Here is a 121,896-nt window from a genome sequence, read left to right as displayed (position 1 = left end):
GATTTCTTCATGTTGTTTTAATATTGTCTTTTTTGAACTGTTCTACGTTTTTTTGTGGGTTGATAGTGTGACATTTTATCAGATTTTGCTTTTGCCTTGGACATTTTTGTAGAACTGGATGTCAATGTGTGCGCTGGGAGCCGCAAGGTTGGCGGTTTGAATCCCGGCTGCCCCATGTGCCATGTCGAAGTGTCCCTTAGCAAGACACCCATCCCCTAACTGCTCCCTAGGCAACAATGTAACGCATGGGTTATAATGCAATGTAAGTCGCTTTGGATAGCGTCAGCTAAAGGACATGTAATGTAACAACATTGAACATCTTCACGGTTAAAAATAAAAAGTAAAATAGTAGCTTTCACAGAATGTGTGTCCAATGAGCAAGAGAAGCTGATGTGTTATAGCCAACAGTGTAGGATGTCCACATGGGAATGAGGGGGTGTGAGGGGAAGCAGAAGGATCACAGTGCTGTAACTGTATGTGTGTTTGGATTCTCACAAACACCCCGGTGGAACGCAGTCTGCATGCAGAAGTCAGCCTGTCTGTTTGCGTGTTTGTGTTGTGTTGGCAAAGTTCATCTATTGATTGGTTTAATAATGCAGAGGGAGCAGAACAAGGACTGCTGAGTCAGACGAAAGACATGTACCCACAGTCTTCAGTAGACCAATGATTGACCGTTGATTTTATTTGTTTCTCTAGTTTTCATCATAAGATTGTAGAATCACTGTCCTGTGCAATCACGTTTTTAGTTTTGGGAACCTAACCAAAACCAAATCATCTTTGAAGTGAGCCCACGTGAGCCCAACCAAAAAGATCATGACGTCCATTCATTCAAATCCCTCTTGAAACTGTACATTCAAATATTCTGTTTCCCCGGGAGCCCTCAAACTACAGCGGAGCATGATCTTACTTCTGTTTCACTGGGACCTAAAGATAACTGGAAGTGTCTCACTGAACCATTACCATCTGACACGCTCCACAGGTGAGCTCATCACCTGTTGCAGAAATAAGTGGATAACAGTTCATAAATGTTTAGGGCCTCTGTACTCTGTTATTTCTGTTGTAAGTCAACTAATTTGTTCACACCTTGTAAATTCCTTCAATACTCTCTCCGCCTCTGTGTGTATCCTGAATGGCTGCATTTCTCACTCCAGCAGATGTTTCCTATTGCACAGTGTGGGAGAAATATGTGTTTTTCTTGGAATATGAGCAACAGATGGAGAGAGCAGAGAAGGCAAAAGGAAAGGTGTGTTGAGAGATAACACAATGAATTATGCCGCCATGTAGCGAGAAGGAGGCATTTTCTAGCTGCCTGTCTGATCCCATGTCCTTATTACTGAAGATATAAAAAAATCCAATAGTCTCATAGGAGACTTCACAAAGCGGACACTTTGAGTGTAAATGGGGGTTTTGGGGAGGTTATTTTGGGATTTGGGATAAGAACTACCGTAATATTAGTTCTTTTGATTTTATTAGAATTTAATATCTTGCATAAAGATGAACATACAATAAGAGTAATTTATTATATCATTCAAGTCTTTATGAATTTCCAGATTTACTTTTTTCAGTGGGCTACGGACTTTGATGTGGTTAGCTGTTTGTTGAAAGAACAAAAAATGTCTGTCACGGCGAGAACGTCCGAATGGAAACTGTGTTTTTGTGTTTTGAGATGAACAGTTAGTGAGAGCAGGTTCTGGCCTTAAGCTGCAAGTGAACCATACAGCCAGTCGTTCACAAAAAAAGATCACATAAGGTCACAGTCAGTGTTATTCTCCCCCTCTAATCATCTTCTTTATCCCTTTGATCTTTTCCTTTGCTTCTCTGATGAGCTTTTACATGTCTACTTTACTTCTTTTTCATCTTGACCAAACAGTACCATTAATGCCGGCTCCACAGCAGAGTAAAGATTGGATCATTAAAAAAGTGAAAATCACCAGCACAACAATAAACTCAATCTCTTTAAAACAACGGAAAATGTGTTTTCGCTCTTCTCCCGACTGAGTGTGATTGACAGATGGTTCATCCATTCACCTGCCATGTATTTTACTTTGAATGGATTAGCCTCTCAAATGGTTCTTTGGTAACCGGTAACAAAACAGTCGGCATGGCAGGTTAGTACAGTGGTGCTTTGGGCAAATATGTTCATGTTGGTATGCTAACATGCTGATGTCTGGAGGATGTGATCTTTGCGGTGTTCAGCAGCCCAATTATGTTCATCAAAAAGAAAATTCAGAAGATCTTTCAAATCATTTGAAATGATCCTCCGGGGAACACGACTGTGTACAAAATTGAAAAACAACCCATTTGATTATAATTCAATTGACAAAATGATGTCAGTCTGTTCCAAATTGATGGCTCTTAGCGGCATGGTTAGATAACATCCCTCTCTTCATTTTGCTCAATGACCCTGGTGCATTCAGACTCAACCCACCTGTTGTTAATTCTTAACCCAGCGTGGATAATATTGACCTCACTTTACCACAGGCCCTGGTATTATTGAGGAATTATCAGGTTTGTGCGAACAAATCCTTTCCCTCCCCATATTTTCAGCCTAACGAAGTGCTTTGAGTAAGTCTAGTCTTTACCTTGCTGTCCCTCGTCTCGATGAGTTCGCTGCGCTGCCAGTTTCCTCTTTTCTAATCACATTGTTTTGTGTAGGTTTGCTTGTACTAAAACTGTGGCTGACCAGCATATTGTACACTATCACCGTGAAGAAGTGCCAACTCGATTTCATTATCAAATGTTTTCCTTCGCTGAAGGTTCTTTCTGTTTGGTCTTTAGACTTTGTTTGCATCAACTACAATCTAAGTGTTGGGATTTTCTCTACCAGAAAGATTTGGCTGAAACTGTTCATGTAAGTAAGATTAGGAGTGGACCGCATTGCATTCCTAAATGTTGACATTGCTTACTTGGAAAACTAACAGATAGGAGAGGCTTGTTATGCTCAAAGTAGGAGATAAGATATTTGATAAGTAGCACATTCAGGCAGGCGAGGCCTTCAAACTAGCGTGGGATTCTTCTCTCCCAGGGTGAGAAATTCAAAGAAACCAAATGATGATAACTGTGGCTGCGTGTCAGAACCTCAACTCATCCATTCATCAAGGATGACCAGGACATGAAATTGTCTAAATCTAAAAAAAATATATTTTCTCTGAAATCTGTGACTGGGTTTGTAAGCGGAACTTTCAGAGTGTGTGTGTGTGTGTGTGTGTGTGTCTGTGTGTGGTGAAGCAGTGACAACATCACAGATACAGGAAGTGGCAGGGCAATCTGGTGATGTTGGTTTCCTGTTGAGGTTTCGCACTTCAACTTTCACATCTTCTCTCCCCTGGTAGAGAAAGATATTTCACGAGTAAAATAAAAAAATACACAAGGTAAAAATACTCCTGCATTCAGAATTGTACTTATGTTTGAGTTCAGAAGTGTCAGCCACTATATTATTTCCAGGGATTTAAAATGTAGTATAACAACAAATTTCCAATTTGCATGAAACCTGTGTAAGATATGTGGTGAATTTTGTGGTGATTTAAAAAGTGTTATTTTGTAATCCCATTGGTTTTGCAAAAAAAAACTTTATCAGCTGTTTTTTCATTACTCACACAAGACTACAATTCCAGTCTCGGTGACTAATGTGTTTATTAGAAGCTACTGTTCTTCACCCTGTCTGCCTACATGACTAACCAAACCACAGCTATTTCTGTAGATGCCATCACCACAGTATTCCTGACATTTCACATATAGCTGCCTGATATTTTGTGACCTTTCAGTGTAACTGACAGTTGTGTGTTAATAAAGAGTTAGTGTTTACGTAGATGGAGCCCTCTGTCGCTCATTTACACACAAGTACACACACACACACACACACAAACACACCATTAACCCTCAACAACCCACACAGGAAACCAGCATTAACTGGTCATGTTATGTCGTGTCCACAGGAAGGAAGGAACCCTGTAGTGACCCATGTTATCAGTTGGGTAGGACCGCAGACAATGGCTCTAACATCCCACACATATATATAGGATGCGTGTGTCTTAGGTTAGTGCCTTAAAAGGGCATTACTGTATTTTAGTATATTGTCTTATTTTCCTTGGAAAAAGGAAAAAAGAATCTGTCACTGAGGTGAGAAACTTCCTGTTGCTGTTGGCAGAGCTTCCTGTGTTTTAAAAGGCAGACTGCTGCATTTGTATCTTGATGACTGATACATTACATGAAGATTCTTTTAAAGCTCTTCGTCAAAGTTGATTTGGGTTGGTAAAAAAGTGTAATCTAATCCCGATGGCTCGTTTATGGATCACTGGTACATTTCTCATCATACTGCCATATTATAAACAAACTAGCCCCTTATCTATGTTCTCCGCCGACTTCTAAAACTAATTTGTGTATGGATGAGTGTGTTTGCTTCATTACCTACCAGGATACAGTGCAGGTGTGTGTGTGTGTGTGTGGGGGGGGGGGGGGGGGGGTTGTTGGATAGAGGGACTTGGCAATAACGTGTAGCATTCAGCACTTTCGGGCCAGGACTGAATATGGAGACAACACAGAGAATCCTCTTCTCCCACTGTTTGAGAGAGAGACACATTTGTGAAAAATGGATAACTGAAAGAAGCTGTATTACCTTGGAGTGTTTTATATAAAATAAGATGTTTCATGTAAAACGTTTTTTAGTTTAATATTAATTGTACCACTATTTATACGCTGGCTAGAGAGGAAGGTTCCCCCTGACCATATATCAGGACTAACTAATTAAAAAACAGGTACATATTGCTAAGTTATTTCTAATCATTATTATTTTATATACAAATACGTTTATGTAATCATAGAAACAAATTATAAAATAGAATCATTGGTTTGTTGAGTAAAAAGAAAAAGTCAGACAGTAGCTTGAATGAAAGATGATGCCCCTATAATTAATTGACGCATATTGACGTAATCCTGCTTACCATACCAAGTACTTTTCATTAACCCGATATCCCAGAGCTCATTTAGTACAGCAGCGTCATGAATCACATTCACTGGGCCTCAAACAGTTAAGCGTTTGCGCGTGCCCGGCCACGCATCCAGAGTGTATCGGGAGCGCGCAGAGGCGCCCAGGGAACGCTGAGAATCAGATCAGCCGGTCGGTCGGTGAGCAGTGACACAGGCCGCCGAGAGCACCGGCGTTGAACCGCACAACCGAGCCTTTTGCTTTCAGCGACGGTTGCTTCTCCCGTGGACTAACGCTACTGGAAGTTGTATGCAACAGTTCAGACGGACGGAGAGAGGGTCAGACCAGCCGTCCACCATGTCGGGGAGCAGGGAGGAGGAGAGGAGGAAACTGGCCGACATCATCAACCACTGGAACGCCAACCGGCTCGACCTGTTCGAGATCAGCCGGCCCACAGAGGTAGGAGACCACCCCGAAGTAGCAAGAGAGACCGCGGACCAACGGGCCCTCTCGGGAGGGATTTGGGAGACCGTAGAGCTACCACTGGACAAGACTTGGCTCCAGCACGTTGAAAGCCAAGCTGTTGTGGGCAGCGTGGTTTACTTGGTTTACTCGGTGGCGAGTACCCGTACGTGTATGGAGAGAATGAACGCCTAACTCCATTGAAAAAAAATCTGGTGATTTACTAAATCGACATATGTACAGCATTTGGCCTTTGATATTAAATATATATTTGAGCGTCCGTGACGATTAGACGTACACATTACATATGTGTCTATAGAGCAGCGCCATGTTAAGGTAAATTCAATACAAAAAAATCAATTAACACTATCGTTAGCGTTCGGTAATTAGCTCCTAACATTAGCTTCCGCCCACAATTGTGTCTTAGCTTGAAACTTAGCCACAGCAGGCTAACGTTTAGAGTAGGAATAACTCAAAGTTGACAGTTCACACAACCAGTTGGGGCTTTGTGCACACTATATTTACCCAACGTGAGGGGTATTCCTACGATTATTAGAGAATCTCCCAGTATATTTTGTGATATGTGCAAGTGTGCCATAAGACAGCCAGGTTTTGAATGGAGTTCGGTGTGTTGTTATCTCCAGCGTAAGAGGGAACGGCACGTACGGGGCTAGCTAGCACGTTAGCAAGCACGTTACCTGTAGAGCAAACATTAACCCCGCCACAGTGTGTCGAATAGAAGCAACAAATCGGCGGTGTTGTGTCCTAAGCGTGTAATTGCAATTTGACTAAATGACAAAACGAACGTGCGATAAATGCGTGTGTAACGTGACGTTGAGCTATGCCGGTGTTTGCTGCGCGTTCGGCTCGCGTGTCGCGGGCTCGCAGCAGTGCCCGCAATGGCTGACAAAAAACCTCTCACCAACACGGCGAGGTTTGGGTTTGATACGGAGGGCGAAACGATACACGCTTGACGTCTTGGCCACACGCCGGACGCCAACGCATGTAGCAGGTCGAGCGCTCAAAGCGCGGGTGCTACCAGCCTACACGCCACAACACAACCTTCGTGAGCGTGTGACGTTGCCCTGCATTGTCCTGACACCAGCTAGCACGCTGCGAGCTGCTCGGGCTGTCCGGCAATATATTTTTTTACCCTGCAACACAGTGAGGAGCAGTGCTTAAACGGAAAGGCCGGTCTCGACTAGGTCGGAGTTGTTTACTAATAACGTGACAGGAAACTCCTCCCTGCAGGAATCAAGTAGCGAACTGGTGGGGCATGGTGATTTCCGCGGTCTTTAAGGGGTTTAGTCAATAACGATCCTTGCTCATCAACGTGTGCATCTCACGCCTAAGTAGTTTTGATGTATAGCTGTGAGTCTGATTGCGTCAGCTGCTGCTATTTTTTTTTTTAGGTGGACAGTCGACCCCCACCCCACACACACACACACACACACACACACAGACCATCCTTTCCTTGAATAAGGGTGCAGTGGGGGTTGGGGGGCACAGGGTCCCCTTTTCGCCTTGAGCCGATTACTTTTATCAGGATTGAAGCTGGCCAGCCGTTGGCCAGGGTTGTCCACCGCGCGCGCACACACACACACACACACACACAGACACAGCGTCTCTATTCTGTGAGGAATGATTAACAACACGGTCCAGAAGTTCCCCGGGCTGTAAATCTCTCACTGCACAAGGAGCGTTGCTGCTCTAGAGCCGAGTCCAGCGGAACATGATTAAATGTAAGCAGATGCACGGCCTTCTCTGCCTCTTGCCCCTCTTGCCACACCCCACCCCTTATGTCAGCTGCGGGAGCCCCCGGGCTGTCCTTCACCTTGCCTCGATTCCTCTGAAGAGTAGCTGGGCACCGGCCACAAAGCATTTGTAAAGCATTAATAGAGTGATTTTTGATCTACCTCACACAATTAGCATTAGCTGATAATTTTTTTCACTTCTCTTGTTCAGGCAAAACTGTCTTGCAGAATGGTGAGATCATTCGTGTGATTAGATTAGCCATGGATGGGTGATTAGTCTCAAGCAAAGGTTCTCTAACTTTTTAATCTTGCTGCCCAAACTTAAGGAGTCCTGCTGTGGGATTTGTAGTGGGACGGTGGGGCTCGTTACAACGTAACAGGTACTTTGGTCATGTGGGGGACTAACTACAAGCAGACACATGGGACCTATTGTTGGTGAATTAAATAAACACAAGGCTTGAAAAATGCAGTACAATACATGTACTGGAATTCAGATGCAATCACACCAACCGTTTGTTTGGTTTGGATAAAAAGATTGTCGGAATGTTTATTGCATTTTTGTGTTTTCATTTGTTTAATCACTAATGCAGCATGTGGTTTAATGCCATTAACCAGTTCACCTTTTCACAATATGGTGGCTTTGAATAGGAGCTGCTCCATGTCTCCTAAAGATGATGCCGTCAGTGTTTGAAAACATTTAAACATTTTTTTTATACAGTTATCAGCATCTGACCTCTCCAAAAATCCAAGGTTCCATGAGTTTGAATGCTGTCAGCTCAAATATCCAGTATTTCCATGTGCGTGAAAAACTGTTTATAAGGCTTGATGTGAACATTTAGTCTGTGATATAGTGCTTTATTAAAAAGCTTCTGACGTGTTTATTTAATTTGAAACAACTACTCTATTTCCAAACCCCACGTCTGTGCGCCTGTTCATTCCAACATTCACACTGCCGCTGAAAACTTGTGTGTTGGAGTCCACAATAAATCAAATTGTACAGGACAAGCAGACCTTGTATACATGTTCAGAGTAGATCATTCATGCCACCTTACAAAAGTACTTCCTGCATTGACTCACCCTACACTCAGACAGCATGTAATCAGTAACAGCATATTATGAAGTGTCTGGGACAGTGCTGTAATAAGCAGGGCCCATATTACATGTAACATTCTAGTTATCACACACGTATAACATATATATATATATATATATATATATATATATATAAGTTGATATTGTAAGAAAAGCTCCTGGACTTGTCCGTAGTGCTGACCTAAGGAATTCCAACACCCTCTCCCTGCGTTTTTTTGAGCAACTCAAGAGAGGCTTATGGTTTAAAACGAGAACAGCAGCTTTTTTCCCCATCCAGTGCCTGGAAAATAAAGCCTTCGTCACCATTAAATCAACTGCGCTGAACACTGAGCCCCCAAAATCTCTCCAGGCTGCCAAATATTATATATTATATTCTTTTAGTTACTAACTTTGGGTCTTAGAAGTATTGGTTCAAAATGTAAGACTTCTAAGCAAGTAAAAGCCTGAAATAGGTATTATATAACCTTTAAGTTGCTGCAAACCTGGATTTTTTTTTTAATTAGGTCTGCTCAGCTGCACAAATCCAAACATTTAAACATATTTAAGGCAATAGTTACCACACACAAATGAATGAAAGCAATTATTTGTTGTCATACATCCTATATGTCACACTATTAGTCCCTTGTGTACCTAATTTGTCATGAAATTCTGACCAACAAACCAAAGACACAGCTAATACGTTTGAAACAAAATGAAAATGTGGGTAATTACACTTCCTGGCAGCTACCTGCGTAGCTTGTCTGCACGTTTTTTCCTTTGTTGCGTGAATGCGACATGCAAGCAGACTCGCCGTGACATCAGTGGCCACTCCCTCCTTTCCCTTGTTGCACAGGAAGCAGGAAGCCGACAGGAAGTGTGTGCTGCTTGGAGATTGTGGTTTTCCTGTGGTCGGGTTAGAATGACTGGGTTATTTTCAAAGGGATGTGTGATTGCATTTTATTTGAACAGCTATTTCCAGATTTCAGTGCTCCAGAATACCTCTCCAGCGTGCTTTGGTGCAGTAACCCATGTCATGTTTATTGACATTGTTGGTCTATATTTAGTTTAATATTAAGCTTTATTGACCTTGTCCGGGGACTGTACTACTTCAGCTTAGGTTATTTCATCAAAGTAATGTATAATGAAACAGGTTTATAGAGCCAACACGGTGCATTGATTTGCAACATTGCCCAGGGATAGACACTTCAATATACTGTAAACACTGTGGCAAAATACACTGGACTATCATTAGGAATGTGAATCATTACTGGCCTCACCATTCGACTAGGGTCCCCTTGACTAAGATTGAAACGCACAGCATCTCAATGCATCCTCACTGTTGTCATGGCTTTTGTCTCGTCATATATTAAGTGTGCAGAGTCCTAACTCAACTCAAAAAGCAGACTACAGTATATATTTTAAAAGGCTGCATTTCCTTTCAATACCAGTATCTGTGTGACCCAACAAGTCCTTTCGCCAGTTTCCTGTAGTCTACAAAAGGGTTATAATAAGGTTTTCACTCTGCAGCTCTAGACCGGGCACCTATCTCATTTCACGCTGCATGAATTAGTCTAGCGGCTAGTGGAATTTCCTACCTACTCTTGGTTTATATTAATGCATCTCCGGATAGCTACAACAACTTCACAACAGGTGTTTGACTTTGACTAAAAGGTCAGTGTCGGCCCCGGCCTGTACCTGTTTGTAGAAGCAGCTGCTGGTGATAGTAGCTGCTTGTTTGGCAGTAGCACAGTGGAGGCCTGGCCAGATTTGCTGGCCTCAGCCACAACTACAATAGCATGAGGGGACACACACACACACCCACACACACACACACAAAAGCTGGCCGCTCTGTGCATTTATCTCTGTTTGCATTGTCCCTCTGTGTTCATCAGCAATGCCCTCCCACCTTTCCTTCTTTCCCTCCCTCCTCCCTCTCTCATCATGTTATGTGGCAGTTAGCTGACTGGGTCGCTATGGCAACGCACTGGCTGTGATGAGCTCACCAAAAGATGCCTTTCTCTCTCCCTTCAACAGATATTCTGTAGTTGACGGGGTTCCAAAAGAAGGCTGTGTGTGTATTTGATTTTTAGGTATTCTTGATACAGGTCAAAGAGGCTCTCATCAGTTAGTGGCCTGGTTGGATGTACCAGGCCTGAGGTGAACGCGCAGTAATCTGCTCAGTTTGCTGCTGTTTGAGTTGCAGGTGGGTGTAGAATGTGAGTTTCAGTGCTATCTGCACCATCTACTTTGCACCGTCGCTGCATCCCGTGGTCAGCGCTTGGACCTTTTTTTGCGCTGACACAGCTTTATGGAGATGTGTCTGGCTATCTAAGAAAATCTATAAACAAACACATGGACGACTAACATGTTTGCACTATGAGCGAGGTAATCGTTTTTCACAGGCTCTTGTTCCTGCCACTCCCTTGCCTATACAGATGACTTGAACTGAGCAGGGATCAGATAAATGCTGCAACAGCACTGTGCAAGAAAGATGGCTAATTTCCGTGAGTGGTTATTAACACAGGGCGCCTACTGATTAAGTTCCTTTTGGGAGTAGGAAAAGATTATTTCGCTTCTTGGGGACATTTTGCCAGAATACTTTGTGTCTGAATGAAGCACAAATATGGATGATCCTCCTAAAAATGGTCTTTTATGGAGACTACAAACATCTTGATGAATCTGCTTGTGCTGCCTTGTTTTTTTCTCTTCTGTGTTTCTTGGTTTGCTGGTAGTTTGTTCACAGGTTGGATGACTGGGAACAGAATCTCTGGACCAACAAATGTAGTGGGCAAAGGTGACTGAATGGCAAACTTGCTGTGTTAAGTGAAAGTGGGTCGAGGCTTAGTGGGATGTTAATGTTAAGGAGCATCGGCCCTTATCAGCTCTAAATAAAAGTAAACGCACACAGTGGAAGGTGGGAAAGCTAACTATTTCCCCTTCAATGAACCTTTCCCTCTTTATTTGTATTAATCTTGACTTGTTTGGACAGACCTTCACTGTTGTATTGGGGCGCTTTGATTTTCTAATCAGGAATCCGTTCAGTGCTCTTGAGAAGATGGGACCGGCGTGTATTTGTTTGATTTTTAGTTAAGTTTATCAGGCGTTTAATGGGTTATTCCACACTGATTGTTCAAGACCTCTCTTTTTTTTTGGGGATTCACATTACAACCTCTAAATTCATAGGACCACTGTTAGGAGTGTAAGAAGCGATCTTTTGATATAAAATGATAACATCTTAATTTCCACTGTGTGTTGCACTTACTTCTGTTAGAATGTTGCCTTTCTTTACATACAAGTTCCCTTTTTTTAAAGATGGAAATCCCTGCCAATTCTCCGGCTATGCATCGTTGTCCAGGCACATCGCTCACAGGCTATCGGCTGCTGCCTGTTAAAAAGAAGGATGGGAGTCACGCCGGACAGAACGGATATTTATCACTGCTCCTTATTTTCAGCCAGTTAGACAGTCCACCTCATCCTCTGGGTTGGTGATTTAGCCTATGTGAGAGTTACGGGCCATATCAAGACTTGTTTATAAGTTTAATGTAATCAAAATGATTAGAGGGTAAGAAACATTTCTGTCTGTGCTTCCAAGTTTAAAGTGTACAGGCTCATTTTAGCAGCTCTAGCAGGCAAATATGGAACTTATTACTGCTATTCTCCATTTTTCAGCGTGTATCATCAAGCTCAACTGTTGCTTAGTTGCATTCAGACTTCGAGATTTTGAAAGTCAACTGAACAATATCAAACAAATGTATTCACTTCTGCAAACCCTTCAAAACTATCTTCCAAAAGAGGAATCACAGTGAAATGTTCAAAGAGATAGAACAATCTTATTGTCTTGCATAAGTTTCCAATAAGAAGTTGTTTCGTTTACTGCTTACTACTTAAATTTCCTGGTTCTTTAAGCCTTAATTTACACCCAGTCAGTCATGCAGGGACCCGTCTCTGCTTTGGAGGCAGTTAATTTTCCCAGATGGGCCTCCAAACTGATCAATAAAAGAGAAGCGCTCCTTGAAGAGGCCTCCCTAAGCTGCCCGCAATAACTCCTCGGCCTGGCCTCTGCATGTTTAAGGACTTCTGTGGGGATCCAAGCGGGTAATATGTCATAGTTTTCAGGGGTCCTGCTGCTGCTGGAATTCCTGGAATGCAAATAGTGTTTTTTTTTTTTTTTGAGTGTTGAATTCCAGAAGAGGAAGATCGGGTAAGATCAACTCTCTGTAAAAGTCCCCTCAGATTCTCAAATTTCCACAAAGTGAAATAATTTCTCAGCTAGCTTCAAACATTCACAGCTTCCGGCGAAACTTAGGTCCAGTCCAGGCATTTCCCTCCTTATCAAACCAAAGAGGAAGGATCACTGGCAAAGTCATGGAAGAGTCAGGGAATTTACACGAGGACCCCAGAGGGAGAACTCTGAGGAATTACCTGTGGTTCAGATGCTCATTCTGGCTTTGCCCTCGCTCCCTCTGTCAAACACACATTCCTTCTCTCTGATTTGGCCTCTCTCTTATCTGTCTTTTTTCCTCTTGTTCTAAAACAACCAGTGTATTGTGTGTGCTCAGCAGAGCAGCCCGCCCTAAAAGCTGCATGTGTGTGTGTGTGTGTGTGTCTGTGTTTGACCCAGCCAGCCTGTCAGACCGTTTTAATCCTCTCCGAGGCCTGGCTCACCTCCTCCCGCCCTGCCCCCACCCCTTCCCCCCCCCCCCCCCCCCTTCTCCTCTCCCCCGGCTCTCCGTTTGGTCCGAGTTGCCCTCTCTGCCAGCTGATTGGCCCACTTACTGATTGGCCACTCAGATTCTGCTCATCTTCCCGTGGGCCAATCACATGGGCTGTAACCCCCCACCCCCGATGACCTCACAGGATCAGACAGCAATCAGGGACCAACGGCTGTGAGTGTTTTTTCCGCATCGCTCGCTAACGACTCCCATGGTGCTTTGCTGCAGATCAATGTTTAAAGTTGTGATCCAAAAGGAGGGTAAACGAGGAGGAGCGCCCCGTGTCACGACTGGGTGTATAACCCATTGTCCGCCACATGTGGTCAGAGAAAAGGGGGGCTGGTGGCCTACAGCCAAAATATTGCATCTGCTTGGTATGCCTAACTCAAAGCAGAATAAATAACTTTAACTTTGCATTTTTGGGTTGATTTGAATATTTTGGATAGTAGGTTTTTCTTGATACCTTAAAAATAAGTGACCAGTGATCCTAGATGTCAGCAATTTATCTTGTTTCAATGGGTTGTATGGTCCAATGAGTATTTGCCTTGGTGTGGGAACTTAAACCAGCACATCAATCCACATGCACACAAAGCAATGACACACCCCACACCTTTTAAGAAGGTGACCACAACATTTTTGGTGCTGTGTGTGTGTGCTTCAGTATCACCACAACAAACTTAGACGGTAGATGATGAACCTGGACTCAACTGCATTTATTCTTGATTTTGTAGGAGAAAAGTGACTACATTGAGCAGAACTGTGTTCACAACAGCATTCTGTTTTTCTTTGGTTTAATGACCTGGGACTTTACGGTTTCTGGTGCGGTTTGACTGCAGGCATCCGCAGCTCCCTGTGGAGTCAACCAGATAACATTTGTGACATGTTGAAGCATTTTGTAGCACAAGAAGCAGAAAATTGAGCAGTGTCAGTTGTTTGCTAGCACGTCCTCCCAACTTGTATATACAGCGGAAACGGCACCTGTGAAATCAATTTTTTAAGCTAGATCTCCTTGTCTCACAGATATCCATCTAATTATCAGAAAACGGTGTGTACTTTTTAACTTTTGGGCATGCATGCCATCCATAATCTACCCATTCAAGAATCCCTCTGGTAGGTGAAAGCACAGCTCATATCAGGCTTGCAGGTCAGCACTAATGCTCAGTGGCCGTGCCACACAATGTCAAACTCCCTACCCAGCAGACGTATATAATCAATTTAAATTTCATAGGCCACGAGGGCAGCGAGATGTGAGCGGCCAGCTCTAACTCCACACTTCATCTGCTGCTTGTTAGAAGCCCCCCCCCCCCCCCCCTCACACTCCCACAGTGGTGCTGGGTCCCGTCCTCTTCACGTCTCCGTACAGTCCCACCTGGCTGGTGGAATTTGAACCGTAAAACACAATAATACTGTGTGGGTGGCCTCGGTGTGCTGGGGACTCCCTCCATGGTGCCCGCTCTTACCTGTTAACTGTCCTCCCAGACTTGTCAGACAGTAGAGGGGGTGGTGTTTGTGTGTGGTCATGAGGCGGTATGTAGCCGTGAGTTAAGAGTTTGGTAGTAAATCTCTCAGGAAAGACAAAAGGAACAAAATGATTTCTCTCTGACTTGATTCCTAATATCCCTGTCTGGATGTTTTATGTGGCCCGAGTGTGTCACTTTGTATGTCTGCGAGTGTGTGTTTGTGTGCAAGGGGAGACGCTGCAGTCCACGCTACTGTTCCTGGTCAGTTGTTTGTCTTAGGAGGCAGAGACCTTTGCAAATGCACTACATCACCCATCAGCGCAGTGAGTGGCACAGTTCCCCACACAACCCTCTCAAAGCGAGGTCATTTCTTTACCCGGCCAGTGGAAAATGTGAGAAATTTAGACTTTAGTGGGGCGGTCTGCTAGAATGTCCTGGTGCACTAAGCCCTGTGAGGAATGTGATCTCAGACCAGGGCTTCTCCTGCTTCGCACTGGGTCTCTGGTGAAGGCCAGATGACGTCATGCACCAATTTGAATATCTGCAACTGAATATCTGCAACTGCAAGACATTTCTGATGCTAGTTAGAAACATGCCGCGGGCCTTATGATAACATGGACTGGATAAGTTTCAAACCCTGCCAACAAGTTTTGTACAAATATAGATATTTGGTTAAAACCATTTCTTGCTTCAAAGGTGTATAGTTCTGGTGACATTTAGGAATACAGTCATCATTACAGGACTACCCACACAAATGATCAGGCTGGTTCTTCTGTTTGATATCTTTCTGTTTGAGCCTTTTAGTATCAGTTATTGGCAATTCGTTTTTGAAGTAGTTATTCTCGCTTAACAAATTAAAGTACAGAACGTAAACAGAAGTTCAGTTTTGCTGCGCAGCATATTTTGCTCCCTCCCTCCTTTGGTTTTTCTTGTCCACATGACACCTGAGAACTGTGCACAACCCGCCTACCACCGCCATGGCAACGACACCCAGCTGCACAGTTGTTATCATAGCGGTGCTCAGTGGCTTCTCAGTGTTGTTTCCATTGGTGGCCACAAGAGTGTCAGCTGTGTGTGGACAAACACCCATAGACGTAATAGGACTACCCTAGAATATATGGATTTGAAGAATGTCGTGTGTGTGTGTATGTGTATATATATATATATATATATATATATATATATTAGATAAAGATATCTATCGTCTTGAAACAATGCAGCATTCACTAATATTTGTTTAAAAAGGGCATTATTTGGCACGTGAGAATGAGTTCTCAATGTTTTAAGTAAATAGGTTTGTGGCTAACCCCGAAGCTTCCACCTTTTACTGTAATCATCAGCTGGTCTGCAAGACAAAAGAAAAGAGAATGAGCTCCTCACCGGTCTCACAGAATTTTATTTATTTATTTCAGCAAAAAATAATTGCACACGCTGCGCTGCGTCATCTGCAGCTATAACGCTACAGATGACTACACCGGCGGACACGGAAGACAACTTTGAAGCCAAACTAATTAATGGTGGCGGAAACCTACTGGGAATGTGGCCAATGCACCATCACCGTGGCGCCTAAACATCGCCGGGCGGCTGAACCTGGGACGGCCCGCTGAGCGCTTAAATCCAGCTGGCATCAGATAAGGGGTTTAACCCGCTGGCCTGCAGTGCCATTATGGTGTCGGCTAAGGTAAAAATAAAACATTGTTTAACATAAAAAAGGACCCACTTTTCACGGGACTAATGTTATCAGATGACTCCCGGATTTAAGCTCATTTGCGGTGGAATTTTTCTTTGCAGATTACTGACATGGCAGATTCTCCCAGGATTAAGCACGCAAATGACTTCTGTGCTTATTAAGAATCTTAAGAGGACCCCAGATAATACTGCTGCTGTGTGACTAAAGGCACACACTGCAGTTTAATTACACTCTGGGTCCTTGATACACTGAAGGTTAAAGAGACTGGACCAGACATCGGGTTTACTCTACGACTGTTTTGATCTTATGGTCGCTCTCATATTCTGCCACTTGTGAGCGCGATGTGCACCAAGCTGCATTATTCAACGCCTCACCCCGAGAATGTGCGTGTGTCTGTTCGTGCGTGTGTGCGCTTGCCACCTTGAAAGAGCGCTTCTCTAGTCTTTGCATGTTAGCTGGGACCTTGAATAAAAGTGCGTGTGTGTGTGTGTGTGTGAGAATCTCTGAAGGCCATTATTGATCTTTCTTGTACATACATGTATACGAATACACACAAACACGCTGATGGTCTATGTTCTGTCTCCTTACACAGTTACCAAGCATCAGAGCCAATATATCATATCAGTAAATGAATGCTTCCTCTCATTATCCAGTTAGTCTCCAATTCAGGCTTTGAATTCTTCAACCAGACTTTGTCACGGCTGGTACAAATAGTAATGTGTGTTTTTTTTAAAATACAGGGCACTATCCTATTTTTAAAATGTGATGGTTTTTTCTGTTATTGCTCCTTGTCATGAAATCGGGATACTTCCACTTGACCAATTTATTTTCTTCAGTAATATACTTGCAGCTGTTCTTTTTTAATTTTTTTTTATAAATGTTAATTAGCTGTTATTGAAGGTAAATACTCCTTGTACAGATGTCTGAGATGATAAACTAATTCTACTTCCAAACAAGCAAACTCCATTTGTTGCATATGCAGTTTGATATACGGCCAATATCAGACTCTTCTTTCGGTCAGCTATTATTTGCAATCAAGCGGTGACCATTTAAGTTTTAGCTTGTATTCTGTCTAAACACAACTCTAACAAGTTAGAAAATATGTTGCGCAAATTAGTCCAGATCATCTCTTTCTCTGCTGTGAGGCCTGCACAAAAGCCTCTCCCAGTAGTTTTAGTCTATCAAAGTAAAACTTGCCTTGTCCACTCTGTGCTATCACGTAGATGTGTTTTTTGTTTAGTTTTATAGTGCTTGATTACCTGTTAGTGTTTTTTGTTTGTTTGTTTTTTCAGGCGATTCTCAAAATTCAAAAGGTGTTTTTATTGATTTATTTCTTCACTAGTAACATACATTTTTTTACCCATCAAACCACTCTGCGTTCCCCTTCATCCCGACAGGAAAAAAAATGTCCAGATAACCGTGCCTGGTAGTCATGAAAGTAGTTAGTCATTACATTCTTTGTCATGGGTATGCCATTTTCGGAGGTCAAAAAAACAGGCTCAAACCAAGATTCTTAGTTGTACAAACAATTTAAAATCAACTGTGTTCCTCCATAAAGACGGTACCCATTTCATTATTATTTTTACTAGACACGGTCATTACTTTCTTGGAAATGAGTCAAAAGACAGAAGGTAGACCGGTTTGTCTTTATAGTAAAATGGATGATAAAATGGTGTGATTTGGGAAATGGCTACTTTATCCATTCCCTGCTCAATCCTATAACTTAGACTTTTTATAAATTTGTTGAAGTTGCCTTCATAAACTGCTGGGCAATGTCACTAACTTTTTAGATTCTTCTAACTGCTCTTAAAAGCTACTCACATTTGTGGAAACCTTTTTTGAAGGCACCAGCACAATCCAACCCGTAGTAGCAGAATCACACCTTTCGAGCCGAACCAGTGATGTTCATTCGGAGAACAATGGCCGCTCTGTGAGGGTCAGCAGCCTGGGCCTCTACTTAACGGGTGGTTTGTGTGCCGTGTCAACGTGGTGGATGGGAATCAGCTTCAGTGGATCCCTTGAAACCAGACGACGGCCCCACACACAAGTTAAGATGCTCTAGAGAGAGCGTCCATTACATGCCCCTTTTTATGTAGCTTGCCCCCCCCCCCCCCCCCCCTTGTTCAATAGTAGAAGAAACACTGATGAAGTTGAACACAGCGCATACTTTGAATAATCTTGAGATTCTACAACTTGGAATGGTCGTGTTTGCAGAAGAGGAGGTCTGTGTGGATCTTCGTCTTAAACATCACTGCCGCTGAGGTCGGCCATACATCATGCCTTGTGTAAGCTGTGGGGTTGACTCTGTGTCTGTGTACATACACTCGGCCCTTTGCTACCTGTGATTTCCTTCCATGCACTTAGCCGCCAGCCTTGATCCCTGTGGGTTGCTCATGGAGGCGTTGAGGCGGCAAGCAGGTCTGATTTGTGGCCAGTCGTCACCACCGCGTCCACGCGATTTATACCATATCTTCCTACAATGCCTCGCTGTGTCAGGGGGACGGGGTGAGCTGGAGGGGGAGGGAGGGAGGGAGGGAGGGAGGGAGGGTGGCTGGACGGCTCGATACCGAAGCAGAAAGTCACCTGAAACAAAGCGGCTGTTCTTTGCTGCCACAGAGGAGAAATGTGTGCATCTGGTCATTTCGTTGAGACGAGACTGCAGGCCTCCACTGCCTCCCTTTGTTCGTCCTGGTGACCTCAGGTGGTTTTTGTTCTGCGGGATATTCAGTGAGACATGGTTCATTTGAGATGTATTCCTCCAGGCACATTTTATTCCCATTCGGTGGGCTTCGATGAGATTAATAGAGCAGTTCCTCATTCATATTTGAAACACAGACTTCCTCATGTTCTCAGTTATTTGTAGTAACAAGTTGCTTAACAAATAAATGATAGATGCTTCTCTTCAAACAAATCCCATCATTATGGGCAACAGGCTTTCAGCTTGCACCAATAATAGCACCTTGAGGAACCCACAGTGTCTCCTGTTACAACCACACAGGTTTCTACCTTCCTACTCGCTTCCCCAGGGACTGAATTACATTTCCACACTGTTCTATAGCTTTTGTTTCAGGCCTTTTCTAATATCTGAATCACGATCTGGGCCTAAGAAGGGAATTGGACTTGAGTTTCCGATGATCCATCTGCAACTGGCTATTTAAAGCAACAGGTAAAGCTATTCTCCCGCTTCACCTGACGGGATTCTTTGTCTCGGCCGTTCTCCGCCTCTTTTCATCCCCTCCATCTGTTAGTGTGTCCCATGTCTGTGAAAAGACGTCGCTGGGATCTGACTTTGGATAAGTTCTCCGCCCCCCCTCTTCCCCCCCCCCCCCTCCTCCCCCGCCAACATCTGAGGTAAAAACCTTGCTCCAGCTGACCTTGGACACAGGCTTAGGGAGGAATCCCCCCATGTTACTATAGGCGGGGCCGCAACAATATTGACTCAGGAACTCTGTTCATTTTATTAGGCTCATTTTCCTGTGTGTGTGTGTTTGTGTGAGAGAGACGAAGATGACGCACAACAGCTGGAATCTATTCTCATTTTCAAACAACCATCATCCAGAAAGCTTCTCTCTTCCCTTCTTGTTTAAACTCATCTTTTTTAAAGCAAAAAAACACTGGCTGTGTTTGCCTATAATGCAACACAGGGCTTTGGTATAATATGACTAATATTCTTGCCCACTTGTTTACAACTTATCCTAATTACTGAAAGCTATCGTTGTGTGTGCCAGAAAGCACTCAGACATGCAGCGATGCACAGAAGTGTCATAGACAACGGCAGCAGTGGTTTACGTGCTTGGAAATGGAGCTCTGGTTAGTTTCCTGAACACCTGATAACCCCACTTTGAACACTCCTTGATTCACTGGGACACACACACACACAGATATTCCCAAGTTGTGTGTGTGTGTGTGAGAGAGAGAGCAGAGTGAAAAAGGAGAGGTGAGAAATGGTGGCGGATAACTCTGAAGTGATAATCGTTTCTGACGACGTCCTCTGGATTGTCGAGTTCTAAAAGGAGCCAACGCGCTTGGTCTCTTTTGCGTGGAAGGTTTTCAGTCGCCAACCACCAGATTGTTTAACGGTCATAAATACCCAACTGGGGCCAACGACAAAAATAGGAAAACCTTTTGCGACGCCATTGTTGAGGATTCATCGACCAAATAGAAGAGAAATGAGAGAGCGTCGTACACATGCGGCTGATGGGCCGACCGTGTGTTTGGAACTCGGTGCGCCTCAGGTTTCTTTTTCCCGTGTGCACAAGGTCCCAAAGCTTCAATACATATTTTCCCTTTTCTTTCCCAATGTTGTTTCTCTTTCTGGCCCTTTTTCTCGCTGTATTTGAGAATAGAGAATAAATGGTTGCTAATGTTTCTAAGTGACATAAAACCGTTCGGCTCTGGGTTGGTGTCATATGTTGACATACGCGGTATGTTGTCCTATGCCTTTGCATTGGGTGTGAAATATTCATTTTTATACAACCGCCTTCAATTATGGCAATGTTAAAGTTATAGCTATACTAGTTTAACTAATAAATTGTCAATACAGGAGTCAGCAGTCCCTCAATAAGATCAAGGAACGCTTTAATAATATATTTTTCATCCAATGTGACATTAATTGGCTGCACTTCTTACACCTCCATGCCCACACACACACACACACAAACTTCAGCCAAGGAGTGAACTTACTCACTTTCTTATGCGATCACAGACATGACCTTTGACCTGTCCCTTGGGAGACCTTTGACTCTGAGGTGTTAGTCAGAGAGCACGCTGGCTTCAGTCAGCGTTATCTCTCAACCAGTGTGCTTTCTTCAGGCCCACATTCAGATGCACTTTCTATGCATGAGCAGTTTGTGTGTGTGATAGAAAATGGCATGTGCGAGATCAAAGGGTTTGCTTTTTTGAGACCATAAAAGGGAACTTAGGTGTCTGCTGAGGATGAGCCACTACGGGATTTACAATACCAGTCACTAAGCATTCAAATTCACACGTACTCCAGTAACATCTTTTTAGCAAAGAGTTTTTAAAATTTAGTTTAGTGAATGAGTTTTCTCTAGAGCTGCAACTAACGATTATTTTAATAATCGATTCATCTGTCGATTATTTGTTCGATTAATCGATGAATCGGATAAAAAAATAAAAAATGTAAAAACATTAATTTCCAACCCTTTATTGAAAAATAGAACTGACTGTGCACTTTCTAAATATGTTTTGCACTAACAGATTGCTCCTTGAACATCCCTAAGTAAGCAAATAAAATGGACTAACACAAAAAACATACACACATCGCATGATGTATACTTTACAGCCGCCAAATTAAATATATTAGGCACAAAATCATGAATCATTGCCGTGGTGCTCCCGTGCCAGGCCATGTCGCTTTTGCATATATTACAATCAGACATGTCAACCCTCCCGAATTTCAAAGCCCCTCCCGAAAATATCCCGGACCGACCTTTCTCCTGATTTCCACCCGGACATCAATATTGCTGCACCATCCGTCACTGGGCGCGCTGTTTCAGACCGAACAATAATAAAGGTTACACCTTGAAGTCGAGCGCGGCGATTAGAACGTAAAACTACTGGCGCTGCAAAGAAAACCGCAGCACCCCCCCCCCCCCCCCCCCCCGTTGGCCGCTAGGACCCGCACCCCCCATTTCAGTGTGAAATATTTAGATCGCATTGGCTTCTCTTCCTCCGCATGTTTCAGAACAGTAGTACGGGTCTCTCCGATGTTCTTCTGCGCGAGCGCTCAACTTTTTTTTTCTCAGCTCTGCGCGGCGCGCGCAACTTTCTTTTAATACTCAAAGATAATAGTCGCGCGACACAACGAATCGATAATGAAATTCGTTGCCAACGCTTTTAATAATCGATTTTAATCGATTTCATCGATTCGTTGTTGCAGCCCTAGTTTTCTCCAATGAGTTCTACAAACGGACAACACAAAAACATAACTGAGTACTGCAATGCAGCTTTAATTAAACACACAAATGCTTTGTTTCTATGTTATTTAAAGAAAAAAAAGCTTTCGTCTGTCATTAAAACTGTCCTTCTTGAAGTACTAGAATAGGGTGCTGTACCAGGGGTTACATAACAGAAGGTGCCACAGCTGTTTCCAAATTCATTATTTAGCACTTGTATCTGCTTACATCCATGTTGCAATGTGTTACAAAGACCTAATACATGGTTGTATTGTGCTTTTAAAATGAGGAAAAAGCAGGGTTTTTTTGTTTTCGTCGTCATTATATTGGCGCCCCACCCTGAAACATTTTAATAAAATGTTTTGTTGTCAATGTTCAGTTTAAAACATACACAAAACGTAAATTTTATCCTTGTTTTTATTTCAATTTGAACTTTAAAAAGTTTTAACTGAGGACTAAATGAAGTTCCCTGTGGTCCCTGATAGAATTCGGTGTGTCATACATTGTTCTGTGTAATGCGCTTAGACACCGGTATCGCTCACCTGCGTCTGCGAGAATGCACTGATGCCTGGCAAAGTGACATGGAGGATTAGGGCAGACACAATACGATGCCGTATAGGTATGATAAACACAGTAAATACACAAGTTAATTAGCATTGGTACTCGAGGTGTGTGTGCGTGCCGCACGTTAACCCACAACAAAAACACACAGAGTGACACAAGTAGTTCAACATCAAATGCTTCCCTAAACCCTGAGTTTGTGTTTGTGTGTGCGTGCGCGTGACACACAGCGCGCTGCCTTATCCGGGCTGCTGTTATGTTGGGTGACATACTGCTGCATTAGCATTTCCTCTCAGCCTGTGTGCTGTTTGCGAAATAATAAAAGCTGTTTGGGATTATTGGAATGAAAGCTGCAGAAAGGAACGACTGAACAGTTTGTTCTTGTTTGTGCCACATGACATGTCCAACATTTAGCTGAGACACTCAAAGCTTTTAGATGAAAAAACACTGGGTCCAAGGTTTGTGACCTTAAAAATGTTTTGTGATACTGTCTATTTGTGAAATTATGTCCGTGTTCAGTGAATTATTGTCCTCTTTTATAGCTTCACCGCCCTCACAATCAAATTTGATATTAAGTTTTGCGCATGTGACATTCATATCTTGTGTATTAGCTCACTGCACACTACCATTATGTCAACACTACACCTCCCATGATTCACCCTGGCAGCCTTCTCAGAGGACATTATAATGGTGGCATAGACGGAGAGGTTTGACCTGTTTAGTGTAGTCACTATGCAGCTGAATGATTTCTTAAGTAGTGGTGTATTTTTATTTGGCGCTTAGGAAGGCCACTGCAGTTCGACAACAGAACGTGGCTGCTGTTCTGGACTTGAGCTGCATTCGTGCCAGTTTTCTTTTTTTTAATTTCTTCAACCCGACAATTACATTTATATCTAAAAGTTGGATTGGACCGTGGCCTTGACTCGGATATGCGGGTGTCTGATTGTACCACGGCGTTGAGTTGTGTGATTTGAAGACTGTGCCTAAAGTGGTCTGTAATTATATGTGCATGCAAGACCAGACCGTGAACATTGGGCTGTTGGTACAGGCGATAACCTGGAGACACGTGTCCGTCAGACTGTAGTACCTTGAGCAGCGGGGGGGGACCGCTCCGGTGAACTTGAACTACATGTGGGGGCACTGGTCCATTCCTAAAAGGCTGTACTGGTTGTACTGGACATTGTGTTAAATTTACGCTGCTCGCTCTTAGCTGGGCTTTGTTTGAACCCAAGTGGACCGGTGTCGCCACAGTAACAGTAACCAACGGTTACGCAAGCTCCACAACAGCAAACCGTCAATGACCCACATTCCAGCAGTAAATCACAACACACACACACGCATTCCCAGCTCCACCCTTTTCTATCGAAACTACGCTCTGTTTCCCCTCTGCCGACTGTCTGTATAAAAAGGGAACGTGTGAGCGAACAGAGGGAGGTAACGGGTGACAAAGAGAGGCGTAGAGAAAAAGAGGGAAACTTTATCTTTTGTTGAATGAAAATAGAAAAGGGAACGGTTTCGTCAGCAATGTTTTCTTTGTGTCTGGTCACATCTAAGAGCCCCTCGGTCCTCACGTCGAGTGTTAATATGCACCAGGAGGAGGCCACAAACACACTTTAGAGTTCATCTAGTTATTGTGTAGCTGGCTGCCTCAAATCACCCTACCCAAGAAAACTTAATGTGCATTGTTTTGTTTAGAAAAACACACTCGTTTAAAGTCATAATTTAGCTTCGAAAAGACCATCTACATGATCCAATGGGTTTGTATTTGTATTTTGTTAAGTTTTTTCTCCTCATATATTATTGTTTACTTTTTGCCACATAATACATAATATATAGTGGAACTTTAGCATCCAGTTGGACTTCTGTCCTTGTTCAGTTTTTTTTATCGCTGAGAGAAAGATAACATCACCCATTAGTTTTCGCTTTGTAATTTTCACAAGCTCCCTCTGAGGTGTAAGGCTTCTAATGGCTATTACCGTGAAACATGAGGCCAGTTTTATGGCTAAACCTTAACAAATGCACACACACATGCTGTGTCAGCACCGTGTTACATATTATTATATATTAGGTGTGTGTGTGTGCGCGCGTGTGTCTAGCATTCTTGTTTCGTAGTAGTCTGCAAATGGAAATGTCAACACGTAGGCAATAAATTCTCACCTATTTCAGCGCCCTGCTATCCCATCCAGCACTGGCTCTGCTCCACCCCGTGTGTGTTTGTGTAAGACAGAGTGGTGAGAGAAGTCTGTAACACAATAAATGGTAGCGCTTTTATTTCGGAGCCAGGAAGTGCGACGTTTCCTGGAAATAACTTCTACATGTTTGGTAAATATTACAAGGAAAAGGAGACTTTTCTCGAAAATTTGCCAAATTTTCACCCAAGCAAACAAATGGCTTTCAATGGAACTTTTTAGGAAACTGTAAGTCAATGGCAGTGCGCAAAAGGAAGTCATTGAGGTTTCAATGTCAGGGCGGCAAATTACGTTTAAGAAACCTTTTCTCTGGCCGTCACACAAACCTGCTGACACACTTTGCTTCCTGGCTCTGAGCCACTGTGGCTTCTCTTCTCCCGTGACACTCAAGGCTGCCGAACAGTCACCTGACTGCAACACACACATATGATGACTGCTTTCAGTTTCTTTTTACGGTGTATGAATACTCATCAAGGAGCATTTGAATCTGTTTCCTTGAACAGAATGGTCTTTTGTCAACTGGTGTCGTATGCATGTAAACATGATCCCACTGACTGTAAAATGGCATTTCTGCTCTCCAGTGAACTCTGTTAAAAAATCTCTTGCACAGGACTTGGAGTTCCACGGGGTGATGCGGTTCTACTTCCAGGACCGCGTCGCCGGTAACTTTGCCACCAAGTGCATCCGAGTGTCCAGCACAGCGACAACGCAGGACGTCATCGAGACGCTGGCGGAGAAGTTCCGACCCGACATGAGGATGCTGTCCTCGCCAAAGTACTCGCTCTATGAGGTCCACGTCAGCGGCGGTGAGTCCCACAATCCGGGGGAGGAGACAGGGCCATCTTAACGGTTCCGTGTTTCAATGTGGGTAATAATACCATGACATGGTGGACTCTGGGATGAACCCGGTGTGTCTTCGTTTTTAGAAGAGCGTCAGCTGGACCTGGACGAGAAGCCGCTGGTTGTGCAGCTGAACTGGAACAAAGACGACAGAGAGGGACGCTTCGTCCTGAAGAATGAGAACGACATCCTCCCTAAGGTCAGCCGCTTCCATCCATTCATTCATCCGTCAGAAAGGAATTCTCCTTAAGCACCTCGCGCTACTGGCAACAAACCACATCTAGAATATCTGGATACGTGTCGGATTCCGGACTTCTGTAGCACAATTGGACCGACATGTTTGGACGTGACATGATTATAGGAGATATAAAAACGATATATATATATTATATATATCTGTGTGTTTAATTCTATTGCACAAATTCACCGTTTTGTTCATACTTTGTCTATTTGGATCTGTAGTCTTTACACTAACTCTATTTTAACAAGGTTTTAAAACTAAATCAAAACGCCTCATTACACCTGACTTAATCTGATATTATTTGGTAAAGATAAGTGAGGAAAATCGCCTTCAGTCTGTTCACTCCTCCCTGCATTTGTAAATGAGTACATAATTGGAAGCCTCATCCTGGCGTACTGTCTTGAAGCACCTTAATCACTCTTCATTCCCCTTTCTACCAGAAGAGCCAGAGTAATGGTCCGGAGAAGGAGAAGGACGGCGTGATCCAGAACTTCAAGAGGACTTTATCCAAGAAGGAGAAGAAGAAGGAGAAGAAGAGGGAGAAGGAGTTCGCCCGGATCCCCGATGGAGACGAGCATACGCTCACCCGGGAGGACGGGTAAGACACCAGGGCTCATCAATCTTTTTTAATGCAGAGGAAAAACACAGAATCTCCCGGAGAAGAAACTCTCGTTGACCTCTCTGTTCCTCCATCCATCTTATCCCCCTCACTCATTTTGACTTCTCCCCATTCGTCATTCGTCTCCCTCGTTCCTGGGTTTAGGGAAAACAGTCGTCTGGCGGCAGAGGTTTACAAGGACATGCCGGAGACCAGCTTCACCAGGACAATCTCCAACCCGGAGGTGGTGATGAAGAGGAGACGCCAGCAGAAACTGGAGAAACGCATGCAGGAGTTTATGAGCGGCGATGGGAGGCCCGACTCAGGTACTACCTTTTGTAGAGCTTCTAATGACTTCTTTTACAAAAACATACAGCAACACACAAACACATGGTACCCCCTACATACTGTCCTCAACCTCTCACCACAAACCTGGACCTCCAGCCGTGTCAGTGTGTGCATTACAACAAAAACAACCTCCCCCCCCCCAAAAAAAAAATCTTCAATCTTTAGGAACCGAGGTGCAGCCAGATTGGCACCTGAAGTGAAAAACAAGGGAGGAGGGGCAAAACATACAGCAGGGTTAAAAGGGCATCAGTTATTGAAAAGTAGCAACAGAAATATGCAGATTGATGCATGCGTACAAGCAGTTTTAATAAGGCTTTATCTAACATTGAATGAGTCTCCAGGCAGAACGTGGAAAAAAACAGGTAGCACCCAGCTAATAACACCCCTACTACAGAGCACAGCATCGGTGGAAAATACAGTGAGGCCTCACAGCAGTGATCTAGACTGATCCAGAATTAAGTAACAATGAGTGAAGCCAAATCTAAAACACTTCCCCCAAAGCGAATATGACATCATGTGAAGATTCAGAGCGTTTCAGTTTTGGAAAAAGTCCCAATGTCCTCATGTGAATGTCCTGACGCGTCCCCCAGGCGAAGTCACCGGAGTAAATCGGAACACTACAGTTCAAGGCCCCTCTTCGTCCAGCGTGACGGAAGCAACTGGTGCAGGTGTTCTGCAGCTGTAATCCCCACCAGCAGTGCTCCTAGTGAATGGGAGATTCTGTTGCCGTAGATCACCTTCCAGTCAGCTTACATCAGCTGCTCCACTGCGGACCATGTGTCTGTGAGGGACGTCTCCAGCCAACATGTCCCCCCCCCCAAAAAAAGATATGCACACATTGCCTGAATGAAACAAACACGCTGGCTGCTTTGGTGACTCAAACATTATTGAATCATTCTGCCAGACTGACAGATGGACCAGTGAACCCGACTGTAGAAACTCCTTTAACTACGGTCCACACACACACACACACACACACGCACACACACACACACACACACACACACACACACACACACACACACACACACACACACACACACACACACACACACACACACACACATGGGAGAGGATGGCTTATGGTCAGACAGTGACGTTGTCCCAGCAGTAACTGCTATTTTAAACAAGCTTGTTTTTATATAATGCTTCTGAAAACCCTGTTTGCTTAGCTGAAGACTCCCTTGTGGCTTCTTACCAAGGTGATCATTTCCCGTTGACACATCACGGTCGCAAAGCCACGCGGGTTTCGCTGGATGGAAGTGTGCTACATTAAATATGTGTTTTCTTCTTCCTCCATCGCAGGAGGGACTTTGCGGATATACGCCGACAGCCTGAAACCCAACATCCCATACAAGACCATCCTGCTCTCCACAAGAGACACGGCAGACTTTGCTGTGGGGGAGGCGCTGGAGAAGTACGGTCTGGAGAAGGAGAACCCCAGAGAGTACTGCATCGCCCGGGTAACTACGCTAATCTCACTGCAAAAGGCCTCCTCCACCACTGTACAAGTCAATACCATTACATTTGTTCTGTTCCCCTACAAGTGTAGCTACTTCGGGCCAGAAAACCTGGCTTCAGGAATATGTTTTTGATGACTTACAAGCCCTCACAGCTGCAATCAATACCGTTCAACAGAGGTCGATTCACGTTGAGTCTACATATTTGATGGCAGCACCTAATTTTTCATGATTTTACAACGAATTCAAAAGGGAGTTAAAACCCTCTTAGTTCTCCCTATCTTATCCATGAACACATCTTCATCATCCTGCTCCCTTCTTTGCAGAGGACAGCCAAGGTCATTCACACACCCCCACAAGCACACAGGCATAAATCCCTGTATAATGCTCATACTCTTCACCCGTATGGCAGATTGAAACAGAATGCTTCTTGGTACTAAAACCTTTGGGAGGAATGCAGTTGCTTTCAGACTGAATGCTATAGCAGCAGCAGATGCTTATGTCTGCGTTTATATATGTAACCGTCTTTTAGTGTGCACATACATGCTTGCGTGGCCTTGACAGTGAACTTGGCTGCCCTCTGCACAGCCTCCTCCATATCTATCCTCTCACATGGACTGTGACTATGGCCAATCATATGAATTAACTGCTGCTCCCCCAACCAATACACTGGAAGACCCTCCCTCAAGTACACACACACACACACACACTGCTGATAGTCAGTAGCAATTTGCTGAGGATAAAGCACAGGGAAACTCTATTATGATAGTGAATGGTTCTTTTTGGAGGGGAGGGCGATGTTAACTGAGATGGGGTTGAGCTGGATGAAGGAGGGCTGTAGACTAGTCAGCGCTGTAAAGAAAGATAAAGCGTGAGGACGGCGTCCTTTCATTAGGGAGGGGAAACATACATCCCTGGGCTTTGTTCTCTAAACCAGTTTACACTGTTTGTAATGACTCAGCACGACAACTTTACAGTTTGCGTTTGGCCGCATGAGTCGTCTCCATTTGAATTCAGTTAACATTGTATATTTACGACTCAAATGTGTTGACTTGAGTTTCGTCATCTTATTTTTTCTCATCAAGTCTTCCGATTGTCTTTATAATATCTTTCCACATTGTTGAACTTGAAGATATGTTTATCCAATCATAGTTGCCACTTGTACGTTTAGCTATTCCGTTAAATAAATACATACACCCTAAATGATCCTGGTGATTTTGATAGAAGCTCACATTTACATTGCTGGTAGAATTGTCTGTATTTGTGTGCTCAAATGTCTGATTTGTCTTCTGTGCTGTTTTCTTTGCAGCAAGAGGATAAGTCAAGCAAAGAAGTGATTCTGGACGATGCTGAGTGTCCACTGCAGATCTTCAGAGACTGGCCTGCTGACAGAGGTCACACACACACACACACACACACACACACACACACACACACGCGCTTTGAAACTTCAAATTCTTTTTAGTGTGCCTTTCCCAGACTCAGTTGTTCTCCTCCCACCCGCTATTGCCCCCTTGTGCTGCCTTACAGCCATTACACCTGTTAGTGGTTCCTGACCTCATGCTGACATGCTGAAGCTTTTATTATGTGCTTTATCAGGAGCGCTGGTGTTCCAGCTGAAGAAGAGGCCTCCAGACTACCAGGGGAGGAAGGGAAGGAAAGTGGACGACAAGGGCCTGCGAGGCAGCAGCAGCACCAGCTCACTGCCTCCAGAGAAACTGCCTTACTTGGTGGAGCTGAGCCCAGGTAGAAGCGCAACACACAGTCCGTGGCATCTTAGGTCTAGTATCCACCAGTCGCTACTCGCATGAGCACTGCAGTAGACAACACTCAGGGTTCGCTCAAAGGTTAAATCGCATGTGTGCTGTGGTTTCTGCTCCTGCCACCACAGGATTTCCTCACTGTATAAAAGCCACAGCAGGGGGCTGAGACTTGCTGCAGTATATATTGGAAGCAGCTCTTAGAATTGGGTCAAATTACATTCAGATGATGGTGAATGCTGCCGCTGATTCACTACCATTAACACCTCACCTTCAGCTGAATTCTTAGAGTTGTGGAAACAACACAATCACGGCCAGAAGTGGGTAGGACCAAAAAATGTTTTGTACAGTCCAACCCACAAATCCTACAAATACAATAAAAAAGCTCAAATTTATTTGAATTGCTAAATTATTTTAGATAAACGTACTCTGTACTTTCTTGTCCTTTCCTTTCTGATTTATTGATCACATGACAGTTTCTTCTCAGCAGAGTCCTCCGTGACTTCTTATGTTATAAGTCAAGCTCAGATATTCCAGTGATATTAACACAGACATCAGGTTATGTCCTAATTATACTTCCACGCATCCTTTAAGAAATGGAGGTAAATCTATGTTTGGATTAGAGGTAGACTGGGTAGGTTAAGAGGCTCGGAGTACAACGAAAGGTGAGTTGCTACAATAAAACTGCTGGAATGCAGTGAGGAAATGACTGTGGTGCATACAAAAACACCCACGCCTACCCCTTGACCTTGCTAAGTGTGACCAGCCCTAACGGCTTGTTTCTTGCTACTGATCCCTCTCTATTGAGCTTCCTCCTTGTGTGTCTTATGCGTTATGTCATTAACTTATCTGGGGCTGCTTCTCAGAAGTGAACTGTAGTGCTGAGACAGTGTAGTCTACTCCCCGATATACCAACACATCTACTTCCTTCCCTGTGATAGGGGTCCCAGTCTGTGGAAAAGATGGGAAATTGCTTTGTTGGTTCTCGTGTGTGCGTGTGTGCGTGTGTGTGTGTGTGTGTGTGTGTGTGTGAGAGATGATTGCAGTTGAATTAAGGTTTCATGTCTGTGTGAATGCCGCCATCTAATTAATGGGTTAACAAGGTATTGCTGCATTTTTCCTCCTTGCTGCATTTTCACCTTCTGCTATGTGTCTGTTTTCTTCCCCACCTTTTTATGGCATGGTTTGTGTGTGTGTGTGTGTGTGTGTGTGGGGTCTTGTGCATGTGTCCTTCTGCGTCCAAATCTGCGTTTGCCTAGGCCGAGGGAATCACTATGCCTACTACGCCTATCGGCACCACGAAGGTAACATATTTCCACCACACCTCCTCTGTGTCTGTTGCAATGGTTGATGGGATTGTTAGGATTGGGTGCAATAATCCCTGCTTCCCATTTAGGCAACCTCCTGGTTTCCCGGACAAAATGCCAATGGAATTTTTGGGCGGATTTGGGATTATTTTGAAATGAGCTCTGTCGCAAAGCAGAAGACTCTTCTCTAATCTACTTTAATGATTCTTTTTTAAGTGTGAAGACAAATGCCAGTTGGCAACTGCCAAGTTAACATTAAGCTATATGTGAGCTACGCCAATTCACAGGACTTGATGTCACCACCACTAAGATGAGGGCAGTCTCATTTGGCTGCTCGGCAGCCACCTTATTTTATACACCTATAAGATGACATGATGTCTCTTTGTTATAGAACAAAAAGAATATGCCATAATATTGTTTTAACTGCAGAGTGTCTTTCAAACCAAAATAACACTCAAGATAACCCTTGACCTTAAGACGAAACCATATTGACTTATTGGGTTCTGGAAGCAGCACTTGTTGTTAAAGTTAGCTATTTAGATTCAAGACTTCATTTCCTTTAGTGTCAGTTTAAACAATCCTCTTTATATAGATTAGGTACGATAGATATGAAGCTACAGCCCAACGTTGCTTGGTTCAGCAAAACGACTGTAAATGGAGAAATGAAAAAATCCACTTTTTGTGCAGTTAAAAAAGCCAACGAATTACGTTTACCGTACACGTGTGGCACCAATGTGAGCTCCCACATTTACAAACTATCCTTTCAAATGAAATACATTTTCATTATCAAAATACTTTTACATTTGGGAGTAATTATTGGACACCTTATATGAATGTTATTTTTAAATTTTACTGAGACATATAACATAGCCTTTTCTCCGTAACATCAAATGCTTTTAAGACAAGCACTTTTGGAGTAGTAAACTAGAGCTTGGAGCCCATTGTTATTGAACCTGATGCTGTGGCGGTCTGACGTAGATGCACTATAACCATGATCTAATATGGGATGTGACGATGTAGCCAGGCTATCCTTGTAGCGTTTTCATGACCCTTCTTCAGAGCAGCCAATCTTTCCCCTCTTTCTTTGGTGAACTAATATGCCGCATTGCTTTTTAACTAAACTCTTGTTTACTAATAATCAATAACCCAACCTGCCACACACCATTTTATTTCTGCCACGTTGGCAGCGCTTAACCCACTGTACTCCGTAATGACTCCCCTGATGAGCGTGTGAGGTTAATTGCCTGCGCTACGTTTTTTTTTTGTAAGCAGATGCCCGGTGCTAAAGATGAGTGTTTGGATGTGTTTGTGTGCGCGTCTAGACGGGTCCGACTCCCGCGACAAACCAAAGCTCTACCGGCTTCAGCACAGCATCACCGAGGTGGGCTCGGACTGCACGGAGGACGGAGCCATCCAGGTAACTACGTCACAAAAAACGCTGTTGAGTTAATGTCAGTCAACGTATGTGTTCAAATTTACATTATTTAATGGAGTGAGTGGAACGGCAAATCATCGACATTTGCAGACTCCTGGAGTTCTACTAGACATGAATTATACGAGCTTAGCTGACTTTATTATTATTATGACTTTCATCTGCTTGACAAAAGGGCTCTTATTTGCCCCCCCAGTCTTTGTAAAATCCCCTCCTCCTTTCCCCCACCCCCAGCACATGGGTAAGACAACCAAACAACAAACGCCCCACTTTTGACCCATAAAAGAAAATGTTCGATCCCTGTGCAACGCTCACGTGGCTCCGACATCATAACATGGAGTGATGTGTAGATTAACATAAACAGTTGCTACACTAATCAAATTACAATACTAATAAAAGTCATGCAGTTTCAGGAGAAAACGAACTACCTGAATCTTTTTGGGAAGCCCAGAACTACATGTCATCAGATTAAAACATTTAGAATCTTAACTTCTCAAAGCTCCCCGCGGACCTGTTGTAATGCGTGAGCTTCTTTGTGGTGACCCGCCTGCCGTTGTTTGCCTCCAGCTGCTCGGCCCGGGGATCCTGCCCCACCACTGCGACCTCATGCACAGCGAAGGCATGGTGACCGTGACGCCCAGCGGCCCAGACGCCGACACCTTCGTGGACGGGCAGCGACTCAACGAGACCGCGGTGCTTCGTTCGGGCTCCACCCTCCAGTTTGGCTCGGTGCACGTCTTTAAGTTCGTGGACCCGATGTTCGACCAGGGCGGGAAGAGAGAGCCGGCCGCCATGATGAGGAGCCGACACAAGTCCGGGTGAGGAGTGCTTCTCTTTACCCAGTCATTCCCCCTCTATTCCAGAGGAGAGGGTGTTGTTGTAGATGCGGTTTTGGGAGTTGGCGGGCGGAGGGAGGTAGATGAAGGGGAAGGAAAAAGGGGGAGGAGGGAAGCCTCTGGGTTGTACCGGCGGGGATAATGAGGAAATGAGAGGAGAGGAAGAGCGGAGGTCTAGGGTTATGGCAGGCGGCCTGCCATCTAATCCGATCAGCATGGCGCAGGGCGTGGCCTCCCGCTCGCTGTCGTTACACACACTTTACAGGAGAAAGGAAGAGGGAACACACCCGATAAGAGGAGAAGGGAGTATGTGAGCGGGATGAGGATGAGGCAGAGACCAGAATAAAAGGTTTTCATCTGGAATTGAATGGCTTCTAATGACTCAATGGATGACTGAGAGCAGCAGAAAGAGAGGTGTGTGCGCGCTGTAAGTAACTGACGCCTTAACTCACCGCTCTGAGCGTGAATGGCTTCTTTCAAAGGTTCCAGGAGCAGAAGTTTTCTGGTTTCTCTTGTGTAGCGTGTGTCCTGGCTTCTGTTAAGGATTCTTAGATCGACGATGGAACTTTTCTGAAGTGTTTTGTTTGTTTTTTAGATATTCAAATGTGTTTAAATTCAATGGCAGATTGTAGAGAGGCTTTTCTGTACAGGGAAGCAATACCCATTTTAAACTTAAGTCTTAACTAAAGTCAAATAGGTACAAACCTGTAAAATGATAGTGTTATTGTGTTGAATTTTATCCTGTAACCCCCCCTTAAGTTTGGTGGTTTGTATGTAGTCTTGAGATCAAGAGAGCATTTGGCTTATTTGAACAGCACGGATTGAAGACAGGAGGTTAATTATAGTTTCAGCCGTGCGGTCGGTAACAGGCGTCTCCCTCGGTGCTCCTCAGAAGGTTTGCATTCCACCCAGAGACCCCATCAGAGTACTTTGATTAGCACCTTCAACCAGGAAGATATAGCCAGCAGTTTTGTTACCTTTTTACTAGTAACTTTTTAGTCCACCAAGCTTTTGCACAAGGTGCTCATTCGCAAATGAGGCAGTTTAAGGTTAGTGGTACTTGGAATGAGTTTAAAGGGGATACTACTCTAAATTGACTGTTTATTCTGTGTTCATTTAATCTTAGTATCTTATAGAGAGCTACACTCCAAGGGCAACACTACCCTGTAGCCTTTCACAACAGACAGAGAGGGGTAAAAGACGATCGGTCGTGTGACCACAACACTCGGCTATAAAGTTAAGAGCTAGCTATTCGATGAACCCACAGATAACAATCACTCTCTGTACGCTCCCTCTGGTCAGAGTAGCATCGTCTCTTGGGTCTTTCCATCTTGGCTGGTGGCCCACATCTTTTCTGCTTGCGGTCTTTCAGCTGCATCAGGCAGCTCTTTCCATTCCCACCGCTTTAAAGCCAGCATGAGACCATGTTGGTGACTCGTTGCTAAGGTCTGGCTGTCAAAGAGCAACCTATTGCCCCCGGGAGTAAATCATTAACCGCAGCAATGTGTGAACACATTGATGACACAGTGACAGCCGCATCTTGATAAATTGGTGATATGTCCGTCCTGGTCTACGTTAATAACTGCTGCTTTACAAAAAACAAAGTGAATCTGATTCTTCAAAAACGGCCAATTGTACATTAATTTCGACCAGCTAACCTTCCTTCCCAGGGTCAAATGGCGTACTCGGCGACTGTGTAGCTTTTCTTACACTCATAGACATCTGTAGATGGGCTAGCTTTATGATTTTGTTTTTTTAAGTTGGAGGAATTTTAGTGTCTATAATGTAACGCTGTCTGTTGCTTTGAGCAGTGTCACCTCAGTCTGGAATAAAAGCCTGATGTGGTGCAAGTGGATCCTTGTGGTTGTCTGGGCTGCTTTCCAATGTTCTGCTGTACAAACTTACAAGGGTACCTCGTTCATTTGAGCCGGAGACACATCACAATGTTTGGAACGTTTAGAGCCACAGAGCCGCCGTCTGAAACGGCCCAATTCTTTTTAACACAGCGATTTGGCAACAGAAGTCTGCCAAGAAACATAATCTGCCAACACCGCCTTATCTCAGAGTTGTTTTGAACTAAATATTTTCCAAACACTTTAGAGTAAACATGTAGAGTTAAAACAAAATGTATTCATTCTGCATATTTGGTATAATATAGAGAGTCTATTTTTGCTGTTAGTGGTTTAACGTGCTGTGTCTGCATGTGGTCATTGTGCACGGGGTAAAGGCACAGCACAAAAACACCTTGTGTGTTTGTGCACGTGTTTGTATCGCACTGTTTATTTGACATTGATGCCCTCCTGACATGTGGGCCGTTAAAAACCCAAGCCTGTCTTTAGAACCCGCCTGCTGTCAAACTAAATTACTGTCACTTAAACGCACACACATACACACTCATTGTACTGGCTAGCATTGCTGACGAGGCCTCTCTATATCAAATTGGACTCTTATGTAAGTATTTGAAAAGCAAATGTATCCATCTGTATGTATCAGTGACGTATTTTCTGCATCTCTGGTCCAGCTCTCTCCTCCCAGACGAAGAGTTGAGTCAGTGTGTGTGTGTGTGTGTGTGTGTGTGTGTCTGTCTGGGTTAAGTGTGATCTTTTGTCGTCATTGCTAATGAAAAGGCTTATGCGGAGAGCGTCGCTCCGCCTCTAAACTGCTGCATGTCTGTCTTTGCTGCAGCAGTGTACCCGAAACAACCTTCGACCTTCAGGGAGACCTCCACAGTGGAGCTCCGCTGCCCACCAGCAAGGTAACACACACACACACACACACAAGCATACATACTGTATGTCATACAAAAAATAGTAATACACATAAATGAATGACAAATCTGGAAATAACAATTATTTACTATTTTGGCTAATGTGCTGATTACTACCTTGATTAATTACAAAGAGAACTATATAACCATATCTTTACATTTCTGATACAATGTTTTGACAGATTTGATTTTCAAAAATGCTGAACTGAAATGCTGATTTATTGACTTATCGTAGCTTTTCTAATACAAAATCATTGAAGTATTCAATACCTGTCAATTGCTTCTCGTTACACAAGTTTTTTACAATTGTACATTGAAAATTGTGTGTAGAGCTCAGGGGAGATGGAGCGCGGCATGGTCAAACCCATGATGAGAGGAGAGCAGCAGGACAACAGGTAAGACCCTCTTCTTCATCCTCTCTCCAGTCCTTTTCTCCTCAATGCTGATGAATCTCTTTCTCATGGCGGTGTTTTGTCTCATCAGGTCTCAGGACACTTCAGTAGACCGAACTGAGCTTATTCTGCCAGCCGGCATCGAGTTCAGAGACAACTGTAAGTATTAGTGTGCCCTTTTCTGCTCTGAAAAAGTCAATAGCTGGAAACTATTGAACCCTCATTACAATGCGCCGGGCTTGTCTCATACAAGTGTCTTTATATGGTGAATTTAAGAATGTATTTTTATATATACATATATATATTAGTTGATTACCCCTGGCCTAAAGACTTTGTTTCCTGTAATTACACCTAAAAAAACAAATCAGAGGTGATAAATTGAGAACAAATAAACCCAAAGCTTAGTTTGACAGTTGTTTGGGGTTAAATGCTCACGCTGGAGTCAATGTTTCTTGTGTTTTGGGCTGCAGTCCCACAGAACCTGTGAAAGTGTCCCTTAAATAACTCCCCCCTGGTTGCACACCGCTTGCTGTGAGTGATGGAATGTTTGCTGTGTCCGATTAAAACACATTTACTTTAATTAACTAAACAGGATGCGAGGCCTATCAAAACGATGCAGATTGAGGGACAAAGAGTAGGACCAATTATAGAGCGCTGGGAAAACAATGTACATGCAAGTGGTCTCACAGCCTGGTGCTCTGTGTCCATCCAGCTGAAGACACCTTCCTGTCAGCCATCATCAACTACACCAACAGCTCCACGGTCCACTTCAAGCTCTCCCCCACCTACGTCCTGTACATGGCCTGTCGCTACATCCTGTCGCCTTCTTACCGGCCCGACATTTCGCCGTCCGAGAGGACGCATAAAGTCATAGCCATCGTAAACAAGATGGTGAGCATGATGGAGGGAGTCATTCAGGTCAGTACCACTTCTTTTAACATTCTTTTTTTTGTGTACATGTGTTTGTGTGTGCTGTGATATTTGGAGATTGTCGTGTGTTGTTCATTTTGCGTTCACTCAGTGTTCTGCTACTTAATAACGCTACATGTATTTCATGCTGTCTTGTTGGCATTTAGGGGGTTTTATTCCCGCAATTCACTGTTACTACTACAGCTGCTTAAGTACTTGTTTTTTTGGCAGCACATGCTTTTACCTTTTTAGAAGAAAATAAAACGTCACAAGCACATTAACACCAACTACTGTAAAGAGAATAAATCTAAATGCATGTAAAGTAACAGTACAATATTGGCTTCAGAAATGTAGGGGAGCCAAAGTATTACTATCATTAAATGGAGAAGTGGGAATTCCCAAACACTCCTTAAGTCCGAGTATCAGTAAATGCCAATCCTTCTTGGATCAGTGCCATAAGCTTTGATTTTTGTAGCTGCGGCCAGTTACTCCTTAGCACTGGTATGCTGTGAAGTCATGAAAGTAGATGAATCTATTTCTGTCTGTATGTAGCCGGATTTAAGCTTGGGGAAATATTATTAGCGTGTGAGGAATACGGGAATGTTAAACCTTCCTGCCAGGAAGGTTTAACATTTTGAAACTGGGGTGATTTTGGAGCTTCACTGGGATGTAGAGCACTAATCTTTAATATTTAAATGATTGTGACCAGCTTGAGTGTGTCTGATGTGCTGGGGACTCATGATCGTCCAGTTCTTTGCATCCTTATATGTCTTAACTAAATTACCTTGTTAATGTCCCCCTTAAAGGTTTGAACACTGTGTTTTGCAGTCTTTAATGGAGTCCACAGTTTGAATTCATTTGTTTTATTGGTCACACTTTCTTGTAATTATACAGCTGTCTAAAAATGGGTTCTGTTGAAATGTTAATGACTTTATAAGGATTTATTTTTCTTTTTAGCCTGCACATTTATACACCTTCACACTCGCCGAGTTCCTGTTTACATGTGGCTTGTTTATGTTCTTTTACTTGCATCTGTAAATCTAAAGTGCTCCAGTTCTTAAAAGCAGTTATAATTCAGTTTCAGAATAATTCATGATATGAGTTGAGCAATCTCCCGCCTGTAACTATTTATAAAAGAATGTCAGAGTTGTTGTTTCTGGCCCCTTTTTAATGATTACTTTCACTCTAGGAAAGGGATAGTATGATTGTATGAATATCAATAGTCTGTGTGCTCACTACAATTTATTGAAAAATTCCATTCCAAATTTCACTACTTATCCTTAATGTAGAACAGCCCGTTCCGACAGACTACTGTTACCATCTCTATGCACTCTTCATAGGACTACATTGACAAACTTTTTAACACAAAATATACTGCATTGTTCGGTTAGTTGGTTAATGTTGCTGGGATTTTTTTGCCTTTTTCAAGGATTAGTTTAGATTAACGAAAAGGAGTCCAATGACTGCCTGAGAGCAAGGTTAAAGCGTTGAAAATATTGTAAGCTGAACTAATATGACGTACCTCTTACAACCCCACCTCAAAAAGATCTATACTATCTCTTTAAACGGACATCAAAGATCTTTTAAAAGCTTTAAGCAAAAATTGATCGCTTTAACTAATGCCTTGTGTGATGTTTACTTGACCAGATGTGGTTTTCATCTGACCTCCCCCAGTCATTTTCTATAACTGATTCCAGATGTCTTCACATTGTAAAACATGAGCATGTCATAGAGTGTGTGTTTGTGTGTGTGTATATACACTCACCGGCCACTTTATTAGGTACCCCATGCTAGTAACGGGTTGGACCCCCTTTTGCCTTCAGAACTGCCTCAAGTCTACTGCCTTTAGTCTGTGGCGTTGCAACGATGCTCAATTGGTACCAAGGGGCCCAAAGAGTGCCAAGAAAATATTCCCCACACCATGACACCACCACCACCAGCCTGAACCGTTGATACAAGGCAGGATGGATCCATGCTTTCATGTTGTAGACGCCAAATTCTGACCCTACCATCCGAATGTCGCAGCAGAAATCGAGACTCATCAGACCAGGCAACGTTTTTCCAATCTTTTATTGTCCAATTTCGATGAGCTTGTGCAAATTGTAGCCTCAGTTTCCTGTTCTTAGCTGAAAGGAGTGGCACCCGGTGTGGTCTTCTGCTGCTGTAGCCCATCTGCCTCAAAGTTGGACGTACTGTGCGTTCAGAGATGCTCTTATGCCCACCTTGGTTGTAACGGGTAGTTATTTGAGTCACTGTTGCCCTTCTATCAGCTCGAACCAGTCTGGCCATTCTCCTCTGACCTCTGGCATCAACAAGGCATTTCCGCCCACAGAACTGCCGCTCACTGGATGTTTTTTCTTTTTCGGACCATTCTCTGTAAACCCTAGAGATGGTTGTGCGTGAAAATCCCAGTAGATTAGCAGTTTCTGAAATACTCAGACCAGCCCTTCTGGCACCAACAATCATGCCACGTTCAAAGTCACTCAAATCACCTTTCTTCCCCATACTGATGCTCGGTTTGAACTGCAGGAGATTGTCTTGACAATGTCTACATGCCTAAATGCACTGAGTTGCCGCCATGTGATTGGCTGCTTAGAAATTAAGTGTTAACGAGCAGTTGGACAGGTGTACCTAATAAAGTGGCCGGTGAGTGTATATATATATATATATATATGTGTGTGTGTTACATGGCTGTGTCCATACTGTAGCTGTTGACGTGTTTTCTCTTTGTCTTGTGAACGTGTCCTCCTCCTCTTCCTCCTCTTCCTTCCATCCAGGGGATTCCTGAAGGGGATCAGGTAGGACAGCACACCATGATACGGCTGCTACAGGCTTGTCTACCTCCCTCTTTCTCTCGGTGTGGGCGACATGGATAAAACATCTCAAGCTTAATGTGTCTCAATGTCTTTCATGTAGCTTCCAATCTGAAACCCAGCTGGTAAATGTTGGAACTCAATTCTTGGCCTTAAAAGAAACTCTAAACAATTCCTGTTTAACAAAGCAGTTTACAAAGACAATTGCATAGTGAGACATAACCTTCTGAGGACAGTTATGGAAAAGTAACTTGAGCTTTTCCTCTCTTCTAGGCCAGTGCAAGGGCCAAAGATCAGCCACCATAATCAAAAATGAATGACGTTTGGCTTAGAAAAAGGACTATTGTAGACAGCTAGTGCTGAAACAATCACTTGACTAAATCACTAAAGGAGGCTGAGCAAAATGTAATTTTGTTCTTTCTTCAATTGTGATTTATTTCATTTGGACTGTTCATTGATACATCCCAAATAATATTAGTAACTTTCGTTTATAGTAAGAAACGTAATAAATTGCCACTTTAGTGTAATCCAAAGCAATACATCTTTAAAGCAGACATTCATGGGATAGTGAGATTTCTATTTTTTTATGTATATATCCTTGAACATTAAATGCTGTACGATTACCATTTTGACCAATTGAATCATTTGTTGCATTGTCCTTATGTGCCTTTTTATTTTAGAAATGTACAGCAAAAGTAAATTCTCCTCACACTTTGAATCCAATGAAGATTGCTGGTTACAAGGGAAGAGTTTCATCAGCCTAAAATACTGACGTTTCTTTGAAGGCAAACCAGATACCATGTTGAGGATTTCAAATGTCAAATCATGTCGCCCAACTACATCTTGGCTCTTTGACTCTCTGCCTCCCTACTCAATTTAAACTTTTTTACCCTTTGCTGCTTTCTTGGCCAGCCCTTCATTGTTGCTGCTGCTTCTTTTTCTCCATTTAACAGAAATGTAAAATAAAGCCATAATAATGCGTCCTCCCACAGCTGGAAAACTAAGCAACAACAGCAACATCCACCCAACTAATTCCATTCAGCTTCCTGGACCTGCCTGGTACTAAAAACAAAAAAAACAAACCAAAAAACAACAAAAACAAAGCAACCGCCCCTTTCCACTGTTGGTCCACCTTTAATTCTGGCATCCATCTTGTGTGACATCAAGTCTTGCTTCTACTACTCCGCAGTGTGGATGAGAGACGAGTCGTGTCCCGCTGACCTCCTACACCCCTCTGCTTCATTTGTTTAACATATATTCAACCACCTGTCCATGTTTGAAGATGTTTTTCTTGTCACTTGTTTTTGATGCATTTCGCTCCATCTCTCATTCTTTGGCTGTTTTGAATGAAGGGTTTCAATTTCAATTTCTTTTTTTAAAATCTGTTTTGTTTGAGCTTCCCACAATCCTCCCTCTCTGAGTGGAGGGGGTATTAACATCAACCAATCGGCTCCTCTCACACGGCGCTCTGTTCTCCCCACCAGAAAACATACTCTTGTAGTCTCTCTAGTTATTTACAAATCCACAAAACCAAAGTCTGACTAGATTTTTTTTTATTTAATTAACAAGTTGCTTCTGCCGGCTATGTAATAGTTAATAGAGATATAATGTGTTAATTGGACAGCTTTAAATCCAAAAATATTAATATCAATTGCAACAAGAAAGATGTTGTAAATGTAACAGTCATTGTCTGTCAATCTGATCTGCTGGCAATTTATGCACTTCCAAACATTTTTGATTCTGTTGCTCACATTTTTTCCTTTGTGTAAGTCTACGGTGCAAACACGCAGTCTTATCAAAAAGAAACAACCGGTCAGTTTGAAGAGGCTTGTGTCTGGTGACTTGCTAAACGGAGTGTGTGTCTCCGAGGGAAAAAAAACGAGTGGTCATTGTTGTCTGTTGAAGTCCTAAAGAAAAAATATCTTTATTGCTCAACATTGTAATCAGACCATTTAATTGAGCACCGTCTTTTGAGTGACAGTGATGACCACTCTTCCTCTCAGCACCTGGTTGGCTTATAGGGAGGGGTGGGCGTGGCATGAGTCTATCTGTGGGGTAAGGACTGCTCCTTCTGGCTGCCACTCAAACAGAATCCTGTCCACTACCTTCTGTTCTAACTCTTAAACTCTCTCTTTAATCCCGCTGCTCTAACAACTTCTTCCTTATGTTTTCTTGTGCGTGTGTGTGTGTGTGTGTGGTTGGTACGTTATAGAAGCAGAAGAACATTGCCGGAGCGCTGGCTTTCTGGATGGCCAACGCTTCAGAGCTGCTCAACTTCGTCAAGCAGGACAGAGACCTGAGTCGCGTCACGCTGGACGCCCAGGACGTCCTTGCTCATCTGGTCCAGATGGCATTCAAGTCAGTGTGTGTGTGTGTGTGGGGGGGGGGGGGTGGTGTGGGTGGTGTGTGTGTGAATCTTGAATGTCATGGAATGTGTCCGATATGTATTCTAGACAGAGACAGGCAGGGGATGTGGTCAGTTCTCTGTTGAGTTCAAGAATGAGGAGTTTGTCAAGAGTACTAATAAAAGGAATATGTGTGCGCATCTTGTTCATAGTGTTTTATTTATTCTAAAAGTTATGTATTAAACAATTTCAAAGGTTGTGTTTAAGTGCCTTTGAAGATATACAACTGAGGAACAACTCTATTGTTTGTTGGTGGGGTCTCTAACACGCTGCATTGTGTGCATGCAGATACCTGGTCCATTGTCTCCAGGCTGATCTGAACAACTACATGCCGGCCTTCCTAGACGACCCCGAGGAACATAACCCACAGAGACCCAAGATCGGTAAGACACAACTACACGCAGTGGTTCCCATCCATTGTGATCCTTGACCCTGTTTATTGAAGCAGTTGTTGTTTATGTCTGAGCTCCGAGCACAATCAAGTATTTCACAACAAAAAAAAGATTTGAGAAAAGTCTGATGAAGAACTCCAGAACTTTACCTCCATTTGTAAGATCCCTCCAGGGCCTTCTTCCTGTAAACTTAACATTTTTCTAATTTGTAGTCTGACCAGCAGTCTGTGAGCATTGCTCAGGATGTCAGCGACTTTTAGACTACAGAGACCGCCGATTTAATAGTTTAAAAGTTTCCCTTTATTTTACATGTTACAAGTGGTTGTTGAACTTTTTAGTGTTTTACTTCTGTGAGATGACAAGTATTCTTCACATCATCTGCTTGAGTGATTGGTCTCTGTTGCAACAGTGCGAGCGCATGTTTGTGTGTAGTGCACATCTGCGCTCATCCGTGAAGGCGGTACCGCTTCCCACACAGATATAATCAGCCCTTTTCTCACATTACAAAAATACGCCGACTTACTTTCAGGTGACGAGACAATGATTTATTTTTTGCCATTTAATCCTCAGTGTTCCACACTATTCCCTCTAATTCTCTTAATCAGTTTATCACTGCTATCTGTAACCATTACAATGTGAATGAAATGGTTGTCAGTCACTGAGCCCGTATCTGACCTCTTTCTAGAGGACGTCCTGCACACCCTGACAGGGGCGATGTCGCTGCTGCGGCGCTGTCGGGTCAACGCCGCGCTGACCATCCAGCTCTTCTCGCAGCTCTTCCACTTCATCAACATGTGGCTCTTCAACAAGCTGGTGACGGACACCGACTCGGGTCTGTGCTGTCACTACTGGGGGGCCATCCTCCGGCAGCAGCTCAGCCACATCGAGGCCTGGGCAGAGAAACAGGGCCTGGAGCTTGCCGCCGACTGCCACCTCAGTCGAATTGTTCAGGTATTTGGGACGTGGAGGCGCAAGCAGACGGGTCGGACTGCGTGGACTTTGTTTTATTCACAAGTTTCTACATCTGTTTTATGTTTTTTATTGAATCACTTCCTCAACCGCCAGTTGCTTATTTGCTCTCCAAGACACTAGATCCTTAGTTCTTAAGTGTTTTTTTCATTGAGAGTGGTTAAGCTCATGCTCGGCGGGTCACTTCAAAAGCTAAAAAAGAAGGACATAAGAAGTTAATCTACTTTTAAGGAGTAAAAATCGACTGAAGGGAATTATGTCAAAGATGGTAGTAGAGATAGTAAACTGTAGTAATACATCACAGCTTGACATATACTGACAACATTAATATACCATAGAAGGAATGTGGCCCGTTGACATTGTTTCTTCTGTGTGTCCTCCAGGCCACCACCCTGCTGACCATGGACAAATACTCCATGCAGGATGTGCAGAACATCCACAACACCTGCTTTAAGCTCAACTCCCTGCAGCTCCACGCTCTCATGACCAACTACCACTGTGCTCCGGACGAGCCTTACATCCCGCCTGTAAGCAAAAAAAAGCACAAAAGCACAGTACAAAGCATTTATGATTCATGATTAGGTCTATGTAGGTCAAGTCGGCTGTTCCGAATGTCCCAGCTGTCAAAAATAGCCCTTCCACTAAATGACATTTTCCGGAGCTTCCAGATGTGACTATGTTGACCTGGCTTTGTGTGTTTGTGTTCAGGAGCTGATAGACCATGTGGTGGCGGTGGCAGAGAACACTGCAGATGAGCTGGCGAGGAGTGACGGGAGAGAGGTTCAGCTGGAGGAGGATCCGGACCTCCAGCTGCCCTTCCTCCTTCCGGAGGACGGCTACTCCTGCGATGTGGTGCGCAGCCTCCCCAATGGCCTGCAGGACTTCCTGGAGCCGCTGCTGCAGAGAGGTAACTCATCATAAAAAGACTTAAGTTATCAAAGAGTTGATTGAAGCCTAGGTTTTATGAAAGAATGTGCAGTATCTTATGTACTTCAATGTGATGTTTGAAGTCCTCTTCTACTCAAAAATATGATTTTACTAATGTTAACGTGACGTGGATGTTTGACCTACTTTTAATACTGGACCCTAGTTTCACATGTTTTTCTGTCTAATTGGGAAACCTGATTACATAGGGTTTAGTAGCTGCCGCCTATACTCCCTTAATATTGGATAAATATGCACATATACATGTTTTAAAACTCTCTAGGGGATCTTGCGTAAATCTTGTTTTAATATACAACAATTTCTTTCAGATTTGTTACTTTAAATCGCAAAAACGATTTTGATAAACATATTTTTGTTTTTCTCCCACAATTATTTATGTTCTGTAGCTATTTTATTACACATCCTTTAGATGTGTGATTCAGTGAAAATGTACTGTTAAATATGTGTGTGTTCTTCAAACAGGTTTCTGTAGGTTAGTGCCCCACCCCCGTTCGCCTGGCACTTGGACCGTCCACTTTGAAGGAGCTAACTGCGATAGCCACTTCTCTGCTGCCGACAGTTCTGAGATGGTAGGACATGAGCACACACACACACACACACACACACACACACACACACACACACACACACACACACACACACACACACACACACACACACACACACACACCTTCTGATCCACTTTGTGCGTGTGTGTGTGTGTGTGTGTGTGTGTGTCAAAGCATTGGGGTAAAGTGGGGCCACTGAGGACTTTGAGCTCGAGGGGTAATGCTGACTCATAGAAGCTGTGGAGAAGTGTGCCGTTCGTTTGACAGCTAAGACGGAGACGTAATGTGTCCACACACGAACCAGAGGACGGACAACTTGAGGCAGCTTTTCTGTCGACGAAGTCATCCCCCATGCATAGTTTATTGATTTTCATAAATAGATAATGATAAAAGAAACATAACAGAGAAATAACATCACAGTGTAGGAAGAGGCAGATGACTCACTGGGATTATTTGAAGCCTCCACCTAAATGATAATTAAATTCTACAATTACAAAGATAACATAAAATGAATATGCAAGATATGCTTACATTAAATATTTGTGACAATATATTAGATATTACAATATAAATACATTACAGAAAAGAGAGAAAATGTGTTGGAGTTTAATCTAATGTGCTTCTGAAGTTTAGTTATACATCGTAATGGCATTAAGAAGGTGACAGTGTTGTATCCAAATCAGAATCTGTTGGTATGCATCGACATTATATAAACTGGGTTTAACTCATATTTCCACAGTACTGGATAATTCAGGTAGATTAAATTGGATTTACTGGGTTCAAGGAAGATTGAACAGGCAAGATGTAACTAACCTCAATTTAAGACTAAAAAAGGTAAAACCGTCAAAGAAAGTGAGCTGCAGACAATATCGCATAGTTTGACTATTTTTAGAAAACTCGGAAATTACTCTGATTCGAGTCCAGAGGGTGTCTTTGTTCGTGTCTGAGTGTGTGTTCGTTGGTACGTGTGTGGTCTCCTACTTGGAAGACATTGATTAGAGTCACATTAGAAGGGGCAATTAACTTTTCATAACAGTCTTCACAGACACACAACAAACACACACACTTTAATCATCACAAATCACACTGCCGCAGTCAGTTAGTAAATGACAGACCACACACACACACACACACACACACACACACACACACACACACACGGCCACTTCCTCTGCAGTTGGTCTGTTTATCCCTGCTCTACTATACGTAATGCAGACGTCTTTTTACAAACACACACAGTCGCTTTGATTAATGGGTTGTGTTCACGCTAACTGGAGGGGGCGGGGCTTAGTAATGTGGTGTTATGATTCAGCAATTAACATTGTCAGTCATTTTGGCTGTAACATCTCTTTGGTGAACCACCATTTGAGTCCTGGGCGCGAGCCTTGGTATATCGTTAGTATTTCCATTGGGAAAAGACATGTTGGAGGTTTGAACGCTTCCATCTGACCAGCTCTCGCCAGCTGCATGATGTGGATCTGACATGCTGAGGGAAATGTCCACAACTTGTAAACAACCTACTTTTACGCCACAGAGGGTCACTGACATGCCTGCAGGCATAGATCTGGAGCTGCTTCACAATAAAAGCCTCACATAGGACGGCCTGTAGGAAGCTAAAAGAAGTGTCCACAGTGTCTAACCAGCAGCACAATGATTCAGTCTAAATAACACATTTGGTACTCCGAGTTTCATCCTTCAGCCAGGGTGCTTTGATTAGTCTGTTCTATCTAAGTGTAGACTTAATGTTGTTTTAGCAGAAGTTGTTTAATAATACACTCACATTCTTTGCGTTTATGCCAGAGTCCTGGCCCCACACACACACACACACACACAAAGAAACCACCATACTTTTATAGTCTGCTGATGTTATTTATTTTGGAGTATTGATTGTCTGAATATTTTTCTCCATAATGTGGTCCCTTTGTTTCTGTCTGTCTCCCCACCCAGTCACCCAGCGCTGCTTCTCCAATGAGCCCTGCTGTGTGTCTGTGTGTTGGTAGTCATGATGTGGTTTTTCATTCTTGACTTAAATCCAGCGACCACAGGTTCCCATGTGATCTTTCCCTCTCCCCCCTTGTATCCTTCTCACTCCTTCCCTTCCCTTTCTCATCCCTCCCTCTTCTCACTCTGCAGTCGGGCTTCAGTGGCACACGCAGGGACACTAGAGGACATTCGCTGACATTTGCCCTTCGAGGCTTTTACAGACAACACTTAAGCGGTTTCACCCTCACTCAACCTTTTTCCTTCCTGTCAATCTCCTTTCAGCCAATGAGGAAAGACCCGGAGGTTGTCACGGTAACCCTGAAGAAGCACAACGGCATGGGCCTCAGCATCGTTGCTGCCAAGGTAGGGAGTACCACCTGGAAGCATGTGTTGTCTGTGTGTGCTGAGCGGAAGCTCCAGCTGATCTGAGGAGCCTCTGAGCTTTTCCAGAAACGTTTTTTTTTTAGTTGTAGAAACTTCTCTTTTGATGAAGTCGGATATTTGAAAAAAAAATATACGACTTATCTACACAAGCAAGGAAGTGTGAAGGATTTGCACAAATTTGACAAGAAACCCCGAAATAGCTGTCTTTATCTTGGCTGTGGAGACGGAATGCATTGGACGTGTGTGAGGCTTAGCGACACAGAGCTGGCAGCGAAGGCTGCAGTTTTAAATAGACTGCTTTCATTGTTGAGTCTGACAGCAGCACAGAGACTAAACAGTGTCATTGCAAAGAAAGTTCTGGATGTATCCCAGACCCTTTAGTCGTCTGTTATAAGGGAGTGAGCGGGGGGGGAGGGGAGGGACGGGGAGCGATGCACCACTGTCGGTCCTTTTTTTTTTTTCTTGATGGAAAAGAAAGTGCAACTATGGTGTGAGGAGAGATGAAATTTCGATTGACTCGGCCCACTTCGGGGTCATTTTAATTCCTGCAACTCAAGAGGTTTTTGGAGTTGCAACACGTTGATGGAAATCATCCCAAAATCAAAACAAAACAAGGAAAATTAGCTTTTGAAAATCGAGCAGATGTGCACAGTTGCGGCCTCTGCTGGATGAAATCCAGCATCGCTGGAGCAAAGAAGTAAACTGCACTGCTGAAAAAAAAAAAACACATCAGATGTGAACATGAAAAAATGTCTTAATCTTGATCTGTTGAACTGATATGGACAGGTGAATGTCTTGGGAACGAAAAGATCCTTCTTGTATAGTGTTCATATGATGACTGCCCTCGCCACCCGCTATGTCAGTCCCGTTTGACTTTGCAAATGAAGGTGCATGGAAATAGCACAGAAACATGCGGCCCAGTTGGATTTCCATTTTGACTTTGATTTCCTCTGGGTGGGGGGGGCTCAGTCACGCACAGTTAACCTTTTGTATTATTCTCACTTCATGGGTTCAATGTGGTTAGTTATCAGCTTGTGTGTGTTAGTCATTGAATAGTTTGGATTTGCATCATATTTTTTTAAGAATCTGATTTACAGTCTACTCGAAGATTTAGGATTCTAATTTGTAGGGATACATCAATACTCATTTGGACATTGGGCCAATACTGATTTAAAAAAGACTACATTGGGTATTCTTCACAATGGGCGGATTTATTCAATTAAACTTTTTTCCCCACTGCAGAATTCTTTAATAAAAAACATAATTTTGGTCGTGGTGAAGATGTAAAATAATGTATGTACTATAATTAGCATGCAAATTGGCATACAGTGCTTGAAAATACACATGGTTAGTTCTTCAAAATAGTCAAATATAAGCTAAAGAATATATATTCTTGAATATTAATCTTGGGGGAAAAAAGGGTGTTGGAATCCTGATTTCATGATGTAGATATCCGCGATGTAGAATGTGTCTAAGCCACGGACAATTGTTAAAGAAATGTAATTCCAGACTTGCTTGGGGTAGGGGCAGGGCGTCCTCCTTGTTCAATCGTAGGGAAAACAATGGTAACGCTGATGTGGAAAAAGTGTGTGAGGTGGACAGATGGTAATCATGCAAAACATAAGGTTTCTGTCTGAGTGACATTTGTGCTCAAGGCAGGAGTTTTCCTGTGTGTGTGGAAAGGAAGGATACACTGAGGAAACCTCCTTGCTCTGTTTATTGTCAAAGCAGAGAGGTGTGTGTGTGTGTTGGGAAAGTCAGGTAGAGAGGACTTTGTCAAACAGTTCCCTGAATTCTCAGTAAACTGGGCTGAGCTCTGTCTTGTTATATAACTGTGGGGGTGTGTGTGTGTGTTCCTGTGAACGGGTGGAGCTGCAGCACTGCTCCACCTCACTCTGACCAGCCGCTGTCCCAGCTGACACTTCACCTCCGGATTTACACCTGATCGCTTCACAAATTGTTTTGCTTCTTTTTTTAATCACATAAACGGGAATTGATAGCGCTTCTCACAACTTTTTTTTAAAAACGTTTTTTGTTTTTCCTACTGAATTTAAAAAAAATGACCTTCACTACGTTTCTACGGCTACTTTATTGCCACACACGTAGGAGTTCACTTCACTCTCGTTATCTCGCGCTCCCAGCCGCCAGTAGTCATTTTACGCGTAGACCTTCAGCTGAATGGATTACTCCCAGCCGGTGTAATTGAGAGTTTGTGGACCTGTCGGTGCACGACAGCAGGTTGAGGTGCTTGCTGGTGATAGAAGTTGGTTTATGTGCGAAGTGGTCTGGACGAGGCCCGACGAGCAGCTGCAAACATGTGGTTTTCCGTGGTGGGCAAGAGAGACCAGGTAACGGCTCTTTCATGATTGTGTGTGCGTAAAGGACGGGACGTTTTTTTTGGAGAACTGTGGCTGTATAGTTGTACGCCTGCAATTGTGTTCACTGGCCCCTGGGAGGGCGGGATCCCTCTGTATCTCGCTCGTACTGTGATGTTGTGATGGTCCTTCTCTTTGATGATGTGGCTCCTCCATGCAGTGACTTGGTAGCAGACCGCTGTGGGTTTCTCGTGTGCCTGGCAGCGTCGTGGCCTCCCGCTTCCTCACTAGTCAGTGTTTGCTTTCAGGGCCGTTCTGATAATGGTTAAACTAAGGTGCACACAGGAGACACAGGTGGTAAAAACTCACACACGTTGTTATTAATATCTTTTTAAAAAAGACACTGAAGTCATTGTTTTTAACTTGCATCTTTGGATTTTTTTTAAATGTGTAATTTCCTCTAGTCGGATTCTGCAGAAATATGCACAACATAGTATATTTTATAGTTATTGTGGGCTTAGAGAGTGATTTGTAAGAGGCCTTTAGCCAGAGGACTCCCCTCCTCCTGTGTGGTGTGTTTACTCATCTATCGATATCTACCCTAGAAAAGAACACAACATTCTCTGTGTACAGAGTTAAAACCCAACTGGCATATTAATGTTTTCAGAAAGCTCTTGATTGAGTGAAATAGTTAAGGAATTGAAGATTTATATATTAACATTGAAGTTACATATTTTTACAAGAAACTTTTCTTCTTCGCATAACTTGTTAGATTAGTGCAAAATGGGACTAAAGCACCTAGACATGAAGGACTTTGGAAGGTGGGTCCGTTTATTTCCACTGTGTGTTTGAAGTATTGTCTGTTTCTTAGCGTGTATACTGTATGTGTGTGTTTGTTTGTTAGCTAAATGAATTGTACTTGAAGTGGAACAACAGTATGCGAGGGTTACCCCCTGTGCAGGCTGACACAATGGGAGGATACACCGCACACACATGCACGCTTTCCTGTAAAGCTGCAGGCAGGAGATGTTTAAGGTGTGTGGAAGGGAACATTTGTACATCTTGGCGCTTGTTACAAAAGCCCTCTTTTGTCTTGTTGTCGAATCCCAATTTGGCAGGATTGTACGGAAAACCAGTGGGGAAACGGTAGCGCACGTTGACTTAACACGGCAACTTTGAGCTTGTCTCTGGTTGTTACCCCTGCAGGCTGAACGGCTTGTATTGGTAATAAACTTAGTAGGAATCCTTTATTCCCTCTTTTGTGACCAAAATAAATATTTTAGTCATCTGTGGTTTTCCATTCCCTATGTAAAAGACACCTGTATCTTTATCTTGGTTGTGTTTAGTGTGGTGCTGCCACAATAAAGAGATGCATCAACGCCTCCGCCCACCCACACATGTTGTCAGTTAGTAGTATTTTAGCTGAACAGACATCTTCTCGGTTCAAAGCGGCAAATCGCTGAAGTCGTCACATTGCATTTACTAATAATAAAGGTTTTGAAAGCGCTTCTGTTCTAAAAGGTGCAACACAGATAAAAATTGGTAAATTAAGGAGACGTTGATGGGATGTTTTGAATCCCCCCCCCTCCCCACCTGGCCTTTAAGCTGCCTCTTCATGGCTTGTAACCACAGAGCGCAGGTTGACGTGGAAGAAGTTTGTAGTCTGTGTGTCGCCAGCTTGCATTAGTGGTGGTTTGTTGGTGTGCTTCAGAGGTGAGTTGTCTCCGCAGCAGAAAGGGATCACAGGAAAAGTGTCACATCACTCTGACTCTGCTGTCCAGACAGGAACTCTCCTGGTGTATAATTCATATTTTGCGGTTGATTTACTCCTGCTTTGTGTGGCATGCGGCTGCCTCTCGGGGACTGCAGTGTTGCCTCAGCTGTTCAGATATAGATTGTTATAAATATTCTGTTAAAGAAAAATATTATCATTTTGCAACACAATATTACTGGCTTTTGGTTATTTGTTCATTGACCAGATGGAAAAATGTTAAATGACTGATGAGAATTGGATTCATTTTCTGACCTGAGTAATCAAGGAATAATTGTTATACTAACATCAATGTGAAGGATTAATTGCAGCCCCGCACTTCAAGGAATGTCAGATATGTGAAGGTGGTTCCAGGAATACATTTACTTCTCCTCAATTGAACTCCTCATATCTATAAATCACATGTACTTCATTGTTTTTATCTCATCCATTGTAGCCCCTTTTCATATTTAAACTGGCATAAAAGTCTGTAGTTTGTCCTGTTAAAACTATATAGAGTTTCTGAGCAGAAAACATGAATATAGGAGGAATACAATCATTCAAAGCCATTCTCCTACTTTTTCTTTTTGTAGAACCTTCTCTAGTCGGACGGGAGAGCTTTTTGGGGGGATATTTAGCTTTTATCTTCCTCCTGCAGAGTTGGACGGTGAACGTTGTTGAGGAACAGAGACGCTGTACTCTCTGTGCTCAGAGATGTGAGAGTGCAGCCAGCAAGTATTACCTCAGGAAATTGGTAGGATTTTATCCGCACCAAAGTTCTATCCAAATATAATTTGTGCGCAACCACTTCAGGATGTTTGCAAGATTTGATTTGAGAGCACCGAGTCTGACAGAACGCGTCTCCTGACACGAGAGGACATGGGTTGAATTTGTTAATAAAAGTCAGGGAGCAAGACTTCAGTGTAGAGCTCACTTAAAGCAGCCAGCTCCTTCAGGCCATCCTTCCTCCTGACACAGACCTGGCAGCTTTAAGGCGCACTTGATTTGTTGTGTCAGGGCACTTTTTAAAGAACCACAGTCCATTAAAGCGCCATGAATCAGCGAGCAAAGCGCTCTCTTGGGTATTGGGCTATTCTTATGGACTTAACGTATTTCTTGAAACCCTCTTGTTTGACTGCACTTATTGTAAGTCACTTTAGATAAAATCGTCAGCCAAATGAAATGTAATCATTTTCTATAATGGGAAGCATTTTGTAAAATTAAAGAAGGTTTTTTATGTTGGCTCAGTTGATGTTCTCAACACATCACGTCTTACTCTGAGTGACGCTTCAACAACAGCAACTAGGTTATAAAAGCTTTATTATTAGTCTCAACACATGCACAGCTCCATACACCCTCAAGGTTGGCCTATAGTGTCTAGATCTGTTTGTGTGTAGGACCTCGGGATATCTCGGTACAGCACGGCGCCTCAGTAGTACCTGGAGGAAATTGCTTGAAGATGAACTGGACTTGAAGATGAACTGATTAAGAATTTGGTGGTCAAAGGTCACGGTGACCTAACAAAACAAATCTTGGGCCATAGCTCGGGAATTTAAGTTGTGTGTGACAATCTCACACACAAGTCTGATTCGACTTGATAGGCATAGGACCTATATTAATTATTTGTATTCACTTTTCTTTTCTTTAAAACATATATTTCTGTCTCGTGCAGGCATTCTTTTTCAAGGCAGGAAACCGCTTTGAATCGGTCTTTCTTTATATATATACATACCTACATGAATGTTAGCCTTGTGAACGTTCAAGCTATTGCACATTAGTGCCTTCCTCTGTCGATATAACGTATATAACATGAACATGTCCACGGAGTGTTACATGAGTCTTCAGCTGGAGTCTTTATGAGTGCTGCAGACTGAACCTCCTCTGGGAGCCATTAAAATCACTAAAAGCCCCTCTGAACAGCCTCGGGGTGTTCAACAAATTTCCCCAAGTGTCTGTGGGGCCTGATTTGACACCCCAGTCCACCCCATTCTGGATAAGGGCAGGAAGCTGTGGCTCCATCTGAAACAAGGGTCTCTTTTAATGTCTTCTGTAATGTACAACAGACGTTAAACAATGATTCACAGTCCTTCTCTCGTCTCAATGTCACTTGCAGGGAATTCTCCAGCCTCGTTATTGCATGCACACGCAGAGCTGAAACACTGCGGGTCAAATAGTTGGAAGGCCAGCTGTCTTTTTGTACTGCTGAAAGAGGGACACAGTTATGTGGATGTTAAAGGAAAGAGACACATGCGGAATGTCTCACTTCACTCAATCCACATAGTTACAATATGGATGAGTGAGGAGAAGAAGCAGAACGTTAGCCTGACTTGTAAAAATCGGCTTTTATTGTATGTGCCCAAAATGAATAATTCTTTCACCCACTCTCAAATTAACATTCGGCAGAAGTATATCCTGCAATGCAAAAGCTCCAGAATGCATTTGTCTCATTTAGATAGAACACAAAGCTCATTGTTATTTCTTAACAAACTGATCGGTTTGAACCTTTTTGAACCCAAGTTTGTATTTCCCACATATTCAGCAGTTGTTTCCTGCTGCAGGAAAGCAAACACACAAACTTCTCAAACAATATAGTTAATTATGAAAATATTTAGGAAACTTGAGTCATGTTGGAGACCAATTGAAATAATTTTCAACAAGAAAGATTAAACTCTCTAAAGTTTGAGCGAGAAGGGGTATTTTTTATTGCACGATTGTTCATCTTATAACATAGGCGCCATGTAATTCAATTAATAGTTACTTGATCAACCTCCTGCTCTGATTGTTTTTCAGCTAATGTTTCCAATTACAAGATCACTTTTATTTATCACATTTGGGATCAGAAGTTTCACACATCCAAAATGAAACTAGGGCTATTTTGCTATAATGTGGCTTAGCTATTTACAGATCTTAGTCTTAAAACTCTTACTGCTAGCCTCAGTAGCTCATCAGGAATGAGCAGACATTACCAAAATATGTCCGACATAGAAGGAATTTGACTTGGCGGTTGGGGCATAACAGCAGACAGTTAAACAATGAACAACAAGACCGATAAGACAACATAGTGCAAGAGGAATAAAATATAATGCTATGGGTTAATATATGAGGCTATGGGTTATTTTAAAAATAAAGAATGAAGGTTTTTTTAAAAAAAGTGACGTGCACCAGTGAATAGAAAGTGACAAGTGTTTGTCCATGTGGAGTGGGAAAGGAGTGACAGGTGGGATGTCAGTCATTCCGAAATAACTCATCTTTATCTTCTGCACCACAGCTGATAAAACAGTTAGTACATGTCACCTTCACAAATTAAAAGCTATTAACCTGAGTCTAACCTCCGCTTTTACTTGACAAGGTGTCACACACACACACAATTGCTGATGAATATCAGCAATTAGAAGTGTTTTATTCGAGTCCTCCGTTTATAAGCGAGTTCATAGACCTGCTGTAGCTGTTAATGTCTCACATGTTTTGGCGCCGGAACCTCGTGTTGTGGTGTTTTCCACTGCTTCAAAAGTAGAAGCAAGTCTCACAGTCGTCAAGAGGGGTCACTCTTCGGTTCGGTTCGTTCTTTATACAAACCAACTAATTGATTCTAAGTCATGGATGTGTTGAAGTGAAAAGGTAGTTTCACATTTAGAGCAGCTGTTTCTTGGTGAAGAAAATGTTTCTGGGGTGTCTGGCTCTGCTGTTGCACCAACACAATGAGTATAAACAAGATGGCAGAAAGCGTGTGATTTGTCAGATAACATGCCTGCACTTTCCCGCCACTGTAAACCACCTCCCTGCTTCACAAGAATACCACGCACACACTCACTCCCCTTCTGCATCTCTTTTCTCGGCTGCTTGGGTGCTTCTTGGTATGGAAAGAATTTGGTTTACAGAAATTAAACAGATTCTTGTAGATTGGATTGTTTGAGTTCAGCAGCAAACCCCAGAATAAAACGAGAGGGGGGATGAGAACACTGGTGACTGTTCTATAAATGTCTCAATGTTTCAGTTTGACAAGTTTGTGAACTTTTGGATTGAAGCGTCTCTGTGTTCAGAACACAATAGTTTTCTAATCCGTCTCTTCTCTGTTCAGTGTCTGCAATCTAGAATTACTAGGTACTAAAATATGTTTTTAAATTCCTTGTGGTGCTGGACTTCCTTCAAGCCCATGTGTTGTTAAAGTGAGCCTCCAATGTTCTATTAGAGGCGCTTATGGGAAGTTTAAGTTTCATCTCCTGTTGTAGAATTACCAGAATCCTGCTCCAGAAATTCTCCCTTTCCCCTTCTTTATTGTTTTAAGATACTGGCTTGTGTTTTCTTATACATGTTTGAGACATGTTGTTGCCTCGTCAATTAATCTCATCTCTCTCTCTCTCTCTCTCTCTCTCTCTCAGGGTGCTGGTCAGGAGAAGCTGGGCATCTACGTCAAGTCAGTTGTCAAAGGAGGAGCAGCTGATGTGGTTGGTGTACACACACACAGACTTAACAGAAACGTTTGAGTGAAAACACACCCATGGACACATGCTGTGATGTGTGTGCTATTACAGGACGGCCGTTTGGCTGCAGGTGACCAGCTGCTGAGCGTGGATGGGCGCAGCCTGGTTGGTCTGTCACAAGAGAGGTAAAAACAGTGTCTAATCAGTACTGATATTCCTGACATGCTTGATTTCTAATCAAACTTTCTTAATGTCCTATACAAAATAGCACATTGTATTTTCCTTTTATTTTTTTTAATCCTCAGCCACTTACCACACTGACGCATTCTTGGTCATGCCCATAACACTCTAATTGGATTCTATATAGAAAACATTTAAACGCGTAAAATATACTTGACGTCAGATGATAACCACATTGTGGGGGGAACTTTTTTGAGGTTCTTGCCCTACTTATTTTTCCTTGTAAAAATAACATTTTTTGCAGAGGAGGGTGTGTATTTTTTGCAAACAGCTGTGAAGTGCTTGGTGGCTACCACCCCGCCCAGAGGGAAAGTTATTCCTCTCTCGCTCAGCATGTGCAGGTCTGGTGTTCTGTGTGGTCTCTTACCGTTAGACCTCCCACGTATGCTAATGCATACATGAGATTAGACGCAAGAACACAGTCAAACGCATGTGATGTGTGATCTGCTGAATGAATTAATGCAATGTTCTGATCACATTACTAGACCAATAAATGGAATATTATCAATATTGATATATTGATTCTGTATTGTATAAATGGTATGCCTACACCAACACAGAAACAGGCTATCAGCTCTGTTGACATTGTGTTCCATATTCATGCTATTGCTTTCTCCCTCCCTCAACCCCCCCCCCCTCCCCTCCCCCTTAGGGCAGCGGAGTTGATGACGAGGACGGGCTCAGTTGTGACTCTGGAGGTCGCCAAGCAGGGAGCCATTTACCACGGACTGGCCACTCTCCTTAACCAGCCCAGCCCCCTGATGCAAAGAGGTGAGCACACACACTCACTCAGATGTACACGTGCAAAAATGTTTACAAAGGCCTCTAAACTAGTTTAGTTTCTTTTGATTTTACAGAGTTACATGATCATTTATATTTTAAGGGTTCCATTGAGTCTAAAGAAACATAAAATTGCCTCAATTGAGGAAACAACTAAATGAAGGCACTGAATTTGTTTTTATAATTTTCATGTCTTTTTTTATACTGCAATTTTGAGGAAATGTCTTTTGATTTCATTATGAATAGAATGTTTTTGATTAGTCAAACAAAACTGTAATAAACTATGTCAACTTATTTTCTTCATAACTATGATGCATGTCCATTTTATTCCGTTTGGGATGTTTATTAGCCTAAACCATTAAACAAATAAAATAAATAACACATATGACTTCCAATTTAAATATATAAAACCGTGAAAGTACAATATGTATCTCAGTGGGATTTTTTTTTCCTTGAACAATCAAGAACATTACAAAAGTCCTAAACTTAAACTTGAGATATTTCAGAAGTATGACTTTCTAAAACTGTCCCATAGATGCTGTTTAACTTGGACTTAGTTGTCATGAATGGACTACTGTCTGCACACCCTCAGTTAACGGCAGTGATGTGAATGAAAGGGTAGAAGCCGTCTTGACCAGACAGTGTGTCCTTGTTGTCTTCTCTGCAGCGCTGTAAAAACAGCTTTCCGACTGAAGGATATAATGAGTGTTTGTGGCCAGAGCCAATTATGTGTGAGCGTCTGAGACGAGCTGCATATGTGTCCACACACAGACACACACACACACACACACACCCAGGCACATGGCAGAGAGTTTACTGGCTTCTCTGGCTGTGTGCTGGTCTTTGTCTGATGGAATGTGACCTAAAAGTAATTAAGGAAGTTCTCTGGCCGACCCGGCCAGTAGTCCACGATTACGCTAAATGCGTGGTTCTCCTCCCAAATTCCCTCCACCGCGGTGTGTTTTCCTGAGCAGTGAAATTGAACCACACGGCACTGAAGGAGGCTGATCATTCTTCAGTAACTTAATGAGAAGAAACTTGACAAGGAGAATTGTAGATTCTCACTGACTCTGGGGAAACAAAACTAGCTACACAGAAGGGAAAGGAGTTTTGAAATGGGGTTGTACGAGATACATCTGCATAGTCGATGTATTACTGACAGAACCATCATACCAGCATGGGGTCACGGCAATGTACTGCTGTGAAAGAGCGGAGCAGAGAAATGGATAGAAACCAAAAGAAATCCTTTTTCAGAACATTTTAAAAATGTACACAATAAGTACCTTTGCATTAGTATGTGTTAAAAAAGCTTGAGAAGGTGTCCAGCATCCATTCTCTCTCCTTTTGTCACTCCAGCAGCAGACCGAGGCCGTGACAAAAACGGGAAACTGCGACCAAAGAGTGAAGGCTTTGAGCTGTACAACAACTCGGTGCAGAACGGCTCACCCGAGAGTCCGCAGGGCGGCTGGGACTCTTACCCCGAACCAAAGAAGATGAGCGGGGACGATCGACTCTTCAAGAACCGGGCCGACCACCGCTCTAGCCCCAACGTAGCCAGTAAGCTCCGCTACCTACCACAGCTTTATTCTGGTTTGAATCAGAATGTTGAATGGTTTTTAAATATCTATAATTCAAATGTATTTATTAGCACGTTTACTACACCGGTGTGATTCCAAGGACTTAATCAAAAGGGTGTAGTTCTGACATGAGTATTAATATAATGCACGGGTGATGAAACTGTCACCCGCGCATTATATTAATACTCAATTTGGCAGTGAGTCTAGCCAGACATCTTAATGATAAGGATTCTAGTACATTTTAATTGGAATGTTTTCATGTCTAATGTTTTTTTTGTTCAGAAATAGCAACATGTTGACATGCTGCGGGATTAGACTCGCTGTGCAGAATAAACACACAGATAGCACAGAGGATCTGATTAGCTCTTTGTCAGTAGTTTTTTATTTATATTTCTTTAAAACGAAAGTAACAGTTGATGAAGGTTGACAAAGGTTAACGTTCCTATTTCTGGCTGTACTAACACTTCTGTACTGCTCCACCATCAGATCAGGGCCAGAGCCCTGCAGGAAAAGCGGTATACCCCGGAGGACCCGGCACCAAGATCACCTCAGTCTCTACCGGGAACCTGTGTGCAGACGTAAGTTACTGCAGGAAGGAAGGCCATGGCATCTTTAGGTCGAATGTGATAAGATGCCTGTTTGCTGTTGGAAAGGTTTCCCATATACTTCCACACACTAATCTCTCTCTTCTTGTTTTGTTAATTGCTTGACCAGGATGAGCCTTCCCCACCCCGTCCTGAGGCCTACCCCATCCCCACCCAGACCTACCCCAGGGAGTACTTTACCATCCCGGCCTCCAAGAGCCAGGATCGTGTTGTTGTCGTTCCGGGGCAGGGGCCCTCACAGCACTGGCAGGGCGTGGAGGACAGAGAACATCTTCCCGTGGTCGACAACCTTCACAACAACAACAACAGCAGCATGCAGGTGGAGCCGCATCGGACAACCTTTGCCACAATAGCCATAATCCCCCTAAAATCGTATCACGAATATTAAAATAAATCAGTAACTTCTCTGAGTTGGGGATGTTTGAACCTTTCAGATACCCAACTTTCCACCCAATTTTCTCTTTTGTTTAAACTCGCCGTCTGCCCCTTTTTTCTCTTACTCAATATCTTCATCTTTTCCCAGCGTATAAACCACTCCCAGGAGGAGTTGTACCCTCCACCAGTAGGTCTGAGGCCAGACGAGCGCATGCAGCCACACTACCAGCAGGACTACCAGCCCCGGGACCTGGACTACCAGCACAGAGATCTTGACTATCCGAGAGGTCCAGCAGGAGGTGAGAGAACAGCCTCAACTTTAATATTCCATATCTTTAAACCACAGAAAAAGACTGGGCCTTTAGGAGTCTCTAGTCCAGTGGTTCTTTTCCACTTTTATTTCAATAATATTTATTTCAGCTGACTACTCCATGAGAAAAAAATAACCATAACCAAAAATAACAAGGATTTTTGAATGGATGCTCATTTTAAATGAATTTTTAAAAACTCACGTACCCCCTGCAGTGCCCCCATTTGAGAACCACTCTAGTCTCCTATCTGCAGACGACCACTGACTGCTTGTGTGTCCCCAGGTGTCGGAGGTCCTGACCACTGGGCCCCTCAGCCGCAGGTGTCTTCCTCGGTGGAGTCATCCACGTCCAGCCAGGAGCACCTGAACTTTTCGGCCTCCTCGTCTTCCTCCAACAAGACCACGAACCAGAAGACGGGCCCGGGCCGATGGAAAACGCCCAACGCCCCTCACGCCGCGCCGCAGCATGCGGCCCAGACGCCGTCTCGGTCGGACCTGCCCCCTCCTCCACCCCCGCCGCCGGCCGCTTACCCAGACGCCTACGACGCTTACGAGCCTCAACCGGAGTTACCGCTCCCGCCGCCTCCCGCTGCCCTTAATGCCGTAGCGGCCCAGCAAGCTGCGGACCGCAAGAAACGCGAGGAGCAACAACGCTGGTATGAGAAGGAGAAAGCGCGGCTAGAAGAAGAGAGGTGGGGGTTCGTCATTTTTTTAAATACTTTATTAGATTTGGCAATTAATAACACACTCATGAACATTTTACTCAACTGTAGGCTGTTTTAGAAAAATACAAAGTCAATGACGCTTATACGGGTAAAACAAAAATATGAATTCAGAACCAGAACCCAGCCAGGCCCAATAGACAGTATGTAACATACAAAGGAGAAAAGGTCGATCAAATTCATGACTTTCACACTTAAGAATGATGATGATTTCCCAGGGAGAGGAAGAGGAGAGAGCAAGAGAGGAAGTTGGGTCAGATCCGGGCCAACCCAGTCATGCCTGTCCAACCTCACAACAACGGCGGGTCCATGCCTCCTCCTCACCACCAGCCCCCTCTGCCTTCCGTGGCCCCGCCCCAGCCCTACCTCCCCCCACAGCCTCAGCCCCAGCCTCCCCCATCCAGACCGGAGAAGCTGTCCAGCCTGCCTCGGTCAGCTGTTCCTCCTCCAGCCAGTGCCTCCAACCCGGGTAACCCTTTCAAGTCCAAAAGTCTCCCGATAAGGACCTCAAGAATGTGTTTATGTGCGAACAAAGATCCTGTTTAAAGGATGAAACTAATTGTAATTTACCATTAGGCATGGACACGGTGATCAGGGACCTGTTGCCGCAGCAGCAGCCACGGACCATCGAGAGGCGAGACCTGCAGTACATCACCATCAGTAAGGATGACCCGACGTCCAGCGACAGTCTGTCTCCAGACCCCTGGAAACGAGACGCCCGCGAGAAGGCCGAGAAGCAGCAGCAGCTTCACATCGTCGACCTGCTGGACAAAGAGATCCAGGAGCTGCAGGTACACTCAATTTAAGCATCCATCCATAGGATCGGAGGACTTATCCGAGACACACACATAAACACACACACTTAACTCTTGATTGCGTTTTCAATTAACAGTTGTAAACGCGTTGTTTTCCAGTCAAAGCCGGAGCGAACGGCGGAGGAAAGCGACCGTTTGAGGAAGCTGATGCTGGAGTGGCAGTTCCAGAAACGACTGCAGGAGTCCAAGCATAGCGACGACGACGAGGAGGAGGATGACGACGAGGACGTGGACACAATGATGATCATGCAGAGGCTGGAGGCCGAGAAGAGAGCCAGGGTGAGATGGGGTTGGTGGTCAGTGGATGGTGGTGATGGCGAGTCAGTGCTGAGGGTGGAGGAAATTAGCTGAATTCAGATTAAGTTAAACAATCCGTCTTTCAATAAAATTTAGCTCACAGTTTAGAGAAAAATCTGTAGTTCATCACTCAAGAGGGGCGAGACACAGGAAGTCAGGCTGATGTGGGAAGAAGGAAATGGATTCCTCTGTGGCTCCACTATGAAGGTTCTGCAGTGTGCATCTGCAACATGCTTCTCATCGCTTTGCCATGCTAAGCTGCTTCAATCTGATTTGCTGGAGGGGTGGACGGGGGCTTCGGGGCGGGCTGGTGCGGGGGGTGTTAATGCGGCACTCCCTTCATGGATAGAACTGTGACTGTTTCGCTGTTTCACTGTGATTCACACCTGTATTTTCTGGTTTCCACATTCAGCACTAAGCGAGCAAAGCAGTTCATGATTTATAGCAAACCGTTATGTTGTGAAAACAACTTGGGAAATTAGTTTAATGAGGTTATTACTTTAATCACTTGTACCCAGCATCCCTTGCGTATTATGCAAATAAACCTCTGGTCTTATTTCAACGAAGTTCTCGGAGAGGTTTTGGATTACTTGATTATTGAATTAGATCATTCTGAAGCTACTGTGGAACGAGCTGAGGTCGTGTAGCTGTCAAAATTCCATAAATGTTTCAGGAAATTCCTGTTGCTTCCAAAGGTTGTTCTGGCGCAGCATTATCTCCTTAATGTGTGTGTGTGTGTGTGTGTGTGGCTGTGATGGATGCGGGAGGGTGTTGATTCTGTAAGGGGTGGTGCTGGATGTGTGATTGTAGGTCGGTTTCACTGGTCAGTTTCTTTCTTTCTCTAATAACGTACTTTTAAACTGATCTTGTGGATTCCATTGGATGCCATTACAAAAAGCTGTTTCTATGGCTGTAGCTGTGCATTTACACGGAAGCCTTTAGTCGCAAATGACAAACAGTTGGAAGAAAACCCGAAGATGATTTTTTGTGTAGCAACAGTCCGAGGTACACTCATAATCTCAGCAGTTTTGGGGCAAAACAATGTTGTCACTTTTGGGTCCTTTCCTTTAATTTCTATTTTACTCCTCAAATTCTCTTTCCACCTCCCCCTCCTTTTTTTTCCTAACTTAAGTGAAATTGATATCTCCCCTTACTCTCAGCATATGGTATTTTCCTCTTCCCCCTCCCCACCTACCTGTCCCCCGTTTCACACTCTACTGTCTTTTTCTTCAGCAGCAGCAGAATGCTGTCCCAGCTATCTCTGTTCTAGACTTGGTATGTGCTTCCTGTTAATGACGAGTATCCTCTCCCTGCCCTTACATCACTTCCTGTTTCCTCTCTGGGTTGCTCACTTGCCCGTGTCTCCTATCCGTCTCTCCCGAACCATCGGGAGTACTGTGGTCGTGTGGTTGGGGGCTGGGGGTTGGAGACAGGGCGTGTCCCAAGATTACCTTGAGAGCTGCCGGTCATGTTAAGGCCGTCCTGGGACGTTGATGTTGTTTGGCTGGGGGAAGCTGTCCATCTCTTTGTCCACTCAAAACAACTGCTTGGGGGCCGGGGGGGGTAGTTAAACAAAAGCGTGAACATTATGAAATTCTGGTGTTTCCGAATGTGGATAAATAAACCTTCCCATTCTTATTAAGCAGCAGAACTGAGGCTCTTGTGCTTCTAATAAGCAATGATGTTTTGAGTGCACACTGAGGTGGTGCCTGCATGGCTGAATGCATCACGGGGCCGTCCAGATGGAGATCCATGCATGAAAGCACTGCCTGCCAGGGCCACATCATGACGTTGTGTTGTCCATGAATCCATTCATTGACCCAGGTGCGCTTCGTATGTTCTCTTTTTAAAGGGTCTGATCAAACAAAACATAAACACATATTTTCTCACTTGGTTCTTTTGGTTCCCTATCAGTCAGAGGGATTTGGTTCTGTCTTTCTATCGCTGACATTTCAGCCTGTACTGCTAGTCAGCAGAGCCAAGCGGAAAAACTATACTTCTGAAAAATGTCTTGAGAATAGCAAAGAAAGAAGAGATTTATAGTGAATCCCTTAATGTTAAAGATGCAGAAGCGTAATTCACAAATGTTGCTCTTTTTCTTTTTAGAAAATAATAAGAAGTGTAGTCTATCAATTAAATCCATATCCGTCCTATCCTTGAGGGTTCAGTGGCAAAATATGGTGTTTTGTAATTTTGTTGAACTGACCTTTTAGCCACCATCCAGCCCCAGGGTAAGGGTCTGTTTGTTTTGTGTGTCAGCGTATCCCACTGGGTGTGTGTTGGGATTGTACACATGACATCCGTTGCAGTCTGTCCATCCCGGGAGAGGGATCCCTCCTCTGACGTTCTCCCTAAGGTTTCTTCCCTTTTTTCCCATTGAATGGTTTTTTCATATTTTGGGGAGTTTTTCCTGTGCTGATGTGAGGGTTTCGGGACAGAGGATGTTGCATGTGTGCAGACTGTAAAGCCCTCTGAGGCAAATTTGTAATTTGCGATTTTGGGCTATACAAAATAAAATGAATTGAATTGAATAGTTCCGCAGCAGCTTACTTAACTTGCAGCCACTTCAGGTACGACTGATTTATTCTACCTCTTCTCAGAAGGACCTTTAGTTTTATTATGAAACAAAATCAAACACACCTCAAGTAGCTGAAATATGGGCCGTCTTTCTTTTTTGTTGCATGTTTGTGTCTGCGTGTGTGTGTGTGCCTGCCTTACCGCGATGTGTTTGCAGTGCACACTGCTCCTACCCTTTGGAGCAGTCCTGTGAGACAAATCCAAATTTCCTCATGTTACACACAACATGTTAGTGTCAAAGCTGTTAAACAGAGTCAATTGGAAAAGTTGTCAGTTTGTGTATCAATGTCAGCAATTCATGTTGTACTAATTGTTTTGGCATCTTGTGTGTGTGTCCATGTGTGGTTGTGTGATCAGTTGCAGGACGAAGAACGAAGGCGTAAGCAACAGCTGGAGGAGATTCGAAAGCGGGAGGCGGAGGAGCGAGCAAAGCAGGAGGAGGAAAGGAGGTGGAGGGACGAGTCTGGAGACAAGGTCGGTTTGTTTATCTGTTAGACTATAGGATTTAATGAGCAGAATGTTAAGCATGTTTTGTCATGATGTGATGAATTGCTATGACAGGACAGAGAGGATGTGCTGCCAGCCTGAGCTTTATTTTAACAGATCCAATTTACTGACTCATATGGAAATGAACGTTATTGTGCTATAGATTTAATCAGAAATGGAATGAATCTATTTTTTTGCAAATAATTGACCTATTCAACAGAGTTGTGGATGATGCTTTAATCACTTGTTGAGGTTTTGAATAGGTTTTTGAGATATTTATTTGTTAACGCATCAAAAAGTCCTGTGTTTGAATATGATCTGTTGATTTTAAAATGTCATGACTGTTAATATGATGCTATCTTTCTTTGTAAGGAGTCCAATTGCATGTCCTCATCTTAAGCTCCCCCACCCTATGTGACGTGTTGCTGTATCATGTTATGTGCCCCCACCCATCTCGAGCATGGGACTCTCATCTCGTTGTCGTTGTCGTGTCAGGGAGTTTAGTCATTTCAGTTTTTTTTGGTGGAAGCAGTTATGATTTCTTGAGTTTTTAATTTATCTTTTTTTGTTACCATTTCCATTCATCATCGCTTTAGAAACTACGTCCAGGGAATGCCGCCCGCGGTCCCACTCCTCCCCCCCAAAAAGAATTTAGTTCATGCACACACGCACACAAACGCACACAAATCCACAGATAAATCTTTACCAACCCATGTGCCTCATTCCCACCCTCAGCCATCCATTCTGTACATATTCAGAAACCCACCCAAGCCAGTCATTCAAACCCACACACCCACTAATCCCTCCCAGTTTCTTCAGATTCCAAATGGGCTGATCCAACCATCAAAAGCAGCTTGGGATACATCCTCAGCACTAGAGGTTATACGTGAGCTGAACAACATGAAACAGACCAGGAGACGGAAAAAAACAAGATGATGATCTGACATCAGAAGCATCGAGATTGTGCACATGTGACCCGGAGCAGCTGGTCGAGATCCAAACCCAGAAATCTAAACACATTCCTCCACCGTAGATTTATCTGTAACATCATCACAGGCCGGTGGAGACAGGGTGGGCTCAAATAATAAAAAAACCTACCCACAACCCAGCAGTGTACATCGAGGATACACAGGCGCATACACTGGAGCAGTGTGGACGGGAGATGGCGGTATTCAGGCTGGTCCAGAAACAGCCTAATGGGAGATCCAGCTTTGAGCTATTATGGACCAGGTTCTTCTTCAAGTTCCGTGTCACATTGGTTGAGTTTTTTGGAGTAGATGCATCGTCTGATTGAGTGAAAATATACTTTTTATATATACATATTAGACTTTGCTAGGGATGAAGTGATAGAGACCTGGACTTATTCACAGTACCGTTCCCATTGTTGTCGAGTCCAGATGTAATCGGTGGCAAACCAGTTTGGTCAAATACAGTTCAGGGGCAACGTTTATAAAACGGTCTTAAACATTCTCATAACATTTTTTTTGGTGGTAAAAACTATTGTCAGAGGTTAAAACTGCTGTGGTAATTTGTATACACCTCAAATTGATAAAACCTATACTGCTAGTAGAGAAATGCAGCTGTGAATAACCAATACAGCATCAAAAGCAGTTGACTCCAGACTAGATCTCATTTAGCTTTTTTGCTTGAATGGAATTGAATCATTAATTCTTCAAACCAGTAATAAGCTAGAGTTGTATATTGATTGAAATTCTTATTTAAAGACCAGCGATACCAATGACAGACCAAACCAGCTTAGATAAGATATTCCTGTATTAGTCCTACAATGTGGAAAATTCACAGAATCGCGGCAGCAAAGTGGACCGTGCGCACAAGATGTCACCATTTTATAAATGAGGCCCCTGATCTCTGGCCACTATGCGTCAGTTGTGTCGGCCCTGGTGTTGTTGGACTTTGTGTTGTGGAAGGCAGCACAGTAGAGCGTCTGCGGTTCGGCCCACATGAACCCGGGTGGGAGACGGATGTGGTTTCACTGGAGGTCGAAGCAGGGTCGCGGAGCTTTCTGACTAGTTGGAATATTCCCCCCAGCTGTAGCTGATCAGTCAGTGAGTGTCCTACGCTGCGGTGAGAGCCAATGAGAGTGGAGCTTACTAACAGGTTGTCCCTCCCCCAGAGGAGACAGGAGGAGGTGTACTACACTCGCCTGGAGGCCGAGCGGCGCCGGCAGCACGAGGAGGCCGAGAGAAAGCTGCTGACGCCTGACGAGCCGGCCGGTCTGTATCGGCCCCCGCTGCCCCGGGACTACCAACCCCCCGCCCCCACCAACCCTACTAACACCCCCCCGCCCCCACCACAGAGAAACACCTCCTACCTCAAAACCCAGGTTGCCTCCCCCGACACGCTCTACACCGCCAAGTTTGTCTCCTACGCGGGCGACGAGGAAGACGAGGAGGAAGCCACAATGGCGGGCAGTGGTGGCGGCCATCAATCAGGTCAGGTGAAGCTGTCGGCGACCCGGAAGTCGTACGGCGACCTCCCGGCCTCCGCCTCCCCCAACCACTGCAGGCCTCAGCTGCCGCCCACTGCGCGCAAGCCCCGCCCTCTTTCTGACGGCATCTTCCTGTCTGGCTCGTTCCAGCAGCCATACAACTCCAACAGTACAGGCCCCCCCCTTCCTGCCAAACCCAGCTCCGTCCCCCCAGGAGGCTTTAAAGGTAGACCCAGAGAGCGGAGAGAGGAGTCAGGCTCGCCACGGCGCCCTGCGCGCCTCCCGCACCTCCCTCTCATTCGCTCATCTCTTCATTTACTACCCGCTCCTTCATAGTTTAGTTCTACTGTCATCGTTTGTTTTCCCTTTCTGTAGAGGGCAGTTCTGCCTTTTTTCATTTCCACCGTCTCCTTTTTCCTTCTTTTACGTGTTTGTTCAATTTTTTTTCGTCGTCAATCAGTTCCCCCCGTTCATTAATTTATATATATATATTATAAATATATATACACATATGTATATATATATGTATATATATTAATATAAATATGTTAAAATTTACCGTCACCCTCTCCGAACAAATCAGATTGTATGTAATTTTTTTATGTTGATTTATTGGAACACCTTCTGTCCCCCAGTAATTTATTTTCCCCTCCATATGTTCCTCTTCACAACCTCCCCACCAACCCCCCCCCCCCCCCCCCCCCCCCCCCCAATCACCACTAGCGACCAGAAAAAGCAATCGATAATCACGCCACCACTTTTGTGATGCAGATTGGGACCCATCAAAGCCAATCACGTAGTACTGTTGGTGTTGTCGCTCGCCGTCTCCTTTGTGTCTGGTCTGTTGCTGCTTGGGACGAGGGGGCGTGGCCAGCAGCAGTCCATCGGCCCGCCCCCTTCCCGCCCCGGGGCTCTGCTTCGCGGTGTTGGCTTTAAAGGGAAGGAGACCCGCCATTGGCTTCACACAACCCATCAATGGCTTAAAAAAAAAACGAATCCGCGCTCTTCATTAACATGACTAAATGCACACACACACACACACACACACACAGCAGTGTGTTGAGGCCCCTTCTTTGTCTGTGGCTGTTTATAAAAAAGCATTAAATGCATTAAAGTTTTTGGGTAATTCACTCTGCTCAAACCGCAGCGCCTCCTAGTGGCAGTTATCATTTTCAAGATGTTTAAGCTCATGCACACAGTGCCCTCTAAAAGAAACCTATTTGTGCAGCAGTCTTAAGATCAAATACTCTTCCTCTTTGTCGAATATTCCCAGATAGCTTTCATTGGTGACAGTGGAGGGGTTGACCCGCAGTCCGTTGGCAGCTGTCTGAATTATTTTATCTGAAAGAATGTTTGAGTGTATTGGCATTGTTATATTATTTTTAAGTTCACAAAAACATTGGACGATTCAGGTTTTCAGGGAGTGTTGTGACCCCCACCAAAGGTCACAGGATAAACCCAACGAGTTAATGAATCACAGAAGGGACCGTCAGTAAAAACATGTTTTGAATACAGAACAGCTTCTCTGTATATTTGTATTTAACTATCTTATCAAATTATTAAAAAAGAACAAGGATAGTTAATTATTTTCCAACATTGTTCACGTTTTAAAGCTATTTGAGCATCCACAGACAAACGGAGCCCCCCCCCCCCACCCCCCCTCAAAGCCTTCTGCTTATTGAACACTAAGACACATCCAAGACCTCATGGAGAACTTTATTTTGCTTATTCACAACAAATCAGAAAAATCCCACATTTTACATTTTACTAATCCCCCATACCTGCCTACCCCCCCCCCCCCCCCCTCCATCCCCCCCACCCACCCACACACGCTGCCGCTCACCCCAGTAACCGGCTTCGTGTCTATTGCTTTCACTGCCTGTGCGTAGCTTCCACCAGGCTGTGTGAAGTCTCTCGTTGTGCGTTTGCTTCCTTTTCCCAACTTTGTCTGTTAATCTTCTTTTCCCACATTCAGAGCCCTTGTCCGTCTGTTTCCTTTCGCCTCTCAGTCCGAGTCTCTGCTTTCTAACGCTGCAGCTTTACTAAACCGCATCACGTCCACCGAAGGGCATGGCGGCAGGTTCAGGTGACCCAACGGCACCTGAGTCTCCGGCTTCCCTGACGTACGGATCTCCAAAATGTATCGACATGCTTGTGATTTGAGCTGGCAGCTCCCCAAGCGCCGACTTCCACAGAATTAAAGGCCCTTCTGGGAAAGCAGTTTTATTTCCATATAGCTGCCAGTATTGGGCCACGAACTAGAGACAAAAGGAGAAGTACGTTCACACTTTGTCTTCCAATTTCCCGCTAAGTACAGACAAAGTGACTTGATCCCGTCTGCATACGTAAAGTGCTCAGGAGCTGCCAGCTGGATGAATCCGTCCGGGCTCACACCCCCCCGGCACCGTGTCTGCATCTGGACTCCCCGAGTTGGGTTCTTCAGCTGAGCTTTTTCTTCATAACTTGGCTTTGATTGAATGTAAATATTCAATCCATATATTCTTTGAATCCCATTGTAACTGCTAAATGTAATGGCTTTGATTCATTCAATATTTGATCTAAAAAAATAAAACGCTAGGAAATAAACACTGATGGAATGAACCCAGTTGTCTTTGGATGATTCAGGACGTCAGCAGTCAGACATGTGTGACGGTGACCTCGGCCTCAGATCCAATCGACCCTTCCACAGACCATTTTTGCTGCTTTGGAATGGCCCTTAAACAGCTTTTTAACACTCTTTCTCTTTTCTTTAATGAGAATTGCTTCCTTAATGCTCCTGCAGAACCAGTTCCTTCTTTCTTCCTGCTGCTCCGGCTGGTCTGTGGGAAATGAAGTGATGACGGCTGAAGAAGCTGCTGGTTTCTGGAGACTCTCAGACGTGCAGCACGGGGAAATAAAAAACACAAATGATTGAAAGGCCTGAATGCCTGTAGCTCCATGTAATCCACGGGAGTAAGTGGGAGACGTGCAGCAGAGATCTCCACATCCAGCAGCTTCCATCTCACATGTGTTCAGGCAACAGCTGCAAAAAAATGAACGATGCTGACTCGTATCTCACTGTCTGTTTGTCTGCTGAACCTCGGACAGGGTTTAACTCGTACACTGGAAACTCGGCAGGAGTTGTAGGATCGGGAGAAGTCTACAACGACCCGCGCGACAAATGGCCGAAAAGGTGAGAGCCTCCATCTTTCCTCGGGTTCCTGATTTGAAGAACTAATGCATTGCAAACACAAAATTCTGAGAGTGTTGGAACGGCTTTTCATCCACAAAAAGGATCCTCTGGCTTGTATCAAATGTTAAGTTGCCTATTTGTTGTGTCGTGACTGTTTATTTAACATTAGTGGTGGATGGTGCGATTTCTACTGCAATACTAGTTGCTTTAGAAATGTCTTCCGATACAATTACTGAGTTCCTGTTAAAAATGTAGTCCGCAAACTTGAAGTACCTCCAAGATCATTACAGCCCATCTTAGAGAAGTACTGTGCAAACTAAACCTAAAGGCTCTAGGACTGTCCCATCGTTGTTTGCTGCACCAGAAATCTGTAGTTTCACAACGGGATCCCTCTCATCTTCTGCTTTCCATTCAAAATCCGGTTTGTACTGTTTTAGTGCGTAGCTCATCAAACGTGAGTGCCAAGGAGTTAGTGTTCATCGTGGATGAACCTGCTGAGAGAGCAGAGCGTGGCTCATTCGGATAACACCAGGATGAGATGCTGACATTTGCTTTCCCGCGCAGTCAGGAGCAGGAGAACTCGATCCCAGGAGGCAACCCCGAGAGCATGACCTTCAAGGAGCGCCAGCGCCTCTTCTCTCAGGGGAAGGAGGTTTCCAACAAGGTCAAGGCTTCACGCAAACTCATGGAGCTGGAGAACGAGCTCAACACCAAGTAGTAGACCCCCCCCCACCACCAGCGCCCCCCCTACCGGCGGCCTCTCCTCTGTAACATTGAAGGTGTGTGTGCGACGGAGCCGGTGTTCACTTATTGACCCCCCCATCAAACCCCCGTTTCCTCACGTTTGTGTTGTCTGACACCTCCCCCTCCCGTTTTTTTTATTTTGTTGTTTTAATCGTTTGATAACTGGACCATTCACTTTTTTTGACGTAGCTATATCATTGCGATGGGAGAGACATTTATGGCTTAAAATTGTTCTTCCCCGAGGTTGAGGTCTTTCAAAGAAATATGATAAGGCACTGTAAAAAAGTTTCAATTGTATCTAGTGAGAGTTTGAGAATCACATGACAGGGTGATATATTTTTGTTTATAAGATGGTTCTTGGGGCGAGGGGATAGAGAGGCCTATTCTCATTTTTATTTTCTTTTTTTTTAAATAGCTCACTGAAACAATTTTATGTTTTTATCTTAATGCTCTTTTTCTTCATCATGTTGTTTTCACACTTTTAATTGCCAGCAGAAATGCCGGGTCGACCTCCAGACCAATCTTCGTATGCTTTTTCCCTTTTTTAAATTAAATTGTTAGTAAGTGAAAACACTGTTAATTAATTCCTTAGCAAGAAGGCATTGGGATTTTTTCTTTTGTGATGTTTTAGAAAAACTGAAAGATTATCCAGAGGACAGTCTGGAGAAAGATCTTTTAAGTGCACAACCTTACTGTAAATATTTGGATTCACAACTGTCTCACTCTTTTACTACTGTAAAAACCTGCCAGCCTACTAAAACTGCAGAACTAATGTGATTGAACAGCATTTTGGTTACAGAATAATAGATCAGAACTTACTTCTAAAACTGGACTGTTTCTCTGTTGCTTTGTGGAGTTAATGTTTTAAATGTCCTGCCCCAATCTGAGGTAACTCTAATTGTATTTTATTTTAAATCTAATAGTAATTTCTTTGCAGTTGTGTGTGATTCATTTGATTGATTGTACCTGAAATTCAAGGCCAGAGAAAGGATTTCTTCTACTCACTATGTGATTGTTGGTTTTCACAATAAAAAAAAGTAAATACTCTAAGTCCTCTTTTGCTTAAGAGATTTTTATTTCAAACTTTGTTTTTAATATTGTATCTCAAACCTGTTTTGAGAAGTGGATTGCAGTCAAACCCCCTCGTACTGTAGTGAAAATCTGTCTCAAGAAGGTATTTTTTTTTTTTTTACAACAGCAGTAGTTCAGGGTGATGCGGATAACTTATATTTTTTAGGACTGGACACAACACTGCCTATGTAGAAAAAGACCACCGTTCAGACCCTGGTATGTCCCCCACTACTAAAAAAAAACATAGAAAATAGTTGTTTTAAATGTATTTCTCGTCTGCGGTTTGACTCCATCCTGTGTGTGGATTTAATTATTTTTCTCTCCAGGAGCCTCCACTAAAAATGATTCTACATGATGAGATGCTGTTAATATAAGTGACCTGTGAAACACTACAGAATAAACGATCTCCTCTCCCCCCAAAAGGTCCTTTTTAAGTTTACAAACTGAATCATCTAAATGGTTTCATGTTTAGCCTTTTTGTAAATCATTAATAAATTCACTTTTCAACAGTGCAGGCTGAAAGTGTGGTATTTTCTCTACTGAGGTTGATTGTGTTATTTTTAGGGCCGGGACTTTAGCGTGTTAATTAAGATTAATTAATTACACATCTACTTACCTAGTTATTTTACTTGTTAATATTGTTGTTACTTACTTTCCCTAATGATTAAGTATGACCTTTTGGATGAAAATGATGCATACGCATGTAAGCCTGCAGTAGCACTGATAAGTCAAACCTCACTGAAGTGAGGTAGGTGGGTTACTAAAAGGAAACAGCCCAACATCTCCACATTAACAAATGCATTTTGTATTCATCTAATTTTGTTAAACCCTGTATGAAGTAGATGCTTTTACACTGAAATCAGTCTTAGATGTCCATCTTTTGGTGCACTCCACAAAACTTACGCAATGTGTTCACTTGGCAGTAGCTCGTAAAACTACTGTCAGAAGTGGGATTCGAACCCACGCCTCCAGGGGAGACTGCGACCTGAACGCAGCGCCTTAGACCGCTCGGCCATCCTGACTTACAACTCCACCGATTCAGGTTAGAAATTTAAAACGTTCTGAGTGTGTGGTGATTGTGTAATACAGTAGAACGGACAGAGTAGCTTACATTGCGCACGTGTTTCACGTTGTCATAAATTGTTAATATAGCTATCATTGCCTTTTGTGTCAGTTTGATTAGAAGATAGATCCTTGACCAATATTACTAAATACTACTCGCTATTATTGAAACCAATAGGATTTACAGTTAAAATGGGCACATGGTGGTGATCTGTGATCCAATTGCCAATTTGTCTTTTTGTCAGACAGTGAACTCTTAGCCCAAAGAATATGTTGAATACCTTTTTACCCAGTATTACTAAGAAAAACACCTGTGGGGAAAAAAAGACCACCATGTTAAAATAATATAAGTCAATCTTATTACTCTGAATAAGGGACCCTCTTTTGGGTTGGATTCATTACCCAATTTTAAAGTACCTTTATGTTGTTGAAATCTTAAAGAAATAACAAGAGATAAACAACTTACATTAACATACTTTATTTTATGACCAAAATGAAAAACTGTAAATATAGAATTATTCCTTCTTCAGCCTGAACCATCCATCTCCTTTTTGATTTCTGAGAAGATGCAACAAGCTCCCTGTATGTGTGTGAGGAGCTTCCAAACCCACGAGCACAGAAGATGCCGATGAAGACAAACAACGCCCTCTGTGCCCCTCAGGGCGGGTGGTGTTGGAACAGCTGGGGGGGGGGGGGGGGGGGGGTGTTGGAACAGCTGGGGGGGTGGTGTTGGGGCGGCGGAGCAGAGAGGATGTAACCGTACTCTCTGGGTCTGGGACTCGCTGGGATTCAGGGGTCTGTGGGGGGGTCTGGGTCCACCTGGGAGGACGGGTTGGTTGACTTCTACTCTTCGCTGTCCCAGGAGTGAGACCAAAGCCTGGAGGAGTCTCTCCCTGTGAAACACAAACACAAGTGATGAAAACTTTGAGCTCAACTAAACAACTTTTACATTGTTGTGTTGAATCGTTATTACTGATACTTCAGTGGTTTTAGTGAGGATTACTTACTTGGCCCAATGAAAGAAAGGCGCCAGCCGCTCTTTAGTCGTCCATCCTTCTCATCTGGTCCTGTAGTCGTCCATCCTTCTCATCCTGGATGTTGGGTCCAATCGCAGCAAACTTCCTTCAGCCGGTGGGCGTCCTCGATGCTCCGCGGCCGGAGGGCCTTTTTCAGCCTCTTCTGTGCTCCACTAAAGATGTTTTCTAGCAGTTCACTTCTCCAACAATATTTGTATCCAGTAGATCTCGACCAGCAGTCAAAAACTCACAGATTTGGTTCTGAGCAGTTTGATTTTACAAGAGGTTTAAAATTCGTGTTCAAGTCAAAGTGCAAAGGGAACGTTCGGAAAGTGCGCTGACCTTAAATACCCTCGGTCGGGTCATCGTTCGGTTGCCATGGCATTTTAGGGCGCGCGATTGAGCAGGGCAGAGTGGTATATATCTAATATACATTTAGTAAATATGTATTCTAGTGTTATTTTAAGTCTTGCCAGCAGATGTTGTCTAATCACTCATTGGTTGGCAAAATGTGGGACGACTACAATACATCTTCTTTCTTTCAGTTCGTTTTGACTGACTTTGGATGGAGGAGGAGCCATGAGTACAATGATGGAGGATTTATAGTGAGTTAAAATAAGTTGAAAAAATTACATAAGTGTTGGTAACGTTTTACCAGACAAATTAAACTATAACTTATATTGTTTATGTAGTTTAAAGTAAATGTTATGGCCTGTTTTATTCTCTAAGGATTTAGAAATGAAGTTTGAATGAGATGAAGACATCTGAGTGAATTCATCAAACTCTCAGCTGTATTTCTCTGGATTTTACTTTTAGTTAAAAACGGTTTACTTTGGATGCAAATATTTAAAGGTTCAAGGTAATATTGGTGTAAAGTTTGATCTGGTTTATGATGGATGTGGTCTGTTAAATGAAAACTATATAATCTACACATTTCATTTTGGACAAAGTTTACACTCTAGATTCATCAGACGGCTTCACTTTTAATATCTTTGTGTATCACATGAATATTGCTGTGGTGCGTTTCTGTCCATTTAAACACATTTTAATTACAAAGGTTTTTGGTTGCTCTTTGATGGAATATAAATGCTATTGAGTTTCGTCCTGTAGGTCTATTCACCTTGTTGAAGTAATCAGTGTTATCTGGGATAACAGTATTTATTTAACAAAGGAAAATACTGAGTAACAGGAAGTCTCATTTTAAATGGTTGAGTCCGTTCGGCTTTCCCAGAATGCACAGCAGGGAGCAGCAACGCACCACATCTCCTTTGCACGGACACACACATCAAATCCACACACGTACACAAACGCACACACACTTGATTCTAATCACCCGGCACTCACCTTTACCTTAAAGCTCCACCTTGTGTTCAGTGACAGAACTGCATGTGTAAATGCACCTCGTGTTTCACTCAAAGATAAAAAATAAAAAAACTACATCATGACTCCAAAACACCAGCTCCGAATCACAAATTATACCATGACCTTTTTGACTTGCTATATTGTGATGTTCGTGACCCTCTGACATACCGTTTGCCCCAGGCAACCAACTAGCTTTTTGCACCTTTGTATATAATATCAACACATGTCAGTGCCCTGTCAAATTATCTCATGATGGGTGTGAAACTTTTTCTTGGGGTGAAGCATTCTTATCAGGCTGCAAAGTGCCACACAACAGTGAGATTAAATTAAATTGAACTAACTGAAATATGTAAGGAAGTATTTTCAAAAGTTAAATACTTATTTTGTTAATATCTCTACACTAAAATAGAGGTTGTTTGTTTTTGCCTCATTTTGTGTACATGCATGTTAGTCACTTCTATTAATTTAATTATATCTATTTCATTTTAACCTGTAACCCACCCACCTTACATTCTTTAGTTCATTTCAATTACTTTTCACTATATCTGCACTAATGCAGGCTTACATGAGTATATATGCCTTTCATCAACAGTCTCTCCTGGTACTATTTTTAATATAATTAACAGTAGAATTGAAGAGGTGATGTTATATATCCTTTTTCTTAAGTAGATTTGTTTATTTGGGTTTAATCATTGCAGTATCTCACACTGTAATGTAAGATGTACATTCACTAAAATTAATGTAAATTGACGTCAGTTAACACTAGTATGTAACACTAGAATGTAACTTACATTGAACCAGCCATGGCTCGAGGCTGCTCTCTGGAGGTGAAGCACACAGGAATTTCTTTAAAAGGTAATGTCTGTACATTTCTATTGTCCCACACTGCTAAGTTAACCTGTCCTTCCAGGTGTTACGAGAACAAATCGTATGAGAGGAAAAGAAGTATGAGTTTGATGTTGCAACTGAAAAGTAATTTTTCCATTCAATTGAAGGCACCAAGCTGAAACCATTTTTTTTTAATCTGGAAAGAATAATGAACTCAAAATGAACAAAGATCAATATAGGAATGTGTAATTTGGATGAAAAAATAATTTAGAATTTTTTCACCTGGCCAAAACCAACACTGCAGTTCTTACTGAGCAACTTCATATATATTTTTAAACACTCTGTAGTTACGGAAAATGTAGTAAACATCCATCAGCATTATTTTTGTGAAGAACCTGCATGAGGAGAAGACCAAATATAAGTTTTCACAAACCTTTCATTTTGCTTTGCTTTCAAGGAACATCAACTTACCAGGCCACTTAAAGTGCTGAAGCTTAACATTTAGCCATCCAGAATTGTCCCGCATGGATTTATATAAAGTAGAACAAACGGAATCGAAGTGATGTCGGTGCTCATTCTAGTGACAACATCCAACTAGACTGCCTTCACAACAGAAAACCTGTAATGGAAGAAAACAAAATTATTTTCCAAAACATCCTTTGAATACACATTGACCTAAAGCATCATATCTACAGTAACTATGGAGAAGTGTTACTGGTTTGGTCTGGAGCTAGTTCAGAAATCACATGCCTTTATGAACATCTCTAGATGCAGAGTGGTGGTTTTGACAGATTTTTTGTGGAAAAGGTCAGTTTTACAGATCTGTTCATTTAATCGACAAATGTAGCTTAAGTGCAAGTTCAGTCAGGAACACAGTCTGACTCTAATTGCCTCCCTGTAACTACTCTATCAGCTGATTGGGGGTGTGCACATTTTAGTAACCAATCAGATTCTAGTTTCCTGAAGCCAATAACGTTGCTGTCAAACTTTTAAAAGTGTTCTCCTCTCTGTTGGTTGTCAGCTATCACCAAGGACCCCAAGTGGGAGCTGAACATCAGCTCCATCACCAAAAAGGCTCAGCAGAGGATGTTCTTCTTGAGGCAGCTGAAGAAATTCAACTGAAACCAGTACCGTAAAGCTTTCAGGGTACTCAGGCCGGGTCCACTAAATTGACTACAAGACCATAGCAGAATAACGGCTTCACCTGGACAATGACTTCCTATTCTATAGTTTATGATGTAGATAATATAATATAATATAGCATAAATAAAAAAACACAACATACAGGACCACTAATAGCCAAGTATCATAATGGTATGTCTGTATGCAGGTACATGGGTTGCATGCTAAGTTTGTGGGCCTGTCTAAGTCCCATCAAGAAGTCATCTTTACTATGCCGGGGCCCGAATGCGCAAGACCCATTGATTGACATCATTCTAGTGAGGGCCGTATGTGCAAGTTCCATCAAGATGTAATAGTTGCCATGCAGGGGGCCTGTCTTTTGGGGGATTAGGCTATTGGACCTCTGTATCCCTGCCTTTGGGGATAGTACTTCATGATGTAGTCCAATCGCCAAAGACTTTGCACAATTCATATTTGATACTGTGTAATAAATCATGGTTTTACTATTTATTTATTATACTAATGAGTCTCTTCTGATGGAAATAGTTAGTCAAAAAATCTTAAAAATCCTCAACATATAAATGACCGAAGTCAGAAGGTTAATATGTTACTTTCATTTGATCCCGATTGACCACGAGTATATAAAATATTCCCCTACCTTGAGGACATTCGGACACAATGCTGAGTGCTGTCGTCCCTTCTGCTTCACCAGTAGACTCGACAAAGCGATGCGTCTTCCCGTTAAAGCCCCCATCTTCCTGGCCACACTCTTCCTCACTGCCAGGGCCACCAGGAGCTGCTCTACGGGGGCCCTGCTCCTGGAACCTGAATGCATCACAAATACATTTGAAACTGCTCAAGTTTCCATTGTTCCAATTTGTTGCTTTGCTTTTAATAGAGAGTTTTACTCAAAATACCCAGATTGTAAAGAGTGATTGATTGCCAGAACATCAAAAATGAAGATAAAATGAGATTTAAGTTTACGGTTGATATGGTTTTCTGGCAATCAAGATATGCTGCTACATTTTGTGAAAAACAAGTATGGATTATATTTTGTACTACTGTGAGCATTAACTAAAAATAAATATTTTGGGGGGAAAAAGAATATCCCATGATGAAGGACTCCAGTAAATTCATTAGTTATTCATAAGAACCAATAAGAATAAACAATGAGCACAAGCAGTGATATACATAAAAATACAATTGTCTTCATTTCATACTGCATCTCAAAATAATGTGTTGTATTGAAGTCTTATTGTGGAAATGTAAAATAAAAAATAAAGCTGTTGAAGACAAATACCAAGTGGCAGCCTACCTCAGTCCTAGCGTGATGTCCATGTAATTGGCGTGTCCCGCATCGACCAGCTTCTTGGCAACATGGGTACCATCCGCCAGAATGTCTACTTTCCAGTGTGTGTTTAATACAAACTCCCTAAAGATGATCTGAAGGTTTTTCTGGAACAAACACTGCTGGAAGAAGACGGCTGCTCCATTGGTCCACTGTCCATCTACTCCAACTGGCTTCACGCCTCTCAGAACGCAAGGATACTCCACCTTTGGGAGGTTTCCGATCTCCTCAGGAGCCCTTTTCAGATTAAAGCAGTCTTGGTACGGGATGCATTCGTAGTGGCCGTAATCAACCAGGTTCAAGACTACTGTTGTGTTGACGTCTGTTATTTCGGCCCGGCACCACTTACTCTTCGTGTTGGATTTAAACAGGCAGCAGGTGCCAGGGATGAGGTGGGCTTCAGGAAGAGGAGATGTTTCCTCAGGGAGGTCATCCAATAATAAGGAAACTTTGTTCATGACGAGAAGAAAGTCCTCCAGAATGATGCAGAACTTGAAGGGCGTCACCACTGCAGAAGCGAACCCTGAATAGGGAGTGTCTATATCGACAGGAACAAAAGTCAGATGCTGAGGGAGGCTTGTGTCCGTGTTTAATTCGGCTTCAGCCTTTTCACTTCTTAGGGTCTCGGCAGTTGACAGCACTGACTCTTCATTCTGCCGCAGTGAGGTTGGGATTTGACGGAGAACAAACTCTCCATTCATAATTATTTCAACCGTCCATAATTTGTCAGCTTCTGAAAAACACACAAACACCAGTTTGACTTCTTTGCCAATCATTGGTTTGAGTATTTCACACCACAGCCCAGGAGATGCCTCTCCCTCACTGAACCGAATGCAGTTCACCTTGCACAAAACTGCAAGGTGGGGGATTTCTGTCAGCTCGCTACACTGGTGCCGGATTGACCCCCTTGAAATTCGGTCAGTCATTCCATGATCCACAAGGAGGAGCTGGCATGTTTCCAAGCCAACATCTTGAATAACAGCCCTGTGCCACTGCTGGTGCACCTGAACTAAGCACTTGAGGCCTTGTTTGACATCCTCATATGCTACCATCTTGCACTTGTGTACGTTGTCAGCGATACGGCTTTCTAATGCGATTAGCAGAGGACTGGTCTTATTTAGTTTAGCGTAAAAGTTGCTGTTACTCATTACAGACAGAACTGTACTTATCTCTGTGTCTTTGGCCTGAATAGACAGAGGTATGATGGCATCGGCCCACTGACTTTTTGTTTTCCCTGGGCCTATTGTGAATGTACTTGAACTCTTAAATGAATCTCCCTCGTTTAAGGTGGGTTCTTCTACTGTAGGGGACAGTGCAGTGTGTGTTGGTTTTGGCATGGGGCTTTCTTCATCAACAGTAGTTCCTTTGGATTCCCCTGTTTTTTTCTCACTCAAATTTTTTGTGAGGAGGTTCTGCTCACGGGCTCTTGATCCCTCTTCCATTTCAAATGAATCTGCAGGAGACTCCTCTCCCCTTTCATTTCCAGGGCCACTTTCCAAAGTTGCTTCCAGTGCTGCTGGAACAGAGACAGCTCCATCGAGAATCTCAAATTTCACTTTCCAATGAACTTCATGACTGACAAAATCAACCATGAGAGGCTTCTCCATTACAGCATCGGTGAACGAAACATCACTTGTGTACATACTTGTGTCCAACAAGGAGCATGATATGCTGAATCGTGGATGAGAGAGATACTCCTTTGGTATGGAGTAGATCTTGTCGTTGCCCATGACTGCGTTGTTTCCATAGTCCACAAACTCAACTTCAAAGCGGGAACCATCTTCACATTCCTTCACAGCTGAACGATACAGAGCTCCATCTTCCTCGTACTCAGCCAGAACGAGGTCATTTATTCTCAAAGATGGAGCAGGCTTTAAGGAATCTCTGAAGATTTGTAAATTTAGCTTTTCACCCATTTTCAAGATGGCAGGTTCGTCCTCCGACAGTTGAAGAAAAAAGCTGTTGACTGACCTAATGTGGGAGACGAAACATATCGCCCTGAAACCTGCGCTCACTTTCATTTCTGGCAAACAAGAGAGCTGAGGGATGTCCAGTTCCTTTGTATGTTGACGCTGTTCACTAGGAACATGATGTTTTGCGTTCATCACATTGGGAAGAGCTCTCCCAACTTGATTGCATCTCGATGCTTTCGATTTGTGGCGTCCCTGTTTGCTAGGCATTTGGCTGACTTTCCTGCACTTAAGTGACTGCTTTGTGCATCCTGTTTGGAGAGTGTGAGGTTCTTTCTTTGTGCAGATAGTGTCCGAACTCACAACGGTCTTTGATTTCGGTGAAAGACTGAGAACGATGTCCTTTACCTTCTCGTTGATATTAATATCCCCATCAAACAGTTCAACATCAAATGAACCATCTTTTCTTTTTCCAACTATGATGGCTCTGACTTCCTTATTAAGGATTGTGCCATCAAGCCATTCTTTTACATCTGCATAGAGTTCTTCCTTGGACACTGAAGCAAGGTGGAATTTCACAGCCTGCATGGGCGTGTGCAACAAATCAACAGAATCTCTGGGGATTGATATCACATTGGTCTTCTCAGATACGTTTGTGTTTCCATAATCCACAAAAAACACACCGAGGTGGTGAGGGGACTGAACAGGATGTGCCAAACCCCTGTACCAGTTGCCATCAAAGTATTTTGCCAGGGCCAGCCTTCTCCCAACAACTCTCGTACTGGCTTGTATAATTTTCTCACTCTCCTCTCTGATTTTCTGTTCGAGCTGGTCAATGACTTTCGCATTTCTCTGTAGGTGGCAGTAGATTTCCCACTGAATGCCAATGTGAGTGATGTAGACATGTTCCTCATCTCCAGGACTTAAATCATGTGAAGAGTACACAAAGGACTCAGGAATCATCGTTGGTAGTTGCTCTGCCAAGATCGGCCCTTTCCTTGGCACGCACCGTTCCAAGAGCAAATTGGTTAGCCTCTGTTGGGTTTGGGTGTTGTAGAGTTCTACCACATTGCAGAGCCCTTTGTTCTTCACATTCAACTGTGATAAAACTTCACATCTTAAACCACTGGTGCAGTTGAGGACTAACTCTTTCAGTGTTTTACACACATCAGGACCCCAATCCCCACTGTTTTCTGGGTCAGCAGGTTCAATCAGGCCACTAAGGCAGCACCTGAAAGCTTGTTCTTCCAAATAGACATATTCAGGTATTATTCCCTGAAGATTGTACTCCTTGATTTGGATGGTAAAACCATAGTCAACCAACATCACTCTGGCATGTCCGTTCTGTTTATCTGCGATGAAGGCCCTGTACCATCTTCCATCTTGAGGTGATTTGGCGACACAACACAAATCCCCTGATCGAACGGGAACTGTGCGAGTGGAGTAATACTGATGGACTTTATCCATCAGTTCCTCCAAAGCTGGAAGATTATCTTGAGGCTGGCACCAGATCTCTGATGGAGACTTAATGTAAGAGCAGATCACAGCCATATTACACCCTGGCTTGATGCTCAAGGCTTTGAAGCAAGCAGGTGCTTGTGCGTTCTGTGTTTGAATGTTGCATGTTTCCTCTTCCTTTTCACAATCATTCGGTTGCTCTGTATTGCGAAAGGTGTCTGATGTCACACCATATTTTGGGTGCTTTTTTTCTGTCAAATATGTGTTGTTTCGCACCACAGGTTTTATGGCAACGTTGTTCCAATAATCAGCTTTTTTTGAAGAGATCAGAAACTCAGTGATACTTTGATTTTTTTCACTTTCCATATCATGGAGATCAACAACAAATTGTTTTTTTCTGATTTCGACCACATGGACAAGCAGGGCTTTGTTTGACACGGCTTGTCTGAAAATTTCTGAGGTGGTACTGGTCCACATTTCATCCAACGGAGAAACATTAACAAGACTGCAACAGAAGGCAAACGCTGGTTTGTTTGCAAATGTCTCAGGTATCTTTTTGATCAATATATCTGGCACTTTCTGAATGTTCCCAAAATCGATGAAAAGAACTTCAGATCCATGCTCAAGAGTGTTCGTCACTACACCCCTGTAGAAATGCATGTCTTCCTCATACACTGCACAGCACAGTGTCCCGAGCTCAGGATTCAAAAGGACGTCGTCGTCCAGTTTCACTTGATTGAAGGAATCTCCCATTTTCTTCATCATTTCTTGAAACTCATCATTACGCTTTTGCGTTCTGATCCAAAAGTGGCTGGGATTCTGTACATACTCAACATAGCCCACAAAGACAGAGTCTACATGGACCCCTTCTGCTTCAAGTGTTTTACACACTGCTTGGTCCATGATTGTCTCATAGGATAAATGGGCACGGTGTGATGGATTTTCCTGTTTTGCTGTTTTGCTAGGAAGCTCTTGAATAAGCTTTGGTTCCTTCATATCAGTATCCTCAGCACCAATCAATGTGATAGAGTACAGCTGTTGCCCTTCATCAAAACCTCGAATTTCCACATCTAACACTTTTCCAAGCAAGCCTGCCTTGAGAAAATTCAACTGCTGACTCTTGACTGCCTCATCCCGATCACTCAGCGAGGAGAGCGAGCAAGGGAATGCCATGACAGGTGTGGAAAGTAAGTCAGTTGGCAACCTGTGCACGTTCTCAACTTCGACAGATTCAAATATTCCATAGTCAATGAACAAAACTCGAAGTTGAGAGTTGACAGGGAGAAACTGCACATAGCCTCTTTGCCATTTTCCATCTTTGCCTTTGACGGAGCAGAGCAAACCCAAGTTTTCTGGAGTCTTCTGGTTGTGTTTTTTGGCTTGTTGCTCATTAACGGCAGCCAGTTTCTTTGACATTTCCCAAAGATCTGTTTCCATACTGGTCTTCCGACAATAAAACAGCCCTGGGTGGATGGCAGCAGTTACGCGCACTTTAGCGCGTGTCCCACAACACAGTCTAGGCCCACAGAGAGACAGAATGTCTTTGTATCCCTGCAAACTAGATGGGTTGAAGCTATATTCTTGCCCCCGTGGCTTTTCAAGGAGTAAGTCAGGAACTGGCTCCATGTTTCTTTTGAGCGGCACCTCTGTGAGCATCCCAACCAAGAGCAGGAAAGTATCTGTGTCCATATGCCTCCCAAAACCATGTCTAACAAGGTCATTGTTAATGTCAGGGGCTTCCAACAAGAGGACTTTGTGGGGCAAGAGGGCTTGGATGTACCCTGTGACATTACTTCCGATCAGGCTTGAGAAGTACTTCTCCAATACAGAATGAGAACAGCCATCAAGCAGCAGCACATTTGCAAGAAAGCCACAAATTATCTTGGGAGGCAGAATGAACAGGTCATTTGAACAGAGAGATATGTGAGCAATGTCGACACTCAAAACATTACCGTGGTCGATGAGGAAAACCTCAAACAAGTCCTTTTTGCGGTTCTGAACTCTTCCTCTGTACCAGCGGCCTGAACATAAATCTTCCACAATACAAAACGCTCCAATATCCACTTCAGCGCTAGTCTTTGGTACGTTCTGTATTTCTCCTTGCAAGATGTTATAGTCAAGATCACATATGGTAAGGTAGTGTCCCTGGAAGTGTATCAAGATTGCGTCCGAGTTCCAGTCTAAGTGAGTTAACTTGAGCTCCACTGGCCAAACAGCACATGAAGCAGAAGTAACAGATCTGCAAAAAAAGTGATTTGTATTAGAAACTTTTTAAATGTGTTAATAAGTTAAAGAGTTTTTTTTTAATTCCATACATTCACTGGGTTTTAGCCCACATTTGACACAGGAGCCATATACAAGTGTGCATTGCAGATACACCAATAGCGATATCAGGTGTTGGGACAGATACGGACTCAAATAGATTGAGTCCGTATGAGTAATGTATTATTTGTGTGAATGGGCAGATTTGATAAAGTTTTGCCAAACACATAAACAAATTATCCCAGTCTTTTCCGCATAGAGAGTCATAAGGATCGTAAATTTAACATGGGTATTGGATTTGTACTAGACTAGGCAGCAATCGGGTCTGAAAAGTCAAATCGGTTGATCGCTGTAGTGGAATAACACATCAATATAATAATGTGAACACAATGCAGCACAATACATCGTGGGAATTCATGCCAAGGACACACATTTTGGACACTTAATTAAAATGGCGACCATAAAATATAGCGTAGTGTTTCCCAACTCAGTATGAGCTCCAATCCTTTTCTTTTTTTTAGGGTATTTTCATTAACATTTATACATAAATCATATTTTTTGTTGTTGTAGTATATTAAAAAAGGCTGCCGTTTTCTTTTGTAAAGAGAAAAAATGATATACTTCCTAGGGCTGTCAAAGTTAACGTGTTACTCAATGAAATTATTGTGGCAGAGATTAAAGCGTTAGAATACTTTACCACAGTACAGAGAGAGAGCTTTTTGCATTGAAAGTAAAACAGACAGTTGCGACATACCGCAGAGAACTGTACAGAATAATGTGTGTGTCAAACAGAAGAGTTATGAGTGGCAAACGGACCACTTCAGGCACCAATAGTGCCCGTAACACGTTGCTAGCTTCTAAGCTAGCTGCTATGCCACTTCCATCTCAACAACTACACAGTCTGCAGAGGGCTACCACTGTTGCCCTAAAAGACAGTGGTTTGGAGAACGTCCTAGCTAAATATCGGGAGATTTTTGGGAACTTCAAACCCATTAAATTAAGGAAATAAAATGGGAGATTAATTACTTGTTTTTTCTAATGAGCATATATTGACATCCTTAATAGTTTCCCATTTAAATAACTTGAAAATCCAGATGTGCTCCTCCACTGATATTTATGTCACTGACATGAAAAACCGCAAGAAACTTTTATATCAACTTCAGTTGCTAAATCTCCCCCAAAATATACATTATACTATAAAACAACAACATGCCAACAACAATTTATTTTTACCAAATGGATTCACTTACTTCTGATGTTCGGAGTCCAGCACCGACTGCATGACTACAGTAACAGTCCCATCATGAACAGAATCTGAGAGATAAATGTTGCCGATCATTAATCACATAGAAACATACAAGAACAGAAACAACACAGTACACCTTTATCACCTCAAAACAAGGCTCAACTTTAAAAGATTAATTTTTCCATTTAAAAACGTGGTTTCTTTGCAATGTTTTTCCTTCCTAGATTGAAGGTATTAGGATTGAGAATTTAAACCCCTTTGAGGCAGAATAAATTAAACTGAGTTGACTTTACCCAGTAACAACATCTATGTGAACGGAAAAAAAAGATTTGTGATTACATCCTGTTGATGTCACGGTACCATCCTGATCATGTGCACACACATGACAGTACAGAACTGTCCTTGACAGTATATTTAGCAACACATAGTTAATGTATGTTTAAGACTGAGGGTATGACCACAAAGGCTGATATACTAAATATCTTTTATCTATTTTTTTCTACTAAAAAAATATGAATAGTATAAAAGGTGTATCCAACTGTTTTTGAAGAATTTGAAAATAAAGTGAAAAAATGGTTGTATTTTAAGTTATCTACTCACACTTTAATATGTTTTTAATGTAATTTATTTTGATTAAGTCAAATAATTTGCTATTATCAGTAGGCCTGTTTGTGTTGGTGCTGATATCTGGTGAATTGTAAAGAAAGACAAAGGGCTTTATATCCTCATATTTCATCAGTAATACAGATGCTCACTGACATTATAGCCACGGTACAAAACGTTGTTCAAGCACACGCTAAATTGTTGAGCAACTACATTTGTTGTTTATGCTGCTGGCTCTTGATTTATTGAAGTGCAGCAAAAAATGATGGCTCTTTAATTCCTCTTTAGAAGTTTCTGAAGCTCCTTTCTCGTTCTGCTATAAAGACACAGTGACACCACTTTGGCGTAATGGTTCTGCCATCACAAATGCCAGAAACCCACCAAGCTAGTTATGAAATATTAGTTGCCATGAAGAGACCTGCAAGAGCTTTGGCGAAATTTCGACGATGTACAAGCTTTAATTGGGGCAACCATCCCAAATTCTCTACCTAAGTAAACTCAAAGAAAACCTGTGGCTGTGCCAAGGCAAGCAGTGCAAAACATAAGTTACATCCCAGGTCGGCCAGGACACAAAGGGAACTTTTTGAAGAAGCAGAATTCACCATAGTAGTCTTTTCTACCACATTGAATGTTTTAATTATGATTTAACAATACAACACTACTTCTCTTACACTCAATTTAATTTTTTGATTATGAATCGAGGGCAAATAATATTACAGTATTTGAGTGTTCTTCATGTTAGCTCCTGAACATCTCTGCTCTAACATAATTTGGAATTATGTCTGCCTCTTAGTCGGCCCGTGGACAGTCTGGCAAGCAATGTTTCTTTGATGCATTCAAATATCTGGTAAAAACCATCAGAACTAACAAGTCATTCATACACATACAATTTGGGTTGCCCAAGGACACGTCATGAACCAAAATTAAAGAAGTGTTGTTTTTTACACAGTCTTAAAGAGCAGCTACACAGTTGATGAGAAACAGATCTCACTGTGTTTGAGGCCACAGAGTAATTGATAACAGAAACAAAGCCAAAAAAGATCATATTATAATATCAATTATGGCGTTGGCTTTTTTAAACTTCCTATTCTGTAAACTCAAATTGTGCCCTGATATAGCAATATCTGGTGAAAAGATTACATTTAAGCGTGTTTGTGTTGCTCTTATTTATTTTATCTCATTAAAAGGGTAACTCTAGTTCCATCATATCACAGGTTGTTCTTATTAAAAACACCAATATTAGAATTTAATAAAGATTTTCCTACTTTAAGTTCTAAGCGTTTCGATTATCAAATATTTCATTGACACATGATTGAGAAAAATAAATAAATTAGTCCGGTTTTAAACTAACTAATGAGCTTGGTGGGCGAGCATTATCTAATGTTAAATAGCACGATGGAAAGGACGAATCACGGATGGGCGGGTATTTTGTTGTTAGTTTGGTGAGTGAATATTAGCTTCCATTGTTACATTGGCTAGCTTATAACGTTATTAATTGAAAATGCTACTGACCAAAATCTAAATGTACAAACCAAACAGACTCCTCCGAGTTTTTCATGGCGTTTTTTCAATGACATGCAGCACGAGTTAGCGGCAGGTTAGCGGTTAGCTAACGTTAGCAAAGAACAAATACTGCTATGCTAACGCTGCGCGAGACTGGAGCTCACGTCATAGTTCAGCCCAAAGACTAACTTACGCCATTGGCTTTTTAATGTAAGATTACCATCGATTTTTGGAAATACTAAAATCTTACATTTGAAAACCACATTGTTAACTGGTTCTTACCTGTTGCGCAGCCTCACGTCAAGTTATCGACCCTCATTGAGAATTACTGCATCGGCAGGTGTCTGACCTCACTTCCGGTTTCTCCTCGTTATTAAAGGTCACAAATATTTGTTTCCCATGAGCTCCTTTGTTAAATGTTTTCAAAATGAATATTGATCTGACATGGAGTGACACTGTGGGTCGTGTTAAATGTATTTTAATATGATAAACAGGCTTCTAATTTGCATTGCTGTTTTAAATAAAACCTTAATTGAAAGTATATTCACACTCCATAACAGGTTTACACATATTGGTGGAAAGTGACTGAAGCACATTCAATATTTTGAGGTAGACATACTTGTACTTAATTCGAATATTTCTATTTTTCTGCTGTAATTTTTGCTTCTGCTACAATACTTTTCAGATTAGTCTTCAAAACATTTATTTTTTCAACTTTTTCACAAGTCATTTTTTTTAGATTCGGATTAATAACAACAAATATAATAAAGACATACATGATGATTATGTATTATTACGGGTCAAGATAAGAAATGTTATTGATCTGTGTGGGAAATTCACCAGTTACCCATGTAAAGTAGTTTACAAATTGGCTTCACAATTACCGGTTAAAACTTGACGTTCACAGGAGCAGTAAAGACATTCTGCAGGATGAATAAAAATAAATCAAAGGGTTACTTTAGTTATTAGTTGCAGTTGTGGGGATACTGCTTCATTTATTTGAGTAGGTAAAAGTACATTAGAGTTATACCCTGTAAGTATTTGTAACTTTGACCAAGCTTTCTAAAGAAAAAATAAGAAAAAACAATTGCTTTTATTCATATATGAGCGCCAGCTGAGTGTGTGAGGGAGGATGGATAGATGGACAGATGGATGAGGGTTTTTCTGTTAATCATTAGTAACCTGGATTAGCCCCAGTCCTCTGTAAATATGACGAATGCATCCACAGGTTCATTAGCTCTGCCTTTCCAAAGCACAGCTTTATTAGTCTGAAGTTGCTCTGTCAGGTTAAACCAGAGTGCAGTCGTTTCTTTTCTTTAGCATTGTCGGTTGGACAAAATAATGTTGGACCTGCTTACTATTTTGTGATCATTTTGGATTTTTGATGTTTTGGATTTGAGTGAATTTGAGAATGCCAAGCAGTGCTTGAAAGTTGCAGTGGAGTGTTGTTTTCCCAGCAGGCTCACTTCCGTTTTGTTTTTTGTTGATTTGTTTATGAACATTTATTCCCTTTGACTATGCCAATGAAACGCAGCAGTGAGAGTTCAGCCAGAGACGGTGTGTTTCTTATACACTCTCTGACCAAGACTCTGTGCAGCTCACCAGAGGAAACACGCACAGACTATATGCGACGGACACATTTTCATCAGGAGGAAGATTCTGGGATCAAATCAGGTAATCAAGTGAATTGCTGCTGGTAGTTCAGATCATTAAAGCTGAAGAGTCACTGTTTTATATTAATATCTGCATCTTCATCTTCATCCTTCTTGCACGATATTCTAATTTTTCAAATTTCACCCGTATAGGGCAGTATAGGATGGTCCGTTTTGGAATCACATACATGATACATGAGTAACATTTTATCTATATTGATTTTTTATTTTTGATACACTGTCAAATATTTAAATTGCTAATGATACACCACGATATGTTAATTGGGGTCAGGGTTTATATTTTGTATCCTTCTTCGGTTTTCTCAAGTTAATCTTCACTCACAGTCATTGAATCAGAAGGTTTTCTGTGCTTACATTTCAAACATGCGCAGGTAACATCAATAAGTGACACAAAGCGACCACATGGTGGTGCTACAACGAAAAGATCCCATGCACTTTTTTCTGTGACTTTTTGGCCATTATACATGAGAATAACGATGATAGTGAAGGCACACAAACAGAGGAATCAGTAGAACAATCACAAAGTGTTTTTTTCCTAATAGCAATATCATGGAATAATCCAACAAAAATATTCCTACTCTAAATCCCTAAACGTTTTCATAACAATGGATCAGATGTTTCATCAAAATCTAATTCGCTTTAAAAGCTTTGACTCATATTTTGCTTATTAGCTCTTTCAGGATTTGAAGTCACATGAGGTCATAATCCAAGGTCCAGGTCACCATCAGGCAATATATTATTTTATAATATTATAGTGGATTGATATTGATTATATGTTCACACAACATAACAGGTGAACATATATAAAATGTAATTTTATAAATATATGTATGTGCTATTTTAAAATGAGTGTTTGAAATGATTTATTGGAATTCATTTAGTAGTTGAAATTTTATAGTTCATCAATGCCGTGTTGTGATTTATAATTGCAGTAATTGTTTTGTTAGACATTGCCATTATGACATGACATTAATAGGATTCAGGTTTGTCTCTATTCTCACAGTAGAGTCCCTTGATTTATTTTGCAGTTATCTCGCCAAAAAGCAGTTAAAGGATTCCCTTTGAACACAAGAACATTTCAAATGCACAATATATGAATATACAAAGAGTATAATATATTATATCATGTGAATTTCTGACTGTAAGGGCAGTCTAAATGATAAAATAAAGCTCAAATCACTTTATTAAAGGTACATATAAACACATCAAGCAGAGAAGACAAAACTGCAAACTAATTTCCCCTCTAAACAAATGTTTGGATTGAAATTAAAGCTGCAGATCTTAGGAGGCGGAGCTTCACTCGCGCAAAGGCTGTTCGAGCCACTGAAACAGAATTAACTGAAAAGATTACATCTAAAATATTCCATTGTAAAAGGTAAGGGAAGATCAGTGCAGCACTGAACCAATCCAAGAGGAAGACGGTACCAGCTGATTATTATGCAAGAGTCATTGCAAAGTTATGTTGAAAAAAAACATTTTGGGAGTTAAGTTCCATCTTTTTCTCCATGTATTCTCAGAAGTGGAGGACAGTAATGAGACACCATCCTCTGAGGAAGACCAGGACCTGATGGACTTAAACCCGGAGCTGACCATGGAACAGAGCATTGCGTCCTCAAGGAAGACCATCAGTCAGATCATCAAGGACAAGAAGAAGCAGACTCAACTCACCCTGCAGTGGTAAGGTGTAGTATCCTCAGCACGAGTGAAAATCCATATTAATAGGTGTGTATGTGAGGGGAGAAACACATCTAATGTCTCCACAATACTATTCTGCATCGCAGATATCTACCTTCCTCCAACCTACAAGAAGCTAGAGGGTGGTGTAAGAAAACCTAGCAAGCAGAATAGAATGCACTCTGTATGAAATGAATGTAAATGTTGGATACACAATGACAAATTGTGCAGATCAATTTTGAACACTTATAATATATTTTCAGACTACAAAATGTATTATTGTGTAGATGCAACCTAAAATACATGTTGAACTGGCTCTACTGATTCCTCCTGATTCCAAATCAAGAAAGAATGGCAACCAGAAGTCACTACTTCCTCTTCTTTCAAACTTTCAAACAATTTTTGGTAAATGGACATTTATTTTAGAAAACTTCTCAAAGCTGGAGTTCTGTCTCTTTAGGATATGTTTGACTCAGTGACTTCTGTTATTGCTCTAACTTTTCTGATTTTAATTGTTTCTAATTAATTATGTTTTATGGGTGTTTTTATTCCAATCTGTGTTTTTCTTTTTGTTTATATGTGTATTTTCTTTTATATATATAACGTTTGTCCATTGGTTTTGTCTTTGTTGTGTTTTGTTTGTCTGCTAATGTTTTTCTCACTGATGTGTGTCAACAGGCTGGAGGAGAATTACATTGTGTGTGAAGGAGTGTGCTTGCCTCGATGTATCCTCTATGCTCACTACCTGGACTTCTGCAGGAAGGAAAAACTGGAGCCGGCCTGTGCTGCTACATTTGGAAAGGTTTGTGTGTGTGTGTGTGTGTGTGTTTGTGTGTGAGTGTGCGTGTGTTTATGTGTTTGCGGTCCAAAATGTGTTCTTTAAAATACCCCCAAAAATATCTATATGCAGATTTAATCTACTTTTTTTCCTTGCAGTTAAAGATCCAACGCTTTCAATTACATGTGCCTTTGTTGATATTAGTTTATTCCATGACATTTTTAAATTAATGAAAATTAAATCATTTCTGTTCAAAACTCTAATGTAATATTTTCCATTATGAAGAGTGTGTATATTTCTTCCATTGATTCATTGGCATAACATTATGCATGACTGATCTAACCAGAACTTTATACCATACCATTTCTCATCAGACAATTCGACAGAAGTTTCCTCTTTTAACAACAAGACGACTGGGCACCAGAGGACACTCAAAGTAATTGCCAAAAACCCTCCTATCCTCATCCTCTCCAACTTCCAATATTTGCAAAGAAGGTGTCAGGCGAGTTCAAGTTCCAAAATATTGTTGGATATTAACATCATTACATCACACAGATATCATTACTATGGCATTGGCATCAAAGAAAGCAGCGCTTACTATCACTCTGTGTATTCTGGAAAAGGCTTGACGAGGTAAAAAAACATTTTACATTACTTATTCTTGTACATTAAATGCTACCTCTTTATTCTTTAGTCTGTTGATCATTATGTGGTATTGTTTATGTTGGTTTTGTAGTCAGCATAAGTGCTCAATATTTATCTGTTATGTCTCAGTATTATTCTCAAGATTTGTTCCTTAATGTATTTATATTTTAAAATTTGAAATCTCTTTCTCTTTGATCACAGATTTTCAGGGAGCAAGCTGAAGAATGAGGTTAGTTAGTTGGTTGGTTAGAAAATACTTTCTAAAATGTTCTGTTGAACCTGTAACTACATCCAAAGGTGATGTCACAGAGTCCTAGAACATACTTATTAGAACATGTTTTTTTTGGTAATTAAATAACACACATTGCAAAATGTAATGATTTATTACAAATCGCAAGGATACATATTTATACAGTATATTATATATCATTGCATTCATGCAATAAAAGGCTGGTTTTATTATATAGTGAATGAAAAACATGTGGTGTTTCCTCCATGTGCTGCTATTAAGCAAAACATTTTCTGAAATTGTTAATTTACTCTTAAAATGAAGTTAAGAGTTAAGATAAGTAAAGGAGAGAGCGGCCTCATTTTGTTTTATTTTCCAGGGAGGTTTCACCAGGAAATATTCTTTGAGCTCTAAAACTGGTACATTGCTCCCAGACTTCCCAAATGCTCAGCATCTTCTGCTACAGGGAAATATTTCCAGAGACAAGGTTAGTGATACAAATTGATTGATTGATTGATTAAGTGCAAAAGTAGTATACAGCACAAATGCTGGACAATGTATGCACACCTTCCGATCGTAAAAAAAAAAATTCAAACTATATACATATGTATATATATATATATATATATAAGAAATGCTATATGCCTCAGTTTTAATAACTCTTTACAACATTACATTGGACTGGCAGGCTTTAAGCCAACGCATTACAGTTTGTAAGTTAAGTCTGGTCTTGCTTTGCTCTTCGCAGGTTGACACTCTTATCATGATGTATAAAACACACTGCCAATGCATCCTGGACAATGCCATTAACGTCAGCTTTGAGGAGGTGATTAGAACCATCTTATCAACATCTTTTTGTTTTTCTTATACTGCTGAAGACGCTAAAACCAGCGCAGTCATCCATGAAAACCAGATGTAACTCTTCAGATGCTTTGTTTCAGATCCAGAATTTTCTGCTCCATTTCTGGCAGGGAATGCCCGATCACCTGCTGCCACTGCTGGAAAACCCTGTTATAGTCGACATCTTCTGTGTCTGTGACTCCATCCTCTATAAGGTTTTTGTCACATACGTGATTTTTATTTGTACTGAATATCAGTAGTAGTCTTAACATCTTGAAAAAAAAAGTACACTAGACTAAATAACATCATATAAATCATATCACAGATGATGCACTGCTGCCTTGCACCTTTTTTTATATTGATAAACGTGAAGATCTTTTTCTCTCTGAATCACAGATTCTGGTTTGATAGTGTAAGCGCTGTTTCTTCTTGTTTTGTCAGGTTTTGACTGATGTTCTGATTCCTGCTACAATGCAGGAAATGCCTGAAAGGTTTGTCATTATTATTGTCTAATTAGTCATGATGTTCACAAACCAAACTATGAGACAATCTGAAGCTGTTTGTGACACGGGTAGCCTCCAAAGTTTGTTTCCTCCTCCTTTTCTCATGGAAGGGGAAAAGCATGTTGGGTGGAACTTTCCTGATAGGAAGCCTTTGTCCAGTCCAGGGCGATGTTATATTTTTGACACTCATTGCTATTAGATATGCTCTCGAGGATGCAGATTTTTAAGGTGGACCCCAAGAGCAGTTTCTTAGAAGTTCAATGTGGTATAAAGATATTTAAAGCAAATCTTCACGCTGAATGGTTCCTCAACTCATTTCTCCAACAGTCTTTTGGCTGATATCCGTAACTTTGCCAAACACTGGGAACACTGGCTCGCCTCCTCGCTGGAGAACCTCCCAGAATGCCTTGCAGCCAAGAAGATTCCCATAGCACGCCACTTTGTTTCCTCCCTCAAGAGACAGACCTCGTTCTTACACCTGGCACAGGTACGTTTACTTTAGGACAGAACCAATGACATTATACTCTAACGTTTTAAAATAAACAAAGTAATGATTCATAGGTTGCTGTGTTTTCCAGATAGCCCGCCCGGCGCTGTTCGACCAGGCTGTAGTGACCAGCATGGTGTTGGATATTGACAACGTGGATCTCAGCAGCATCAGCTCGCAGCCGTTGCTCAGCATGAACTCTGCCGGAGACCAGGACCCAGATATATACTCGGAGTGTAAGAAAAAGTGGTACTTATTTTTAATAAGTAAAAATACAAAAGTATTAGCATCTAAATCTCTTAAAACAACAAAAGTATAGGGCAGTATAGGATGGTCCGTTTTGGAATCACATACATGATACATGAGTAACATTTTATCTATATTGATTTTTTATCTTTTATTTTTGATACACTGTCAAATATTTCAATTTCTAATGATACACCACGATTTGTTATTTGGGGTCAGGTTTTATATTTTGTATTCATAAAATATAGTAACTAGTTAAACTAAACCGGTAAATTAATTGTAGGAGTAAAAAGTTACGTAACTGGCTTCCAAAATACATTAACCGAGCATTGAACCAAAATCCTCAAGTTAAGTAGAAGTACCTCAACACTTTAATTCAGTGCATTTTTTAGAGACATGTAGCCAGTTGCATTTCACTATTGCTGATCAATAAACTCAAATTCTCAAATCCACCAAATGAAAATGTAAGATTTTCATATTTCCATGAATTGTCCCAGCTAAGGTTGAATTTGATGTTCTAATTCATAGTATAATTATATATGATGATGATTCGTGTCAGAAGACCCATAGACTGATGTGTGAAACATGTTAGATTTGCTGTTTCTGTTGCTCTAAAATACAAACGAGAATCTGTTTTATTGACAATGAAGCAATGCGTCCTTTCCTTAAAGTATCTTTGCCTTGTTTCATCCAGATGACTCCATCACAGTCTTTCAGGAGCTGAAGGAGCTGCTGAGAAAGAACGCCACAGTAGAGTCCTTCATTGAGTGGCTGGACTCTGTTGTGGAGCATAAAGTCATCAAGGTAACAGCTGTTCCTGGCATACTGTGCTGACTCGTATTTGACATGAAAAGGGTCCCGTTGTGCAACCAAGCAGCCTTTTCTGTTCTGTCTTCTCTGTATGTGTCAGCCCGGTAAGCAGAGCGGTCGATCGGTGAAGAAGAGAGCTCAGGATTTCCTCCTCAGGTGGAGTTTCTTTGGTGCCAGAGTGATGCACAACCTCACGCTTAACAATGCGTCCAGCTTTGGTATGATTAAATTATGAATGTCTTTTTTTGTATTCAAGTACATTTTTTATATATTTATATATATATATATATATTTATATATATATATATATATATATATATATAGAGAGAGAGAGAGAGAGATGTTCTCTTCTGCAGGAACACCATTATTAGACTCCTGCAGTAATACCCCCTGTAAACAGTGGTGATAAAATAAGCACTCAGATCTTGGCAATTAGTGTCATTCAAAGAGTTATATTATTAAACAAGATGGATTATTATTATTATTACTATCCATCTTGTTTTCATCAGGTCGGATTCAGTGTAAACTGCTAGCATAAAACCGGGGTTTTTTCACAACAAAGTAATGTAGTTTTTCCAATTAAATATTGGAAAACAGGGAAAGGAAGCAACCAAGTTTATAAGAAATGTGGTTTTACTGGCTCTAAAATAGCTGTCGGTCAGGCAACATTAATTAAATAATAAAATAATTTATAAAAGTATGTCCATAGTAAAATTATGGTGATTTTGTTATGAGAAATTAATAACTGTCACCCAGCTAATTCATTTTTAATCTTCCTTTCTTCTCCATTACTTAGTCTACACACGCACATGCATACACACACACACACACACACACACACACACACACACACACACACACACACACACACACACACACACACACACACACGCAAGTCTTATACAGAACAAGCCAGCTCAGAACAGATTGCTACAATAGCGCAATAAATTGTAATGGCCAGGCTCGCCTTGATTAAACAAAGTCTTATCAGCAGGTCGCGTGCTTTCTGTCCAAACACACGCACACACACAGAGTACGTGTACGTGAATAAACACTAACCATTTGGTCTGAATAGTCCCAGTGGAGCTCAAACACACACACACACACACACAGAAGGTCTTAAAGCTGCCAGCCAGCAGGTCAAACAAAGAGCAGCTTGATCCTAAAGGTCAGACTGTAGATAAAGAAGAAAAACTTCCTACCTCGTAGTTGGAGGTTTAATCCTCTCATTTTTGTCATCTGACTTTTGGGAACTGGTAGGTTCCTTTCATCTGATCCGGATGCTGTTAGACGAATACATCCTGTTGGCTTTGGAGACTCAGTTCAACAACGACAAGGAGCAAGACCTGCAGAACCTGCTGGACAAATACATGAAAAATGCAGGTATCAAGCATCAAAACAAAGACGCTACGGTTCCACTGCTGACATACGTGAGCTATTGTCAAAAGTACAGCAAATATAGTCTGTATAAGATGTTCCTTTTATTACTGCCACGTAATACACGTTTAAAATGTAAATTAAATGTATCAGAACCTTTCTTTTGTATGAAATGTACAGAGCAGGTTTATTTACAAATAATCAAATACCGTAATGAGTGCAGTTTTACGTAACACATACACAGTTATTAAAGCATAATTTAAAAATCAGAGTAAAAAAAACTAATTATATTAGAATGTCAAAATAATACCTAAGAAGCAAAATAAATAAAGGGGAATTTATTTTTGCATTTTTAAATTTACATTTAAACTTTTGGTGTCTAATATTATGTAGTTAACCAGAATATACCCATAAATAATGTAAAAGGAATGAAAGGAATGATAGCACCTTTAATTTTGTAATCACTATTAAAATGATATCACTACAATGGATCAACAGTAGTGATGAATGTCCTTCTCCGGTTTAGTGACTTCAGATGTACTTGTGGATGTTGTGATGTCAACTTTCAGATGCGAGTAAAGCGGCTTTCATGGCTTCCCCTAGTTCCTGCTTCCTAGCAAATCGCAACAAAGCCAGCGCTCCCATCGACCAACCAGTGAAGAACGAGACCCTGGGAGAACACGCCTACATGTCTCTGTCCACCAATCATCAGCAAAGTCTGGAACCGAGCACCGTCCTCTACCAGGGGACAGAGTCTGCTGGGTTTACTGTCTCAGGTAAAACTAAATCTCTAAGTTATTTCCCGCTAATCAAGAAGTGGACGCTAGACAGCAAAACAAGAGGAAAGCATATCATCACCAAGTTTGAGCGCAGAATAGAACAACAAATTTAATAGAATTCTGAACCGAAAATATGAGCTAAAAATTATTAATAGAGCTTTAAATGAACCATCTTGTCCCCTGTGTTTGCCTTGGTACAGGTAGTCAGATGCACTACTCTCAGGTCAGCGGCCCCCTCATGACACCCCCTATCTCTCCAGCAGCGTTAGTCCATAGAGGCTCCGTCATCAACCAGGGGCCCATGACGGGGAGACCTCTGCCTACCTCGTCTTCCTCCACATTTTCCTCCTCCTCTTCTTCCTGCCTGTCCTCTCTTAGCACAATAACTCAACCGAGCCCCTGCTCTTCATACCCGGAGACCCTGTACCACTGTCTACCTCAGAACAGCTCCAGTTACTTCCCCCAAACTGGAAACTCCTCTGCCTCGACCTACCAGGCTGCACCAAGGTCAGCTTCATTTACTGCTGGGCATCTACAGTGCGGCCCTAAAATTCAGTTATTTCATTTCATTTTGAGAGGGGGGGATAAGAAAGCTATTACCGTGATATTATTATACTGCCATCTCTGTATATTAAATACACTGATGTTTCTCTTTGTTTTTTCTTGTTCCTTGATACATTTTGGGACATTTTTAGGATATATGGTAAATGACGGAGATTCCATTTTGCCCTGAATTCAGTAAAATATGTTTGTGACGGAGTTCACTCTCAGTCCTTGCTGAATTCCACAAAACAATGGTGTAGTTGTAGTTGGTGCATTTTTATTCTTCTTCTTTGAAAGTGCAAACCAGTGCTAAGAAAACTTAAAATGAAAACAAATAAAAGAAATAAACCAAAAAGTCACCATCTCGCTCTCTCAATGGCCTGTTACCATGACCTACCATCACCTACCATGACCACCCTTCAACACAAAACCCTCTTCTCCCCCTCCTGTCATGAGGAGGTTCTCTTAATAATCCTATGCCCCTCCCATCAGGCTAATTGACAACCTCTGGCTCGTGATTGTGTGTGTGTGTGTGTGATTATGTGTGAGTGCCGCGTATGCAGCCAGTGACGGACACTCTGTCACAATAGTATGACATTAATGAAAAAGAAGTCCTTCATTTTTATGTCATTGTTTTTACATTGATCGACAAGCATGTGCTATTTTTGTTTCAGGCCTCAGACCCAGAGTCAGTGTTTGGCTTCAGTTCAATCTCAGGCATCAACCCTTGCCTACCATCTCTCCCGGTACCCCTCCTTCAATGACCCACACCTGACCAAAGACGTGCTCTACAGCCTCCATCAGCCGCCTAACAGCACAAACTGCTCCCTGACGCCTTACGGTTCTGGAATCCGACCCGCATCCAGCTACCCTTCAGGCTCCCATCCAGTTCAGGCTGAACAGGGACTGGATGCTCAGACAGCGGCTCAGATTATGGATCCAGGGGAGGGGTTCGGCTTTGTTGGGTCTGGACTTAACTCTGCGGGTAGTGGGTGTCCGGGACAGACGTACATAGGACACAGTGGTAAGGACAAATCTCACTGGCATTTATGTGTCATCTGGTGGATCTCACAGAACTTAATTTTTAATACAGGAAAATAAATGGGAAATGTCTGCCTGTCTCATTTGAAGGTCATTAGAGATGTTCAGAAGTGAAAAGAAATACAGTTGTGCAAGAGAAATCTGTAAATTTGTATTTAATCATCTTGTAACGTTGTAACCCAGATTTGTTTTGTGACCCTTTCATTTTGAGGGGCCTTGACCACTGTTCTATGCACAAACCCAATTGCACCAAATGATTAACGTAGTTCGTGGACAACAGACACTCAATGCCAAACTTTCCCCCTGAGGCAGGTTACTACAGCAACAGCAGTTACCTCGACAGCCAGCGAATGACATCACTTGTGGACCAGCATGTGTCCGTCATCAGCACCATCAGCAGCTTACGCCCCTTCCAGTCGACCTACTCTGAGGTCCACGATCCGCTCAACATCCTGGACGAACCAGGAAGGAAAACAACGGGAGCTTACTTCACTGAGGCTAACACCGGAGCAGGTTTGTATTCCTCAAACATTAATATGGACAAAAATAAGAAATCCTAAAGAAGACCAGAGATGTAAATTCCATGTTGAATTGTTGTAAGGCAGTTTAATCTCATACATCACTGCTCTTTCCCCCTCAGATCATGCACTCCCCTCATCAGGATCTGCTCCTTGCATGTTTGGAGTTCCCACTCCGTTCTCCTCCCAGGATGCATTGCTCTCTCAGCAGCGAGGGCCTTCGTCATCGGAAGTGCAGGACATGGTGTCTTCACTTCCTCCCATCAACACTGTCTTCATGGGAGCAGCTGGAGTACAATGACAGCATAAAGCTCAAACTAGAGAACTATCCTGATGTTTGGAGTCCAGTCGACATTGCTGACCAGCTCCAAAATGTACACATGCACTAAAGCTGTGAGGTGGTCTGGATAAAATCACGCGCAGTGCAGCAAGTGAGCCCCCAGCCCCAATCAAACCCAGAATATCCCAACTGTGTGGTGCAGTGTGACCAAGAAGCCAAAGCAGGGGACCAACTGCCAGTTGTTTGTCTTCATACCAGTTAGAGAGGAGCAATGGAAAGATATTCATTTTGTGTGAAAATGTGGATTATATATAACTATATATTTATATATGAAAATAATAATATAATAACAATCACTAGAATACAGATCTATATATCCACAACTGCATTTGTCAATTAGTCATTTTTGTTCCAAGCAAACTTTTGTTCCCACATAAATGATGCCTGAGGGCTTCCACTTCTTGTGTGAAAATTGTTGTAAATCAGTCTTTGACAAAATTGTGTTAGATATTGGATATATGTAAGACAACACACAATCCTCCACAACACAGCTTTTTATTATGATACAAAGGCGAGCCAGACTTGGTCAGAGTTTGTTCATTAACAAAAGTTGCCATTCCGGCTGCCATTGAACTGTGTGTTTTCTGTCCGAGTCTCAGATATGAAAATAATCACATTCATTGAGACTTTAGAGGGTAGACATTCTGCTTTGCTTGAGTATGGGGATGAAAATATTTAATATTTAAATGTATTTTTGAGGGCTTTTAGAAACAGTTTCAGAAATTAGACTTGACAATTGAATAAATCATTGCAACCAAAGTTGCCAAAACTAAACCCCGGAAATGATGACGGAATGACTGAATGTGAGGTGACATAGTATAAAGAAAGACAAAGAAAGATCAATCACAGTACTTGACATATAACTAATTTGTCTAATTTTAACTTAAGTCTCATACATAACCTTATTTACTATATTTCCTTCCTGCTTTGCGTCAATGTAGATCTTTGATATTTGGCCTCAAGAATTTCCATAAAAACTAATCAACTAATTACTGATGAGGGAAATACATGTTTATTTGCAAGCTCAATGTCAATCCCGGTGTTTACCGGTGGATTGAGCTAAATGTTAACATGCTAACATGCAGATTTTTCAGCAGCAACATAGAAAAACAATAATAAAACTTCTCATTCATCACTTTCAGGACGGACACAGTAGAAGTATGGGGGGGGGGGGGGGGCAGCCCTTTTTCTGCATCTTCTTATTTTGCTAAGTTTGTTTCTTGGTGTCGACCTCTATAAAAAAAAGGCAACCAGGCACTGGCATAAAGCCTTTGAACTGGCTACCCATTGGATGAAGGGATGAGAGGAGGTTCCTCCTCGTTATTATGACAGGGTATCAGGGACCTAAAATGATGGCGATGTAATTGAAAACAAATCTGGCATGTTGGGGAGTTCACACATGTTGTGATCTGTGACTGTAGTAATATCCCCTGCCCCTCCCTGATTCCGGGCCAGGCTGTTACATAAGCAGTTATACATGTTGCCCAAGGTGCTCATCAATCACTGGTTTGTAAGGTGATGCACTTTAGAGGCTGTGTTTAAGAGCCGCAAACAACGAAAGAGAGAAGGATCAACAGCTGGAGGGAGAGTCAGAGGATAGCCATCATAAAGGGGCGATGGTGGCGCATGGAGTAGTGTGGTGCGCTGGGAGCCACAAGGGTTAGGCTGCCCCATGTGCCATGTCGATGTGTCCCTGAGCAAGACACCTAACCCCTAATTGCTCCCCAGGCAAGATGTAAGCCATGGCTTAAAAGGCAATGTAAGTCGCTTTGGATAAAAGCGTCAGCTAAATGACATGTAATAAATTTCACAGCAACGTCACTGAAAACGTTTAATTAACAGCTGCAGCTCCACTGACCAAAAGTAAACATTACTGTTTTTTTCTGGTTGCATGTGTGTCCATTCATTTGTTAGCTGTAATAATTAAGGGAGAGGGAACAGACCAGAACACAGCACAGTTTGTGTTCCTCTCTTTAGTCTGCTCCTGCAGCAGATTGACTTCCAGTCAATAACAGAGGCCAATAGAGTCCCTTATCTCCTCTGCTTCAGTCCATGTGTCAAAGCTCCAAACCCATGACTCTTTAATGGCCGAACTCTGAGATTACAGGATGGGATCACAATTGAAGATTGCGGATCAAAGTTGGGAGCTTTTCATTCGTAATTATTTGCTTTCTCTGCAGCACAATGGGGGGGAGATACGAGGTCAGATAAACTTGTTGACCAAAATGTTATGAGAACACACAGGGAGGGAGGGCTGAGGGATGAGAGTAAAGCTGTTAATATCACACCATGGTGACCTCAGTAAATCATGGACGCATGTCTCCTCTTGAGTCTGTATACTACAGCAGATGGGACATCATAAAACCACAGCATCAAAAGACACTGACACAGGACACTAAACCCACCCGGAATGCTCTTTTGTTGAAATGGAGATGGCAGTTTCTGAACTGTTTGAATAATTGATGACTTTCAGACTGATATAATGTCTTAAAATGTATACGAGTTATCTTAAATTTCCTTTTTCATATTCACTCTTCGAATTTGGCCCGTGGATACAGTAACTCAACGTAAGACTTTTCTATTAGACATAATTTTAACATTTGTAAACTCGCTGTGATTTGCTTTCTTTAGAAAGTAAATAATAAGAAATTACAGATAACTGTTGTACATCTGATTAAAACTCAATAAATCCAAATTCACACTGGTCAGACTGTTTTGGATGTATGGTGACGTGGCCTTGCTCCCTCCCTCCTTCATCGTTTTTTATATGTTATCTACTCAGGAGGAAAAATCCATTTCAGGTGCTCATGCAGCGGCGTAGGGACAGATGGTGGCATATGTAATGATTACAGAATCCCCACGTTAAAATACTTTAATTACTAAGTCAATAATGGCTGCAACAATTGCTGGACCTTTAGCGTAAAAACAACAGAAGGCGGAAGGCAAACTTTGGGCCAATGTTTAACCAGAACTTTGCATTAGAGCCGCCCGAGACAGCCTCTATATCTGACTCAGACTGCAGAGCAGTTAAAATCTGCATGGGGACTATAATATCATTTAAAATATAAATGAAAAAAATAAATATATATATTTACATGTATACATATATTCCTCTGGTTATATATATAAATATATATTTTACCGTTCCAAGAGACTCATGGATGTTACATTGGTAGGTGTATATTTTTGTTATATTTATGTCATACTACAAATGGAAAAGTCTTTTTGGCAAATTAAATATTGGTATTTAAATAAAATAACTGAATAGAATTGAAGGGGAATTGTTTAATAGAATACGTATCTTCTATTGTGGTCAACAATTAGAAAAAAGAATTTAATCAAAGTAATGATCAAAATCAAGTTGCTGTTAATTTAATTTAGGAAAATTAACATTTTAGTATTAATATGAAGGAAAAGTGATATTAATTGATCAATTTGATTGTCCATATTTTATGTCACATTTTGAATTGTATATATTTATATTTATAAAATGTATTGTGTATAAGTATTAAATTGATGAATAAAATATAAAGTACACCCAATGATCTGTACTGTTAAGGCTATTTCCATAAAAAATATTTTCTCTTGATACAGGTGATGGACAACAGCACAAAACAATATACATACATCATACAATATATACAATAAGCTGATCTGTATGATGTCACATTATTCACTGTGTGGTTAAGAAGGAGGTGGTTCAGTTATTTATAATTTGGATTTTGCTTTATCTGACCGAATGTAAAAAATGAGGCATAAGCATATATAGCAAAAGAGAAAAAGTAATTTATACAACAAACAACATTTTTTTTAAATGCATGGCCTTTTACTGATATAAGAGGTTTCTTTGTATTCTCTAGTTCCTATCCTTTCCATGGAGCGAGCAACACATGTAATTCTCCAGAAATCCACACGGAAGCGACAAACTCACATAGTGGGTTTGCTGAGTAGTGAAAGGGGGATCAGTAGATTCACACAAAACTGAATTGATTTTATTTTAAGAAAATTCACCGGTTTGTCAGTGTAGTTTCAATGTATCAAATTGCAAAAAAACAAACTGAAAAGACGTAAGGTTGCACGGTGGCGTAATGGCTCCACTGCACCCACACAGCAACAAGGTCAATTTCAAACCCTTACAGTAACTACCTCACTGTACTGTGTATACTGGGTCGCTTGGTCTAGCAACATGTGTTTTATAATTATGCTGGTTTGGTTTGTGTGCAAAAAAAAAAAAAGCTGCAACAGCCATATATCTTTCAAATAATTGTAATGATTGAAGTAAATGTACTGTGCATAAATACCTCAGATTTGTCACAATGTGCAGTGCTTTAGTAATTCTTACTTAATTACCACAAATAAAAAAAAAAGAAAGAACTGTCCGCTATCTCTTCTCTGTAAGCTACAGTAATATCAGCGGTCGCTTTCTTTGCTTTGTTCATGACAACCAACGATATTAACGCTCCATTAGTATATTTGCTGGCGTGATATTTCTCTAAAACTAGGCAGCTTTCATTATCTCTCTCAACAATCAGAGAGACGTTTTGAGTGGAATTGCAGGACAAAGATTAATGTTTTCATCCATGGTAGCTTTTTATTTACTTTATTCCTACCACCATTTGTAGTTTAGCAGAGTAGATGATCTCCCAGGATCAAGGATAGTTAGACAAACTAATGTGTCTAAATTAGACACATTGTAGGGGGGTTCAGAAAGTCTTAAAGGTTAACATATTGTTTGATTTTGTCTTTCATTAGATTTTTGTCAATAAGAAAAACCCAATCTCTAGGATATATCACATAGTATATATATATATATATATATGTATATATATATATATATTAGAGTCAATTTTCTGGTGTCAGGCAAAAGTGTTGCAGTGTGATTTCAACTCTGCACTTCAACACTTTGCTTGACACCGTAAAATTAACTCTAGGATTTTGCTGTGTATAAGGCAACTGTGGGTACGTATGTGTGCACAGTATGTGTTCATGTGGGGGGGGGGAGGGGTGTGGGTATATAACATTGTTTAATTTGATCGCTTACTTTCATGGAGTGGATTTTTTTTTTCTCATAGTTTAAGTTAAAGTAACAAGATGTCTGACAGACAGAGCAGGTGCACTTGAATGAGGGCGCGAGTCAAGGCCATCCTTCATAGAAAGTTTGCATAAAAGACTTGTGCTCATAGAAAACTCTTCCCTGAGCTGGCTCACCTTGGCAGTGTGTTCTCAGCTGATCTTCAGTAGCTGCTTTATCACAGTGAAATACATTTCCGGGTTAGAATGGGACTTTGATTTCAGTTTTGGCCTTGTAGTTTTTTGTCTTTCACATCCTCAAGTGTGTGTTTAGCTTTTTTAATGCATTCTTGTAGTCTGAAAGCTGCTGTTGAAAAGGAATATGTGCACATTATAACTGATAACACAATGCATACACACGGACAATACAAAAATTAGGAAAAGGTGTTCTTGTAAACTTAAACTCAGCTGACAGCGGGCCAACAGAAAGAATACAATAGTGCAGGGGTTCGCACTTGATTTAATGCTTTTTTTAAAGTGAATGGCCGTCATCACTCGTTACATGGCACATAACAGAATTCCACCTCGAAGTGAAAAAAAAGAAAGTCTGAGACGCCGACAACTAAAAGTCACAAGAAGAAAGGAAAGGAATTATTTTTTGTGCGCTTCAAAAAATTCAGCACTTAAAACATCCAAGTTAGAAGCTTTGACATTTCTTTGCATCTTTTCTTCAGTCATCTGAATGAAACAAGGAGGTCTTTGCCGGATCTGTCAGACCTTTGTTCCACAAGTGGTCTGACAAATGGTTCAGAATGTGTCACAGCGCAAAGCTATTCACATAAAACACTGAAAAAACAGACTCTGATATGATATGTTAATATATTAAGTTAATTCTCTGGTGGCTTATAAAATAAATGAAATGCTTAGAAATACTAAAATGTGTAGCTCAGTTACTAAATCACCCCTTGATTATGGTTTCTATTACTGATCAATAACAACTACAAGCAGAGAAATATATATATATATATATATATATATATATATATATATATATGCACATTGAAGGTGATCCCCATTTAAACATATGACTTGATATCATCCAGTGCAAAACAGCTGGCATGATTTCAATAGCAGGCAACAGAATGAAGAATAAGGGAAAATATCCAGGCCACCAAAAACAAAACCTACTATTTGGTGTGCCAATCCAAGGAGTAATACAAGAATACTGAATGGGTAAAATAGAGGATGGTTTGAAATGGAGGGAAAAGTGCTGCAAGAAAAACTATAGTTTGTGAGAAGCCGGGATAGGCCGACAGGAGAAAGAACCACCTGGTCTCACAGGTATGTGTACGTGACCATGGCCTGTTACTTGGGGATGTCATGTACCGTATAATATATACAGCAGTGGACACACAAACATAACGTTAGCATTATTCCAAACATACATTGACTTACTGTGTGTCTTCTAAACCCAATACAGACAGTTAACCGACTGACGAGAACCATGCTCCATCAGAATCGATTCGTGTCATGAAAATGCATTATTCTTTCAACAAAGATTCCTGAGCACTGCCCTTCAACCAGCATTTGTAGCTCTTGGTTTCAATAATCATAATTTTAATGTAAAAGGAAAACTAAGGTGCCTGACCCAACCAGCGAGACAACTTATTTAGAGTCATTTTAATTTGTAGGTTGTCTGGGATTAAAACGCGGCACTAAACAGGCCACAGTGCTAAATAAAGATCACATGTGGAGCCTAAATTTAACTGATGTTTTTATTGGTACTTTTAATTGTTTTGGTGTCAATTTATTATCAAGCTGCAGCGCATATCTCCTTTCTACTTTGCAAAAGCTACGATTTAAGTACTTAGCCAGTTAGTTACATCTGTAACTCACCACCAGATGCCACTAAATCTTACACAATGTCAATTTACACAAGTACATTACTAATTATAGAATAAGATACTTTTATGCAAGTAAAATTACAACATATAACAGATGAAAAAGTATGTAAGTATAATAAGGAAAATGTACATAAAAGTAAACTCAATGCAGAAAACATCTCAACTGACAGTTGTACATTAACATAGAGTTCTATTGTTGTACGAACCAAAAAATGTATTAAATGCATATGTATGATATAAGATATAAGATAAAAAAGTATTTGCAGCATATTTTCCCATTGGTGAATATACAGTAGTTGACACACAAACATAACGTGAAATTCTGTGGCAACATACTAAACACAGGGAACACGGGGAATTTTCTTACTTAAAAAATGACTTGAAAATGTGAAAACAAGTTTTCACCACTTTGTTTTCTGTTGATCAAGTAATTCATGTGTGGTTCAATTTATTAAAAAAAGATCTTCCTTGAGATAATAAAGTGCTCCAGCTGTCAGATTAATGTAGAGAAATAAAAGGTGCAATATTTCCCTCTGAAATAGTATATGAAAAACATACTTTCTGTTGCAGAAATATAATTTCAAAGAGACACTGAACTTTCATCATCAACAAAGGAAAATCTCTAAATAATGCTTTTTGAACACCTTTACTCATCTCCTTTATAGGAATATGTGCTCACAGGCAAAGTGTGAGACTGGTGTTTTTTTAAGAGACTGAGTCAAATACATTTGAGAGGTTTAAATGTTTATACATTTATATTTCACTTCAATTTTTGGGGTCTCATTTTTTATTCATCAACTAACAGATAGGTCGACTCCAGGCCAGGCTCTGAAAATTCAAAGGGATCCTGTGTAGATGAGCCACCACAAAGGGCTAAGAACACTTCTACCATACAGAGTTATGATCATATGAAAGTGACAATGAACACTGAGAACATATTCACTGAAAATAATATTTGGTCCAAGGACACATAGTCCTGTTGTCTACTGGGCTTTTGCATGAATGGCAGACAATCTTTTCTATTGAGAAACCTTCTCCCCTTCAACCTCAAGCAAATTGTATACGATTCGGAATCCCACTAAATGCATTGGAAAGACATTTTGGCTTTTTCCCACAACATTAACATTAAACCAGACCACTAGTGGAAGGGAAATAGAAAAAAATATATATTTTTGAAGAGCTATACAGTAGCATTGATGACAAAAAAGTATAAATCATTTATCATTTGTCCTTCAACAAACAACAGCCCTGTTTGAGCAGAGGAATATGGCACAAAGTAAAGGAGGAAGCGTCGTCTTTGAGATTCAGTGAAAAAATATCATAAAACCACCAACTTATCGATAGCTAAGGACTTAGAGTGGTGTTGAAAATAAGCTGATAAAACCATCAGATAAGGTCCAGTCGGCTGCAGATTCTTACATTCGGGAAGTTGCAACCATGGTGTTTATTTACATGAAAAAGGACTGAACAACAAATCAATTTAATGCACTTGTATAACCTGTTTATACGGGAGTTTAATTTATTACAAAACACCCTGTTTTGCAAGCTGTCCCCGTGTGATCTGTGTAAACATTTCATTAAAAAGTTGTAACTACGATAACAATAATTCCACTTGAAATCAAGTGATGTAGAAATAAGAAATTAAAAGATTCAGGCAAAAGTACCTTGAAATTCATACTTAAAGTGAACATTTATCAGCAATGCTGTACAGCGCTAATTTGATTGGGAATATGAATCATTTTTTGTATTAACTGTCTTGCTTTATCTCCATAATTACACACCTTTGCACTCCTTGATCTTTGGGCCTTGAGAATATATTTGCCTTTTGATGAATGAATGTATGAATTTCGCCTTCTTTGGGGAAAACAAATTCAAGGCTCCCACAGTACCGAGTCTGCTTCGCTTAAGCTGCTTCAGCCCGCCCGCTGCACGATTGACCTTAAATTACTAACCAGCAACAATAAGGAAGGGCAGGGATTACTGCAGAAGGATTTGGTCATAGAGTCCCCTATAAAAAGTAATATAATGCCATTCATGTTAGATTGGTGGAACAAAAAAAAAGACATTAAATTGTTCGTTGATATAACATACTGTGTTGCATACTTTCAAATTGGGTACTTTTTAAAATTATTTCATGTGGTCGACAGTTTAAGTAATTTCCCATACTAAAGTTATCCCCATCTTAAGCTAATTACAGTATGTATCAGTGAAATAGTCATCGATGGACAGGAAAAAATAATTACAAATCCTGGATTTGAATTTTTGATAAGAGATATGTCTTCCAACCCTCTTTTTTAAAGGAAGGACTGGTCAAACACACACACACACACACACACACACACACACACACACACACACACACACACACACACACACACACACACACACACACACACACACACACACACACACACACTTTCAGTAGATATTCAGAGTATTCTGTAGTTCCGTTTGGTTGTCTCCCTCCCCGTCATCCTCTCTGACCTTCTATTGTGAGTTGCTTAGTGACTGACAGAAAGGAAGCACTGTCCGACCCTTTATATACTCCCCCCCTCCCCCCTCCTCCCTCCTTCATACACCCATCCTCCGTCCCCCCCAATTTACCTCCATTTTGCAAAACCTCCCCCTCGTGTCCCGCCGTCTTTGTTGCTGTCCGTCCCTTCAGATATCAAACATGTTCTCAGTGTCCCTAGTATTCAGAGCACCAAGTCATCCTCCCACACAATGTTGGTTGTGTCTGGGTAATAGGGTGTGCAGACACACACACACACACACACACACACTCTTTATTCACAGCGTCTCATTGTCCCCACTCATCCACATGGTGCGAGACGTTGGCCTTGGGATGGATGCGAGTTTGGCCCCCTTTGCCCTTGAAACATTTGATTTGAACCATATTCCCGCTGCTAACATGTGTTTATGCACATGTGAAAATCACTTGAATTGAGTCTATACAACCAAAATTTGAATTGATCAACCCCCCCCCCCGCTGAATGGCCGTCAGCACAAGCATCAGCAATAGCGCGTTGTGATTGATTCCCATTTGTCTGTTGTCTGTTTTGCACCTGTGTTGCTGGGAGTGAATGGGAGGAATATGCCACACAGTGATCTTCCTCCTCTTAACAAGCCAATTTATCAGGTGGCTCCTGGATCCTTGGTGAACGGACGTCTTTTCATTACCCAGCCTCCCCCTCTTCTCCCGTCCGTCCCCCTTTATCTGCAAATTCAAAGAAAACCGTCAACAGAGGAAAAAACGCGCAGAATAAAACCTTATCATAAAGAAAAAAAGGGGTAAATGACAAGAAAGGCAAGAACGTGAAGATAATTTGTTCTAATTAAGGAGTCATGACGATATAGATAACAAGGCGGCTCTAATTAAAAGCATCCTGCAAGGGGACGGGGCGATGCTGAGAAGCGGGGCTCGGGAGAAACAAAGAAATGTTTTCATTTAAGCATACCAGACTGCTGAAAGAAGCAAAGCTGAAATGCAAGAAACGTCCATCAAATGCTTTGCTTTTGCCTTGCTTAATTACCAGTTCTGTGCCATTTTGAATGGTCAAGATGACTTCTCAGCACCAACTGCCAAAGCAAGACTCCCGGGTGATGGAATATATTTCCACCAACAAGTGATGAGCCCTTTTCTCCTCCCGCCGAAGCCCCAGACCCTGACACCTAGTAACAAGAATGCAGCTGCCGCCCCTTTCTGCCTTTATCCTGGGGAACCGTTCAGCTAATCAACCACAGGTAGACGTGTGTGAAAGCAAGAAAAGACAAGGGACGGGCTGAGGAGATGTAGAGCATCAAGAATACTTGACATTGATGTGATCAGGAATCTGCACAGCAAACAAAAAAGACCAACCTAATTGGTCTGTTTGTTTTCTGCATTTGCAGCGTAACTGGTTTTCGTCCCGATTTAACAAGTTATAGTTATATAGTCTATATATATATATGTCACAATATGATAATAAAGATACAAAAAATGTTAATGTAATAAGAAATTTAGTATGAAATTTATTTGGATGAAGGCCAAGCATTAAAAGTCAGATAAAAGCACAAATTGTAAAAATTGCAGAAAGAAGAAAACTAGGTGTTCACATATAAATAATAGGAAAATAATCCTAAACCACCAATGAGACACACTGCCTAACCAACCAGCATGCTGACCTCCACACCTTTGCTTTATGCTTACAGTTGTTTCACTGTTAACACTGGCTGCTAATTGTTAAGTGCAAAGTCTTTCACTATTTACTCAAATCTTACCTACTCAGCTGAGTTAGTGTAGTTTGACCTCTTTGTTCCTTTTTAAAGTTGAATGTGATGGAACACACTCCAGAACTTCCCTTTAGTTCTGTTTTGTATAAAGAAGGACAGTAACTGTGCTCAGTGACAACATACGAGTTCACCACGGATCTCTCCATGTGTCACTGTAAACCTTCACATGACCTCAGCCTCTCTACATGCCTCTCACACACAGAAAAACACACCAACGCAATACCCCGAAACCACTACACTAAGCTCCACTTCCGTTTCCCTCCCATGCTCCTCTGCTGCCTCACTAAGGGTCTGTCTTTGTGCTTGTGTCCCTTTCTGTCTCTAGCTCAGTCACTTATGCAGGCACACACACACACACACACACACACACACACACATGCACGCACACATGGAGGGCCAGATTTCAGGCACATTTCTAACTTGGCTACATGAGATGAGGGCAGCCACATGACTCGTGATTCATGAGGACGCGCATAGAGCTGTCACACTGGAGGCAGGTGTCTCTATCTCTCTTTCTCTCTCGCTCTCTCTGTCTGTCACACACACACACACACACACACACACACACACACACACACACACACACACACACACACACACACACACACACACACACAATAAAGAAAAGGGGAGTCTGACCTCATCTCTAAACACTGCAAGATGGTGGTTGGATGGCCGGCAGAGGAGTCACAGGATCTAAGCTTCACACATACACACACACACACACACACGCACGCACACACACACACGCTGACATAGAAGGTCTTCTCTAAACAGTGAGTTGAAACCTGATCCAGCTGGCAAAGCTACAATATCATATTAAAAGTTATGGCTCTCTGTTGAGAGATGGCTCCTCTATTTTCTCTGTTGCCACCATTCCCTCCCTGGCAGCGCCCGTAGGTGCGGCATCGTGCCATAACAGCTTTCACTACAACAGACACACAAAAGTCAAAAAGAGTCAATCAATCGCATGGTAAAAGCTGCCCCCCCCCACCCACCCAAAAAAAGAGTTTGATCAACAACACAAAACTTACATTTGTTCTAAATCAAGCATCAATGGCTAACAAAGCGTATCAAAGAAACAATTCTCATGTTTGGAGCAGCAGCAAAATAGCAATATCAAAACAAAGGATAGAAAAATCATTTGTTGTTCAAGTGATTTTGCAAGCAGCGAGGATGGTGTCTCTTTGTTTAGTTATGGGATTATGCGGTTAAGGAGATTTATAAGTCTTATTTATAATCTCTAGCAGTGTCGGTCTTGATGAGCTGGGGGTGGGGTTAAATAAACGAACGAGGCTGTTGGTAATAATAGAAGGAGCAGAGAAGATCTCGCTGCCCTCAGTTTTAAGCCAAGAAACCCCAACGACAGTAGTTTACTTAATGTCTTCTTTAACATTGTGTTTAAATGTCTTTTTGTGATTTGTCTCTATGAATGCTGTCTGTTTGAAGTTGCTTTGCAAATAAATAATGTTCTAAACCTCAATAAAATCCAACTTAATGTAAATAAATGTACTAACTTAAATTGACCTTAATTAAATGGGCACCATATATCAGCTGTTGCTGGGACTGTAGTTAACTCTCTTTTATAGTGTACTGCACAACTTTTGTATTTCATATGTAGAGGTTATATTTATATACATATACAAAACACTACTACAGTATATACAGTACTGTTTATGTATAATAATAATAATACTCATTTCATTTGTATTAAATCACTCTGATTAGCATCAGAAAATGTTGCAGCATTAAAATAAGACACATTCTCATGATAAATAAAAGCATAGTTTACAGCAATAAATTACAGCAACATAACGAAGGAAGATTTTTTTCAGCTTGGAAATTTCATGCATGTTAAGCGATATGTGTGGTAATTTTGGGGCATGAATGCATATATACGAGGGGAATATTGGTTTCATCTCTGCACACAATCAAACTGATCTGGAACAAGTGAATGGGGATTATTCAGTGTCTCATATTCCCGTGCAGAAATTATATGTGACAAGCCGTGAATTCCTCCTGTTCGCCGCAACTTCAGATTCCTGGTTTGCAGACCACACTGTGCACTTCTTATGGAGACACCCACAGAGGATTTGTGTCAGGAATCCCTGTCACGCAGGACACAATCCGATGAATGCGCCACAGTTTTAACTGCTGCTAAGGTTTCTGTCCACCTCAGTCTCCATGCATGTCTGCATTCTGTTACATACGGGGTTACTCCTACTGCTGGTAAATCCATGTCAAGCTGTTAGTCTTTCAGACATATACTAAGTACACTCAAGAGCAAGCTTCAAAATATACATATACATAAACTACATTTTACCCAAATGTCTGTTTTTATAGGGCCTGTGAATTACCTTCGTTGTCCTCCAGAATGTTGCAGATCTTCTCATATTATGTGGTTCTCACCTTCTACACTAACTCACTTACTGTAAACCTTCCTCAATCTAATTCTGTTGTGTTCTAATTGGCTAAGAACAAATTCGTTTTACTTAGTTATAATACAAATGTGTTCGTGTTGGAAATGCAAATTTTGAAAATAAAATATGTGTGATACTGTACAAAAGGCAGACCGCTTAAAGGAAATCAGAATTTGTGTTGCAATAATTGTGTAGAATTTATTGGAATAAATATTGAGGCAAACTTGATATGAAGCTGAAGACATTAATTGAGCAACAAATCCCGCTGATTTTGAATAATGTGAAATAACTTCTAAAGTCGATGAAAAGAATTCGTTCATCTTTCATTTTTCACGTTCACGTGTGTCTCTTTATGTTCATGAACCTGATTGAAAAGGTCATTTACTTGATTTTTTTTTGTTTGTTGACATTTTACTTAAATTGCTGCATGATAGAAACCGGATGATCGGCATCATAACCGCAGAATCTGGGAGAAGAGCTGGCCGCTCTAAGCAGGGAGATTCTCAAGATTCCCTGCAGCATAGCGGCCATGCCTGGCAGTGTTTCTGCAGCTTGTTAAAAGCGGATGCCTGGCATGGTTGTGCCTGTGTATATTTTCATTTAGTCTGAATACTTGGCACACGATGGCGGTAAGCGGAGAGGCAAGGTGGGCATAGATGGCATACTTACTTTGCACTTGTATGTGATGAGAGAAAACATTCATTAACAGATCTAATTTACATAGCTCGCAGAGGCAGTGAGGGGCATGTGGCTCTGCAGAGGGTCTGATTAACACCATCAAACACACACACACACACACAATAGTTTTAAACAATAAATTGATACTCTTGGTATCAAGTACCTGCGGAAGGTTGGAACAAATAATACCACAGATTATATCTATATCTATATAGATATAGATATCAAGCAGATACCACAGCTTGCATTTGGAAATTTGCTGCTAAAAATTTGTACATTTACAATTTCTGTACCACATGTATGCAAATAGGCATATCTTGTGCTGTAATATATTACTGTACGTGCAGTAAACACATGAAGTAACTGTATAACTTGCATCAGGTGGCATTTCATGTTTATTACAGAAAATAACATTTGTTTGATGATTTACATCCTATTTGTTGTATTTCTGTGCGGTAAAGACAAACATTGCCTTGCACATGCTCTGCATCCATCTGCATCCGTTGTGTAACACGCGTGTACCTTTATTTTTCCATGTGGGTTTGTGTGCAAGGGTTTGTGTGTATGTTTGTCCTCTGGCCACCTCTTCTCCAAGTATGGTCACTATGAAGCAGAGCTGTCGCTTAGGGGCCTTTGGTGGAAATTAATGAGCGACAGCCAAGGGCAAAAAAAGAGGAGACAGCTGGGCCTGTCAGCACCCAGAACAGGAGCAGCAAGCACCCGGGGCCCCAGCGTGGAGGCGAGGGAGTGGAGTGAGAGGAGAGAGGAACCTCGGCGTTAGGAGACATGCAGACAATGGGTAAACGCATACATGAGCTGTATTTATCCAAGTGGGGAATTTTGAAAATGTTATTCTTCAAGAGAAATACATCCAAAAATACAATCTGAAGGGAGAATGATGGTATGGTATTGATGTAAACACAATTATTTTGTGTACCCTTCAATGAAACATTGAAGGGAATATTAGGTTCAGTCCCCTCAACATACAATTTATACATATAACATTCAGAAATATTTGCCCCTACGATAATTTAGTTTTATTGTGTTGGCGGCCTGGAGGTTAGTTGGATTATGTCTTTTAGGGATTTCGTTGAGCTGTCCCTCTATAAAAGCATGTATTAAAGTATCAAAATAGCTGCAGTGTGAAATGGATTAGGCCGACCTTATAAACTGTTTGTAGCTTCCCCTAAAAGCAGAAAGCAATGCACAATACGATTTATAATGTGCACACCCGTTTTAAGCTAATCCATGTAATTGTGAGTCTGGAAAGGTAATGTAATATCAAGAGTGTGGTGGAAGTCGGGTGATTTGGTACAAAAACACCAGACTCATCATGAAGGTCCTTGGTTGTGAGACGTGTGAAACCTAAATGAATAAAGTAAATAAACATATTCATTATTGTGTTGCCAAAGCACCACTCGACTAGATTACACCTCTTAATCAGTGACCGTCTCTGTCAATTTTCCAATTTCTATTCAGGCCATTTCTCTTCAATAGTTCACTTCCCTTAAGGCGTGCGCTATCATCTAAAACAAAGGCCATGAGTATTTCGTTAGCCGTGTGTCAGGGAGCTCGCTTCTTCATGGGCCGGCAGTGGTTTCGATGAATGCAGTCATACAGTAAAGCTGCTAGGGCACAATAAGAAAAATACTTCAGCGATCCGCACCATGCGTCTGTGTTAATGTGAATGGCTTTTAATTGAGTAGGTGTTAAAATAATTAGACACTGGAGCGTTTTGAGTGGGAACAAGAGCAAGGACACTCAGGATTTACCTGCGGGTCACACATCTGCAAATAACTCGAATATATTTGTGAAATGTTTCGTGTGCATTTGTGAATTTTCTGTGTGCATTTGGAATTATTGAGACTGATCCGACCCCATAGAATTCAGCAGCTTGGCCTTTTAAGATCAAAATGCAGCCAATGCGCTTCCACTTGAACGTGTGATGCATCGTGCTAGACTTATTTTTGGGGGTATTGAAACCTGTCTGCTACACCCTGCATAGAAATACGGGGCAACATTTCACCTCCAGCAATGAGACCATTCAACCTAAATCTACAGTTATTTAAAAGACAAAAAAGCCAACAACTAACTGAGGGACAAGAATATGCTAAATGTCACTGAAACTCTGAGAGTCAGTCAAAATAACACAGCTACCTGATACTGTTATCTTTAGTTTACCTTCTGGGGATGGTGCAACTAATTGTAGGCTTTGCAGTCTAAGTATGCTTTAATAATTTTTTTCATTGGATTATATTCAAAGTGGCAGATAGGAGAAAAATACATGTATTTAATTATTTTCCCTTCATCGCCACTAGTCCCAGTGAGTTTGTAGAAAGCTGGTTCCAACCTGATAACAGCAACAGGAATGTTGCTAAACTATCAAGCACCTTGGGAGGGTCATTGACAATTTATTGTTGGACTGAACGCTGCAGAGAATCACAATCACCTCTCCGCGTAAAAATAGTATTACAAGACCGGAGGGCCTGAATTGTTGGTTAGCAAAAACATTCTTACAGGAACCCAAAACTACCACAAACCTCAGCCACAATCACTTTATAATGGAGCAGACTTAACACATCTGTAAAATGTTGTCCATACATGGTTTAAAAGCAAGAAATAGTGCCCACGCAAAATATGAAAAAAGCTGGAGAAAGCAGGAAAAAATTGATATTATGATATTTAATTTAATATTTTATTTCAATGTGTAGATGATTGGTTTCTACGAATAACCAATACAAATTGCTTGACAATGGACCATTACTCTTAATGTGATATTCACCAACGTATTCAAGAATTCTTTTTCCTAATATCCTTAACCCTCTTCTGCTTAAAACAGCATTCCCACCACTTACCTAAAATATATATGCAACCAGTGGATTTTTATTTCCGTGACTCTCACAATCTCACAAAAGCAAGTGGAAACTTCAAGGTTTTCTTTTAGGAGGCCATCATAGAAGTTATTCTTTCAAAACCACATGATGAATACACATTTTTGATATTCAGACACACTATCAAAACGCCCTTTCTTTACCTAGTGCGATAGTTAATCTAAAATAATTTAAAATGAACTGCTTTTAAATTGTGAAAAGGTGAAAAAATAGTCAATTGTTGATCTTGACCAGTCACGGGAAAAGTCCTAAAATTAAAAAATAGACTATTTGTAAGGAGCTGCAAATATTTCTATGTGTCAGAATGAAGCATTCTAATAACACAACCTTCCATGTGACTTTTGATTGATTAATATGAATATGTGGGCACTTGATTAAAATGATTGTTCTGTGTTATCGTTGTAGTCTGACTTTCTTTGAAGTGAAGTGAAATCCCATTTTCAGACACACGAGTAAAAGCGGCTCAGGAGGACTGCAGTGAGTTCTGAGACGCTCGGGTCCTTTGTTGAAAGGAGACGTGCACGAAGCCCTTTATTAATGTACAAAATGCAGTAGCATGGGTACTTGTATGTAGATCGAAACACATTTGTACCAATAAATCCTGTGAGTTGGATGTCAGGCGTGTCCAAAGAGCTGACAGGTTGGATGAATGGAGTAGTGTACGAAAGAAGTAGGAAGTCTCTCTCTCTCACACACACACACACACACAGACACACACACACACACACACACACACACACACACACACACACACACACACACACACACACACAAACAGCTGAGAGAAGTTATCTGTGGAGTTAAAGACTTGTTTCACTATGAAGACTCCAGCTGTCCCACCAATGGGCCACAGTCGTGTTTCAGAACTTATGTTTTAGTATTGTACGTTTCCGACTTTCAATTTTACGGCGGTGACTCACAACACAAACTGTTGAATGCAAAAAATTATTTACAGCAGTCAGTCTTAAACGGATACAATGGACTGCTCAATGTGCAAAAACATAACAATTTGTCCAATGAAAGCGCTTGATAAGTTCATATAAAAATCATATCACATCATATGTGTGAATGTTTTGTTTCTTAAAAATTGACAGGTCAATGGCTTAAAATCAGGCTTACAGTAAGCACTATGAAATGCAAAAGTTCCCCTAATCTTCAACCAAAATGGAAGAAGGGAGAAGAGTATATGGAGAAAAATAAATGACGTTTTCCTCAGTCTGCAGCTTTGGTCTTGTGTGGTGTCTAATGTGTTCACGGGTTTAGTCGCAAATCACTGTGTGTATTGTTTTGCAAAACGTGTGAGCAGACATTGTGCTTAGTGGTGCAAATGTTTTGATTAGTTTTGGGGTTTTTACAAGCGTGTTTCGTTTTGTGAAGGATTTAAAGTGTTTTTCTAACTGGGTGTGCTAACGCAAACAGACAAAACCATCAAAATTGTGCGTAAGGAATTGATAAAAACTGCAAGTTCTTTCACTGGGTTTTTGTCGACAGTCGAATGGCGTTTTAGGTCTCTTTTAGAAACTCTGTTATCAATGTTTGCAGTACTTTTAAATGTGTACTAATACTTTTTTTTTAACCTCTACACATACAGTAGATGTACAGTCACTTTTCCACTATATTGAGAAGCAGTGTCAGAATGCGCTACAAAGTCATTAATACTTAACCCCATTGCAATTATATGAGTTAGACCACACTGCCAACATTGCTGGTGTGTGTGTGTGTGTGTGTGTGTGTGTGTGTGTGTTAGGGATTGGCTCCATGTTGTCATCGGCCTTGACAACGCATCAGTTTTCATCTGCAGAGAGAGTCTTTTTTTTAGTGCTTGAGTGGATTTCTTCTGGGAACAAAAGTAGAAAAACTGTGTTTACATAGACTTTCACACATGTGAAATATAGGCTTTAAACTGAGCAAAGTTAACTGCAGATTTAAAAACACCTGCAGGAAGTAATGCAAAGTAATGCTCTAAAGTTCACACTTTTCATCTTGCAAGGTCAGAATCATGCAAGTCTTAATACTATGATGATGATATACACCTTTTAACTCTAATGCAATCATATACAACAGGTCTGCCATGAATTCTATTTTTGTGAAGCATATAATTACTTTTGTAGGAAAGGTGGTGATTCTACTTTATGTTTATTATATATGGACTGTAATATTTATTTCTACCCTATTAGAGATTTGACAGATAATGAGTTGAACACACATTAATTCAACTCGCTATAATGTTTTATCCACAAATTCAAAATGAGTCCTGCTGTTTCTCTATTTTGTGATATTTGGAGTGTGTGCCTATTGTAATAGGGTGAGCACTTTATATTATTCTAATGTATTATAATTTTTCTTTTTGTGCTAATATTGCTTTTTTCCCTTTTATGTGTACTCTTTGTAGATTTAGCAACATGCTGCATCCATTGTATTTTAAGACAAACATCATTTTATATGAATCCAATTTAATCTTTTGTGTGATTATATGTATGTGCATGCATGTGTGTACTTATACAAATACAAGCTTTTAAGTGGACACCCACCCAGAAGTAAATCTTTGCCAACACTGTCAATGAATGTAAACACAGATTCACACAGATTTAAAAACATTAAATTGCACAACAGGCATAAGACATGCTCTCAAATCCACGAACGCACGCACACACACACACACACACACACACACACACACACACACACGCACACACACACGCACACGCACACACACACACACACACACACACACACACACACACACACACACACACACACAGCACTGTCCTTGATGTGATATTGGAAGTCTAGTGAGAAATAGAGGTCATGTTCAGGTCTTCCTCATCATTTGCCCAAACAAAACCTGCACACTCCTCCATCAAGGGGGAAAAGGCAAATGGATGAATAGGCTCCAACAGGATGCACTCTAACAATTACACACATCTGCTCAGCCCTTCCAATGTCTATGGCTATACCATATAGTATGAAGATCAAGACCAAATAGAAGATATTGAACACTTTGTTGATCATTTATCTGAACCTTAATAACTTGTTATGTTTCTATGATGAGAAGGTTTGCTGTTTTTAGAACCATTATTAAATCCATTTTCGATTATGTACAGCAGTCCAAAGAAACTGAAGATATCACTCCAGATTCCTGATGTTTTAGTCACAAAGCATATTATAATATCTGTTTTTTTATAATGAATATGCACACACTATAAGCAAATGAGAAACCAATTTTAGTTATTAGTTAGTTATTTATCATGTTCTAGTAAAGTCATTATTACCTAACACAGTATAAAAACATGCAACATGCACTGAATTCAACAGTGTATGAGGTTTATGCGTGTCAATCAATCAATGTTTGTCTACAGTGCTTATCGCTCATTCTGACAGAACTCGTCAGTACAATAACAATTAGCTGTCTGATCAACGAGAAAGTCTGTATTTTCAAAAGAATTCTGGGAGGCTGACGCCGTCCTTCAAACACAGCGCGATGAGTTTTAAAAGCTGACAATCAAGAAATATTCCCAAATTAATAATGTGTTTATAGACATTTTTCAACAAAACATGTTCCCGTGGATATTGGGAAACAACTGAATTATTTGTTCCCAACTCAAACTTTTCATTTTCAAATCCATCTGACGTTTTCCTCCGGTTTGTGAAGAGTGTTTTAGCCTCACAGGGATGTCAGAATGTCTTTAATGGTTAAGTGTTGTCGGAATAACTCTTTGTTGCACAGAAAGGGGGTCAAACT

The 121,896-nt window shown here is 41.7% G+C and overlaps 3 protein-coding genes and 1 non-coding gene across 18 annotated transcripts; 2 read left to right on the top strand and 2 right to left on the bottom strand.

Annotated features, from left to right (window-relative positions):
• Nucleotides 1-5,074: 5,074 nt before the first annotated feature.
• On the top strand, nt 5,075-73,288 carry afdna (afadin, adherens junction formation factor a). Of its 15 annotated transcripts, none has more exons than XM_037449791.2 (39): nt 5,075-5,383; nt 25,352-25,547; nt 25,668-25,780; nt 26,266-26,420; nt 26,586-26,746; nt 28,074-28,231; nt 29,538-29,622; nt 29,828-29,974; nt 31,248-31,292; nt 32,618-32,712; nt 33,295-33,545; nt 36,249-36,318; nt 36,661-36,725; nt 36,814-36,881; nt 37,435-37,640; nt 40,409-40,429; nt 42,657-42,802; nt 43,138-43,232; nt 43,927-44,192; nt 44,594-44,737; nt 44,919-45,117; nt 45,618-45,724; nt 47,969-48,049; nt 56,515-56,580; nt 56,668-56,741; nt 57,449-57,567; nt 58,933-59,133; nt 59,640-59,731; nt 59,868-60,077; nt 60,282-60,432; nt 60,727-61,141; nt 61,384-61,634; nt 61,742-61,956; nt 62,080-62,259; nt 63,514-63,552; nt 65,212-65,328; nt 67,475-68,015; nt 70,877-70,961; nt 71,526-73,288. In XM_037449791.2, the coding sequence occupies exons 1-39, from the start codon at nt 5,234-5,236 to the stop codon at nt 71,677-71,679; spliced, it is 5,934 nt and encodes a 1,977-aa protein (XP_037305688.2). In that variant the 5' UTR covers nt 5,075-5,233; the 3' UTR covers nt 71,680-73,288. The 15 variants fall into 15 exon arrangements, with proteins under 15 accessions (XP_037305688.2, XP_037305689.2, XP_037305690.2 ...); XM_037449792.2 differs by having other exon boundaries at nt 26,263-26,420; nt 58,936-59,133; XM_037449793.2 differs by having other exon boundaries at nt 26,263-26,420; nt 60,727-61,135.
• A 427-nt stretch (nt 73,289-73,715) lies between these two features.
• trnal-cag (transfer RNA leucine (anticodon CAG)) lies at nt 73,716-73,798 on the bottom strand. The gene has a single exon. It is a non-coding gene; the product is annotated as a tRNA-Leu (tRNA).
• A 3,100-nt stretch (nt 73,799-76,898) lies between these two features.
• tdrd15 (tudor domain containing 15) lies at nt 76,899-88,862 on the bottom strand. Its single transcript, XM_037450324.2, has 6 exons — nt 88,779-88,862; nt 86,395-86,458; nt 79,482-85,121; nt 78,825-78,991; nt 77,516-77,663; nt 76,899-77,439 (listed from the first exon to the last, which is right to left on the bottom strand). Exons 2-5 carry the CDS (start codon nt 86,424-86,426, stop codon nt 77,650-77,652), a joined length of 5,853 nt encoding a protein of 1,950 aa, XP_037306221.2. The 5' UTR covers nt 86,427-86,458; nt 88,779-88,862; the 3' UTR covers nt 76,899-77,439; nt 77,516-77,649.
• A 962-nt stretch (nt 88,863-89,824) lies between these two features.
• rfx6 (regulatory factor X, 6) lies at nt 89,825-101,448 on the top strand. Its single transcript, XM_037449649.2, has 20 exons — nt 89,825-90,170; nt 91,687-91,846; nt 92,522-92,645; nt 92,996-93,057; nt 93,177-93,254; nt 93,468-93,495; nt 93,875-93,982; nt 94,244-94,321; nt 94,437-94,550; nt 94,777-94,826; nt 95,166-95,325; nt 95,417-95,561; nt 96,266-96,375; nt 96,482-96,599; nt 97,642-97,764; nt 98,328-98,534; nt 98,738-99,044; nt 99,755-100,104; nt 100,434-100,634; nt 100,762-101,448. The coding sequence occupies exons 1-20, from the start codon at nt 90,014-90,016 to the stop codon at nt 100,938-100,940; spliced, it is 2,859 nt and encodes a 952-aa protein (XP_037305546.2). The 5' UTR covers nt 89,825-90,013; the 3' UTR covers nt 100,941-101,448.
• Nucleotides 101,449-121,896: the final 20,448 nt, after the last annotated feature.

This window comes from Pungitius pungitius, chromosome 20, assembly GCF_949316345.1.
Source record: "Pungitius pungitius chromosome 20, fPunPun2.1, whole genome shotgun sequence".
Lineage (NCBI taxonomy): Eukaryota > Metazoa > Chordata > Actinopteri > Perciformes > Gasterosteidae > Pungitius > Pungitius pungitius.
The sequence above is the reverse complement of the archived record's forward strand: the minus strand, read 5'-3'. Positions and strand labels throughout refer to the sequence as shown.

Coding starts and splice junctions, on each gene's coding strand:
- afdna (XM_037449790.2), top strand. CDS start 5,234: ATGCAACAGTTCAGACGGACGGAGAGAGGGTCAGACCAGCCGTCCACC. Junction 43,233..43,926: donor CCCACAGAGACCCAAGATCG/GTAAGACACAAC, acceptor ACCTCTTTCTAG/AGGACGTCCTGCACACCCTG. Junction 65,329..67,474: donor GGGACGAGTCTGGAGACAAG/GTCGGTTTGTTT, acceptor TCCCTCCCCCAG/AGGAGACAGGAGGAGGTGTA.
- tdrd15 (XM_037450324.2), bottom strand. CDS start 86,426: ATGCAGTCGGTGCTGGACTCCGAACATCAGAA. Junction 85,122..86,394: donor CTGGACTCCGAACATCAGAA/GTAAGTGAATCC, acceptor CTTTTTTTGCAG/ATCTGTTACTTCTGCTTCAT. Junction 78,992..79,481: donor GACATCACGCTAGGACTGAG/GTAGGCTGCCAC, acceptor TGATGCATTCAG/GTTCCAGGAGCAGGGCCCCC.
- rfx6 (XM_037449649.2), top strand. CDS start 90,014: ATGCCAATGAAACGCAGCAGTGAGAGTTCAGCCAGAGACGGTGTGTTT. Junction 96,600..97,641: donor TAACAATGCGTCCAGCTTTG/GTATGATTAAAT, acceptor GGGAACTGGTAG/GTTCCTTTCATCTGATCCGG. Junction 97,765..98,327: donor CAAATACATGAAAAATGCAG/GTATCAAGCATC, acceptor GTCAACTTTCAG/ATGCGAGTAAAGCGGCTTTC.